Source organism: Halichoeres trimaculatus, unplaced genomic scaffold (assembly GCF_033239565.1).
Source record: "Halichoeres trimaculatus isolate MK-OKI-2021-1 unplaced genomic scaffold, fHalTri1.1 fHalTri1_scaffold_2, whole genome shotgun sequence".
Lineage (NCBI taxonomy): Eukaryota > Metazoa > Chordata > Actinopteri > Labriformes > Labridae > Halichoeres > Halichoeres trimaculatus.
Window position 1 is genome coordinate 37,636,074 of NW_027437180.1, and position 131,720 is coordinate 37,767,793.

Consider the following 131,720-nt stretch of genomic DNA (forward strand, 5'->3'; position numbering starts at 1 on the left):
GATGGACAAAGGTTTGTACTTTTTCTTTCAATTCAATTAACAGACTTGATTTCATTTACAGTTTTCAATCTCTTATTTAGCTAGTGTAGAATCTGGAATGGAAAAACTTAAGGAATGTTTCTGCCGTTGATGTTAAAAAGAAGAAGAAACTTTTTTTTTTCATTTGTTTCATTTGGAAGAGAAATGAAAAAAATGAAGTTCAGTCTGAGTCCTGATACCTGATGCTCTCTCCATCATTTTGATGTATGAGCACAATTTTCAATCTCTTATTTAGCCAGGATAGGCTCCAGATTAGACAAGCTGCAGGAATGTTTCTGCTGTCGATGTGAAGAACAAAGCTTGAATAGAAAATTTCTCCATGATTTACCGAGAGTTGTTTCATTTGGTAGAAAGTCAAAATGAAAAGAAAGTTCAGTCCTGATACCTAATGCTCTTGCCATCATTTTGACATCTGTGCACAGTTTTTAATTTGGAGCAGGCTTCTTCCACTAGGGGGCAGGGTTGACACAGCAAATTGAACCCTGGGTGAACTAAAGTCTCTCTGGCTTACTGTACCCTGACCCTGGCTGGAAAGGATTCAGATTGGGATGTCTGGATGAAAAGATGAAAGGAGCACCTTTCAAACCTTTCAAGCACAGACACCTGGAGCTCAGACCACAAATGAAATTTTCAGCCTAATAGAAGACTCTTACCAGGTCAGTGTTTCCAGTTGCTGCTCTAATGCAGGTAGGTGGTTTTGTTTTTATTAATACAGTTGATTTGAACATGAATGTAAGCTATTCCATACTTGAATTTCTGATCTGCTTTCTTCTGAGTTCTCTGTGCTCTACTGATTAATTTTTAATGTCCGCAATGAAAATTGACAGCATAGGGACTTTTTACAGCGAGCTCAGAGACACTGTGGCACCACACATTAACCTAAACCCAGGAAACAGGGGCTCGGTGAATGTGGTGTTGAAGGTGTGGAGGTGGGAGAGTGTTTTAGAGGACACACTGTAGAAGGACAGAGTGCCAGCTGGATGGTCCAAATACACTGCGACTCTGTGAGAGACATGAGAGGACGAGGAGGAGAGGACTATTCTTGTGTTATCATGACAGACAAAGTAACCTAAATCGTCTGAACAGATCAGACTCCAGGACTGATTAGTTCCTCCAAATTTACTGTCAGAAGTGTCTCCCCTTCTTTTGATTCCTCTGTAAGTCACTGATACATCCACGTCTCCTGTCCACTCCACTTCCCAGAAACAGCGACCAGTCAGACCATTTCTGCACAGCAACTGAAACCAGTGGTCAAACCTCTCAGAATGATCAGGATAGGGCTGTTCTTCTCGCTCTACATGTGTTACTGTTCTGTTGTTGTCAGACAGTTTGAGCTTTCTGTGCACTGTGTTTGGGTCCAGTGTGAGTTCACAAGCATCTGACGGAGAGAACAAGATAAAGTGCAGTTTAACATCTGATACACCTTGTAGGTTTAACTGTTAGCCAATTAAAACAAGATGCATTGTTTTTGAAAACAGAAACGAACACACTTACACTTTCTCAGACCAGGTTTCAGCCACTGCTCTCCACAGGGGTCCACCCTGCAAAAGGAAATAGTCATACTGAACCTTCAGAAAACTCTCTTTGTTTATTTCCATATACTTTCACTAAGTTGCCACACCAGTATAGAACTGCAGCATTCACAGCATAAACTGTATAATAGTTGGGTTACGGTAAGGGTTAGCTCTCTTTGTTTTTGTACATTTCATTGTGTTAGAATTTTGAATTCTTGATTTTTACATAAAAGAAACTAGATACAAGAATTACTTTGTTAGCTTTTTTTCCCACTGTTAATACCTGAGCAGACCGACAGACAACTTTTTCACTCCTGAGTCTCCTGGATGATTGTAGCGTAGGTCCAACTCTGGAGTTGTGGAGCTCTTTCCTTAGTTAGTACTAGTAGTGGATTAGTACATGTTTCAAGAAATCATTCTCCTGATATTGCTGATAAAACCCACTGTGCAGAGACGTTCAAGAGACAACCTTTCAATGTCATTTTTGGACGTCTAACTTTGGTCTCCTGAAGGTGCACTGTACTTTGATTCAAAACTCATGTTCAAAATCATACATCCAAAAGCGACAGTGAAAGAATGTTTATGAATGTCTCTATGCATTGGGGAGGTACTGTGAATGTGATAAATGGACGTTCAGTAGACATTAGAAAAACGACATCTTGAATAACAGTCTGTACCTGTCAGGAGACCACTCACTCACTCACTCACTCACTCACTCACTCACTCACTCACTCACTCACTCACTCACTCACTCACTCCTACTGAGCCACCAATTGATATCCAAAAATCTGACATTCAAATGTTGAACTGCATATTAACGTAAAAGTGGGGCCATGGTTAGTCATCCAAATATTGGACCTAACTTGAACGTTGTGTAGACAACCAGAACTGGTTTGGGACTGACAGACGCGATATAGACTTGATCTGCACGTCCATCAGACGTCCAATGTTTTGAGGGAAGTAATAATATCAAATCAAAAGAAAGAGCTGAATGAAAATTTGACTGGTCATTCTACACAGTAACAGCATAAAGTATAACTATAATGCCTTAGAGATATGGATCTCTGTTAAAAACCACAGTTGAAAGTTGGTAACTTTTTGGTTCCAAGAATCTTGTAGCTGTATTGGGCAATCTTTAAAGGGTCTCCACTTTGCTGGAATCTAAACCCTAACCTGAGGGTCTCCAGTCTGCAGTGTACACTCCCCACTCCGGCAGAAAGCAGCGTCACTCCTGAATCTCGCAGGTCATTGTTGCTCAGGTCCAGCTCTTTCAGATTTGAGGATTGTGAGGTCAGAACTGAGGAAAGAGCTCCACAACTTCTCTTTGAAAGATTACTGCTACTCAGTCTGGAGAGAAGTCAATGAAAGGACAAGCACTGATTATTTTTCTGTTTTTCACGTCGTCCTGACAAATATAGCATCGTACAATTGCTCTTTTGAGTCCAATGGTCTTATGGACCCTACAATCTTATAATAGGATTTAACCGGTCCCCGTGTCAGAAACAGGAGCTCAGTTAAAGTCAACATTGTGAGCATTGTTGGTGGGGTATTCTTTTCTTTTAGCTGTAATTTGACATTGTCTAATTGCACTTATTGATTCCATAAGAATAAAGACAAGGTAACTACCAGGGTGTCTGTAAACTGTAGTTTATAGAAACACTGCACAAATTAAAGATCCCAATAAGTTACGCAAAACGAAAGGTATTTGGCAATGGTCTGTAAGTAAAAAAGACACTTTGAACTTACAAGAATTGTCAACTAACTTGTGCTGCCGGTATCTAAAGTATTTATTACACTCACAATGCTCTGTTGGAGGCTTTGACTAGAGGCAGCAGCCTCATAAGAACCCCCTCTGAAGCAGAGAACTTCTTGAGGTCAAAAACGTCCAGATCTTTGTCTGATGACAGTAAGATGAAGGCCAGAGCTGACCACTGAGTGGGAGACAGTTCATAGATTGAGAGACTTCCAGGTCTTAGAAACTTTTCAATGTCCTCTACCAAAGAATGATCATTCAGCTCATTGAGGCAGTGAAAGAGATTGATTGTGTCTCTGGATGCAGAATCTCACTGGTCCTCTTCTTGATGTACTTGATGGTTTTTTGGTTGTTAAAGAATACACTTCCTGTGTGTTTCCTAAGACCTTGTAGTAAAGTTTGATTGGTTGGCAGTGAAAGACCCAAGAGGAAGCGCAGGAACAAGTCCAGGTGTCCATTGGGGCTCTGCAAAGCCTTTTTTACAGCACTCTGGTAAAATTGGTTGCTTTTACAAATTTTAGCGGAGGGTGTTTTCTTGTTTGACAATAAGTCGACTCCAGAGTTGTTGAAGGTCAGATGGAAATGAAGAGCAACCAGAAACTCCTGAACGCTCAGATGGATGAAGCAGAACACCTTGTTCTGGTACAGTCCTCTTTCCTCTCTAAAGATCTGTGTGAACACTCCTGAGTACCAAGAGGCGTCTCTGATGTTGATGCCACACTCTGTCAGGTCTGATTCATAGAAGATCAGGTTTCCTTTCTGCAGCTGCTCAAAAGCCAGTTTTCCCAGAGACTCCATCATCTTCCTGCTCTCTGGACTCCAGAGAGGATCAGTCTCAGCTCCTCCATCATACTTGATGCTCTTCACTTTGGACTGAACCAGCAGGAAGTGGATGTACATCTGAGTCAGGGTCCTCGGCAGCTGTCCCTCCTCTCTGGTCTTCAGCGCATCCTCCAGAACTGTGGCAGTGATCCAGCAGAAGACCGGGATGTGGCACATGATGTGGAGGCTTCTGGAGGTCTTGATGTGGGAGATGATGGTGCTGGTCTGCTCCTGATCTCTGAACCTCTTCCTGAAGTACTCCTCCTTTTTTGGGTCAGTGAACCCTCTGACCTCTGTCACCATGTCAACACACCATGGAGGGATCTGATTGGCTGCTGCAGGTCGTGTGGTCATCCAGAGGCGAGCAGAGGGAAGCAGGTTCCCCCCGATGAGGTTTGTCAGCAGCACATCCACTGAGGTGGACTTTGAACCATCAGTCAGGACCTGGTTGTTGTGGAAGTCCAGAGGAAGTCGACACTCATCCAGACCATGAAAGATGAACAGGACCTGGAACTCTTCAAACCTGCAGAGTCCTGCTTCTTTGGTTTGAGGAAAGAAGTGATGAACCAGTTCCACCAAGCTGAACTTTCTCTCTTTTAGCACATTCAGCTCTCTGAACGTGAAGGGAAATGTGAACTGGATGTCCTGGTTGGTTTTGTCTTCAGCCCAGTCCAGAGTGAACTTCTGTGTTAAGACTGTTTTCCCGATGCCAGCCACTCCCTTTGTCAGCACTCTTCTGATTGGTCCTTCTCTCTTTGGCAAGGGTTTAAAGATGTCGCGGTGTCTGATTTTTGTCTCTGGTCTATCTTTTCTCCTGGATGCTGCTTCAATTTGTCTGACCTCATGTTCCTCATTGACCTGTCCAGTCCCTCCCTCTGTGATGTAGAGCTCTGTGTAGATCTGGTTCAGAAGGGTTGGGTTTCCTGCTTTAGCGATCCCCTCAAACACACACTGGAACTTCTCCTTCAGGCTGGATTTGAGCTCACGTTGACACAGTGAAGAAATAGTTCCTGAATGAACACAAAGAATGAGATAATTGGCTGCATTTTTTCTGTAAAGTGAGTGCAGTTATGGTGTTGAAGTTTCTTACTGTTCTGTAGACAGTCAGCCAGTTCCTCTTGTTTCATTTCTCTCAGGAAGTGAAGCGTGATCTTCAGCAGAGACTCTCTGTTGCTTCTTCTCTCCTCATCCCCATTTTGCATCTCAGATCCTTCTACATCTTTCCTCAAAACCCCACAAAACGTTTTCAGCTCATCTTTCACAAAAGTTATAATTTTCTTCTCAAGATGCTGTGGAAGAATAGATCTAAAATCATTCTTATTGCAATTGTAAATCGAGAAAAGTTTGTTCTGGACATTCACACACCTTAAATACAGAATCCAAGTCTGTTGGCTGTGACTGCTCAGGCAGACTAATCACTGTTAGTGAACTTTGCTGTTGACCTCTAAGAGGGAAACCAAAAGTACTAAGATTTGAAAGCACACATTTTAACTTGCGGAGAGGCAGATCTGTAATTCTTTGGAAATTCTGTATCTGCCCTCAGATTGGGGAGTTTTATAGAAAAATGGACTGAGTAGACAAGCTCCACTGTTACTGGAAATCAGTTTAACTGTTATGAAAGGACACTTTGAACAAAACTACTCTTTGTTGTGATAACATGACAATAATAGTATAAAAACAGAATTACAAAATATTCTTACATTTGTTCAGCAGACGACTGTTTAATCTTAAAGTCCCAAGGTTGTATCCTGGAGGACTCACTCTTCATGGAGACACAGCTAGGTACAGGAGAGTGTGCACACAATAAAACACACTACAAACCAACAAACTATTAAAATCTCAAAACCAGTTGATTTACCACAATATGACAAAATGAGTTGTTTAGAAATAGATAAGTGATATTATTTATATTATTATTATTATTTGCTGTACTTGAACAAACATGATCATGTTTTTCATTACTAACTGAAAAATTCAGTGAAAACTGAGGCCTCATTTTACATAGCATTTACGTCACTTCTTCCCTTATGAGTCAAGTGTCTTTAGTACATGTTTTAAACCTAATCATCCTGGCACAGAGACGACTCATAGACAGAGTACATTCTTATCTCACCTCTGAGCTTCAGCTTCCCCACACCGAACGGTTTTGGAGGGGTGGTCCCCCTCCAAAACCTCCTCACACTGATCCATTGCAGAGCCCAAAACCTTCACACAAACAAGATAAGATGTCTTTAAAGACATTTCATCCCCCCAAATTAACATTCTGTCATGTCACCATTCAGCAATATCATTATGCTTTCAGAATGTACTCATAAGATCTGACTTAAATGAAACTCTTTGGAAACTATAGTGTTTAAATGTGTATAATCAAGTGAAGGATAAGTTGGAACAAAAACCAGAGAAACAAACAAAGATGAAAGATTAAAAAAAAAAAAAAAAAAATTGAGTCTATTCCCTTTTAGGGTACTGGTTTGGATCAATGGCTGAAGTTGCTGGGCCTCAAGCCATACTGAAGCAGTTGTTAGTGTTGGGTTATCTGCCCACTAGATGCTCCTATTCACCTTGAGTGAAATACAAAGAAATGTACATGCCTCTGTAATTGTCAGAAGGGAAAGAAACTCTATCGACAAGGAATGTTTTTATTGGATCAGGGAGTTGGTCTTCATATTCATTTGGAGAGCTTTTGACTGGAACTTCAAGTTCAAGTAAACTGGGTTAGCTCTGTAAGGAATCGATGCAATGTGGTGTCTTTTTTTGACAGATCATTTGTATAATTCAACTTGTTCATCCACCTTAACCTCAATTCCATCCAGATCCACTTCGTTTTATTTTACCAATTTTAATATTAAAGTTAGCTCAGTGTATTTCACTATGCACTGTATTTAATTGCACTGCTCTTTCATTTTGAACTTGCTGCAAAGTCTCATCTTACCTTATCTTTTCATAGATGGTGATTTTGAAAATCCAAGAAAAGTCATTTTGGCCAGTGATATCCTATGAATGATTAATATACAGTGTGCATGACTTCATGTGTCTTTTATTGCTTTGAAAGGATGGACTGTGAGTTTAACTGTCAGTGCTATAAACTTTATCGGTCTCAGGAAAGTGTCCCTGGCATATAAATTTAATTCACTTTTTACAGCAGTCACAAGGTATGATCCTTTCTGTCTTTAACTTATAAAACACCAGGAACAAAAACTTCTGTAAATGTCATTGAGGCTTGGCCTCAACTGAACTCATTTAGAGCAGAGGCACAGCCCCTTTGAAGAGGAGGTAAAATATATCACTGGTGTGTAATTGCATTATTTCTAATTAAACCTGTAAAATCCAGTATAACCATATAACCCTAAGTATTTTACAATTTATAGACACTGTCAGGACAAGCTTGTAAAGAGTAATTAAGAAAATCTGCTTAACCTGTTCAAAAACAGTTTATATTCATGTTCATTTATCTCTCAAGAGGAGATCAAGTCTTACAGAACTACATCCCTTCCAACGAAAGAAAGAAAACTTTGACCTTTCGCCTTCAGCGGACCCACTCCTGTTATATGTCAGGTTTATTATAATCTCATTGTATATAAAATTTTTATTCACTTATAAGTCTGATCACCTGATCCCTCTCTGCCTCCCATGCTGTGAATGACACACACAATTAAAAGGGTATATATTACAGATAACTCTATACCTGTCAGTCATAATTTTAGTCAAGCATTAAAATGAACTTCCTTATTTTTTAAAGTTAAACTTGTACACTGTTCGTCTTTTGCATCCTGCTGTTAGCCAACAGCTCTGAAGAGGAAGTTAAAAGACATCAGTTTGTTTTTTTTAGATAACAACTTCACTTCTACACTCTGATAATAATACTCACTCCAACAGCTCAAAAATAAAGAGAACATAACATATTGTTTTCTTTAAAGATGCCATCTTTAACTTGGTACTAAAGCAGTGGTACGAGGTGTTTATCTCAAAACAGGTTAAACTCCGGCTGAACAGAAAAAGACATGACCGACATTTCAAATCATTATTTGTGACCGCATCTTTCCATGAAAGTGTTTTCAAACTACATTAAAAATGAGTTGGCTTCAGGAGTAAACACCAGGGTCAACAATAAAAGATCCTTTGCTTGTCGACACTTTTAAAATAAAGTATTAAATGTCTTAAACACAGTCATACACAGCAGATTAATAACAAAACAGCACTTTAACTTCAAGGTTGGCAGCACTTGGCATTTATTTGTAGCTTTCAACCATTTCCCTACTGCTTCTACTTAGACACTTGGTTGCATCAAACCCTGCTACGTATTATGATGCTTGTTTCTGGTTCAGGTCATGTCTTAGAACTCAGTGTATCCACCGTGCTAAGCTTGACCTTTGTTTTTTGGATGTGATGAGGTCTAAAGAGCTCTTGAAAAATATGAAACCATCTGAAACAAACGTCAGACAAAATCTTTGAACTAGTAAAACAAAGTAAATGCTGGTCCAGGAGCTTTCACTTACTTAATTTTGTTCCCTGTGGAGGCCCATCAGTCCCGCAGCTGACTTGTATCGATTCTTTGTAGAAAATTGACTCTAACAACCTGTTGTAATACAACTCCACCCAGCAACATTAAAACTCCTTAAACTAAACTTAAATTGCAGCACAGGACAAAGTCCAGCTTTTACTGCTTTATTGCACCTCTAACAAGTGATGCATTTAAATTCTCAATTTTCCATAAAACTTTCATTTAATACCAAACATTTTCATTTCAAATTCCATTCAGTAGAATATTCCCAGCAGTGACTTTTACCAGCCCACCCTGATAGAACATCCTAAAACTGGCTCCTGTCACTCTTTTGTCCACCCATATTTTAGAAATGTTGATAGTAACTCTGCAAGACTGTGATGTTCCCTATTTATTAGTTTTGGTATCAATGAGAGACATCAGAACTGTGTAAAAGTGCAGGAAACAGACCTATCTTTCCTTGTACCGTGAGGAAGATATTAGCATTTAACAAAAAAGTTAACAGTCCACCTACAGCAGCAGATAACAAATAACGTCTTTCAAACACGTCTCCTGATCACAAATTTCTCAAACCTTCAGGAGAAAATAACACCCACCAAAACAGGAACATAATGAGGATACAACAGGTAATGCAAACTCACTGAATGACACACCCAGATGTGAAACATTACCTGCAATATAACAGAATCAGCCCAACAGAAGCGTAGCCTGCCTGTCTGAGTCTTCTCCCACTCATCAGATAAAACCACATCCTCCTCCTCTCGTTTCACCCTGATTACACAACATCCTTTCATCCTCACTTTAAGAGGAACTACAATCAGATGACCTTGCTGCGTTTAGGTACCATTGGATATATATATAAAAACTCTGTATGTGTTTGTTAGTAAGACCACCAGAGGGCGCTGCTGCATCATTTTAGTCATCTGAACCAATCATCTCAGCAATCTGTATTTGTAGAGTGACACTTTCTTTGAGAGATCCTTATGCCCTGTAAACACCTTTTTCTAGCTGTCATCTTTCACGTGAAGAAAGCATGAGGAAGTAAGAGGTACATTGTAAAAAGGTGGCTGTAAATTTGACACTAACTTACAGTCATCAAGGTATCTTTACTAGATTTTAGTTCACAGAATCGTTACTGTATTTTTGTCCCACAACTCTTTCCTGTTAACATTAATCACATCAATCAAACTTTAGTTATAAATTGCTTTTCATACAAAAAAGATGTAACACAAAGTGCTTTACGGTCCAATGAAAAAACCTGTAACAACAGCTGACCACTACTCCCAACGCAAATAAGTAAATATGAAACAAGAAACCCAGGCTAAAATAAAACAAGATAAGACAAATAAATATTGACCAAAAGCTAAGCTACAAAGGTGGGTCTTGAGCCTGCTCTTAAAATCTTGAACTTAGTCTGCGGCCATGGGCTTCTCTGACAGACTATTTCATATATGGGAGCTGTAACAGTGGGAAGATACCTTGCCGTAATTGTGTATCCTGACTTTGGGAATGACTAGGAGCCTGCTGCCAGTGTGTAAAGACAACGAGAGAAGAGACGAAAGCAGCTATACATGGTTATGTGCTCCCATCAGCAGTGTGTGTGTTTACAAAGGGGTAGTGGAGGAAATTTGGTATTCAGGATCTTCTTCTTCTTCATCCTTTGTTAGAAAAATAGTTCCTGTGGCATGTTGTATTAATGGATAAAGTGGTGGCGCTACAATAACTTCACAGGGTGTGTTTCCTGGAGGTGTCAACACTACAACACAAACTAAAACTGAAATTTAAAATATCTCTGGTTAATACACCACTTTGCCTTCTCTTTAAAACACACATTTTAAATCCTCAACACTTAACCAACGTTAGGTTGATTTATAGGTTTATTTACTCATGAAGTGTACAATAAATATTGTTATAATGTGTCCCAAATGTTTCTGCATTGCAAAGCTGTCCTTATGATCAGAATTTATTTTTATTTCAGCAGCAGTACCTGGTTTGTCCACTTGATATCAGTAATGTGTGATGTGTCTGGTTAAAGGGTAGAGTTGATGTGACACGAAGTGTTTTAGTGTTTGTCAGACTTGTGTTTTTCCTCTTTCTTTCCTGTTAAATGTAAAACAACAGTTACTGAACTGGTCATGAACATATCATGCATCTGAACCAGAGGAATCCTGTTTTTACCCACTCCTCTCCACCCCCCCTCCACCTGTTCAGCTCTGTCCATCTGACAGCAATAGAGCCAGCAGCTGAAGGTCTGATCAGAGTAATGTAAGCTCTGTATAAAACCCTCCACTGAGAGCTCTTACTCATCATGTAAAAAATAAAACACAACCTTCACACAGATCCTCAGGACGTTTAAGAGAGAGAAAAAGATTAACCCTGTGTTGACTGGAGGAGGAGCTGTTCCTCAGAGACCATGAGATGCTTCAGATGTCCCAACACCTGCTTTCTAGCTCACTGCACCGACTGAAGACTTTAAACTCACATGAACTTTGAAGAGAAAAGAGAAAATAGGCAGTGAGAGGTGCCTGAAACAGAGCAACATCATATGTCAGTTTCTAAACACTGGTTTTTGATGAGCTGGGATTAAAACAGTGTTTGACAGGAGGATGAAGAAGAAAATGCTGAGCGTAACTTTATTGAAATCATCATTACAGAGAATCTGATTCACCTTTTAACAAAAAAAACCTTTGTGTAATAAATGAGTCAAAGCTGTCACTGTTCTCTCCATAGTCCTGTACATAGTCTTATAATATTACAAGTTTATATAGATTTAGGGTCAATGTGATTTTTGGATGAAGAAATGCTCATAGAAACGGACAGAAAAAGGATTCATTGATTTCACTGATCACTTTAAAGAACGGGACTCTGACTTTTCTGACCAACTTTTTATAAAATACACTGAAGAAAAAAAGTCTGAATGAGAAACACACACTCACTGAGGAACACACACACAATGAGGAAAACACACACTGAGAAAAACACACACTGAGGAAAACACATACTGAGGAAGACACACACTGAGGAAAACACACACTGAGGAACACACACACTTACTGAGAAACACACAAACTCACTTAGAAACACACACATTCACTTAGAAACACACACCCTCAGTGAGAAACACACACCCTCAGTGAGGAACACACACACTCATTGAGGAACACACACACTCACTGAGGAACACACACACTCACTGAGGAACACACACACTCACTGAGGAACACACACTCACTGAGGAACACACACACTCACTGAGGAACACACACTTACTGAGGAACACACACTCACTGAGGAACACACACACTCACTGAGGAACCAGGAAACAACCTAAACCCAGGATAGAGAGGTTGAGTGAATGTGGAGCTGAAGGTGTGGAGGTGGATCAGTGAGTCTGAGGAGACTCTGTAGAAGGACAGAGAGCCAGCAGGACAGTCCACATACACTGCTACTCTGCCAGAGTCAGAGGACGGGGAGAGAGGGAGGAATGTTTCTCTGTTATTGTGACAGACATAGTAACCTCTGTGAGAGCAGTACAGACTCCAGGAGTGATCATTAAATCCAAACCCACAGTCATATCTGTCTCCTTTCCTTCTGATTCCTCTGTAACTCACTGATATATCAATCTCTCCTCTCCTCTCCACCTCCCAGAAACAGCGACCAGTCAGACCATCTCTACACAGCACCTGAGGACAGGAGTCAAATCTGTCTGGATGATCAGGATATGACTGATCCTCCTCCACACGTGTCACCTTCCTGTTGTTGTCAGACATTCTGAGCTCTCTGTGAGCTGTGTTTGAGTCCAGAGTGAGTTCACAGAAATCTGATGGAGAGAAAAAGACACAACACAGCAGCAGTTTATCATCAGACACACCTGAAGGCTTCATTCTTTGTTAGCTGACAGTCTGCTGTTTGCTCATCAGGAGTCAAAGTGATTCCACACTTACACTTCTTCAGACCAGGTTTTAACCACCGCTGTCCACTGTGGTCCACCCTGGAGGAAGAAACACAGTCAGAGTGATTTTCTGTCCAACACGAGTCCTAACTGCTGCTCAACATGAAGCAGTGATCCTCAGTTTGTCCCTGTGACAGAGCCAACTGTCTCCATCGCTCTGTGCCTTGTTCTGACAGCGTGGAGATCCTGGGAGGAAGAGGAGAAGAGAAGAAAAAGGAGAAGAAGAAGAAAAAGAGTCCAAAAGCAAAGGCTGCCTGTTGCTCTCTGGATCCATCAAGTTCACGTTCTGCTTCTCATGTCCTCTTTGAAATGAGGGAGGCCAAGAGTCACGTGATCACCGGGGGGGATGTAGACGCTTCGTATCGCTGCTCCACAGTTTTCCCCAATATTTAAGTTTTATTTTCATACTTAACAACACTTTTTCAAGCGCTCGGTGGATTTTTCTGCTTTGTGCATATACTGAGCACACCGAGATGGCATCAAGCTCGAAAAAAACATCAGGCAAACAGCCGATAACACCTTGTGTATCCGACAACACGGAGCTGGCTGAGCTAGTCAAGCTAGCAGTAGCAGAGGCTATCAAAGAGGCTATCCCCACGCTCGTGGAAGACGTATCTCAACTGACTGGCAAAACACAGGCGCTGGTGGAAGCACAGCTCGCGGTCTTCCGTGGTGAGATGGCTACTTTGCAGGATAACATTTCGAAATGTATGGACTATATGGAGAAGGCTAAGAACCGTGTGGCGGAGGCGGACAGTCGACTCTCTTCATCGGTGGGTAAGCTGGTAGCAAAACACATCCAACTGGAGGACAAAATTGCCGACTTAGAGGACAGGTCACGCAGAGATAACCTGCTGGTGCACGGAGTTCATGAAAATGCAGAGACATTACATGTGCTCGCTTTCCTGTCGGGGGCCATCCCACGGTGGTTCCCCAACCTGGACCTCAACAGGGTCCAGGTTGGGGAACCGTGGACCCTGTGTGCTAACCGCTTAGGTGCTCCGAAAGTAGATGCAAACGGCAAAGCTGTGCCTCGTCCCAACATCTTCAAGCTGCTGCGGTTCACCAACCGAGACAAGATCCTGAAAGCTGCGCGTGGAGCGGCCGTGGAGATGGAGGAAAGGATCATCCGCTTCACCCCAGATTATAGCCCTCATACGTTTAAGCGCAGGCTGGCCTTCTCGGAGGTAATGGACGCTCTGCAGAAGCTTGACTTTCGCACCTTTCTGCTGTATCCTGCAAAGCTTAAAGCAACGCGAGGAGGTTCGACTTACTTCTTCAGCACCCCACAGGAGGCAAAGGACTTCATCTCCTCTCTGGATGAATAATCTACAACCCCTCTGGTAATTATACAGATGGTCTGATTTAACACTAAATGGTGTTGGTGTTGCTGATCTTTGATGACTCCTGGTTGGTTTTTTGTGTGGGATCTTAGGATCTGGTTTTGAAAAGGGGGAAAAAAATGGAGAAATTTCTTTATCAGGCATTTTGACAAATCACACACCTCACCAGCGGTGCTTTATCTTGTATAAATATGCACCTGTAATTTTCTGGATTTGTACTATAGCTTGTTGTTATCGTTATGGTATGATATAAACATCACAACTATGGGATGGGGAATGGACTGCGCTCGCGTTGGGAAGAGACATGCCGCACGTGGATCACAGGTCTAACTTGTGGGGAGGAGTTGGACCCACTATAAGGATTCAATTTCCTGTTTGTTTTTGTTTTCGTATTTTGTTGTTCTTTCTGTTTCTCTGTATTGGCTGGGTTTTTGTTCTTATGCCCTCTCTTGTTCCTTGGAGAGTGGTAGTTTCATGGGGGTTAGGGTTTTGGGGTGGGAAAGATCTCTCTCCTCATTTTAGTTTCACATTTTGTTTGGTCAGTTGCACTGCATTTTTTTCAGCATCTTGCACTTGGTTTGTACCACATTACTTGCCACTATTATGTATCATGTGTAGCATGCACGTAATCAGCTGGAATGTTAATGGGCTTAATGGACAAATTAAAAGGGCAGCCTGCCTAGATCTTTTAAGAAGACAACAGGTGGTCATTGCCTTTATACAGGAGTCCCATTTAAGAACCATAGATGTCCACCGTTTCTCAAACAAACATTACTATGTGGGCGCATCAGCTTCACTTGACACAATAAATAGAGGCTCATTAGTAGTCCTGAGACGTAGTCTCTCTATAACTATACTTGACCAGTTTGGAAGTGAGGATGGAAGAATTTGTTATATCAAGACTATTATATCTGGTCGTAGATTTGCTTTTATTTCAGTTTATGCTCCCTCCCAGTATGAACCAGAATTTTTTCCCAAGCTTACAGAACTCTTATTGTGTCTTCAAGATTTCGCTCTCATCCTTGGCGCAGACATGAACTGTTGTGCTGACGTGATAATAGATAAATCTGTTCAACGCTCTACAACCATACAGTTACAAGCGTCAAGAGACTTTCAGAAGTTTTTGTCAGCACTTAGTTTAACAGATCTTTACCAAACTATAAATCCCACATCTAAACAGTACACATTCCATTCAGCAAGACATCAGAGTTTCTCCAGAATAGATTATGTATTATCCTCATCCAATTCCCTCTCTGAAATACGTGATGTTGTCATTAAACCTTGCGCCCTATCAGATCATAATATTGTTGCAGCACATTTTACACTTCAAGGTACCCCTCCCAGAGCCCCACGTTGGCGGTTTAATATATCTCTTCTGAAGAATGCTGACTTTTGCACCTTTCTCAGAGAAAAGTTAAACATCTTTATAGATATTAACGCAGCCTCAGTAGATGATCCCAGATATTTATGGGATGCTATAAAGGGTTGTATTAGGAACTCCTCAATCTCTTTCTCATCACATCTCAATAGGAGTAGACTGCGCAAGATAACCAAACTGGAGAAAGATCTTACCCAGCTAGTAGAGCAACAACACACTTCATACTCAGAGACATTACAAAGCAGAATAGCTGTGACAAGAAGCTGAGCTGAACGCTTTGTTAAGGCATAGAGCTGATTTCTTAATGCATAAGACTAGAGGAACATATTATTTCAATGGTGCCAGACCAAGTCACCTTCTAGCTTTAAGACCGAAAAAACATGAAAAATACTCAAATATTACATCCATTAACACACCTCAAGGCACCGTGTGTAACCCCCTTGATATTAATTCTTAATTTAAATCTTTCTATTCATCTCTCTATAATTCAGAAATTTCCCTTGATAATGATGCTTGTGCACATTACCTACAGGAACTTGACCTTCCTTCTTTGTCTGAAGATGAATCAGAATCGCTTAATTCCCCAATTTCTCTAGAGGAGTTGAGAAAGGCTCTTATCAATATGAAAAAGGGCAAGGCCCCAGGTTGGGACGGAATTCCACCCGAGCTATACCTTACTTTCTGGGATATACTTGGTAAACCGTTGTATGTTCTATATACAAACCCCTCTGCAATGGTTTATACAAACAATATTTTCTCTACTCAATTCTCAATTTCTAGAGGCACTTGTCAGGGTTGCCCTCTGTCACCTCTACTTTTCCCTCTCTCTCGTGAGCCTCTGGCGCAGAAAATAAGACAACATCCTTCTGTATGTCCCATCACGTTCTGCAATACAGACCATCGTATTTCTTTGTACGCCGATGACATCATTCTCTACGTAGGCAGTGCGGGTACCTCAATCCCTCATCTTTTTTCCTCTTTTGATTCATTCAGTTTACTCTCAGGATATAAAATCAACTGGGCAAAGTCGCACTAATGCATTTAAATACAGCTGCACTACAGGCTCCCCTGCCCTCCCATTTGCCAGTTGTAAGAAGTTTTAGATATCTCGGAGTTGAAATCTTTCCCTCCATATCATCCATTGCAATTAAAAATTATCAAGGTATATATAATCAGATAGAAATCAGATAGAGCGTTGGTTTAATTTCCCAAATTCATTTCAAGCCCGAATCGCAATAGTTGAAATGGATATACTCCCACGTGTTAATTTCTACTCTTCTATGATCCCTCTTTCCCCACCGTTGGGCTATTGGGACAAGCTTCAATCATTAGTCTCTAAATTTATATGGAAAGGGAAAAAAACACGGCTGAAATTCACAACCCTCCAACGAGACAAGACACAAGGGGGGCTAGCTCTCCCTGATTTTAAAATTTACTTCTGGTCTTATGTGCTACGCCCTCTATCTACATGGTTTAACTCTAATTCTTCTGTCTCCTGGAGACCTATCGAGGAGAACCTTGCATTACCACACAGACTCCAAGATCTTGTATTTGCTAATATACCTTTAAAAAATGCCAAATTACGTCTAGGCCCTGTCGTTTCCTTTTTACTTGCAACTTTCCGTACTGTAATGAAATATCTTGGTACTGATTGTAAATGGCATAATCACTCTCCAATTTTCAATAATTTCTCAATTCTCACTGGCAATAAGCCATTTTCATTTACACAATGGAAGAGCAGAGGAGTAAATATTTTCCAAGATGTGTTTAACTCCCAGGGTTTACGAACAGTTAACGAGCTTCAATCTGATTATGATCTTCCAGGTTCATCTTTTTTCTTTTACCTGCAATTGAGATCAGCTATGCGGGCATATGGTGTCCCGTGGGGAGTAGCTCTTCCAACAAACCCTCTACGCACATTACTTGCCTCAGAGAGATTCATACTGGGGTTGGTTTCTAAACTTTATAAGTACATCTCAGGTTGCTTTAAACCTCTACCTATAGAAGCAATTTGGAATAGAGAATTAAAAGATGTAAACGACAGAGAGATTTGCTGGGATACAGTTTGGAAAAATCTTAACAACACCTCCAAAAATCCCAACCATCAATTGATACACTATGTTTGTTCATAGGATGCACCTCACCCCCAGAAAATGTTATGCTATGAAAATCACCATGTCCCCATATTGCAACCTCTGTCCTCTTATTGCCCATGGGTCATTCATGCATGTTTACTGGGAGTGTCCTGGCGTGGTTGGATTCTGGAGGAAAATATCTCTCACTCTGTGTGGCATTCTTAAGGTCAAGATTCCGATCTGCCCAACTTTGCTTCTGCTTAACGATGACTCTTCACTTAATTTATCCCTGCAAGATAAACGTATTCTGTGGGCTGGTCTCACTGCAGCCAAGAAGATGCTCGCTCTCAGATGGCAACCACCACATTCTTTGGCTTGGCAGCAGTGGGCCAACTCCATCCATCCATCCATCTTCTTCCGCTTATCCGGGGTCGGGTCGCGGGGGCAGCAGCCTAAGCAGGGAAGCCCAGACTTCCCTCTCCCCAGCCACTTCGGCCAGCTCTACCGGGGGGATCCCAAGACGTTCCCAGGCCAGCCGAGAGATGTAGTCTCTCCAGCGTGTCCTGGGTCTGCCCCGGGGTCTCCTCCCGGTGGGACGTGCCCTGAACACCTCACCAGGGAGGCGTCCGGGAGGCATCCTCATCAGATGCCCGAGCCACCTCATCTGGCTCCTCTCAACGCGGAGGAGTAGCGGCTCTACTCCGAGCTCCTCCCGGATAGCCGAGCTTCTCACCCTATCTCTAAGGGAGAGCCCGGCCACCCTACGGAGGAAGCTCATTTCGGCCGCTTGTATCCGCGATCTTGTTCTTTCGGTCACTACCCAAAGCTCATGACCATAGGTGAGGGTGGGAACGAAGATCGACCGGTAAACAGAGAGCTTCGCCTTCCGGCTCAGCTCCCTCTTCACCACGACAGACCTGTGCAGAGTCCGCATTACTGCGGACGCCGCACCGATCCGCCTGCCGATCTCTCGCTCCATCCTTCCCTCACTCGTGAACAAGACCCCGAGATACTTTAACTCCTCCACTTGGGGCAGGATCTCATCCCCGACCCGGAGAGGGCAGTCCACCCTTTTCCGGCTGAGGACCATGGACTCAGATTTGGAGGTGCTGATTCTCATCCCAGCCGCTTCACACTGGGCTGCGAACCGCTCCAGAGAGAGTTGAAGGTCACAGCTTGATGAAGCCAACAGGACCACATCATCTGCAAAAAGCAGTGATCCAATCCTGAGGTCACCAAACTGGACCCCCTCGACACCCTGGCTGCGCCTAGAAATTCTGTCCATAAAAGTTATGAACAGAATCGGTGACAAAGGGCAGCCCTGGCGGAGTCCAACCCTCACTGGAAACGAGTCCGACTTACTGCCAGCAATGCGGACCAAGCTCTGGCACCGGTCGTACAGGGAACGGACGGCTCGTAACAAGCAGCCCGACACCCCATACTCCCGGAGAACCCCCCACAGGACTCCCCGAGGGACACGGTCGAATGCCTTCTCCAAGTCCACAAAACACATGTGGACAGGTTGGGCAAACTCCCATGCACCCTCAAGAACCCTGCTGAGGGTATAGAGCTGGTCCACAGTTCCACGGCCAGGACGAAAACCACATTGCTCCTCCTGAATCCGAGGTTCGACGATCTTACGGACCCTCCTCTCCAGTACCCCCGAATAGACCTTACCAGGGAGGCTGAGGAGTGTGATCCCCCTGTAGTTGGAATACACCCTCCGGTCCCCCTTCTTAAAAAGGGGGACCACCACCCCGGTCTGCCAATCCAGAGGCACTACCCCCGATGTCCACGCGATGTTGCAAAGTCGTGTCAGCCACGACAGACCCACAACATCCAGGGCCTTAAGGAACTCTGGGCGGATCTCATCCACCCCCGGGGCCCTGCCACCGAGGAGCTTTTTAACCACCTCGGCGACTTCGACCCCAGAGATGGACGAGCCCACCCCATCATTCCCAGACCCTGCTTCCTCCAAGGAAGACGTGCCGGTGGGATTGAGGAGGTCTTCGAAGTATTCCTTCCACCGATCCACAACATCCCGAGTCGAGGTCAGCAGCGCACCGTCTCCACTGAGCACAGTGTTTACAGTGCACTGCTTCCCCCTCCTGAGATGCCGGATGGTGGTCCAGAACCTCTTCGAAGCTGTCCGGAAGTCATTCTCCATGGCCTCACCGAACTCCTCCCATGTCCGGGTTTTTGCCTCAGTGACCGCCGAAGCTGCATTCCGCTTGGCCTGTCGATACCTGTCTGCTGCCTCAGGAGTCCCACACGCCAAAAAGGCGCGATAGGACTCCTTCTTCAGCTGGACGGCATCCCTCACCACTGGTGTCCACCAGCGGGTTCGGGTGTTGCCGCCCCGACAGGCACCAACCACCTTACGGCCACAGCTCCGATCAGCCGCCTCAACAATGGATGCACGGAACAAAGTCCATTCAGACTCAATGTCCCCTACATCCCCCGGAACACAGTTGAAGCTCTCCCGGAGGTGGGAGTTAAAGCTCTCTCTGACGGGAGATTCTGCCAGACGTTCCCAGCAGACCCTCACGATACGTTTGGGTCTACCAGGTCTGACCGGCATCTTCCCCCACCATCTGAGCCAACTCACCACCAGGTGGTGATCGGTTGACAGCTCCGCCCCTCTCTTTACCCGAGTGTCCAAGACATGCGGCCGCAAGTCCGATGACACGACTACAAAGTCGATCATCGAACTGCGACCTAGGGTGTCCTGGTGCCAGGTGCACATATGGACACCCTTATGCTTGAACATGGTGTTCGTGATGGACAACCTGTGACGAGCACAGAAATCCAACAACAAAACACCACTCGGGTTCAGATCGGGGGGGCCGTTCCTTCCAATCACGCCCCTCCAGGTCTCACTGTCATTGCCGACGTGAGCGTTGAAGTCCCCCAGTAGGACGAGGGAATCCCCAGACGGAGCACTCTCAAGCACTCCCTCCAAGGACTCCAGAAAGGGTGGATACTCTGAACTGCTATTTGGACCATAGCCACAAACAACAGTCAGGATCCGTCCCCCCACCCGAAGGCGGAGGGAGGCTACCCTCTCGTCCACCGGGGTGAACTCCAACGTACAGGCACCGAGCCTGGGGGCAACGAGTATCGCCACCCCAGCCCGCCGCCTCTCACCATCGGCAACTCCAGAGTAGAAGAGAGTCCAACCCCTCTCGAGAAGGCTGGATCCAGAGCCCTTGCTGTGCGTTGAGGTGAGGCCGACTATGTCTAGCCGGAACTTCTCAACCTCGCGCACCAGCTCAGGCTCCTTCCCCGCCAGAGAGGTGACGTTCCACGTCCCTAGAGCTAGCTTCTGCAGCCGAGGATCAGACCGCCAAGGTCCCTGCCTTCGGCTGCCGCCCAACTCACACTGCACCCGACCCCTATGGCCCCTCCTGCGGGTGGTGAGTCCACGGGAAGGGGGTCCCACGTTGCCTCTTCGGGCTGTGCCCGGCCGGGCCCCATGGGAACAGGCCCGGCCACCAGGCGCTCGCCATCGAGCCCCACCCCCAGGCCTGGCTCCAGGAGGGGGCCCCGGTGACCCACGTCCGGGCAAGGGAAACGTACAGTGGGCCAACTCATTTCTCAAAATTATTATGATGGAACGTTCTGTGGCTCGTGTTCATGGGGCCAGCCATAAAACTCTACAGGCCTGGGAGGCTGCATATAAGCTTGTTAAAGAGAGGGTGCAACATGGCCATCTTTGAACTTTGAATTTTATTTTTTGCATTTTTATATTTCTACATTTATTTATTCATTTATTTATCTTTCTTAGTTGGGGAGAGATCCTGGGTGGGTGGGTTGATGGGTGGGTGGGGGGTTGTTAGATAATTGCCATAGGAAGAATTGGTGGTATTTTGAATGTTATTATTTTTATTTGACTTCAGTGTAAAGAGATTGTTTATCTGTTGCTTCCTACTCTTTCAACATTTTATTTATTATACATGGAGAACAATTTTGAAAAGAAAGGGGACACTTTGTTGAGTGACATGTACCCTGTATGTTCTGCCCTTCAATAAAAAAAATTGATCACAAAAAAAGAAATGAGGAAGGCCAAATCCTGCTCTACCTCTGTTCTGTCTCTTTAAAGCAGTTGCTCTTTTTAGGAGTCAGGAGGAAAAATTCACGTCTATAATATTTGATCCTGTTCATTTGATCAGACAGCACTGTCTCCTAGAGATGAGCTCTTTCTATGTCTCCATTTTTTCAATCATCCTGATGCTGTGACCACGGAGCGTCTGCCTTCTTTCTGCTCACACACATTGTTAGTGGACGAATGCTCAGATGGACTTTTCCTGTAGAGAACAGAACCATCAGAGAAGTGAAGACGTGCTGCTGTTTCTGTTAAACAGACTTTGTTCTGTTTGATGCTCTTCTGCTGCTCTGTGTGTTTCCCGATCCAGCTCCAATCACTGCTCTGAAAAGAATCAAACACATTCAGTCTCTGAGCTCTGCTTGTCTGGTTTTACCTCAGTGTGTCCAGTCTGCAGAGGGGATCCTCAAGTCCAGCAGAAAGCTGCTCCACTCCTGAGTCTCCTGGATGGTTGTAGCTCAGGTCCAGCTCTCTCAGGTGTGAGGGGTTGGAGCTCAGAGCTGAGGCCAGAGACGCACAGCCTCTCTTTGTGATCAGACATCCTGACAGTCTGAGGTTTGAAAAAGAATCAGGCAATAAGAAAAAGTCCACTGATTATCACCATTTCTTTATCTCTGACCTCCAGCAGGATGAGCCAAAGACCTGACCTGAGAGTTTCCAGTTTGCAGTGTGGACTCCTCAGTCCAGCACACAGAGTCTGGACTCCTGAATCCTGCAGGTCGTTGTTACCCAGGTCCAGGTCTCTCAGCCTGGAGGACTGTGAGCTGAGGACTGAGGACAGAGCTTCACAGCTTCTCTCTGACAGGTCACATCCACTCAGCCTGAAGAAGATCATGAAAAGAGAACAAACAGATGTTTTCAAGGTCATGAACAGAATTCATTCTGTTGCAAATGTCTCACTCATTCACTCATTCACTCATTCACTCATTCACTCACACAGCTTTGTTTGCAGCTCTGATCACTGGCAGCAGCCTCAGAAGAGCCTCCTCTGAAGGAGAGTACTCCTTCAGGTCAAACAGGTCCAGATCTTTGTCTGATGACAGTAAGATGAAGACCAGAGCTGACCACTGAGCAGGAGACAGATCATTTCCAGAGAGACGTCCTGATCTCAGGTAACGTTGGATCTGCTCCTCAAGAGAACGATCATTCAGTTCGTTCAGACAGTGGAACAAGTTGATGCTTTTCTCTGCAGACACATCCTCACTGAGCTTCTTCTTCATGTACTCGACTGTTTTCTGATTGCTCTGTGAGTCACTTCCTGTCTGTGTCAGCAGACCTCTCAGGAGCCTCTGATTGGTCTGCAGAGACAGACCCAGGAGGAAGCGCAGGAACAGGTCCAGGTGTCCGTTTGGACTCTGTAAGGCCTTGTCCACAGCACTCTGATGGAGGTGTTCCAGTTTCGGTTGGCCTCTGAAGGTCTCAGGGATCAGGGATGTTGTTTGTTCTTCCATCAGGTTGAGTCCAGACTTGGTGAAGGTCAGATGGACGTGAAGAGCAGCCAGAAACTCCTGAACGCTCAGATGGATGAAGCAGAACACCTGGTCCTGGTACAGTCCTCTCTCCTCTCTGAAGATCTGTGTGAACACTCCTGAGTACACTGAGGCGTCTCTGATGTTGATGCCACACTCTGTCAGGTCTGATTCATAGAAGATCAGGTTTCCTTTCTGCAGCTGCTCAAAAGCCAGTTTTCCCAGAGACTCCATCATCTTCCTGCTCTCTGGACTCCAGAGAGGATCAGTCTCAGCTCCTCCATCATACTTGATGCTCTTCACTTTGGACTGAACAAGCAGGAAGTGGATGTACATCTGAGTCAGGGTCCTGGGCAGCTGTCCCCCTTCTCTGGTCTTCAGCAGATCATCCAGAACTGTAGCAGTGATCCAGCAGAAGACCGGGATGTGGCACATGATGTGGAGGCTTCTGGAGGTCTTGATGTGGGAGATGATGGTGCTGGTCTGCTCCTGATCTCTGAACCTCTTCCTGAAGTACTCCTCCTTCTGAGGGTCAGTGAACCCTCTGACCTCTGTCACCATGTCAACACACCATGGAGGGATCTGATTGGCTGCTGCAGGTCGTGTGGTCATCCAGAGGCGAGCAGAGGGAAGCAGGTTCCCCCTGATGAGGTTTGTCAGCAGCACACCCACTGAGGTGGACTCTGTACCATCAGTCAGGACCTGGTTATTGTGGAAGTCCAGAGGAAGTCGACACTCATCCAGACCGTCAAAGATGAACAGGACCTGTAACTCTTCAAACCTGCAGAGTCCTGCTTCTTTGGTTTGAGGAAAGAAGTGATGAACCAGTTCCACCAAGCTGAACTTTCTCTCTTTCAGCACATTCAGCTCTCTGAACGTGAATGGAAATGTGAAGTGGATGTCCTGGTTGGTTTTGTCTTCAGCCCAGTCCAGAGTGAACTTCTGTGTTAAGACTGTTTTCCCGATGCCAGCCACTCCCTTTGTCAGCACTCTTCTGATTGGTTCCTGTCTTCCAGGTGGGCCTTTAAAGAGCTCTTCTTGTCTGATGCTTGTTTCTGCTCTGTCTGGTGTCCTGGATGCTGCTTCAATCTGTCTGACCTCATGTTCCTCATTGACCTGTCCAGTCTCTCCCTCTGTGATGTAGAGCTCTGTGTAGATCTGGTTCAGAAGGGTCTGGTTTCCTGCTTTAGCGATCCCCTCAAACACACACTGGAACTTCTCCTTCAGGCTGGATTTGAGCTGACGTTGACATGCTGCAGCACCCTCAGTTCCTGAATGAAGAAAACAGAAATGTAATGAATGATGTGAAGCTACAATCAGTCTGATGAGCTTCAACTCTCAGACATCAGGATGGATTTGATTTGGCTCCTCTCTGAAATCTCTTCAGCTCATCAGTTGTGAACAGTTTGTCTCAGCTCATAGATGTGATCCAAATGTGAGCGTCATATTCAGAGCAGAGTTTGAAATGTAAACCTCTCCCATGTTGTCTCCATTTCCTCTTTCCATCATGTTAAATGTGTTCAAATCCTCTTACTGCTCTGCAGACAGTCAGCCAGCTACTCCTGCTTCATCCTCCTCAGGAAGTGCAGAGTGATCTTCAGGAAGGCCTCTCTGCTCCTCCTCTGCTCTTCATCCTCATCCTCCCTCTGACTCTCAAAGCATTCTGGGTAATCTGGACTCAGGGTCCTCTGGATCTCCTTCAGCTGGCTCTTTACAAAGCTGATGATGTTCTCCTGGAGCAGCTGGAAGAGAAGACAATGTCAGGTTGAACCTGTAGAAGGTCAGATCAGATCCTGTGTGACAGACAGAAAGCCTGCTGGTCTGCAGAGTCCAGCATGGAGACTGGATTACAAAGCTGCTCCACCTCTGAGTCTGTGGATGCTCCTGTCTTCTACAAAACAAGTTTCTCTGAAATGAACTTGATATTGGAGAAATCTCCTGGTGTGCTTTCATCCAGAAAAAGTCTGCAGTGACTTTAGACGTGATGTGTTTCTTAGAATGAAGCTGAAAGCAGCAGCTGTCATTAACATGAAGCAAAGTCTTTGTGTTGTTTCAAGCTCAAACTGGACTCAGTTTGTCAGCTCTGCTCTCTGCTGACAAAGTCTGAGTCTGTGTGAGAGCAGCATCCAGCATGACCTCTGACCTCTGAGTGTGAGCAGCTCAGAATTGTGCGGCTTCATTCAATCAGTCAAACACTGAGTGTGAAGAGAATTCAGGCAGAGATGATGTTTGCAGTGTGATCAGGAAACTATTCAGAAAGCTCCAAACAGAATGAGTGTGTGCTCTGAGGCTCAGGAGGAGCTGTGTTTGTACATTTACACACCATCAATATGGAGTCCAGCTGTGTGTGATGCTGCTGGGCAGACTGACCAATGGGAGCCTCTGATCTCTGAACTCTGTGGAACAAACAGAAGATCATGGAGTGTTTCTAACAGAATGACACACAGTGTTCATGTGATAGACTCTATCTGCTGGATCCTCCTACAAACACAGGACACACATGAAGAGACATGCTGAGTCCAGGTCTTTCTGCCTCCAGTCCTGTTTACTGCTGTTGGATCCTGATAGAGACACAAAGACTGAAACATGTTCACCTTCACAGAGAAAACACCAAGCACAGTTAGGATCAAAGGTTTCACACACAACAACAGGAAGTTACCTTTGAAACACTCACCTTTCATCAACACAAGGCTGTGGAGATTGAATATATAGTGTCTGTCTAATTTATTTATTATTCATTTTTATCTTATCTTATTTATAGAGGGACCATGTATCATGTCCTGGTTTTGGAGAAAAACACAAGTTTAGTTTTACTTATGTGAAGACTGAGGCATGACTGGTGGAGCCATGCTGTGATCCTTTCCATGGCTGTAGATAACTTCTTTGATGCTAACTCAGCTGTTTTTGCATGTGTATACAAAACAGTGCCATCAGCATACATTAGTATCTTCATTCCATGACACTGTTGTGGGAGATCATTGATGATAGACTAATTAATAAGAGACCCGACACAGAACGTTGGGGGACACCCATTGTAAATTTCATATAGCCTGATCGGACACCACAGACGATAACACACTGCATCCTGTCAGACAGATATGAAGACACCCTGAATCCCCTGTTGAAAATTCAAACCTAAAGAGTTTTGAAATAAGTAAACTGTGATCAACTGTATTGAAAGCTATACCCAAATCTAGAAAGACAGCCCCAACCACCCCTTCTTTGTCCATTCGAGAGTTGAGCTGCTCTTTCAGGTGTAATAAAGATGTTTCGGTAGAGTGATTGGGACTGAAGCCGAACCGCATTGGATGTAAACACAGATTGCTTACATTAAGATATTTTGTCAGTTGCTTGACAACAATCTTCTCAGCAATCTTAGATAAAACTGGTAGTATACTGATGGGTCTGTAATAACTGGCATCACGATGATCTCCAGGCTTAAGGATCAGAGTGACAATGGCTGGTTCCCCTTCACTGGAGAACATACACTGTTTAAAAGATAGATTGATTAAATAAGCAATGGGTGAAGAAAAATCATCTTCTGTTTTTTTAATAAAAAGTGAAATCAATGACCAGTCAATCTCTAAGGACACAGAACTGGGAGCAGGTCAGGCTCCAGGTTCATCTCTCTTATCCCTGACACTGTCAAAATCATAAAAACAGAAAAGTTAAACAACGATTCAAGTTTTGTAAATAGTGTCACTTTAAAGCTCTTACATTTTATCAGCAGACTGACGGCCATCTTTGAGGTCAATAAGTTGACCCATAGACCAATCACTCTTTAAGGACACTGAACTGGAAGGAGGTCCAGGTCCAGGTCTTGTATTCCTGACACTGTCAAAAACATAAACACAAAGAAAGTTAAACAACGATCCAAGTTTTATAAATAGTGTCACTTTAATGCTCTTACATTTTATCAGCAGACTGACGGCCATCTTTGAGGTCAATAAGTCGACCCAAAGACAAATCACTCTTTAAGGACACTGAACTGGAAGGAGGTCCAGGTCCAGGTCTTGTATTCCTGACACTGTAAAAAACATAAACACAAAGAAAGTTAAACAACGATTCAAGTTTTATAAATAGTGTCACTTTAATGCTCTTACATTTTATCATTAGACTGACGGCCATCTTTGAGGTCAATAAGTTGACCCATAGACCAATCACTCTTTAAGGACACTGAACTGGAAGGAGGTCCAGGTCCAGGTCTTGTATTCCTGACACTGTCAAAAACATAAACACAAAGAAAGTTAAACAACGATCCAAGTTTTGTAAATAATGTCATTTTAATACTCTTACATTTTATCATTAGACTGACGGCCATCTTTGAGGTCAATAAGTTGACCCATAGACCAATCACTCTTTAAGGACACAGAACTGGGAGCAGGTCCAGGCCCAGGTCTCTTATCATTGATACTGAAAAAATGAAATAGGAAAAAAAAATCAACATTTTCAGTTTTAGTAAAAGTGTCACAGATTTTTGAGATAGATAAAGACAGTCATCTGTTTTGTGACAGAAATTTCCTCTAAGTAGACATTAGCACCATGAGAACAGTTTGTCCACACCAGAAATAAAACTTTACATTCTTACATTTTATCAGCAGACTGTCTTCCTTCTTCAAACCTCATCTGTAGTTGCTTAACAGACAACTGGTCAAGTCCAAGAGAGTCTGGTCCATACTGCAGCTCTTTGCTTTAAAACAGAGAGAGAGCTGTGAGTGTGAATCATGATGGTGCAGTGATGTTAGTCCATGGACAGGTGGAGATCCTGGTCTCACCTCTGAGCTCTGGTCTGGCTCTCCTGGTCCTCCCACAGAGCGCTTTTAGAGGGAGGGGCTCCCCCCTCTCTGTCCTCAGACTGATCCATAGCAGAGCCCCCACCTTCACACACACACACACACACACACACACACACACACACACACACACACACACACACACACACACACACAAAAACACACACAAAAACACACACACACACACACACACACACACACACACACACACACAAACACACAAACACACACACACACACACACACACACACACACACACACACACACACACACACACACACACACACACACAAGTGTTGGGCCATGTGGCCTAAAAATAAAGTCTCAGATTTTTTCACAAACAATTGGATTTACATTTTTTGGATAAGTTTTTTCTCACCTGTTTAAGAAAACAATAAGTACAAATGACCGAGATAACTCAAAACCAGTTTTGCTTTAATTTTATCAGAAACTTAATAAAATAAACCTTTATTTCACTCTTGGAATTGAAGTTTCAGCTTTTCTTCTATTTCAACAAATTCACTTAATAGTCTTAAAGGAGGCAGACTTATTTACATTCACATTGAAAGCTGCACCGTTTTATATGTTTTGAATTTAAAAATACAGATAAAAAGCTTGTACTGTACTGTTTTCAGTGCACTATAGCACTGTTCAGTTATATTCTACTTTTTTCAAAAATGCTTTGTTTTAGTCTAGTTTTATTGTTTGTTAAAGCTGTACCCTGTTAATTCTGTAATTTTAATACAAACAAATACACAAAAATAAATGTTATTTACTCTAGTGTGGGCTCACAAAATTCATGCCTCCCTGCATAAGTCAGGGCATCCAAGTCTAAAAGTCTGGACCCGCCCCTGCTTGTCAGAGCGATCCTCCTTTTGTTCGTTATGTTGCTCTGCTCATCAGTGGGTAGATTTAAGCTGAATGGAGGGTTCAGTTGGTGGAATAGAGAGAGTTACAGAGAAAGACAGGACTCAGCTTTCCCCAGGTAAAAGTCAAACAACTTCTCCAGCATCTATGTCCGAGCAGCACCGCTCTGGTTGGCCGCCCATGGTCTCCCTTCCTGCAGTCTATTTTAACAAATCATGATCCATCCATATCACCAAAAAGAGGGGATTTTCTTCGTTAAACCAATGTATGTTTCTCCACCATCTGAATCTAACAATGATCAGAGTGTTTTCTTTGAAGAGCAGCAGGTCAGTCACGTCATTAACAATCTGCAGGTGAACCTAAAAGTGTCCCGCCTTTGTAACTCGCGGGACTGCTGTGAGTGAGCTCCACCTTGGTTTATAAACACCACCACAGTGGAGTTGTCTGTTTCGCTCAGTCCAACAAGGTCCCTCCCCAACCTCACCATAAGAGTGATACAGGATCAACTCTGATTTCACTGCTGCTCATTCTTCATCATCGAAACATTCATGTTCTCCTTCTTTTGTCTGCTACAGGAAGAACAAACCATGGGACATCTTCTCATGAGGAGTAAGATTCAACTTTGACTCAACCCACAGTAAATCAGAGAAAAATGCCATGTGGTACAGCTCTAACATGAAGGGGACACATTTAAACCTTTGGAGACAGATTCTGATCTATAGCTTTGATTGACGTTACATGATGAGCTGATGTTTTATAACATGTAATACATTTGTGATTGTGGAGGACTTTGGTTTTCATTGATCCATAAAGTAAATCTCTTATCTCAGCCAGAGGCAGGGCACGTACTGATAATAATTCAGTGATCATGTTCATAAATATGAAACCATTGATTCATCTTTGATCACTGAGAGTGAGAGTATAAAGAGATCTGGTTTATTTTTTGATTTCAGGAGATCAGACAGCAAAGAGAAACACTCAGAGGTTGATCTTGTGTTGATGAAGCAAACATGTTAAAAGGAAAAGGTCAAAACTCTGGTCATATTTAGTCTAAACATGGTTAATGAGTGCTGGTCAAAGCAGCGGTTGTAGTTCTGATAAATGTCCACTAGATGTCCTTCATGTTCATAATACAGTTCATATCGAGTTGAGGACAAGATGTCTTTCATGATTAATGAAGGACACCTCGTCTTCCACTCCATATGGATTGTATAATCAGATTGTCTACAGTCGTCCAGTTTCCTTCAGTCTAAATGTCATATGTCTATTTTCATAATGTCTTTAAGTTACTGACGGAATGTTTTTACTAAAACTAAACAAATGCTCCTGAAAGTCGTATCAAAAACCTCAGCTGTGTTTTAGCGTGAAGTGAAGATTAGTATGACTGTAGAAAAAAGTCCAGGGGTGCTGTTGGCCCAGCGGTCTCAGGGCACTTCAGACACAGAGTCTGTACTCCTCGGATCAGTAGTCCCTGGTGCAACTCCTGATCTTGATACACTGCATGTCTTCCTCCAGCCTCACATTTCCTGTCTCTCTTAAACTGTTCTTTCAATTAAGTCAAAATACCCAAAATACAAGCTTGGATAATGCTTTTTCCTGCTTTTAAGATAACTAAAAACATTGAACTGCTTGAAACCTGCTCGACTTTGTTGACCTTCATTTATTCTTGTCTAAAATCCCACTCCCATTTAGAGTGGCTCTTTTTTTCAGTGTTTCCAAAAAAGATACCAAGAGACACACATTTTGATACGACCCAGTGATTTAAAGAAACCAACAAGAACAAAGCTTCTGACGAGATTTACTCACTCAAATGACTTCCATGAGAGTCCGTCAGTCCCGCAGCTCCGTTTCCCTGAACAGGTCTGAGTTTGAAAGCAGGTTTGGATTAATCTTAGTGTGATCATTGGCTTCAATAAAAACTCAACTGGCTGAAATCAAACTGTATCCAGTGGTTGGAACCCACAGATCAGCACAAAGTCCAGCTTTTACTGCTTTATTATGAGCAGCTGGCCTTCATTCATCACAACATTCAACAGTTTCTCTTCCTCAAAGAGCTGTTTGATGGCTGCAGGGACAGAGTATATAAATGTTAATGGGTCCAGACCTGTTCTTATTTTGGGAAAGAGTCCTGCGATAAAGTTTTTTATGATATGGCACTATATTTATAAAGATTGACTGATTGACTGATTGATTGATTGAAATGTTGGAACCCTTAAAACACGTGATCTAAAAACTTTTAAAGATTTTTTTACTAAAAGCTTGCAATTCTTTTAAAATCTTTATTTAAAATCGAAAAATTATAAACTGAATTGAGGACATTATCATCTGATGTTGGCTTCATGTTTCAAACAGTTTGTACTGGAAAAAACAGAAGAGTAAAAAATTAGCGTGATGGTAAAAACCAACAGTTTATTCTTCAGAACCGGCGAATTCCGTCAAATACTGAACGTAACATCATTAAAAATTAGGAGGATCATGAGAAACCTTCAAACAAAAGAGACAAGAACCCAAACCAAGACTGGATGGACCAGATCTTCAGACCCTCAGGTAGCACTGCATTAAAAACAGACATGACTCAGGTCACTGCATGAGTTCAAAACCACTATAAAAATCATTATGTGTTTGTGAATCCAGTTTGTTTTTGTTCATTTGACGACAACTCTGCTCTTTTTATTGTCCATCTACTAGAATCAATAAAGTTTATCTAATCATAACCTTTAATAAAGCGTCATTTTCAAACTTGTGTCAGATACAAAGGTCAGGTTCAATAAAAAAGGAAACATTAACCACAGAGATCAGACTGTTGCACACAAACCCTTCTTGTTGGTTTGAAGCCCTGGAATCAAACTACAGACAGAGAAAAGTGACGTTCATCTTAATATTTATTCTGCTGTAAATGTAAAAAACAGTCAAGTGTCTCAGCGGTGAAAGATTCAAATCAACATCAGAGCATGATCCTAGAACAGAAATATTTCAGCTCTGCTTCAGTGACTGGTGATGAAGTCTTTATGTGTTTGTGATGATGTGAGAGTGAACTGTTTAACTTTCATTAAAAGAGGAACATCAATCATTACAGTGCAAAACAGAAAATAAAATTAAGGTCTGAAATAAATCTCAACCCTCACTCAAGCTTAACTCTGAGTGCATTTAATAAAATGAAATCAACACAGCAGATCTTATGATAAATAATGCACAGCAAACAGAAATGAAACCCAAACCACACCAAAAAACTCTCTTTAAACATTGAACTCATCACATGGTGAGTTAAATATTCAGCTCCACAGAAACAGTGTTTGTGAGAGTTGAAGTAAAAACAGTTTATCCACAGACTGTAAAGAAGAGACTCCAACATTACCTACAGCATATTTAGTGTTTCTTCTCCTCTGAACACCTCGTTTTGGAGTGAGTTCCTGCTTTTCTCTCCATCTCTGAGAGTAAACATCCTCATATCAATACAGCACAATGTGAAATTACAGCCAGCAGCTACTTAGCTTGGCATAAAGACAGGAAACACATGGGGACAGCTAGCCTAGCTATGTCCACCACCCATAATCCCAGACAAGTGATAGTCCTGCACATAATCCAGCATAAAACAGCAGCAGCATTTCACACAGAACGTTAGTATCTTCATTAAATATTTGAGAATATGCCAGAATATTCCTGTATCATGCTTTCACATTCATCCACACGTTTCTCAGTGTGACTTTTTTAGAGTAACACAGTTACTGTCAAAGATTAGTTTCTTAAACTCAGCATCATGTTTTTTTCTGACTTTAGTTTCTAGATATTGAGTCGTTTAACTCAAAACACAAATAATTTTAAATCAGTTTGATCTGATTAGATTCTAAGGCTCAAACTCTTGATTTGGCGACCAATAACAGGAAACAGTTCGACTCCAGGCCTTCTGGGTTTCACTTTGGCATCTGCTTCCTGTGACCCTTACAGGTTTCACTACATTTAGGTATTACATACCAAAACAGAAAAATTAAAAGCACTAAAATATTGCAACACACTTCAAATGATTTCCTTAAAGAGTTGAATCATGGGTAATGTTCTTCTCTCATAACACAAACAAGGTTAAACATTAAAGGCACATCAGTGATAGAGTGGTCAGTGTGAGGCTTCGATGACATCAACAGTCTGACACTTTAAGGACACTTTCAGGCTAAGCTAACATTAGCCTCTGGTTGAGGATTTTTTTTTCCAGGATTGTGGGAAAATTTATAAACTGTGTCAACAAGTGGGAATATTTAGAAAGGAAAGAACAGCACACAAAGCATGCGTTAACATGAGAAACAGAGGTGAAACAAGCTACATGGTCCTCCTGACTCACTATAACTGTTTACTGTGGCACTACTGCATGACTCCTCATGGTGGCACTAATGGCATTAATCAAGCACTGTGCAGTTAATCACTTCATCATAAAATACCGTCATAGTGGACCATGTACGGTTTACATCACATCATATCAGATCTTATCACCCTGCTGTCTTATTTATCTTCTGGCTGCATTAAATATTCTTCTCTGATTGGTTAAAACCTTGTGACATCAGTTATAAATTTCTACTAACAAGAGCAAAGCCAGAGGCAAACTGTTTACACGTCAAGCCTTCAATCTATATGGTCTAACTCTGATCTACAGCGCTATAATTTCCCCCAAAATACAAACCAAACAGAGGCTGTAAAACCTGCCAGAAACTTTCCGTGGGATAAACAGTTACCGGCTCAAAATTAAACCTTTCTCGTCTCGGGTTTGAAGTCAAATGTCTTTGACTGGATAATCTGAGCAGAGGTTGAATGTACCCAAAGTGTCAGACTGTTCTTTTAAAGGTGGACAGGAAATGATGCGTGTATTATTGCTCACATTTTTATTACTTGAAAGTCGCTATATCATATCAAACTGAAAAAACAAAAAACTGGAGTCAAAGAAAAGGCCCTGATGGGTAAATCCTGGATTCAGCAGTCCTGTGTGATCCACAGAGACCGACCCTATCAGTTCATAGAAGTGTGTTCACTTTTTTCAGCCATGACCCAATGACAGCCTTGGGTCCCTGAGGCAGATGAAGCCAAGAAAAGTGAGCTCTAGGACGAAGACCTCAGTTGAAAAAGTCTTTGAACCTTTAGTCATTTTGAGGCTGAAATACACCAGATGCGTCTCCTGTCCGGCTCTGCTTTGTCACGGCACAGGATCAGGTTTCCATTCAAGTTAATGTATCATCAAGACAGCAGAGGACATAATGAGCGGAGCCAGACCAGTTATGCAACAGAGCAGAGACCGACTGCAGATGCATCTGATGTATTTAAGGCGTTAGAGTAGCTAAAGGTGCATCTAAACCTTTGCGTCGATGAGGTCTGGGTGAACAGTTATCACATCATTTAATGAACCAGCCCCATCTATCCTACCCATGGGCCAAAAACAATATTCACTATGTCTAAGTTGAACAGCATTGTTGTAAGGTTGATGATATCAGTGTCGTTAACATACAGCATTGGATTTTCTTAGAGGTCCAAGATCCCGGGCAGTAGACTCACAAAAACAGCACAATGGAGTGTAAACTCCCAGCAACGTCCATTTTGAGACATCAGTCCAGAACTTTGTCTTTAGCTATCTTTAGACATGTGATGAGTCCAGAAAGTGAGACAGGCAGAAAAGACCGAGTAGAGCCAAGCAAGTGAGAGTGAAATCCAGCTTTACTCAGGCTGTGTTTCCACCAAGAGAACCCAGGACTTTTTTAACGAAGAATGTAAACTATCCTGTACCCAGAGCCGAGCGGACAACTGAGTAGAAGAGCAGCTTGTGTCGTCATTTACCCAGATTCTGTTCCTTAGTGTTGTTGCTGCTGAGAGGACACTGATCGTTCTCCAAGTTTGCTTCTCACATGAGATCCTGTGAGATCTCATGTCTAGAACCACAAAGACCTAAAACCACACCAAGACTAAGCCATTCATCACCTGATTGGGACATACTAACTGCCCCTTTCAGTTCCTGGAACCTGGGATGAGCTCCTGTGGTGGAAACACAGCCTTTGAGTTCCTACCCACCTGTCCTCAGAGGAGTTTGGGTCTGAGTGGGTTGGGTCTGATCGAGGAATAGGCCCCGATATGTGTGATGAGGTTTGGCTTCACACTGTGGGACCTTTCCCCTGGTGTTGTCCTCGCTCTGTGATACAGGACCATATCTTTGGCATTGCCCTTTACACAGTGTGAGACGTCCAGATAGTCAGCAACTCTGAGGGTGGAGTTCCCAGGGAAGAGCATCGCCGGCGTGCAACACTCCGTGGCTGGAGACACGGCGTAGAGCTGGGGGGAAAGCCTCCGCACTTCCAGCAAGTAGTGTCGCCCCAGCAGCTCAGCAGCAGCCATGAAGTAGAGAGTGAAGAAGAGGAGGTGGCCCGCGGACAGTGTGAATGAGAAGGAGCAGGGGTTCCAGTACGGGAGAGTGAGGAGAAGGGCGGTCGCTCCGACCAGACCGAGTCCCACCCACTCCAGGATACGGTACGGCTCGGGGTTCCAGTAGCGCTGCAGCCTCTCAGGGTGATACAGCTTTATGTAGAGAGAGTGGAGGGCAAAGCGGCGTGACAACAAGTCCTTGATGACCCCGAAGAAGTCCTGCCTCGGCATGGCATCATCCTCCAGCACCACCACATTTTTGGGCTTCACCAGCTCCCATCCCTTACGAAGACAAAACACGTAATCCCTCTTCTCTCTCTCAAAGGTGTTAACTCGCTCTCTGTTCCTTTGCTGCTCCTCCGGGGAGCGCCGCACCACCTGGAAGTGACTCTCCAGCAGCTTGGCATCCGGATTTTCCAGAGGATCACTCTGCACGTCGCAGATCAACACCTCGGCACACCTTTGCTCCCCACAGCTCCCCAGGAGGCTGCTCAGCTGCTGCATCACCTGGAGCAGGTAGTGAAAGTCGTGTCCTTCATTTCGTCTGGCTGTCACCACGGTCACCAGCAGATCGGGATGTTGGGCGATTGCTGCTGCGGCTGTGGACGTGCTTTGCCAGAAGTGCAGAGCGTCCTGACCTCGCTGGAGACTTTCCTGCAAGACCTCCTCACTCATGGAGTCCAGGTACATGGACTTGATGAAGAAGTAGGAGTAGAGCAGCTGATGGCAGCACAGAGGAAGGACCACACAAAACGTGATGACGGACAAGACGAGGGCCTGGGTGATGGTGCTGGACCATCGCATGTGCTGACTGAAGACGGCTTTCCATCGAGGCATTGGTGACAGCTGGAGGTCCGCTCAGAGGGGTTCAGGTCAACATTTGTGTCTTACCTGCATGCAGTCTGGTATCGAGGACTGGCAGCACCAGCCGCAGCAGAGAAACCTGATGTGTCCACGGTGAACTGATAGCTTTGTGGAAAAAGGGAGGAGTGTTGGCACTTCTTCTTGTAAACAGAGACAACTGAGTTCCAGCTCGGTTCTGGTCCCCTGTGAAAAACAGAACAACCAAATTAAGCCAAACTGCATAAACGATACGACAAGTGAAGGGCTGGGCTTTGACCACCAACAATGGCTTTACACTAAAAAACAACTTAAAACAAACCAAACATATCAACCAATGCTTAAATTTGATGGTGTGTGCTGTAGCGTTATTTAACCTTTATTTAACCAGGTTGGTCCCATTGAGATTAAAATCCTCTTTATCAAGGGAGACCTGACCAAGACAGGCAGCAGCAAAAACACAAAGTTACAGACAGGAAGCACAGAAAGAGACAAAGCACAGTCAATAAAAGACAAGATAATAGATTAAAATCACGTTCCAGGAAAAAAACTGTTCAGCCAACCGAGCTAAAACACTGACATCTCATGGGACCAGCCTCCATGTCCTTCATTTTAGATTTAAAAATATTCAGACACCAGCTTCTTGAGCTTTGAGTCGTTCTGCAACTGGTTCCAAGACGAGGCTGCAGAGCACCCAAATGCCTTTTTCCCGGTGTCAGTCTGAGCGTTTGGGTCAGAGAGCATAGTGAGGTCCTGAGAACGCAGGGAGTACTGTCCGGTACTTTTCTGCATGGTAACATACATAGACCAAAGCTAAAAATAAGACTACCTTTGCCATCTGTTGGTTTGATAAAGCAAAGGCTGCGCCCTTTTTAACCACTTTCACTTAAAAAATTAAAAGGTCTTTGATCCATGACAAGTTAGTATTTGTGAAATGTGATCGAATAGTCCAAGCTGTATCAATTTATGATACTTGTTTTAACGTTTGGCTCTTTTGTAGTAGAAGTCCCAATAACTACAGTTTTGCAAGTGTCCACTAGAGGCTCCCACTGAAAACCAAGGAAATAATCGAAAATCAATATAATAGGATTTTTTGTTTGGCAATATCAAAATCGGGATTCTTTGTCAAAGAATTTTTTTTTAAGTCAAATTCTTCATTTCAGTCTTTGTTTATTAAACTGGATAGGAAAAATGTTCCCAATTTTCTCCAGCAGAGGGCGAAATGTTTCTCTCTGACTCATGTGATGTGCATTTTATGGGAAAATATGGCTGCTGATATAGTCTGTAGACATCATCATTTAACTTTTTCACATGGGCTGGTGTTAAAAAGCAAACTAAAAATCTCAAACATAGCAGAATCTCAATTCAAATTGGATTGGCTCCTTAAAAATTGTAATAGAATTGAATCACGTATTGAATAGCATATTGTCCCAGCCCTAATAAAAATGTTTTCAGCCTGGTGCTAAATAGACATGTGATGTCAAAAACTCTTTTCTAACTCATTTTGCACACTGCATAGAACAGGAGAAGAAGTAGTTAAAAGAAAGTAAGTGTAGGTGGCAGCTGCTGGAAATATGGCTGTACTGTAGTGAGATTGAAAATATCAACAGGACATAAGTGTTTTGAGACAAACAAGCTACGTGTTCGGCTACCAGCAGCACTTCATATCCATGTCAGGAACGCCTCAATAAGGGCATGGTTCAACAGGCCTTCAGTTCACACTGCCTTTGAGTAAGCACAAATTCAATCATCCAACCTGTAAAACACTCTTCATTTTAACCTTTATTGTTTTGAAAAATAAATAAATGAAAGGCCCTATTATTCATTAAAATTAAATCAAAATACATGTGGAAATAAAAAAAAAGTTTATGTTACTTTATATCTTGAGCTGAATCACAACCTGCCTGTGAATCAACGCATGATGGGACATGTCACAGACGTCATGCCCATCAGACCGCTGCTTCACCAGCCCGTCCTGTTTTGCACGACTATGCTCAACGAAGTTGTGACGTTGCCAGGTGATAAAAAAGACACCTGATTATGTGTTGATGGAGTGCGAAAAGTGAATTAAAAAATTAATAAACAATGCTTAGCCTGGGGGGGTGGTCATAATACACTGGGGGCAACCCTGTACTGTTGTGTAGGAACCATGACACCGTGTGTACCGTGGAAAAAATGTTTTAATCAGTCACTAACTTAGCTAACGTGACTATGCTCAGGCCGTGACTAGCAGAGACAACCATGCTAATTAGCGTGCTTGCAGCAGTAGAGCATTATAATTCATTATATTGTGTTGTTGTTTTGAGGCGTTGTGAGAGGGAAGTGGTAGCTGGCGCTTGCACTCGGTAAAGCCAGGTCAATCCAACCAATAGAAACTATTCTCTCATCCACCAGCGTAGGCCCCGCCCATTAAGTGCAGTAATATTTGCAAGCAAAACTTTGAAAACTTGCAAACAAAGAGGACTGATTTATAAGCAAAATGGAAAGAAATATGTTCTCTGTTTTGTTTTTCAATTGCAACTTTTTTTTCATTTCTCACTTATTCTCTTTTGCTTACAAATCTCTTTTTTGGTTTCAAATCTATTCGTTTTGGTTTAATAATATAGAAACAAAATTCTCTGCATGGCTTTGGCCCAGAAGAGCCTGTCTCATTTCCTGAAGGCAGTAAGGGGAACAGTCTGTTATTGGGAGGTCAGCTCCTGTGTTGAGTTGGTTGTTTTTGATCCTAAAGGTTAAAACCTCACAGTGAGACACTGAGGTGGAATATGGAGCTGACTAACAGGCAGCTCATGGATCTGATAATCAACATATGAAGACGTGCAGCGCTCTACAGTGATGATAATGTGACATGAAACTCCTGGTTTGTTTAACAACGCGGAACCACTGAATTTCCTCCTCATGGCCCCACTGAGGGTACACACACACTCTCACACACTCTCACACACCCTCCATACTGTTTACCTGCCATGACAGTGTTCACGGTCTTCTTACAGAGTTAAGGGGTCAGCATAGCCCCACTCTCAGGTATGGACACACAGCTGTACGCTACCAGGTAGACTCCGTGTTTCTGTGTGACGTGGCTGTGAACCGAGCTCCATCAATCAGGGGCTGTTCGCTACACACACACACACACACTCACACACACACTCACTCACACCTCATGTTTACCATCTGAGTATCCCCTCTCTACGGTTACATCACATCACGGGACACCTGTGATATTCTATAACATCACAACACACCTGGATGGCGTCGATTGTTCACTCTGAGCTGACACTTCTCACTGGAAGCGTTTCCGGTGCAGTGTGTCGGCGCAGTCATACCGTTACAGCAGGCCACCGTTAACCATTCACAGGCTCTGTTTGAGCAGACGGTGGCTAGCAGCAGCTAACCGTCAGCGAGCCCAAACACCGTACAGGTAAAGGTGACAGATTCAGGAAGGTAAACATCTTAAAGGATACTTACGGGGAGTTTTGGAGCCTCTGCTTCCCGCTGCCATGTCCTCACGGGTACGGTAATAGACCCGCACCTCAGATACCGTAATACTGCGAATACATGCGCAGCTACATGCTTTGATAGCAGAGCAATGATTTTACAGTTCAGAGACGATTACATGTTATTCTTGGAATATTTAGGTACTTTCTTTGATATATAATTTTTTTAATTCTGTGTTAAATCTCCTTTCAATAAAAGGTTTTAAAGCTCAATTTGTTTTTCAACAAATGTTTTCTTATAATTTTGAGTACATTGAGTTGTTCTGTGTTTGGAATACGTTTCATAATTTATTTAAAAATAATTTATACTTCTTTTTTAATTATCATGGTGAAAAGTGCACACTGCTCGTCCTCTTTTGTCCATATCTGTACTGTCCATATTATATACTATCATCACATTTTATTATTATTATTATTATTATTATTATTACTATTATTATTATTATTGTTGTTGTTGTTGTTGTTGTTGTTTTCTGCCTCATTAATATGTTTATTTCTTATTCCACAGCATTCCTCTCTTGAATATTTATTGATCAACATAATGATAATAATAGTAATGTTTTTTAACAATCTGTTTCAGTGCATTAATCAAATATGTTAGCATGTTTACTAGACTATTGTTTTTTCTGTTTTTTTTCTTTTTGTTTGATTTTCTTTTTTTTTCTCTCTTTTTTATTTATTTTTTATTTCATTTTTTCTTTTTCAATAACTTAAATGAATCTTAAGTCCCTATTTAAACTGATATTTGAGTCTTTACAAACACAATTTGTCTTCACTGTTGTCTCTCTTCCACACCAAATTGTATATACATTTTAATTTAATATTTATTTATTGACTATCTTAGTGAAATTTATTTATTTATTTATTTAGTACATTCTATTCCCATTTTTTAGTCCTTTAACTTCATTTTATTCTCTCATCAAATTAAATTACAGTTTATTGTCTGGTATCTGCTCATACTGAATGCTGTGACAGATGAATTTCACCTCCTGGGGACCAATAAAGTTTTTTCTTATCTCACATCTTAAGCTCGCATGTCTTGAAACTCTGATTTTCTCTTATTCATTGTCCTGATTTTCTTGTATTTTCACAGTAGGAGTTGAAAAAGTTCACACTGAGACAAACATCAGTATTTCTTAGTATTTCTTCTTACATTAAAAGTTCCAAACTTGTTTTTGTGACATGTTAGCATCTTTTTTTGTTAGCTTGGTGTTAAAATGGACCAGTCCGGCCTGCTCCACAGCTGCTGACGTCCCGTGTTGAAACAGGACTCAGGTATAGAAAGGTTACCCAGAAAGACCCTTTGTTGGGCTGTCGTGGATGAAAGGCGCTTTTTAAATCAAAGTAGAGTTGTGTACAGTGACTCAGAGGGTGTGTGTTACCACCATGTGTGTGTACCGAACACACAAATCTGATCCCCTGTCACACATCCGTAAAGCTCTAAACCTGTTTGTCCTGTTCTGACCTACAAACAGAAGGAGTGACCCAATGCTTTGTTAGACGGTTTCATCAATCTGCAGAAAAAGGTTTAAAACCTCTGAGCAGAGTTTTATCAGGTGAGGATCAACCCGTCGATGTTTCTTCTTTGTGAGTTATAAAATAAAAGGACAGCATGATCCTGTTAGAGCGAAGATGAACAGAGAAAGTTTGACCACTTACGCTCAAACAGGCATCAGCAAAGGGAGGAGATACACTGCTCTGTCCACTGGGGGGGCGCCAAACCCAGACAAATAAAATCCACCTCAGAAGATTTAGATGAGTTTCCAGATCATTTCTGTCAGTTAAAGATGAAGACTCACTTGTAACACATAAACATAGCAAACCTTTTTTATACCTGTGCCTGAGGGAAACTCTGAACTCTGATTGGCCATCCCAGAGTGAGAGGTGGGACTCGTTTCTCTTGGCTCTATGAAGGAATTTGGAGGAATTCAGCTCCTCCACTCACAGTTCCAGTTTCAGAGGGCTTTTGTCTTACTCAGACATTTTTGTGGTGTGGCTGAGAGCCAGGACAGTTTAAAGGACCAAACTAAAATAATCACAACTACAGTTAATCACCAGCAAGTTTTATCCATCTCATGTCAAATCATTAAAACTAAAGGTCTAATTATACATAAACAGAGTTAAATGCATCTTTAAACTTTACTTGATTTCCAGCTTTAAAGCAGTTTATAACTGATGTTTGTATGTTTTCAGTTTGTCCAGTAGAGGGAGACAGAGTTCTGTGTGTAGTGGTTATAAAAGAGGACTGGATGATGTCTCAGGTAGTCTGGGTTCTGTAGTCTCTGTCACATTTTCTGAAGTCTGCTTTTTCACGTTGCTCTTAAACTGGATTCAGATTATATCACAGCTCTGACTGCAAATTTTTCTGTCACACACCAGTGTTTAAATTCTTATATTGATTTCCTGTCAGTTCACTAAAACCTTCACAAATTACAATTCTACAGTTTCATTTAGCAGACATCCAAGGCGACGTACAACATAAGCAAGAATTTAGACAGAGGGGAAAACCTAGTTTGTGCGCCATGTTGTTTGGCTGCAGGTGCTGCCATCTAGCGCCAGAAGAAGTCTGTTCTGTTGAAGACAATAACAAGTAGCCACCGCCAACTACAATTAAAAATTAATGTCAACAATATGTTTCAACCCTCAACAACATTCAGTAGTAGTACTGAAAATTCACTAAAAGCTGGGTCTGTGACCTTCTGAGGGCAAAGAGGGGAAGGGTCAGATTAAGGACCTAAGTGTTCCCTGAACAGATGAGTCTTCAGACATCTCTTAAAGTAGAAAGGGACTCTGTGGATCGTATAGAGTTAGGTAATTCATTCACCATTTGGGAACAACAGAGGAGGAGAGTCTGGCTAGAGATTTGGAGCCGCGCTGGGCTGGGAGCTCCAGGCGTCTTTCACAAGCAGAGCGTAGTGGACTAGAGGGAGTGTAGACCTGGATGAGGGACCCCAGGTAGGCAGGAGCCGTTCTTGTCAATGTTAAGTAATCCAGAAGAAGAGCTTTGGATTTGATTGGATCTGCCACTGGAAGCCAGTGAAGAGAGATTAACAACCACAACTATCCTGAGATGCTTAGTTATTTCCTTTCTTTCAGCAACTTCAGCATCTCCTTCCAAAGACAGCACCCTGCAGTTGAAAGAAGAGCCACCAGGTGGCATCAGACTAACAAAATATATCCAGAAACAACCTTTATCATTGTGACTTTTTCACTGTTGATACCAAGTTTGAAACATCAAATTCTGACATTTTGACCTCTCTTTTTTGGTTTCTCTCTGGTGTTAGAAATAGTTCAAAACAGGACATTTGGAGGATATTTCTATTTTCATGAATACCTTCTGTAGTCATACAGCAAAAACTCTTTGACACCAGAAGTCTGCAGCATAGGTAGACTAATTCACATTTCTAATTCTAAGTTAAGGACATCAACATAACACTAACTGACCCCCAGGTGGCGATGTAATGACACAGTTTTAAGTTTTTGAAACTTTTTAAAACTTTTTAAAACAAAAGAAAGCCTTTTTTCTTTACGCAAAACCTCTAAATTCATGCTTATATCCCCTCCCATGATCTACTGTATCATTTTTTAACTATTGGAATTTGATTGATTGATTGATTGATTGATTGATTGATTGATTGATTGATTGATTGATTGATGCTGTCTAGTGGGTGTCAGCTCGGCTCATTCAGACTCTGAACTTAACCTCTGAAGTGTCTCCGTCATTATCTAAAACGCTGAGCAGACAATAGATGAAGAGACCTGCAGCTCAGGTTCCATCACTGTGTGGAAACAGGTGACAACACCTGAGTCCAAACACACTCACACAGACACGCACATATATATTACAACACCCCATGTTTGGGTAAAAATTGTGTTAGAGCAACCTTTGGGGACCTTGGGTGGGCACAAACTCTGGCAGAAGCTATCTTTGGGGTCTCATTTCTTGCTGGCCACTGATCCCACACCTTGAGATTTGTCTTGCCACCCATTAACGAGAGTCATTTGCATTTGACTTGCCAATGGTCCCAACAGTCAAATACTCCTGTTGACTGTAACTTAGGGTTAAGATCTGTCAGTTTTATCAGTGTCAGGTATGCAATCAACACCTGGGGTCTTTTCTTCGTTCTAAAGAGGAAGAAAAAGGTTTTTATGGGTCATTTTAAAACCTTTGGTTGTTGTGAAGAATACCCACTAAAATGCAACAGCGTGAGAACAAACACGAGCAGCGCCCTCTCCATCAGGTGCAAGGTAAAGATGCCTGAACCTCGGCTCTACACCTTGGACAGGAGCCTGTGATTGACAGCTGTCGTCAGAGTCTTCATCCCATGATGCCGTGGCCTCAGGGGGAGAAAAAATCTGCATCACCCCATGGGTGCAACCCAGCCACGGACTGCAGGGCCTGCTTTCAGGCACAGACCGGGGTCACATATGCACGTCCAGAACTGGTCTTGGACCAACAGATTGGACATACTTGATGACATACATACTTGGGATCAGGTTTTAAAGAAGGGGCCGTTTACACAACGGTTTTAGGGTCAAACGCAAGAGTTTTGTTGCTTTTCAGCCTCGCATTTACACGGATACGGAATTTTAGCCGACCTGAAACGCAAACTTTTGAAAACGTCCTCCAGAGTGAGATTTTTTTGAAACGCTGCCGACACCGTTGCCATGTAAATAGTCCCGTTGTTAGGATGGTGGTGATCTACTGTGTTGATCTTGTGTTGCTCAATCTGCTGAATCTGTGACTGTCTTTAACAAAATGAGCATCTGTTGCTCCACTTCTGCTCTTAGTATTCACCAACACACCAGATGATCGGCCCAACTCTACTTCAGAGGAGATCTACCAAAAGCTGCTTCTGGACAAGACAGTTACAGCGCCACCTATAGGTCTGGCATGCTTACTGCAGCGTTTTCAGTCCATCAGTGCTTCCGTGTAAACACAGGTTTTTTTCTCTGTGTTATAGCGTTTTGGGGTTGAAACGTTGTCGTGTAAACGGGGCCTTAGAGTCCAGCTCTTGGCCAGATTGGAGACAGGGTCTTGGACGTCTATGACCAGATTTTAAACTAGTTTGTAGACCAAGTTTTACACCTTAGGGGACCAGACTTTGGAACTAGCTCTGGAACAGTCTTGAGGGTTTCCTCAGAGTCCTGGTCCCCACCGTGTCCACAGAGAGCCGGGGTAGGTTTTCCTGCAGCGGCGTCAGGTGACAGCAGCTGAAAGCGGATCCAGCGGGCCGATTATCTGAGGTGTTTGTCCGACAGCTCACCTGTCAGGAGATCCACCTGCTGTTTCCATGGATCTGTTGTTTACAGCGGGAGGTGTGAACGACTCACACACACACACACACACACACACACACACACACACACACACACACACACACACACACACACACAGGTCAGGGGGAACATCAGATGTTTTATTTGTCTGTGAGATCACTGATGAATTCTGTCAGACTGAAGTGGAGCAGGACCTTTGAGTCCAGGAGGGGTCACTCGTTTGGGTCTGGACTCAGACGGCCCCCAGAGACTGTTTGGTCTAGAAAAACAGTAAAGATCCAAAACATTCACAAACTTCAAACACCTTTTTTTAAATAAGTGAAAAGTGGCACCTTGAGAACACAAGAAGAAGCATGAACCCAGACAGAGTTTAGGATCCATCAGGAGCTTTTTAAACATGTCGTCCTCTAAACGTGGATTTGGTTCTGGTTCATTCAGACTGTGATGTTTTACCGTGAGCGTGTTCCTCTGGTGGATTAAAGCTTTTAGAGATGTCAGATCACAAGGATGACTCTGTAAACATCACTGATGTTTGTTTGTTGTGTTTACACTTTTGTTTGTAGTTTATGATTCTCTGTTGTTGTTCATTGTCTGTTGTTTTTATCTTTGATGGAGTTGTTTGATGTTGATGCTTGTTGTTGAAGTTGTTTTTGATATTTTGGTATTCTTATGTGTTGATTATTTGTTGTTTGTTGAAGTTGTTTGTGGTAATTGTTCTTTTTTTTAATGATTATTGAAACTGTTTGTTTTGTTTGTTGCTGTTTACTTTTGTCGTTGTTTTTTGATGAAGATTTTTTGTGTTTATTTTGTTGTCAGTCATTTTTGAAGTTGTTTGTTGTCATTTGTTGTTGCTGTTGTTTTAAAGTTTTTTTGCTATTTGTTTTTTTTCTTTTTGAGTCATTTTTTGTTTGTCTGTTGTGGAAGTTTTTGGTGTTTTCTTTTGTTGTTTTTTTATGAAGTTGTTTGATGTTGTTTGTTGTTCTTTGTGTTGTTGTTGGTGTTGTTTTTAAGATTTTTGTCATTTTATTCTTTTAAGATATTTGATGTTTGTTGTTGTTAATGTCTGAAGTTGTTTGTTGTCATTTGTTGTTGCTGTTGTTTTAAGTTTTTTATTTGTTTCTTTTCTTTTTAAGTCATTTTTTGTCTGTTGTTGACATTTTTGGTGGTTTCTTTTTTTACTGTTTTTTGATGAAGTTGTTTGATGTTGATTCTTGTTGGTGTTGTTGTTTTGAAGTTTTTGTTATTTGTTTTTTTCTTTTAAAGTTTTTTGCTGTTGTTGTTAAAGTTTTGGTGTTTTCTTTTATTTTTTTTCTATAGTAGTATGATGTTGTGTTTGTTGTTGCTGTTGTTAATTGTTTTTTCTTTTTAAGCCATTTTTTGTTCGTTTGTTGTTGTTAAAGTTTTTGGTGTTTTCTTTTGTTGTTTTTTTTTACATGAAGTTGTTTGATGTTTTTTGTTTGTTGTCATTCGCTGTTGTTGTTGTTTTTAAGTTTTTTGTCGTTTGTTTTTGTTTTTTTAAAGTTATTTGTTGTTTGTTGTTGTTGATGGAGGAAGCTCTGCGGGTTGTCAGGGTGACGTTACGTCACGCTGCTGCTCAAACATTGATAAGTGCCTCTCTCCGTCTCTCCGTCCCGCCGTCACTCTGAGCCTCTCCCCGACCCGGCAGCCTCTCCAAGCGGCTCCGGTGAGCTCGACCTGCCGCGTGTCTCCTCCTCTGATGGGGATTCCGGTTTTTCCGGTCTGCTCCTCGCGCTTTAATTGGCTGCAGCGCTGAGTCCCGCTTCAGTCCCGCTACAGTCCGAGCAGCAGCAGCAGCAGCAGAAGGATGGCCTCCAACACTGCCACCATGGGGAACCTCCCCAGCGGGGTCGGAATATGCACCACCATCCCGGACATCCTCTACCTGCCGGAGCTGGTAAGACACGGAGCTTTACGCAGCTTTACGCACGGACCCAAACATCTCCGTGAGATCAGTCTGAAGCTGTAGAGTCTGTGAGCAGGGACATGTCGGTATTTAACGGTGATGGTTCAGACTGACTTTACAGACGTTATAAAGTCGTTTCTCTCTCATGAATGACTGTCAGTTTGCATCCTTTACCGTCACACTGACTCTGATTTGAAAAGTTGTGATCTGTGAAATACAGAAAAGAAGATGAAGCTGCATGCTGAGCTCAAATCAGGAAACAGAGATATGTTCACAGATTAAACTTCTTCTGCTGGTCATAGCTTCATTAATCCAACACTTCTGTTTAAACACAGACAGAAACAGGTTTTTTATTTATGTTCACACGAGGGGTCTGCAAAGATTTGCTGAAAACAGACGAATGTTCAGTCACTTAAATCACTTCTGATGTTAACGCTTTGAAAAACTTTGACAGGAAGTCTGGGAGAAATAAATACTCAATAACAAAGCATGTTTCCTTCTGAGCATGATCGCATGGAGCAGAAGAATTCAAAACTCTGATGCAGCAGTGGTGTGCACACAGGGGGGGCAAGGGGGGCAGTCACCCTCCACTCGTGGCCCAAATGTTAAAAAACAAAGGCTAAAGTGCCCTCTTTCAAGACAAAAGTGTGCAAAAGTGACCTTTGAGAACCAAAACATGCACTAAAGTGCTCTTTTAAGAGCTGAAACACGCATTAAAGGGCCTTCTTTGGAACCAAAATGTGTGCTTAAGTGCCCTCTTTGATCCAAAAAGCATGCTCAAGTGCTTTGTTGAATGCAAAAATGCGCTAAAGTGCCTTTTTAGGAGCAACAAGGTGTGCATAAGTGCCCCCTGTGAGCCAAAAAGTGGTATAAAGTGCCCTCCTGGGAGCCGAAACAGATGCTAAAGTGTCCACGAGCCAAATGGTGTATTGAAGCAAACTCTTTCAAGCCAAAAATACACGCTAAAAGGCCCTCTTTGGAGCTTTAACACACTCTAAAAGGCCTTCTTTGAAACTTTAACACACTCTTAAGTGCACTCTTTGGAGCTCAAATGCGCGCTAACTCTGATATTTTGAGCCAAGAAGTGCCCTTTAGTGCCCTTTTTTAGATCTTAAACATGCGCTGAAGTTCTTTAAGCCACAAGGTGCACACAAGCGCCCTTTTTTAACCAATATGTGTGCTAAAGTTTCTTCTCTGAAGCCGAAACACGCGTTGAAGTGCCTCCTTTGAGGCAAAATGTACGCTAGAGTGCCCTCTCTGGAGCTAAAACATGCGCTTAAATACCCTCCTTTCAGCTAAAAGGCTCCACATTTTGTACTGAAATGTGCTCTATAGCGCCTCCTGTTTGGCAGAACACTGGCTGCATGTGCCTTTTTTTCTGCCCCTGCCCTTTAAACCCTCTGTGTACGCCCCTGTGACACAGACCGCTAACAGCTGACGCTCAGACTGACCAAACAGCATTCTTCAGAAAAGCGGAACGCACAGATAACTTTATCTGATCACAGCGACACAGTGACACAGTTCTTGGTCTCTGTCTATGACTCAGGGCTGTCAAACGATGACTGGCCCCTCAGTTTCTTCTTCGTTGATCTTTACGTGGTGTTTCAGGTCAGGATTAGGTCACAGATGTCTAAAAAATGTGAGAAAGAGAGGAACTAAACTCCAACCTGACAGGAGCCTAAACTCTGCAGCGACAGTCTGAAACCGGAGTGAAAGTAATGGACATCACTGTGTTTCAGCGTGTTTCAGCGTGTAGGTCAGTCATCGTCACAGTCTCCTCACCGCTGACGGCAGGACAATGCCGGTTCATGAACGTGAGGAGCAGAAAGTTCAGATGTCTGAGAGTTTGATCTGAAATCTCTGATGCTGGTCAGGATAAAATCTGACTGATTTAATCTCTGCACGACGTCACCGATGGACTCACTGACCTCCTGAGACGACTGATGGAGACGATGAGCTCGCAATGACCCGCTGCGTCCGGCAGGTTCAACCCGGCTCAACGCTCCTGTGAGGAGGCTTCAAAGTGAGGCCTCTTTGAGAGCAAAAAACTCCCAAACTGCGTCCCAGCATGAACAGCTCAAAGACAACAGGAAGCGAAGACTTAGACTTTATCCACAGGGGGCGCCAAAATCAACACAAACACAGTGGTTAATTTCTCTGTTTCTGAACGCTCGTCTCCAGTGTTTGCTGTCAGCTTCAGAAAGAAGCACAGGAGGTGTGTGACTGCCTTCATGGCCAATGGTTGAAAAATGTGCGCTACAGTGCCCCCTTCAGAGCCAAAAGGTGCGCTTTAGCTAGGGATGGGTTCCTTTCATGTTTGAAATGATCCCAATTTTCCACACTTTTTTGTGTGTATGTGGTAAAAAATATTGTTTAATAACAAAACCTTAAAGTTTTTCAATGAAACATTTTTATTTCTCAATATATAAAGTTGCAATGCTGTGTTTATGTGCAGCGTGGAAAATCTCCTACTTTTCCACTCTGTTACAGTCGCAAGGATGTGTTCAGGTACCTAAACATGGTACCGTTTGATTTTACATGATTTGATAATACCCACCCCTACCTGGAGTGCCCCCTCTGAGCCAAAACACGCTAAAGTGCCTTTTTGGGGCCAAAATGTGCCCTTTGTCAAGCCAAACGCATGCTACAGTGCCCTCTTCAGGAGGCCAATGTGTGTGCTAAAGTGCCCAGGAAAAACACGTGGAACTTAGGCCCCGTTTCCACAATCTGAAAATGCTAAAACACAGTGAAAAAAATCTGCGTTTACACGGAAACACTGATGGACTGAAAACGCTGTAGTGAGCATGCCAGGCCTGTAGGTGGTGCTATAACTGCCTTGTCCAGTAGATGGACATTCTTGTTGGTAGATCTCCACCGAAGTAGAGTTTAGCCAGTCATCTGGTGTGTTGGGGAATACTAAGTTAAAAAGTGGAGCAAAAGATGCACTTTTTTGTTAAAGACAGTCACAGATTGAGCAGCACAAGCACAACACGGTAGTTCACAACGATCGTAACAACGGTACTGTTGTACTGTTGAATGCACGTGCAAAGCAGAGTGTGACGTCAGCGTTTCCTCTGAAAACTCGTGTCGGGAGCGTTTCAGAAAAATCCCACTCTGGAGGCCGTTTTCAAAAGTTTGCGTTTTAGGTCAGCCGGAACACCGTTTCTGTGTAAACATGAGGCTGAAACGCAACAAAACTTTTGTGTTTCACCCCAAAACCGTTGTCTTTTAAACGGCCTCTTAGTGCCCTCTTTAGAAGCAAGACGCGTTGTATGTGCCTTTTTTTTCTTTTGCCCCTGCCCTTCCAAAGGACAGTAGTTTCTTCTAGTTTCTTCAGCGTCATCCTGTCCCATCCAGAGTACAGATACTGATGTGATGCTACCGTCGCGTGCTGAGGTCAGCTGTAAGGTCACAAACCAGACAAACACCTGACTGCGTGAGAAGTAGCGCCAGCTCCTGACGTTATCTCCCACCTTTAACAGTTAGAGAGGCTTTCAGTGGAGAGGTCGGATGAGTCCAATGCAGATGTTTGTCCTAAAATAAAGCTACGTGACGACCTGATGTGACCAGATAGAAACATTGTTCTGCTTCAGGTGAAACGTGACGGCCGGCAGGTTAAAGAGGAGGAATGCTGCTCCGGGTTATCACACTCAGATAAACGGCGCAGAGCAGCTGGAGTGTGAGCAGAGCCATGAATAATGCAGCCTGTCAATCATCAGAGGTGTAAGGTGAACGGGGACGCTCCAAAACACGAGGAGACGAAATAACAAACAAATAAAACCTGAAGAGGAGAGGGCGGGACCATGGAGCCCGTATCTGCAAACAGGAAGCAGAGATAGAACCAGATCATGTGTTAAGATGAGTAGAATGAGTAAAAGCTTGTGTCTAATGTTTCTCCCATGTTGCTGCAGATCTTCGGTGGTCTGGTCTGGATCCTGGTGGCGTCCACGTTGGTGGTTCCTGCCAACCCTCAGGGCTGGGTGATGTTCGTGTCGGTCTTCTGCTTCGTCATGACGTTCCTCTGGATGGTGATTTTCGCCTGTGGGGGGCACAAGAACAAAGGAAGCTGGGCCGCTGCGGTAAGTCCTCTGGAGGATTCAAAATCTACAACTTGGAGCGGTTTAGACCCGAACCCTGCTCTGTTTCTAGAAACTGGTTTCACTTTCAAAGAACGACAACCATGTCTGACGTTTTTCTCTTGATCCTTATATTAATCAGTGACGTAGTGTTCAAAGATCAGTCTATGCTCACTGAGGTCAGTAATGACGTTTCTTTAATATTCTCTGTTACGCAGTCTGCTGGTCGTAACCAGTGTTGGGCCCATTCCTGAAAAAAGTAATCTATTACTCTTTACTCATTACTCTTTTTTAAGTGATATTATTAGGGTCCTCGGCGCCCTCTCACTTCTGCCGAGGACACTATTGTATTTTGTTGTTTCTTTCTTATTATTCCACACGCGCTTTGAGCTCTAATTAGACCCCCTAAACATGCCCAAAAACTCACCAAAATTGGCACACATCCCACATTTGCAAAAATTTCTTATTTGATACCAAACATAACCCCCAACATCCCATAATAAGCTCTCTAATACCAAAAAAACACTCATAAACACACAAAAATGGCTCCAACTGGGGCTAGGAAGGTCACAGAGAGATGAAACCAACGCCAAAACGTTCGTCTCATTGAGACACACAAAAAAGAGTATAGTGTTTTTTGCCTATCTCACACAGGAAGCCAGCAATTTGCCTTTCAAAATAAGAGTTCGCTGCATTTTTACCCTTTCTGCCAAAATTATCTCTGCCGAAACCACAAGTCCTATGGGCTTGAAATTCGCTCACATGACAGACTCGACCCTGCTCTACAAAAGTTGTTCGGGAAGTTGTAGTTTTGGGCCCGATTTTTGAATGGCGAGCGCTCAAAGTCGCCGTCTGCTCTCAGCTCCCTCCATGTTAACAGATGGGAGAATACTTTACAGCTTCATGTCGGCTTCCACATGCTGCTGCATTTGGGCCTCTAGACAAAAAAGTAAAACTCGAACAGCTTTAAAAATGCCATAAATGGATTTCTGACAAAATTTCCTACAAAAATATCATATCTTTACACAAATTTACTCAACATTCTGGCCTGTATGACGAGTAGTTTCTGAACTTTTCTAAAAAAAAATCCTCTCTCTACAGCACTCCAGGCCAGGAATGCTGCCACATTTGGGCCTCTAGACAAAAAAGTAAAACTCATACAGCTTTAAAAATGCCATAAATGGATTTCTGACAAAATTTCCTACAAAAATATCATACTTAAAAATTTGGACTCTGTGAGGAGTTCTTTCCAAAAAAGTTTCTCAATAAATGTCACTCTTCACTGTACTTCATTTCTGTCATACACTAATTAGGAGTCTCGTGCAGCTGGTCATGTGACTCAGCAGAGGAAATAATACCATGGTAACAACTGACCCCCAACATCCCATAATATGCTCTCAAGCACCACCTAGGCACACTAAAACGGCCCTAACAGGGGATAGGAATGTCGTAGAGAGATGAATCAGACATCAAAATGTTCGTCTCATTGAGATGCACTGCTGGACAGACTAGCACTTTACGTATAAAGTGATGTAAACATATTGCTGGTAACACGTTTCTGCCCAACACTAGTTGTACAGGAGTAGGAGCCTTCATCTGAGATTCATCATCACCACTTTAATGTGAATCTTAGCACAGAGAGCTCTGAGTGATGACGACAGACTCTTAATCAGATCTGAAAGTATTTCCTCTGTCACAAACTCAACCAACGAGTCTATGAGCGCACCGTGACACAGCATGTCTCCATCAGATCTGACCTCTCTCTCTGTTCCTCTTCTGGTTTTGTCTCCCTGCTCCTCGTCCGTCAGGACTTTGCGTACCACGGCATCGCCGCCTTCTTTTACCTCAGCGCCTCGGTGGCGTTGGCCAAAGTCACTCTGGAGATGGCGAACGGGACGAACTTCAAGAACTACCAGCTGGACATCTCTGCTGTGGTGAGTGGGAACCAGACTTCAGGGAGACCTGGATCCCCCCAATTATCTGGGTTTAATCTGGATTAGAGAAGATTTAGATAACTCTAATCCAATAATCAGGATTTAATCTGGATTCAAGCTGATTTAGATAACTCTAATCCAATTATCTGGATTTACACTGGATTAAAAGAAGATTAAGATGACTGATCCAATTATCTGGATTTAATCTGGATTAAGAAAGAATTTTGATAACTCTGACCTATATCTGGATTTAATCTGGAATAAAAAAAGATTAAGATAACTCTTAACCATTAGTCTGGGTTTAATCTGGATTAAAAGAAGATTGAGATAACTTTGATCAAATTATCTAGATTTAATTTGGAATAAAAGATAATTTTGCTAACGGATCCAATTATCTGGGTTTATTCTGGATTAAATGAAGATTTAGGTAACTCTGATCCAATTATCTGAGTTTACTCTGGATTAAACAAAGATTCTTATAACCGATTCATTTATCTGGATTAAATCAAGATAAAGAGAAGATTTTGATTACTCTGATCCAATTATCTGGGTTTAATCTAGATTCAATAAGGTAAAGATGACTTTAATCCAAATATCCTGGTTTGATTTTGGATTAAAAGAAGATTGGATTACTTTGATCCCATTATCTGGATTAAATCTGGATTAAATTAAGATTTAAGACAACTCTGATCCAATTAACTGGATTGAATCTGTATTAAGAAAGGATTTTGATAACTCTGATCCAATTATCTAGGTTTAATCTGGATTAAAAGAAGATTTAGATGACTGATCAGATTAATCTGAGTTCATTCTGGATTAAAAGAAAATGTTGATAACCCTGATTCAATTTTCTGGATATAATCTAGATTAAAAAAAGTATAAATGACTTGGATCCAATCATCAGGGTTTAATCTGGATTATAAGAAGCTTTAGATAACTGATCCAATTATCTGGGTTTAATCTGGATTAAGAAAGAATTTTGACGACTCTGATCGGATTAATCTGAGTTCATTCTGGATTAAGAGAAGATTTTGATAACCCTGATTCAATTTTCTGGGATTAATCTGGATTAAAAGAAGATTTAGATATGTCCGATCCAATTATCTGGATTTAATCAGGATTAAGAATGGATTTGATAACTCCGAACCAATTATCTGGATTTTATCTGGATTAAAAGAAGATTTTGATGACTCTGATCCAATAATCTTGTTTTAATTTAGATTAAAAGAAGATTTAGATGGGTTTGATCCAAATATCTTGGTTCAATCTGGTTTAAATGAAGATTTAAGATAACTCTGATCCAATTATCTGGATTGATCTGATCCTAGTATGAGGCTAGATTTAACCTGGATTAAAAGAACTACATGTGAGGAAACATTGAAACTGGACTAACTGAAGACTTTGCTCTTGAGCTGATATTAAAAACAGGGGAAGTTTGCTCCTCCAGCATTCCACATACACACAAGAAGGGCAGGGAGCTCCCAGAAAAAAAAAGAAAAAATACAATCTACTACAAAACCTGAAATCCAACCAAAGATTTGTTTGTTTTCTTCCTTTTTTAAGGTTAAGAATGGACGCATTAAACTTCCATATTCCACATTCTACAGTAAAGGATAAGAGCAAAGTTAGGGAGGAAAAAAAGTTAATTTTGGAGATTAAAAAAATATTTCTTACAATTTCTGATAGCCTTTAGCTATGAACTAAAATTACATGTTTATTCTCATAAATTAATGAGATTATTCTGATAAATTAATGAATTTATTCTCATAAATTCACACCTTTATACTTGAAAATGTATGGCTTTTTCTTTTGTGAATGCATAAAATCAAATTCCCGAATTTACGTCTTTGTTCTTGTTAATTTATGAGTTTATCCTCATCACTTTGTGACTTTTACTCGTGTAAATAATGACTTAATTGGCATAGATTATTTTTTTTCCTTAGGTGGCTCTAACCCTCCTGTCTTATTTTAAAATATTCTAAGGTGTTGTTTTAATCTTTGGTTATCTTAAAACATTTTTTTCTGGACTTTTTGGCTGAATGGGGTCCAGATCAAATTTGATAAACACGTTTTTGATAAAACAGAAATTTACACTGGATTAGATTTTCATTCTTCTGTTTTTGTTTCCTTCAGGGTTTAAATAAAGGTTTGAATCTTGTCTCTCCAGGTTTTCTCCTACGTGGCAACTCTCCTCTACTTCATCCACACCATCCTGTCGGCCATCAGGTGGAAGTCTTTCTAGAGGAACAGGAAGTGGACTGATGGAGCTGGAAGCTGAGGCTGGTCTGAGCGTGATGAAGACGCAGTGACGATGAATTCAGGGATGTAAACAGACGTTTTTACGTGTTGACGACGACGGACGCTCACCACCATCTGAAGGCTTTTATTTTGTAAAGACTAATATGATGTCACTTCCTGCTCTCATCTGACGATTTTTCTCCTGGTTTAAACTGGTTTTCTTCACCTTTTGTACATTTTTAAAGTTTGGATCCAATCAGGTGTTTTTGTATCGAGAAAGTTTGAAATTTTCTGCTTCTTTTTTTTTTTTTTTTTTACATTTTTCAGATTCTGAATTTGATGAAATAAATAAAAGTTTTTTGGGTTTGGGGATGTTTGGATCAGCTGATTTTACTGTGTGTGTGTGTGTGTGTGTGTGTGTGTGTGTGTGTGTGTGTGTGTGTGTGTGTGTTTCTAACGTGATCTTTCACTGTGAATTATTTAGGGGGTCATGAGGTGTGTCCAGGTGTGTCTCCAGGTGGGGGTTTGATGCTGTAAATTTTTCATCAGCACAGACATCAGGTGGATGGAGGGGGGTGGGGGTGGGGGTGGAGGGGTCAAAGGTCACAGAGCTCTGCCAGTGTGAAAACCTTTAATCAGGTCGAATCTATTTTCAGAGTCTGGGTTTTAAAACGAGACATGTTTCTGGTTTGTGGGCTGAAGAGTTTCAACCAATCAGGCGCATGCATGCAAAACAGTCTGTTTGTAAGGAAACAGCTTAAAGCTACAAACCAGGTTATATCTGAGACCAAGGTCCCAGCCCTGGGTGAATTACCGTTAAAGACGGCATGTGGAAACGTGGTGATGTGTCGCCAAAAAAAATCATTTTTTTGTTGCACTGTTTTTTCCATGACGGAGAATCAGGGCTATGTAGAGAAATAATAATGATAATTAACAAGATTAATCTTGTCAAATGAAGTCACAAATTTTCCAGAAAAAAAATGTAAATTTACAGGAAAAAAATCACAAGAAAAAAGTAAAAAATTGACAAGAATAAAGTCATATTTTCACTACTTTGTTTTAGTATGAATACAGATTTTTTTTGTTGTAAATTTATCAATTTAAAACTTTATTTTTGTTAATTTATGACTTTTTTCTCTCACAATTAATCTCCTAAATTTACCTTTTTTCTCTCTTTAACATGGCCCTAATCCTCCACCGTACAATTATTCAGCCAATGAGAAAAAAAAAAAAAAAAAAAAATATATATATATATATATATATATATATATATATATATATATATATATATATATATATATATATATATATATATATATATATATAATACTGTTTGACCTTGAATGCTGTGGTGTATGTAGTCCACTGGAGAGGATTTTACAAACAAAATAAAAAAATAAATAAATTAAAAAAAAAAAAAAACACTAATAAACTTTAATACCTTCAGAAGAATAAAAAAAAAACACTTGAGAAGGAAATCTTGACCCAGGCTTTTCTTATTTCATGAATCAGGGGTTAAACTTAAGATCAGTTTGAAGAGACTCACCTGGAGTCTGCTCACATGGACTCTATCAAAGTCCTCAAAGCAGAACATGAGACCAGGTTTAATGGAGGATGGCAGGGAGTAAATACAGGGCACACACACACACACACACACACACACACACACACACACACACACACACACATGGTGGGTCAGTGAACTGTAGCTGTGATGGATTATTGATGAAGGAGGCAGCAGGTGATAATAGTGAAACATCTCCATGAAACTAAAGAAGAAGAAGATCAGAGAGACAGCACGGCATCTTCACACACACACACACACACACACACACAGAAAGACAGAGAGAAGGGACACCACAAAAAGAAAAGAAAAATATAAAGAAACTTAAAGACTGAGTGATAAACCTTAATAAATCACATTTTGAACACATGGTTCATTAGTGTCCGTCTGTTTCTCTTTGTTTCTTTGTTGCACTGACCAGATCACCAACAGGTTTCATGTTTTTATTATTGGACTCATTGATGATCTGCAGCTGAAATATGTGAATAAAATGTTATTTCTTTTGTTTTGAAGGGCCTGTGCTGGAAACAACACATGATACTGACCAGGGGCGGTGCCACGGGTTGGCTCACTGGTCCCAGGCCCACCCATATATATATATATATATAAAATTATAATAATTATAAATGTATAATTTAATATATTTTTTAAAAAGGAAAATTGTTTATGTTGTCTTTGTGTTTATTTGTTTCTTTTTTTTGGAAAAAAAAGGAGTAATGAAACTTTCAGCCTCATGTTTCATGGGCAGGATCAGAGAGCAGTTTTAGCAAAAACTTTTTTTTTTGTTGTTGTTTATTTCTTCGCTCCTACATCCTGCAATAAATGTAAAACAGCAGTGATCCATTAAGTTTTGTTATCGAAGGTCCCGAACTGAAACCCTGGCTCTGGGGTTATTAGAGACCACTGATCTTTTTTTTTTCAAAACGTTTTTGTTCCTGAGACCACAGGGTCAAATTTAACTCTGATCCTGAGGCTCTGTGTCAAGACTTCATGATCTTGTGATTGTCTGAAAAACTGAGTTGATCTTTGGTTTTCTGGAAAGGAAACTTGAAAAAAAAACTTCCCCAAACATGAGGCTGTAACTGGAGTGAGTGTCAGACTGAGGAGTGACCAGCAGGGGGCAGCATATACACATGAGCCCAGTTCAAAATGCAGCACTGAATGTCACCTTCCTCCTGATGGAGGGCAGAGGAGTCCTCAGGTGAGTCTTCAGGTGAGTCCTCAGGTGAGTCCAGATCAGAGAGGTCTCACTTTTAGACCTGATCAGTGTGATTGAAGCTTTCTGTCCTCACCTTTACTCAAACCACAGACTGTATAACTTAAACTTTTAATATGTACACACAGCAGCAGTTTTCTGTCTCCATAACATCTATATTTCTAATTATATTATTCATTTGTTATTTCCAATGAATAATTAACCACACATGAAACTAAAGACTGATTTTTGTGCTCCAACTCTTCATAGTGTGAACCACAGAAAAGAGTTTGTGTCATTTTTAGAGTCAGGTCAACAAAAAGAAGAATTTAAATAAATAATAATAAAGTAAAGTAAAATAAAGTCAAATGTAGCTTATTACGATCATTTCATAAATAAAAACAATGTTTCTACAAAAGTTTGAGCCCACTTGAAGTTTTCAATTTTGATTTAACAAAACAGAAAAAAAAGAAAAATTGAACGAAATAAAGTTTTTCAACTTAATAAGAGAAGAAAAAATAATGAACCCACCCTTTAATACAGACTCTGTCTGTTTCTCCTCCTGTTTGTTTTTTGTCTCTTTAAAGTCTCTCCGTCTGTTTCCGTTATCCCGCTGCTCCGAGTCACATGACACTCCACGGTGCTTTCACTGTCTCACAGGAAAATCGGAAAAAAATAAACATAAACGAATAACATGAACTCACTTTGATAACTCGAAATAAAACTTTGTGATGCGAAAAAAAGGGAAACTTGAAAAAATAAAAAGAATAAAGAAAATAAAAAAGAGTAAAATGTTTCTAAATATTTTGTGAAAGAATATAAATCTCTATTTATTTCTTGTATTTATAGTTATGAACTAATTTTTTGTTAATTAATGTTCAACATTAACCAACAGGCCCTTTTTTATGATAACACGTTACAAGTTTAAAATACTCAGAAATAAGTTTAGTTTTAAAAGTTTCATATGTTTTTGTTTTCACCTCATATTTTTTCTGTGGGTAATTTTCTCTGAGTGACAAAAAGTGAAGGACAGGTGAGGATCTCCGAATTAACACCAACCGTCTCGCTTTTAATACACATGATAATTAAATCACTTTGGACAAATATGTCGTTTTTTTATTCTCGAGTCAGTCCACGTCACAGTCGCCGTGTTTCCCCACGCCCCTCCGGTCCGTGAAGGCATCGCGGGCTGAGTTTTATCAGGAGGACAAACAGCCGCTCGGAGCATTAGGGAGCCGGACTGAGGGCAGATGGAGGTCCGCAGGGAGGAGAACATGTGATGTGGCTCCTCACACACACACTCCACACACACACACTCCTCTGCAGCGGGAAAACACCGAGTTTCAAGAAGCTTTAGAAGGAGGAGAGGGAGATGAGCGAGCCGAGGAGCACGGAGGAGAACCCAGATGGAGGAGCAGGGAAAGAAAAAGGAGCTCCAAACGGAGGGAGACCTGACAAGAGCAAAGAGGTGAACACACTGATGCTGCTTTCTGTGTGTAAGCGTGTGTTTCTGAGTGTGTGTGTAAGTGTGTGTGTAGCTGGAGAGGACATGTGTGTGCTCTCACATGACTGCTGCAGTAAACTGATGGACTCTTGTCCTCATTAAAAGTCCGAAAACAAACTTTAAGCTCAGTCAGGATGAAGCTGAAGATGATCAGCTGATCCTCCGGGTGCCTGAGACACACTCCTCTCACGACCCTGTCACTGTTTGTCTGTGTCTCTGTCTGTTAGTCAATGAAACAACAGTTGATCTGAGAAGTCATGGAGTTATTAAACTCTGGCTCAGTTAGGGTCTGGTTTTAGTAAATCCACCTGAAAAAGTCCAGCCATCAGCTGAAGAGGACACACCTCAGGTAGTTTCTCCTGTTGAACCATGATGAACGTCCCTGCAGCGTACAAAGTGAAGCCAAAATACTGCTGTGCCTGTGATGTCGTCTCAAAAGCGCGGTGTCTCCCTGGGGAGTTTCACCTACCACCTACGACTCCGTAAGCTTTGGTGAGTCGCGTGTTTTTTGGGTTTCCTCTCACCGTTCCTCCTCTGCTCTGACCATCCAGAGCTCACAGCGCAGCAGGAGCCTCATTGGTCAACACAGCTGTCAATCAAAGCCACAGCCTCAGAGGGTCTGGGCAACAGATGTTTTCTGGTCCCACTCTTTTCCTCTGAATTATGCCTTTAAGGTCAAAAGACAAAATTCTGTGATTTAAGACAAGTTTCTGATGTTAAAGAACACAAATTTGGGAGTAAGAGACAAAATCTAAGATTGAAGATTGAAATCTAAGATAAAAGACAAAATTTTGAGACCAGAAACAAAATTCAGAGATATGACGCAAAAAAAAAAAAATTGGAAGAAAATATACTAATAATATAATTCTGAGATCAAAGGAGAAAATTCTGAGGTCAAAAAGCAGAATTTTAAGGTCAAAACACAAATTGGGAGGTCAAAAGACAACAATTCTTAGGTCAAAGGACAAAATGCTGAGATCAAAGAGCAGAATTCTAATGTCAAAACACAAATAATAGGTCAAAAACCAAAATTTTGTGATCGTAGTACAAAAATTCGAGACCAGAAACAAAATTCAGAGATATGATGCAAAAAAATTGGTAGAAAAGATACACTTCTGAGATCAAAGGAGAAAATTCTTAAGTCAAAAGACATCATTCTGAGGTCAATGAAGAAAATTCTGAGGTGAAAGAACAGAATTCTGAGATCAAAGAGTAGTATTCTTAGGTCAAAAGACAAAATTCTGAGGTCAGAGGAAGAAATTCTGAGATGAAAACACAAATTGGGAGGTCAAAGGACAAAATTCTGAGGTCAAAAGACAACATTCTGAGGTCAAAAGACAAAATTCTGAGGTCAAAGGACCAAATTCGAAGAATAAAGGACCAAATCCTGAGGTCAAAGGAAGAGACCTGTTGTGCTTTGCTTCATCTTTAAAGAGCCATCTGCATATTTTCATACAGTGCTGGAGTTGTACCAGCAACCAGAAAGAGGAGGACTCAGGTGGAGGTCGTTTAAAGGGACGGTAGCAGAACTTTCATGAAGACGTTTGTTGAAATTTGTTGAAACCTTCGGTCAAACGCTGGCTCTTTGTTCGCTGACGTCTGATTTAGAGGTCGACCGATATGGGTTTTTTGGGGGCCGATGCCGATGCTTTCCAAATTTGGGCAGCCGATGCCGATATGCATAGCCGATCGCTCCAATTTGATATTCAGGCCGATTGTTAAATAAATATATATTTATCACATTTTTGTGAAACGCAGCAATTTCTGAGCAACTAAAAGAAATCTATTACAACAAGTCGTGTCCAGTCCTCTGAACATTTATTCAGCTTTCAAAACAATGAAATATTTTGTCTGAGTAAACACACAATGTAACAAGCAGTAGTAAACATTCACACTCTTCTTAAAATGTCAAAAAAGAAATTTAAACTTATTAATATAATTTGAACAAAAGTATGTAATGTATCCAAGTGGTTCCACAAGTTTGAGGTGCTCATCTTTTTTGTGCCTCATCAAAAATTGCGTCATTTTATACAACGGATCAAAAATTGGCTTTTTAAAAGAAAATACGGTCGATGGCCGATAGAGACAAATGTCCAAATATCGACCCGATATATCGGCCGGCCGATATATCGGTCTACCTCTAGTCTGATTGGTTCCTGGGAGCAGTACAGCTGATCTCTGCTTCCTGACCAACCCCACAGCTCCTGTGTGCTACTACAAAACAATGACACATGGTTTAACTGTGTGTGTACGTGTGTGTGTGTGTGTGTGTGTGTGTGTGTGTGTGTGTTTCAGGATTTCGACCTGGCAACCATCTATGTGTCAGACGCGCAGTACAACAGAAACATCTTCTTCGACACGTCGCCTCAGTCTGTCAGGTCGGCTGTTAAACCTCTGTAACCTCCATGACTCAGGAAACCACCGATGCTCCGAGGAGCTCAGACTGAAACCACCACTGATTCAGAGCTGTGTGTGTGTGTCTGTGTGTGTGTGTGTGTGTTTTCAGGCTGTACCTCCTCTATAACCACTGGATCCCTCAGGTCCTCCTCTACCTCTTCATCCTGATCGATCTGTGTCTCGCCATCCTTGAGGAGCCGGCCGTCGTTCCAGCGCCGCTATGGGTGAGACTCCTCTACTCTGGGTCTTTGTGTGTGTACAGACGGATTCAAATGTGTGTGTTCTGTGTGTGTGTGTGTGTGTGTGTGTGTGTGTGTGTGTGTGTGTGTGTGTGTGTGTGTGTGTGTGTGTGTTTAGGCCACCCTGCTGGTGGAGCTGCTCTGTCTGCTCGTCTTCACCATCCGACTCGTCCACTACGCCAAAGTCATCCCCAGAGACAAGTTCTGGAAAGACCCTAAAAACATCTGCATCATCGTCATCATCATGGTAGGAGGGGCTTATTGGTGACATCATCACACTGGTTTATCTGTCAGTTTTTGCAGATCAGAGCCTTGCAGTCTGAGTCCAGTCTGTCTTGGTCTTGGAGACCGTTGTGGACTCTGTCAGCTCTGACCCTGCCTGGTTCCTGGTTTTGAGGCTCTGAAGTGTTTCCTGTGAGCCGCTCTGAGTTCCTGTCAGCAGAATGTGCTGAGGAGACTTTCTGCCTGCTGTTGTGAAACAACCTTTAGCCGGACGTGTTGCCTGGTCAGCACGTTCCCAGCACAGGCGCTTCCTGGTGACTCAGAGAGCCAGGGGACCAATCAGCTCCTTCCTCACACACTCGCAGTGTTTATACGACTCGCAGCATGTGATCCTCACAGCTTTTATGATCCAGGGGGAATCTGAGGAGTGTTAGTGAGCTCGTCAGTCCTAAAACATCATTTTTACAGCACTGAGGCATTTAGGCTCAAACTGTGGGTTTGTTGAGGGACCATGTTTGAAGAACTTCTTCTTTGGCTCCTCCCCCTTTAATGGTGTCAACAGTTCCTCTTGTTTCGGTGAAGTTAACTGGCTGTTAAGTGTCCTCAGGTATGAGAATGAGATCAGACCTCCACCAAACATATTGTGACTGTCACCAAAACTTTAGCCCGACTTTAATGTTATACTTCCTTTCAGCAGACTGTCTGCTACAATTTGGTGTTAGCTGCAGGTTTGTACGATAATTTGTTTTCTGACAGTGTTGAAAATTATGATGACGAGTCTTAGTACCCAGAGTATTTCCAGGATCTGGATCGTACTTTAATGTCTGTCAGAAATGATGGTGACCTTGTCTCGTATTGTTCAGCACAGCAATCCGACCATTTATGGTGGAGTTATATACACATATGGTGAAAACGTCCCTATCTCACAATGATAAAGAATTCTTTAAAAAAGTCCTGGATCCAGACCGTGATCCAGATCACCTCCAAAACTTTATCACTTCTTTCTTATCCTATTTTGAACATTTCCTGAAAATTACATCAAGATCTGTTTGTTAGTTTTTGAGTTATGTTGTTCACAGAAAAAAAGACAAACTCGATGGAATAAGATAAAGGTTAAAATGAGATCAAAGGAAAAAATGAGATCAGAGTTAAAATGGAGATAAATGAAAAGAATGAGATTAAAGAGTAAAAATGATATCAAAGGGTAGAAAAAGATCAAAGGACAGTATGAGATCAAAGTGATGGGATGAGATCAAAGCTATAGGATGAGATCAAAGCGTTAGGATGAAATCAAAGTGTTAGGATGAGATCAAAGTGAAAAGATGAGATCAAAGCTATAGGATGAGATCAAAGGGATGTGATGAAATTGAAGCTATAGGATGAGATCAAAGCCAAACGATGAGATTGAAGCTATAGGATGTGATCAAAGCTGTAGGATGAGATCAAAGTGATAGGATGAGATTAAAGCTATAGGATGAAATCGAAGCAATGGGATGAGATCAAAGCTATGTGATTAGATTGAAGGGATAGGATGAGATTGAAGTGTTGAGATTGTAAGTGATAGAATTATATCAAAGCTAAAGGATGAGATCAAAGCAATGGGATGAGATTAAACCGATGGGATGAGATAAAAGCTATAGGATGAGATCAAAGCTATAGGATGAGATCAAAGCTATAGGATGAGATCAAAGCTATAGGATGAGATCAAAGCTATAGGATGAAATCGAAGCAATGGGATGAGATCAGAGCGATGTGATGAAATCGAAGCAATGGGATGATATCAGAGCGATGTGACGAGATCAAAGCTATGCGATTAGATTGAAGGGATAGGATGGGATTGAAGTGATGAGATTGTAAGTGATAGAATTGTATCAAAGCTAAAGGATGAGATCAAAGCAATGGGATGAGACTAAACCAATGGGATGAGATAAAAGCTATAGGATGAGATTAAAGCTATAGGATGAGATCAAAGCGATGGGATGAGATAAAAGCTTTGTGATTTTTTATTTTCTCTTTTTGTCTCCAGCTCACTCTGGTTGACATCATCATCTACGGCGCGCTGAAAGCGTCCAACTGTTACGCCGTGCGCTGGTCCAGAGTCCTGCGCCCTCTGCTGTTGGTCAACGTCACAGAGGGACGACAGGTAACGCTCACCTGTGTTTTCTCCACTGCCTGAAGAAAACAAAAAAAGGAGTGCTTTTTGACTGTCATTTGCCTTGATGTGTGTGTGTGTGTGTGTGTGTGTGTGTGTGTGTGTGTGTGTATGTTTGTGTGTGTGTGTAATTGCTGTATCATGTCCATGTTCAGCTAAACTTCCTGTTTCCTGCTGAACGTGTAAATGTTTGACTCTGTGAGCTGATGGCGCCTGAACGCATCATTAGCCAGCGTGTGTGTGTGTGTGTGAAGAGGAGCAGCATCATAACCCTGTGTGTGTGTGTGTGTGTGTGTGTGTGTGTCACTTTGTTTGTTTGTGTCCAGCTCCGCCGAGCGATCAGAAGCATCCGGAACGCTCTGCCTCAGATCTTCTACGTCTTCCTGCTCTTCATGTTCAGCGTCCTCATCTTCTCCCTCATGGCGCTCAAACTGCTGGGCAAACGGTGAGAACGACCCCCCCTCTTTAAACCCTTCATGGTCTCAGGACGCCGCCCCCTACAGGCCCCCACTGCTGATTGGCTGACAGCTTGTCTCCCTGCTGCTGTCTGGATGAAATGAAGAGGATGTTTGTCTCTCACACACCCTGGTTCAGCATCCGTGTACATCTATGTGTGTGTGTGTGTGTGTGTGTGTGTGTGTGTGTGTGTTTCAGAGGTCTGCAGACGGCTGAGGGAGCTCCGTACTTCACCAACTACATGGAGATCGTCTTTGAGCTCTATGTCCTGGTCACCACGGCCAACAGCCCTGACGTCATGTAAGACTTCAGTCACTCAGCTGGTCTCAGACTTTAACCACAGAGCTTAAAGAGGGGTATGGTGCTTTTTTTAAAGTCTTTAATTTGACCCTCTGGTGCCCCAGTAAGATCTTTAAATGGGTTATAGCTTCAAATTAGGTGTTTTATAGACTCTTATTTATTTTTTAGCTGCTGTCTCTTTAAGGCCCTTATTCCACAAACCCCCTTCTCCCTGATTGGTCGTTCCTGTGGAGGCTTTCCAGATGGTAGAGTTAAGGGGATTTAAGGCACCGCCACTCTTACATGTCATGAACCAGTTAGGGGGTCCATATGTGATGACATCATCATTTCAGGAAGATCTGGTTTTGATCAGTTAACAGACAGATTCAGGGACTTGAGGTTTGAAAATCTGCACAGGCTCAGAAGCTCAGGTCAGAACATCCAGGATTGCTGGTTTATGAATATGATGATGCAGAATACCCCCTCTTTAAAGATGAATAGCCCCTCTTTAAAGATGAATAGCCCCTCTTTAAAAATAATTAGCCCATCTTTAAAGATGAAAACCCTCTCTTTAAAAATGAATAGCCCCTCTTTAAAGATGAATACCCCCTCTTTGAAAATGAATTCCCCCTCTATAAAGATGTTTGCCCCCTCTTTTAAAATGAATACCCCTTCTTTAAAGATGAATACACCCTCTTCAAAAATTAATTACCTCTCTTTGAAGATGAGTACCCTCTCTTTCAAGATGAAAAGCCCCTCTTTAAAAAATGAATAGACCCTCTTTAAAGATGAATACCCCCTCTTGTAAAGGTGAATACTCTCTCTTGAAAAAAAAGGAATACCCCCTCTTTAAAAATGAATATCCCCTCTTTGAAAATGAACGCCCTCTCTTAAAGGTTGAATACCCCCTCTTTTAAAATGAATACCCCTTCTGTACTGAAGAATACCCCCTATTTAAAATGAATACCCTCTCTTTGAAGATGAATAACCCCTCTTTAAAGATTAATACCCCCTCTTTAAAGGTGAACACCCCCTCTTTTAAAGGTGAACACCCCCTCTTTTAAAGGTGAATACCCCCTCTTTCAAAATGAAAACCCCCTCTTTGAAAATGAACGCCATCTCTTAAAAGTTGAATACCCCGTCTTTAAAGATGAATTCCCCCTCTTTAAAGATGTTTACCTCCTCTTTAAAATGAATACCCCCTCTTTAAAAATAGCATTAGTCTAAGTGAGGTCTCTTATTCGACTGGTTTCAGGTCAGTTTAGAAAATTAAGGAGGAGGAGCTAAGGACACAGCCAAGCCACCTGATTGGCAGTTCCCAGCTGTCAATCTAAGAGGCCGCGCCCCCAACCCACCCTCCCTTTAACCCTTTATCTGCTTTAATCAGCTGAGTTGTGAGCTGTCTGACCCAGAGAGGACTCTGCTGACCTTGACCTCCTCCAGCTAACATCAGCTCGCGTTTCATCACTTTGCGTGTATTTTCTGCTCTTAGATTACTGAACGCACTTCCTCAAACAAAGAGGAAGTCGATGACGAAGGGAAAACTTTCAGGTCAAATTTCTCAGAATTTATTCTGATCAGATTTTTTAACGATAGCTCCTCTGATGCTCCATCTGTGTGTTCTTAACGAGGATGACTCCTCACGGGAGCCTCAGAGCTGGTCTGTCCTTTACAAACTCTGAGGCTGAGTCTGGGTTTGGGTCTGGGTCTGGGTCTGGGTCTGGGTCTGTGTCCTTATCCCTTCATCAGTCACAGGCTGCCTGCCTCAGAAAGAAGAAGTGACTCTTCATTTCTCTCTTCTCTCTGACAGGATGCCGGCGTACAACGCCAGCTTCGTCTTCGCCATCTTCTTCATTCTCTACATCCTCATCAACACCTACATCTTCATGTCCGTCTTCTTGGCCGTCGTCTACAACAACTACAAGAAATACCTGAAGGTACCTGTCCCCGCAGAGACCGCCTCGCTATGTGTCCCCTCATGCTTTATATCAGCTCCCGTCTCTTTAAGAGCCTCCACCAACCAGTGATGTCACAGATTGAGTGGTTCTGGTGTTTTAAAGACATGTCTCGTCCTGGGATCACTCCCATCAGGAGGAGGTACGGCAGCTGGTGAGGGCCAAACGGCACAAGATGGTGCGAGCGTTCGCCGTGCTGCAGGAGCACAGGGAGGAGGGGGCGGAGCCTGTGGTCAGCCAGGCTAACTGGAACCAGGTGGTCCGATTGGTCCAACCCGACATCAGCAATGCCCACCGAGAGCTGCTGTGGAGCGTGTCGGACCACAACAACCAGGGCTGCATTGGTGTGTGTCTCACACACACACACACACACAAACACACACTTTAACAAACACAGATCTGTGTGTTTAGAGACTAAAACCTGTTTTTACCCATCATGCAAAGCTCTCAGTGATGAAGGAGCAGCTCTGGAGCTCAGGTGGGTGACTGTTTGTGTGGATGTTTTACCTTCAGGTCAGTGAGTGTGTGATCTGATACGTTCTCAGTTTGTCCTCGTGGGCCACCGTAGTCCACAGATGTCTCAAAGAGCATTCTGGGACTTTCTCAGGACGTGTGACCGAGCGGTGAACCTCACAGTACCTCCATCTGAACGATCTGCAGCGTCATGGAGGAAGTTTCTCTGCTTCATCATCATCATCATCATCATCATCATCATGGGCTCTGAACCCTGAGAGGAGTTTGTTCCTCATCACGTTCATCCTCCCCTCAACGAGAAACCAGAAGAGTTTCAGTCTCAGTCTGGTCTGAAGTCTTTCACTCTTGATCTGGTTTAAGTCGACTGAATACCATAAGACCCAGTTTCCTGTTCAGGGGTTAAGTCCTGGTTCAAAACGCAGTCACATAAAACTCACTTTGCTGCAAAACATTAGTCAAATACTGGCGGGAGGGATGACGCTACTTTACTGATAAGAAACCTGGACGCTAAGTGCAGGATCCACCCTGAGGCTTCATCCTGAAAGGCTCACATGGACCCAACAGGCCCAAGCCTTAAATACCCCTTGTTTAAAACAGGATGATTTTAACTATTTTTTTTTTTTTAAGACTTAAGTTTTCTTCATTGATAGAGTATTGAACCACCATGTTCTTGTAAGAGTTTAGCAACAATGTACATTTTTAAACTAAGCCGAAACTGGATTGTTTGAATTCTCGATAAATAAATTGATAAAAAAACACCAAGTAATTTTTTTTTCTCCAGAGAATTTAGAATAGAACTTTATTGTCATTGTAACAAGTACAACGAAATTGAAGTCACAGCAGCAATCAAGAAAACCAAAGTAAGAAAGTGTATAGAAAGTGTTAAAAGCTCTATGAGAAAATAGGTGATGACAGCTTGTCCATCATTGTCCAGTTCAGCCAGCCTCCACCTCCACAGGGTCCAGGACTGAGCTTCTTCAGCAGTCTGTTCAGTCTCTGTCTCCTGGATCCTGTCTGCTCACAGCAGGTGAAGCTCTTCACATGTGGTGTTGGTGTCTGGTGTTAGCTCTGTTAGCCATGTCTGTGAATAGCATGATGCTACTCTGCCCTCTGGTATTTCCTCTGTTGCTGGGTTAGCACAGCTAGCTCGTCCATCTTATTGGAGATAGATCTTACGTTCCCAATAACAATGGATGGAAGGACAGGTGCACGTCTTCACTTCTTAGCTCACACCTGAGAACCAGCACGTCGTCCTCACCTCCTTCACCTCACTTTGTGGGAAACATCTGGCCTAGCACCAGTTAGCATTGACATGCTACAGGCTGCTAACAGCTGATTTCACATGTAAACAATGCAGCCATGGTTACATGTAGGATCTCCAGACAAACACAGGAGAAAAGTAGTAAAAATATCACTGAAGCTACAAAGTGATGATCCACTCCAAATACAAAGATGACGAAAAAGAGACGAAAAAAAACATTTCCTTTAATGTTTTAGTAATACAATCATATAGTTACCAGATATCCCTCACAACTGGATAAAACAGGACTCCTTCTGGAGTTTGGATTTACCGAATCTGTCCTTTGTGGCCGGATTATTCGAAAAGGAGGCCGTATTTAGAGGAGCCTTTGAAACAGGACAGCCTTCAACATGCCACTGTGACGGAAACAGATCTGTGATTGGCTGTTCTTGTCCCCACAGGTAAGGTGGAGTTCGTCCAGCTGGCCGACCTACTGAACATTGATGTGATCACGCTCAAATCCAGGCCGCACCCCCTCAGCAGCCTGTGCCCCGCCCTCTACAACTCGGCCCCGAGCCGCTTCATCTGCTGGATGGTCCAGCACAAGTGAGACAGAGACAGAGAGAAGTGATCTGTGAAAAAGGCTGAAATCTTCCTTTAAACTTCTCCCTGTGTGTGTGTGTGTGTGTGTGTGTGTGTGTGTGTGTGTGTGTGTGTGTGTGTGTGTGTGTGTGTGTGTGTGTGTGTGTGTGTGTGTGTGTGTGTGTGTGTGTGTGTGTTTCCAGGGCCTTCGTGATCACCTACGACCTGATAATCCTGGTGAACGCCGTCTTCATCGGCCTGGACGAGGACAACCCGATGATCGCCAACTCGGAGTGGGGCTTCCTGGCGCTGTACCTGCTGGAGATCCTCCTGAAGCTCTACGTGTTCGAGCCGCGCGCCTTCTTCTCCAGAAACAGCTTCTGGAACTGGTGAGGAAGAATTCACGCCTTCATCATCTTCATCAGTCTGTGTCCTCCTTCACTGTCAGACTGGTTCATGACTCAGAGTAAAGCGTGTCCAGGTGTTTGCTCACTGAGCTGTCCCCTCACTCCCACACAGTTTATACGCAGCCCAGATTATAAGCCTGAGGTAGGTGACGCACCTTTGGTTGATCCTCCTTCTGCTGCAGCCTCGCCACGCTTGGAGCAGGTTCAGGATGGATCTGACTTTCAGGAGAGGAGCCGCTGCTGTAGCGTGGACGCAGAGCCCGCAGAAAGTCTGAGAGGAAGAATCTGAGAGGAGTTTAATCCACAAACAGGAAGTGACACAGTCCAAACGTCAGTAATCACTTCACTGATTGGCTGAAAACAATCACTGACAGGGCCAACAGCTGATGGTTCCTCTCAGACTTTTTACGCTCAGGTTGTTTAATGACACACTCCTGTACAGTTCAGCACTGAGTCTGATTTCATCAGGGTGATACAGACAGAGAGGAGACACGGAGGTCACGTGACCAAGACGAGCAATGAGCCGTTACGTGTCCTAATCACAGGCTAAACTCACATTATTCTTCATTGTCTCATTATTGTTCCTTACATTCTCATAGTGACAACTTTTTTCCTCATCATTTCATCCTCATGATGTATGAAAGAGGACAAGGGCCACTGTAAAAAAATACTGCATTTAAAACAAAAAATAATAATTATATATTATGAAATAAGAGTCAGAATTTAGAATGCTGGGAAAAAGGTTTTTTCCTTTTTTTCTGAATTGTAAGTCAGAATTTTCAGAAAAAAAGACAGAAACCTTTTCTCAGAATAATCAAAATAAAAAGTCAGAGTTCTGATTATAATCTCAGATTCTAAAAATAATTAGAATTAAATTACTGTGAAAAAAATAAATAATAATAATAATACAAATAAAAGAATATTTATAATAATAATAATTTTAATAATATAATAAAAATAGAGATAGAATAATGGTGATAATAATAATAATAATAATAATGATAATAAAAATAATAATAATAATAATTAATATAATTTAATAAAAATAGAAATTAAATAATGGTGATAATAATAATAATAATAATGATAATAAAAATAATAATAATAATTATAATAATTAATATAATTTAATGAAAATAGAAATTAAATAATGATAATAATTATAGAAATAACAATAATGAAAATAATTATAATAATTATAACAATAACAATAATAATAATAATGATAAAAACAAAAACAAAATAATAATATTAATCATTATACAAATAATAATGATGAAAATGATGATTATTTTAATAATAACTATAATGAAATTATCTGACCTTTTTTTTTATTTTTTTACGGTGGCCCTAATCCTTTTCTGAATTTTTGCCCTAGTCATGAAAACATTGTAATACCACATTTTGGAAGAAGAATATTCTCTGTCTTAATTAATGTTGTTGAAATATTTAGTGTCACAGATGTTTACCATTCTCATTTAAAAATGTTAAGCACCTACAGGAGAATTCTGCGTGTACTTTTCATATTTCTCACCCTCTCACTTTTTTTAAATATTTAGCGTTTTCCAAGACTTTTTGGCCCATTAGAATGAATGGAGATGATCTGTTACCATAGAAACCACTTAGCTGGTGATGTCATACGAAGTTTCAAGGTTTTTAATGGGACTGGTGCGGTTAGGGTTAGAGGGTTAAGTCAGAGACTGTGTTGGACTGTACAGGAGTATCTGGTGAACTGGGACTAGAGACTTTTTCATTCTTTATTTTTTTCCCAGTTTTTGCTGCTGTTCGCAGCCGTGCGCCCCCTGCTGGTGAGCTGTGCAGCTGCAGATGTTTGCGGCCATATCTGTGTGTGTTTTATAAAATGAGCAGAGGAAGAAGAAGAAGGAGCTTTGGCGGTATGTGGGTGTGAAGACTGCTTGCAGAGTGCAGGAGCTCCTAAGGTTTTGCTTCTGTTCACGGTTGTGCGCCCCCTGCTGGTTAGCCATGCAGCTGCAGATGTTTGCATCAATGTGTAAATGTTTCATGGCGTCTTTTTCAAAACCCAAAGATATTTTTTTTTATGAAAACATAGATAAGAAGAAGAAGAAGCTTCGGTGGTATCTGTGGAGGCTGCTTGCTGAGGCTCTTGGTTCTTGGTCTTCGTTGGTTCCTGTTTTGCTTCCTCGTCAACACGCTGCTGTGTTTTTGCTTTCAGAGACCTCAGTCTGAGAGTAATGGTTAGTTCGTAACATTTGTTTTTTATGTTTCCAGGTTCGACACAATCATCGTGGTTTCGGCTCTTGTCGCTACGATCATCAACTCCACCCTGACGACCAGTAAGAGTTTGTTTGTTAAACAATTACAGTACAAAAATAGTTTCAGTCCCAAAATTAAATCTGCAAAATGTCAAAGGAAGTAGCAATTTTACAGTTTTATTTGAAAGAAATGAGAAAGAGGTAAAGTTAATCTTTGTGAATGTTTTAAGCTTTGTTTTTTGGTCAAATATTTTTTTTATTCCTTCTATTGGCTTAAAAAACACATTTTAGAGAGGGAGAAGTTTCTAACATCAAGAGAATTTACTCCCTAAAGTGAAACTCAGCATAAATATCAAAAGATTAAAAACCCAAAAGGACCCAGCATGGAGCCTTGTGGGGCGCCATTTTTTAAATCTTATCTTCCTGAGCTGCTTGTTGGAAGCGGGGTTTTGACACGCTCATCATCTCTGATCTTTTTGTGTAAGTTTCTGTTTGTTTTGATTCTTTGGGAAGTGATCCTGAGTCCCTCCTGTCTCTTTAAATCCTGTTTCCTGTTGCAGCGGGGGACTTCACCAGCCGTCAGATCCTGGACATCGTCTTCATCCTGCGAGTCCTGCGGCTGATCCGAGTGGTGGACAGCATCAAGAGGTCAAACTTCCTCCTCGTCCTTCAGTCGCTGACTCGTAGGAACTGATTTTTCTGTGGTTGCTTTGCTCACGTTGGTTATTCCCCCATCAGGTTTCGAACCATTATCAACACCTTGATCCGGATCGGACCGGCCATCCTCACGTTCGGACAGCTGATCATTGTGAGTCAGAAGACGACACCATGACAAACTTCCTCTGATGTTGATCTGTGCCAAACCTCATCAGTGGAGATGTTTGAATATAACATCCTGGCACTAATTCTGGCTCCTCCCCCTCAGGTGGTGTACTACATCTTCGCCATGGTGGGGATGGAGCTGTTCAAAGGGAAGGTGAAGTTTCTGGAGGATCCGGACGACCCATTGACCAAGTCCTGTGGGAACCCTCTACTGAACGGGTCGACTTTTGCGCAGCTCAACTACTGCAAGAACAACTTCAACAACGTGGTGTCATCCTTCATCCTGTTGGTGGAGCTCACCGTGGTCAACCAGTGGCATGATATCCTTCCCCTGAACGCCCCACGGCCAGCTGGCCGTCAGTTCTGCTGTTGTGTGGGTGCCAGGGTAACTTAGCTGGAGTCTTAGAGAGCTAGCAGTCCAGTCCCAGGATAGCTGGTTAGCATCATACATTAGAGGACAGAGTGGGACTAACCACACAGCTCGCTAGATCGAGTGAGCAATTTCAAAAATACAACTAACAATTCAAAACATGGCTAACATGAACATGGAGTAGCATAGTATTGGATATCTGCTAAAATATCAGTATTATTAGAAATTTTTTATAACACTCAGTTTCAGGTGAGGTCCTGGTTCATCTTCATTTCAAGGGCCACGTAACCTTCACCTTAATCTAACAGACGATTGGAAAACTACTTTACTGGATGTAAATGCATTGAACAAAGGGATGAAAGGTAAACCAGGGAAAATGGGTGAACCAAGGAAGAAGGGGTAAGCCAAGGAAAAAACATGAATAAGGGGTAAACCAAGGAAAAATGGGAATAAGGAATTAACCAAGGAAGAAGGGGTAAACCAAGGTAGAAGGGGTTAACCAAGGAACAAGGGGTAAACCAAGGTTGAATGGGTTAACCAAGGAACAAGGGGTAAACCAAGGAAGAAGGAGTAAACCAAGGTAGAAGGGGTAAACCAAGGGAGAAGGGGTAAACTAACGTAGAAGGGGTAAACCAAGTTAGAAGGGGTAAACCAAGGTAGAAGGAGTAAACCAAGGTAGAAGGGGTAAACCAAGGGAGAAGGGGTAAACTAACGTAGAAGGGGTAAACCAAGTTAATAGGGGTAAACCAAGGTAGAAGGGGTAAATCAAGGTAGAAGGGGTAAACCAAGGTTGAAGGGGTAAACCATGGTAGAAGGGGTAAACCAAGGTAGAAGGGGTAAACTAAGGTAGAAGGGGTAAACCAAGGTTGAAGGGGTAAACCAAGGTAGAAGGGGTAAATCAAGGTAGAAGGGGTAACCCAAGGTTGAAGGGGTAAACCAAGGTAGAAGGGGTAAATCAAGGTTGAAGGGGTAAACCAAGTTAGAAGGGGTAAACCAAGGTAGAAGGGGTAAACCAAGGTAGAAATAAAATTGGCTTAACTACTGTGTAAATTCAACAGGTCATCTTTGGCGACCTCCTGTGTGTCAATGAGGTTTGATGAGTCTGTACCAGAGTTGTCAGATTTATTTAACATAGCATGAAGACAGAATTATTGCTCTACCTCAGAAATTCTTTAAACACAAACCTTTAGTAAGGGACTGACCAGGCTGTGTGAAATGCTTGATTCTGATTGGTCCAAACCCCATAGACACATGAGAATGTAGCATAAGAATCAAACCAGACTGATGCTGATAGTTCAGGGTAAGATCAGGGTCATGTATCGTGAGCGGGTTGTTGTGTGAATCTGACAGGGTGAGTTATGACGTCTGTGTCTGTTTCCTTAACGTGTCTCACTGCTCAGCAGCGGCTTCACCACGGTCACACACATCTCAGCTCGCCTCTTCTTTGTCCTCTTTCACATCACGGTCGTCATCATCATCATCAAGTAAGACTCACTGTGGTGACTGTACGCTGCTGACATCACGCTCCTGAACCCTCAGAGTTCTCCTCATCATGGCTGTTTGTCGTCTTCCAGCATCTTCGTGGCGTTTGTCCTGGAGGCATTCTTCGTGGAGTACTCGGTGGATAAGGGCGACCTGCAGACGTCTCTGGAGAAGAAGATCGAGGAGCTGGAGCTGGCTGTGGCTCAGTACGTGGGTTCATGTGGTTTGAGTCTTAAACATGTGTGAAAACAGGATGTTTCTTTAACTATCCCGTTGATCCGTCCGTCAGGGAGAAGGTGGAGGACAACTTGGTGAATGCTATGGAAACCTGCGACAACGACCTGGGAACTGGCCAATCAGCAAGCAAGAAACCCACCCTGATGTTTAAAATCGCTTCAAAAAGTAAGAAACAGAAACTTTCTTAATGGCTAGCTGAAAGAGAGGTTAGCTTAGCATGCTAAAGCTTCATGCTACTGCAGCAGAATGATTTGATAGCATGGCCATGGTACCCAGACCTCCAGCTGACAGGTGATGGAACCAAAACAACCAACCTGAGTGAAGACAAACATGTAAGAGCTCCCCCTGGTGGCTGACTGTAGTATAGCGCATAAAGCCTGTCTCCTCCATGTTAACAGATGAGACTTCAGCTGACGTCTTGATTACCAGTGTCTGTGATCGCTTGTGTTTCTCGTCAGGGTATCGGACGGTGGACGCCCTGCTGCAGCGGATGTTCGAAGCCGATCTGGACCCTGAAGACTTCGCAGAGACCGACGACCCTGACGCGCAGACCAACGGGAGCTTCCCCAACCCGACGTTCGGCTCTGCGTAGACCTGAATGTGTGAATTCAAAGGGAATCAGATTCTATCATATATGAAGGTTTTATACTCGTATCATCTCAGACCTGACGTGTGCTCAGCGTCAGTCCTCATATCCAGTCTTTTATTTTTATACCTGTAGCTCTGTGAGGAAACGCAAAAACATGTATTTTCACATAAAGATATTTACACCTGTCCCCTCTGCACAGCTCTTATTCTGACATCAAAAACATTTAAACTTTAAATTAGTGAATAAACACCGACCAAACCAACAGGAGCTGAACTCAAACCACATCCATGGTCCCAGCAAACAGTGACCTCATCAAAAACTCCTGTTTGTCCTTCACACCTGGTTCAATCACCTTCTCCTTAAGCTCACTCTGAGCTCAGGCTCCATCTAGTGTTCAGTTTGGGAACTACATGAAAACACTGTTAGGGAGGTTTAGTGACCTTTGACTTCAAGCCATGAGGCAAAGGTCCCGTTTGGTATGGAAGCTCCTCAGGGCCAAAGAAATAAACTCATCATAAGACACAAGTGAGCTCACTCTTTGAGTCAGAATTATTGATTTATATCACATTTTTAAAAATTATCATACCAAAGTGCAGGACAGTAAAAATCAAATAAGAACATTAAAAAAAAACAAATATTAAAAATTATATATGTATTTTTTTTAGTTTTTTATAAATACGTTTTTAAAAATTGTGAATAGATAAAACTGATTTAATCTTAGATAAAAGCCTGAGATGATAAAAACTGGATCCAACAACTGAATTCAGCCTATCTGTTGGTTCAATCAAAATCACTGTCAACTTTTACACCAAAGTTCAAAACTGTGCGTTGAAAATAAAGTAAAAAAAGAAAGTAAAATCCAACTGTACTATGTTTTGGTACCTAACACATCCTTGAGGAAATGGCAGAGAAGCTAATTTTTCATGCTGGTCATCAGGGCTTGACATTAACACCGGCCAACCGGCCAAATGCTGGTGGATTTTGGCTCCTACTGGCCACTTTGGCGGGTTGAATTTTATCTCCAACATGGAGCACAGAGACAAGCAAAAAGATGACTCTGATGATGAAAGCTCTGAGGAAATTTAATTTACCTTTCCTTCATTGTCATTCTAATGAAAAAAGAAATGATTTTCTGATAACAATCGTTAATAAATATTTAAGCAGACAGTGTCTCTTGCTGAGTTTTTGTCAGTTCAATTAATCCCCTTAAACATTTTATTACAAGCAATAACAAACTACTATTTTAATTACTATGTCTTAATAGACTGCATATTTTCATATGAAAGGAGCACAATGTTACACACAACTTTATCATAGCTGAATACCTGATTAAAGACCTGTGGATTTGAACATTGATGTAGGCTTGTTTTGAGTGTGCATAAGGGTCATTTACATTTCAAGAGGCTGTAAATCTTTTTTAAGTAAACTTTAGCATGTCATCATGTAATCATATTGAACATAGTTATCCAGCAAAAAAATTGTGGCCAGTGAAAAAACTGAGTGGCCAGTAACTCAGGGATACCACTAGCCACAGTGGCTGGTGAGCAAAAAAGTTAATGTCAAGCCCTGGTGGTCATGATCACAGCATTTTAGGTTTATATGTTGAGAGAGAAATATTTTAAATTAAAAAAAGATTTTAGGTTTTTTTTAGATTAAACAAATTTTTATTACCACATAAACACTCAAAGGAACTGAAAATTGTTTTGCCAATAAAACAAACACCAGATGTAAACGGTATTTTAACGTTCATTTTATCACTTTTAATATATTTTACTTCCTGGGGACACAAATGGCCCTGATTTGGGGGAATGGCCCCGCGGCATTCAGCCTTCTTGAGTTTGGACTGGAGGAAGAAAAAAAATCACAGTTTGCAAAATATTTTTCTAATGTTTTCATGTTTTATTAATTTACATTTTTTTAAGTTTTACTACATTTAAAAGATCTAACTGAAAAAAAAAACGGTTCGTCCAGCCTGGCTCCTGGTTTCAGCTGATTTTAAACAGACTCCGAATCAGCAGGGGGCGCTGTTGAGATGCAAACATAAAATGGAGACAGAGAGGAAGTGTGTGTTTGATGAGTGTGTGTTTGAGTGCGTGTGTGTGTGCGTGTGTGTGGTGCTGATGCTGGAGAGATGGAGCAGAGGGAGTGGAGGGGGAGGATGCTGCTCGGCTCCGGACGGAAAACAACATCCAGGTAAGAAAACACCGAACCAACACAAGAACCGAAGCAACGAACCGAGGCAGCCGAACCGAGCGCGGGAAGAGCCGAACACAGCGGGCAGGCTGTGTGTGTGTGTGTGTGTGTGTGTGTGGGTCTCTCTCTCTCTCCTCTGTGTGTGTGTGTGTGTGTGTGTGTGTGTGGGTCTCTCACTCCTCTGTGTGTGTGTGTGTGTGTGTGTGTGTGTGTGTGTGTGTGTGTGTGTGTGTGTGTGTGTGTGTGTGTGTGAAGCCTCCGAGGCAACGGGCAGGATGTCTACTCTGTAGGATCTGATCAGGAACAGAACCGGACCCCGGATCGTGTTTTCTAAAGAAACCCGGATCCGCTGTGAGGCGTTCAGGGACCACTGTCAGACCGTTTAAAGCAGCATCAGAGCAGGCCTAATGAAGGGTGAGGGTGATGCGTTCAGGTGCTGAGTGGAGGGTGGGACTTAGGCAGCGCCGCCTGCCTCACCCAGCTGTTCCTGTCAGGTCACATATGAAGGAGCGCCACTCACAACGTCCGGTCTGTACTTTCAAAATAAATCCTTTAAAATTCAAGTTCCTACATTTTATTTTAAGTATCTCCAAATAAAAAATTATTCATTTTAAAGTTTAAAGCATCTTAGTGTATTTATGTCTAAACAATATTTTATTAAAAATTGTCAAATAAGTTCGTCAGAATTATTAAGATTTTTCTTTTTTTTAACTTTTATCAAGGCTAATATTGAGAATTCAGTCTGTTATTTGTGTTTTACAGTATTTTACACATCATAAAAGTGAAAAAAAAAATTGAAATGTTGTCTGTGATGTCATCCATTTGTTTCTGATTTGGGTTTTGAGGTCTATCATCTGTGTGGGTCAAACTGTAAACGTGGAACTAAACCTAGTTTTGTTTGAGGATGAGGTTAAGAGGTGGAGCTTGAGTTTGTTTCCTTTCTGTTTTTGAATGGGTTTGTATGTGGTTTTTGGTGTTTCTGCAGACAGCCTCTAGTGGACACTCCAGGAACTGCAGTTTCGAACACTTCAGCATTGATTTTATATATTCAGACCAAGGGTTGCTGATTGGAAGGAGCATGCGTTTGTCGAGTTGGAGGATTCTGGGTTTCAAAGTGCCCTTGGTGTTTCTTAAAGGTCCCATGTTCTGCTCCTTTTCTGCAGTTTAATCTGGATCATTGATGTCTTCATGAAATGTTAGTAACATGTTTTGGTCCAAAAAGCCAATAAATCAAGCACAGCAGCATTGTTTCCAGGCTCTCATAGCCCCTCTGTTCAGAACGCTCGGATTTAGTGGGCGTGGCCTTCATATGTAAATGAGCCACCGCTGATACCGCCCCGCTCTTCAGCGTCACTGAGAGCGGCGCCACGAGCTCCGAGTGCACAATGTTTAGAAAACAGAGAAGCTCGTTTACCGTAACATTACAGGCTAAAACAACAGACTAACAGCAGCTAAAGTTAGCATCCTGAAGCTAACACAGAGACAGGGGGACACTGAGGAAAAGCTCTTCCATCTGCTCCACAGCACACAGCATTTAAAATACTCACATTTCCAGGGTCCCAGGTTTGTTGGAGGATGGTTGGTAATGCGCCTGGATTCAGGACCAGTCTATTGGCTAGCCCTCTGTTGGACTGTCCAAAGTTGGAAAAGCAGTCGGCCGTGAAGTGACTAGCACACACATGCACAGTTTTACTGAGTGTAGCTGGAACATTTCCTGATAAATGAACTCTAGACACTTAGTCTGTCTTCTTCTGAGATGGGAAGCTTGAGCATGGAGCTATGTGGCTGTTTACAGCCAAAAACAGAGCAGTGATGGCAGACTTTCTCCTGATTGGTCAAAAAAGGGAATCGCTGACATCAGCAAATCCCCAAAATCCAAACAGCTCGTTTTAGGTCAGGATTTTACATTCACAAGCTCTACTAAGTACAGGTTTGATCATTAAATATCACATTTTGTGGGCTGGGAGGAAAGACAAAGACCCAAAAATTTCACTGAAAGACTAAATAAAGTGATTTTTGCATAAAATGGGACCTTTAAAGATTTCTCTGAGTCCCAGGCTGCTGCAGCGTGTGAGCGTGAGAGAGCTGGAGAGTTTTTATTCTGTTTCCTGGTTTAGACGGTTTGATGAAAGGAGGGGTGCAGTGGGTTTATTGGATTGAGTTTGTGCTCACTCTGAGATAATGACGGCCTGAATCACCGATGTTTCCATAATCCAGATCCATTTCAGCTCCACAGAGGAGATTACACTGAGAGGAGAAGGTTCCAGATAGTGTAGCATGGTGTGACTGAGGATATGAGCGCTAACAGTGACGGTTATAACATGATGTATCTCCCTGTCAGTGACCTCCAACATGTCTGACCTCAGACACTCTGATTGGATCTGTTAAACTAACTGGAAGAAGTCATTTCCTGAGAAGTCTGAAGCTCAAACAGGAAGGAGAAATCAATATTTATACCTTTAACGGCGAAACATGACGCAGAAACTCAGAGTTGATGGTGCTGTGATGAAATGTTTAACCCGTTATGGGCTATTTTTGTGTATTTCCAAGCACTTAGTTAAAATCAATACGTCAGTTGACCCAACACCTGGGTTGTTTGTGATTCAGACATCATCACGTCATCTTTACATTTTAGGAGGATGGTTTTAGCGAAGTCATTTTTGTTGTGACGCAGTTTTGTAACATGTATCAGTTGTCTGTGCTCCACAGCACAGACTGACTGGCTGTCTGTGCTCCACGTGCTGCTCTCTAAGCTCCTGAAAGCGAGTGAAAGTTGTGCTAAACTTCACCCTCGTTCAGGAAAAAGCTTTATCTGTTTGGCTTTGTTGTAACCACGCTGACTCTCCAGCCTTTAACATCCCGACACAACCAAAACATCAACATCCAGGCAGAGGAGGGGGTAGAGGCAGACACAGACACTGACACACGTCAAGAGGCCCAGAGGAGACGATGGAGCAGATTTATTCCTGTGAGAGATTAAATTCATTTTAGAAAAATTTGCAGACTCTACCTTTAATTTAACCTGGCATTCATTAGATTATTGAACAGATGTATGACGATGAAGCATCACAGAATTGTTATTAATTTGACCCAGAATTTGAGTAGAATAAAAAGAAATGAATAAATGAATTGAAAAATTAAATAATAATAATTAATAAATGATATTACTAATATTATTAATTATCATTATTAATAAATAATAATAATTAATAATATGATATATTAATTACAATAATTAATTTTAATAAATGTTATTACATAAATTAGTGATTATTATTATAATAATTCTACTGTTAAAAGTTCAGAGATTATTTAATAATCCAGCTTTAGATCAGATTTAAGTCTCAGACTCTGAGTCACGTGTCAAATCAAAGTAAAGGATGTCTACTTCAGGTCTTTTATTTTGAAAGTACTCCCCGGATGTTGTGGCAGTGCGCGCTGACGCGAGTTTGACGCTGCTGGATGCGGAGCTGCAGTGCGGACAAACGGGCAGGAGCGGAGAACCTGACACCCACAGACCGCCATCCTCTGCCGGGTCCCTAGATCTGGTTTTGCCCCGGGTTCGAGCTCCGGATCCGGTCCAGCAGTTGGAGGACCAGTCCGCATCCTCCTCCGTCTCCATCCTCTTCAGCTGCAGCGCGGAGACCTGGAGGAGGACCCGTACCTGATCATCTGCGGGTCTGAATCGCGCTGCAGGACTCTGCTGGATTAAATCTTACACTCGGTGTCGTTGTAGACTCGGCGCGTCCCAGCCTGTTGTGCCGGTCTGAGGACGGACGGACCCGGTCTGGCGTGGACTCGGGGGGCTGTTAGAGGAGAGATAGATGGTGGTTTAGTCCTGCGGGAGAGTGAGGCCCAAACCCCGGCCCCCCCTCAGAGGAACGGTGGGTTTTCTGGACCAGGACGTTTTGTGCCGGAATAAAATCCCAGATGAAGATTCCCAAAAGGCGGAAAAGGAGCGGACGGTGCGCCAGGTAGGCCCGATCCAGACCAGGTCTGGCCCGGACCACTGAGATCAGTGGGTGTGTGTGTGTGTGCGTGTGTGTGTGTGTGTGTGTATATGTGTGTGTGTGTGTGTGTTCCGCAGTGATGCGTTAACTGAAGTGTGTGTTTAACCCGTATCAGACATGCGTGATCAGACCGAGTCCTGATGATCATGTAGACCAGGACTGATCCGGATTGTGTCATTGAATCATCTTTAATTCATAACTCAGGTCAGTCCGGGCCAGATTTATTGATCAGCAGGATGCGATGGTGCGCATGCGCACAGAGGACCCATGACTGTGCACTGCAGAGAGGATTCAATATGGGTGATGCAGAGGGAGGAAGAGAGGAGGGAGAGAGGGAGGGGGGAGACCTGGACCAGAGCAGAAGTGGATCCATGAAAAAAAGTGTTTGATTCCTGACAGATTTATTTCCTTTAACAAAAAACAAAAACATAATTATTTTAATTTTTAAACCTTTATACCTGCTGATTTACAGCCTCATGTACGGAGGGACGTTGGTGCCAAAATTCACCCATGACAAATTGATGATGACAGCAAATACTCCACAGATAACTTATCAGTCACTACTTAAAGAAGCAAAATACTCTGTGTTTCATTTAAAGGAAGCAGCTTTAGCTTAAAAATTAGCCTGTTCCTTCACCACAAATAATCTGTATTTTTGCGAGCATAAATAGTGTGAATAAAATGACAGAGAATAATAAATGCTGTTAAAGCCACTATAAAGAGACTTTGTTACAAAATTGTTGTTGTTTTAGCTTTGCATATTTTTGAAGTGGAAAAAAAAACACATTAGCAAAGGCACAGATTGATGTATGGAAGGCTTTCAGTGCCAAAATCCACTTCAGAAATAATCTGATTTCAGAGTTTAGAGTTAAATCTCTTGGATTTCGTTGTTTTATATTTTCTAACAGGTGATCTGACTGGTCAGTATTCTGTCATCATTTGTTGTTTTGAAGAGTTTTATTGTGAAATACTTTGGCATCAAAGTGTTTTATTATTAAACGCGCCTTTAAACATATTTTGAATCATTTTTATACTCGTGATGTTGACATGGTAAATCAAACGCTTGTGCTCTGGTTCCTTTATGATTTCTTTAACCTGGTGTATGAAGGCCTGTCCCTCCATGCTCCGCCCCCTCCATGATGTCACTGTTTCAGCCTGTGTGTACAGGTGGGACGCCCACAGCGGTCCCCCCAGTCCTCCTCCTCCTCCTCCTCCTCCTCCTGGTTAACTGTGCCCTCTGTTTTGGCTTGTAGGCTAACACAGGATCAGGAAGGGTTTTGTCCCGCTCAGGATTTGTTGTAAGCCGTCAGGTTTTCCGGGAGCTCAGAACTATGGTGAGCTCTGACTGACTTCCTCAGATCAAAACTGGAATGATGCAAACCCGGCTTCTGGCAGAGCACCCCTCCCCTCCCCCCAGTAACAGATTGGTAGATTTGTAGGTGAAGAGACGAAGAAGACGAAGAAGACGAGCAGACTGAGGTTTGAAGGTAGACAGAGAGTGTCTGTGGAGATGTCTCACTCTGATCTGCTGCTGAGACGCTGCTGGACCGCAGAGCTTCTCTCTTTCACACTTATTTTACACACAAGCGCTGATTATATACACAAATATATGCCATATGTAAAAACAGATATTTATAAACAGATATATGTACAAAAGTATCTGTACTTATACACTTACTCAGTGATATACTATACTGTCATGTACAGTTTTGTGTTTTTGATTGTTGTGTTTATATATATTTATATATATATATATATATATATATATATATATATATATATATATATATATATATATATATACATATATATATATATATATATATACATACACAAAAATAAAAAAATACAAAAATACATTAAATGACAATCCAATAATAGAATACAGATACTATGCTTTAGATACATATAAAATATGCATCTATGAATCTATATAACAATATACATATAACTTTAACATTAACATATATAAAGCATTTGCTTTTTTTAAATATACAAAAAAAATTGAATCAATCAAAAATAGTTTCACTAACTTGACTTCCATTTGGATACAATAACTTGCTATATAGTCTTTTTTTTACTTTATGCATGTAATATGCATGACTTCCAAAACGTCATGTGAAGTTAACTACAGTATATGATACATAACAGCGCAGTAAAATATTGAATGTGACATAAAGGTATAGTACGTGAGATACAAAAAGTTACCATAAGCTAGGGCTGAACGATTTTGGACAATAATCTAATTGTGATTTTTTTTTTACCAATATTTTGATTGCGATTTAGCATATGCTTTTTGGGAAGGATGGTTATCTTCTGCATTATTCACTAAACACAATCAATAAACCATTCTATTGTATGATCAACAAAACAAAGGATACGTCAACATATAAACAATTCTTTCCTCTGGGCCAGGCCCACATGTTATGAAATGAGATGAATTGATGCATGAATTGAAACAAATAACGTTTCTTTACTTAAATATTAAAATCACAGTAGAATATTGGCTGATTGATTTAACTTCAAGGCTTGTAGATGTGTAATAATATTATCATTAATTTCCTTGAATAAAATCAGAGAAAGGAACAAAGCACTGCCGAACAATAGGCCACGTATGAACCATAAACTGAAAAATAAATATGAATCCTCTCTTTTATGAATCTCACACTAAATAAAGTGTAAAAAATGTGAATATGACCAAATCTCTGGCTCACTGTGTGATTAAATGTGTAAAGATCTTACTGATCGCTCATCAGTAACAAAACTCAAAATAAAGTGTGGAAATATAAATAAAAACAACATTTTGGCTTGACCACTGAAATATGTAAACGTGTAGATCTCACTTTTAAATTACAGCCTTTGCGATTTGATGATAAGATACCATAGGATAAATTGAACGTTATGGTATGATAGGATACTAATGTTGAACTATAAAGTTGATCATCAACGTTTACAGATTTGATATGACACAACACTGAAATTTACTGTGATATGTAATTTGTACGATACTGTCTGATACAGTTACAAAATGTTACGGTATGGTACAGTAGATACCATACTGTATGATATGGAATGTTACATTAAGGTATGGTACCACATTATACAAATTGTTATAGGGCAAATTGTTCTTCCGATCCGATTCTTTTACGATTCTTGTTGTTCAATTGAAATTGCAATTCTTCAAAGTTTCCAATTTTGAGTTGGTTTTTTTAACACTGGACCATGCAAAAAAGTTAAATGATGATGTTTTGATGTTTTTCCCCAAATATTCACATCATGTGAGTCAGAGACAAACATTCCGCCCTCTACTGGAGAAAAGCGGGAACTTTTTTTTCAACTCAGTTTATAAACAAAGACTAAAATGAAGGATTTGAATTAAAATTTAAGTGTTTCAAATGAAGTAAGTTTTAATCAAGTATGGTATGAAACAATACGTCACATTACTGTAAGGTAGGATATAATATGAAAGTTATCATGTGGTACGTTACACAAGGTACGGTACAATACAAAATGCTACATTGAGGTACCGTATGACACATTATGAAATGTTGCCTTACCGTGGCGTGTAATACAATATAGGATGTTAGTGTAAGGTGGGGTACAATGATAAAATTCACTATCAGGTAGAGTGTGATATGTAAAAAACGTTAAAGTGCAAAAGAAGGTACATTTGATACTGCACGGTACGATGTGGAATCAGACACCACAGGAAGGAAGCAGCGATGAGGAAGTGAAACTCTAGACCCCACCACACGTTACACACTCCACTGCTTTAGCTTTGTCTTTGAACCGCTCTGATTGGCTGGTTCCCTCTGAGTATCAGGGAGGAGCTCTGTGGTCCCGCCCTCTGCAGTGATTGGCAGTTCAGCAGTGTGTTGAGGCCTGCGGCAGGTTTCCCTGCAGCTCCAGTGTTACAGTGACTCCCAGCTGATGATGATGATGATGATGATGATGATGCTGAGTGACTGAGCTGTATCACTGCAGGTGCAGAGAAACCTCCTCCCCCTCCCTCCCAGTCCGTCCAGTCCTCTGTCTGAGCTGGTCTGACTGGAAACACGGTGGACACTCTCCTTTGTTTCTGCAGTCCGCCTGAGCTCTGCATGCCCTGATGACGGCCCGTGGCATTGCATGCAGAACCGCATGGTTTGGGGACCGACATGCATCACTTTGAAAACTCCCCCACGAATCCACGAGAACTGATAACCATTCATGGCGGATAGGAGGAGTCCAAGTCCAGATCAGAGCTCTTTAGAGCCGGGCTCTGGCGGCTTCTCACTGCGGCGGTGAGAGCCACAGACCAGCACATCCTGCTCTAATAACCCACATCAGCCACAGTCAGGACTAGGAGCTTATCTGTGTCTACTAAGTCAGTCGCAGCCCAGGGTCACCTTAATGCTGACAGAGGGAGGGTGGGGGAGATAAAAACAAAGTCCCTGAACCACTGGAAAGTACTACCCCCCAGACAGAGACATTTTCAGGGGTCAGTCTCCCAGAACTGAATGTAGACCCTAGTTCCTGTGGTCCAGCTTTAGAGAGAGACCCAAACCAAACACTCGTCTTTTGCTCTCCACTTAGCTCAGAAGTTTCCCCATGTTGCCCTTTCAGCAGATGTTGTCACAGCTCTATGGACCGGAGTTTACAGAGGTAAAGGCGACTCAATGCACCGATGGAAAGGGCGGAGAAAATTCTCTGCTAACATGAGAGCAGCTCTCTAAACATTAGACGTCTGATGGACGTGTAGATTAAGTCTGTATCGTGTCTGTCAGTCCAAGACCAACTCTGGACATCTACACAACACTCAAATGAGATCCACTATCTGGACGTCTAACCATGACCCCACTCGGTTCGGTTTGTCTCGGTATGGCGCGCATTTTGTGGTGTTTCCACTGACTTACCCCGGGACAGATCCCCAAATAACAGAGACGAGCCGTCCCACTTTTTGGGACCCTTTTTGGGACCCTTTTTGGGTGCCAGACTGAACCAATCCGCTCTCGGAAGGTGGAGTTACAACACTGCAGACGTTGATTGGTCGTAAGAATCGTCACTTACCCCGACAGCGGCTGCATTTCTCCTGGTGGCTCACAGACTTCTCTGAAACAAAGCTTGATTGCACTTTGTTTCAAAGAACTACATGCCAATCACAGAGAGGACGAAATGCTGCATGTCTTCCATCGTTGCTCTTTGTTTACTGTGTCGCGTTTTTCTTCTTCGTTGGATTTATTAGCAGGGTAAACTGTGTCGGGCTGCTACGGCGTCACGCTATTGTTTAACAGCTGCGGATTTCAGCATCCAGCTTACACGAGAGGGCACAGTTTGCTGTGGAAATGCAAACGGGATCAGGCTTAACTGTACCAAACCGTGCCAAACCGTACTGAACAGACCTGGACTGTTTGGTGGAAACGCGGCTCATGAGTGAGTGTCATTTTTGGACGTCTAACTTTGGTCTCCTGAAGGTGCAGGAGACACCTTCACGTCTGTTCCTCCAGACGACGTCTCATCCAACGTCTACTGAACGTCCATCGATGAAGTCAACAGTAACAGACGTTCAAAGGACGTCTTTAAATGTCTCTGCGCAACGGGCTCGCGTCTACTTGACGTCCAAAAGGCCGACATTCAAATGTTGAACTGCATATTGGTGTCCAAGTGGGGTCATGGTTAGACGTCCAAACAGTGTGCAGTTCTCAGTTGAACGTTGAGTAGATGTCCAGAGTTGGTTTAGGACCGGCCGATGTGATACCGACTTGATCGGCACGTCCATCAGACGTTGAATGTTTCGAATGTGGGATGAGTTCTTGGGTCAAAATGAGCGAAATGACGTGTGGGACTCTTCCCGTCTGCAGAACACTGTAGCTTAGCTTGTTCCTGCAGCAGTTTCTCGTCGAAGAGGCCAACCTGCCTGACATCTGTCGCAGCTAAAGACACAAAACTGGAACAACCACACTTTAAAAACAGTGAACTGTCCCTTTAAGTTTGATTCTGCAGCAGTTTAAGGATGCAACACCTCTTCTCCTCACCACATCTGACAGATTTAAGCCGCTCTCTTATCTCTGCCGTATTCAAACAGCAAAAGCCAACAGTCTGTTAGCTTAGCTTAGCATAAGGACTGGTAGCTGTGGTGTGGTGCTAAACTCAATACAAGATGTTCAGACCAATAACGAATCATGTTTCCTTTTAATGTCGCCGCAATGTTTCTCACTCCCCAGTCTCTTTGCTAAGCTAAGCTAACTAGCTGCTTTAGCATCACGTGAGCCGTAGAGTCAGGAAGGTGGTACCGTCGTGTCAAACAGAATAAAGCTTGTGAATTGACTCTGATTGGTAGAATGGTCCCTGGTAGTTCAGGTGAAGGGGGCGGGGTCTCGTCAGGTGTGTTACCTGAGCCATGCTGATGGTTGTTAGTTTGAAACCAGCCGCTCAGGTCTCTGTGGTGATTGGCTGATGGCTGTCGGGCCGTCACAGTCAGGATGAGCGCGGTGTCCGGCTGCTTCCTTCTGCACACATGATATTTGCTCCAGTTTCTGCAAATACCATCACATCCAACCCCAGCCCCGCCCCCCTCCTCCCCCTCCCTCCCCCCTTCACCCACCCCCCCCACCGGCCTGTAGCCTGATCCAGCTGAAGAATGGCTTCTAATGGCAGCAGCCATCTCTAATGCCTGTTAAAGCGGCCTGTCAGCACAGGGCTGTGGTTAGACGGCGAGCCTCTCAGAGCTGGCGTGTTAACTCACCCACTCCCCCCTTCTCTCCCTTCTCCTCCCCCCCTCGCAGATAAATGGCTCTTTTAAGCTGGGAGCTGCTCGTGTTCTGTCTGGCTGGCAGATGCAGTGCCTAGTCCCCGGCCTCCAGGACAACGCCAACATGAACGGGACGTCCGAGCAGGCCGACATCCTGCCGCCAAACTGCATGGTCAAAGACCGATGGAAAGTGGTGAGTCAGGATCCCCCCTCCCCTCCCTCCCCCGACACACACCCCCACCGCTGACACCTCTGCATCTACAGATCCTGCTGCTGCTGCAGGGTTATATCACGGTTCTTTACATAACCCGGTTTAACAGGTCCAGAACCAAACAGTACCAGCTGTGATGTCACTAAGGGACTGACCATTAAACTCACGAGCTGCTTTAAGGGAAAGAAACACTCGTTTCAAACCCACGTGACCGCTAAAGGCCGGGGTTGGTGTGTGATTTCTGTTTGATACACTCATAGGAAACTCCGCTTCCTGAAATAAGACGTTACATAACGCAGCTCCTGTCTGAGCCAATCAGATCGCAGCGTTCAGCCTGCAGGCTCTGTGCACTTCACTGATCAATTTAGTGAGTCCACTGAACCGCGCACACACACACACACACACACACACACACACACACACACACACACACACACACACACACACTCTAGACCTTTACAGTAAATATTCACAACTGCAAACAGCTCAGAGTTCGACTTTAATATGAAACGAGTAACGAAAGAAAGAAAGAAGGGATGGGAGGAGAAAGTGGAGGAGGAATAAAAAGGGATAGAAGAGAGAAAGATTTTAACAAACAACGAGAAAAGAAATCAAAAGAAAGTCAAACGATTTTTTTATTTTCAGTTTAAGTCGAGGTAAGGGGGACAAGAAAAACTCAGAATTTCAAAATAAAAGCTAAAAAATGCAACAGAAATAAAGGTTCTTCAAGATTTTTAAAGTGAAGCTTGTGCTGAAAGTCAGACACGGCGTTGTGTCAGCTGTAGGGATGGGCCAATAACTGATTCGAAATGCTTCCATCCTTCGACATTGTTAGCCTTTATGGCTAATCGATCCTTAACATGACCCCAGAGCAGCCAGACCTTATGTCGACTACTCTAGCTAGCTTAGCTTAGCTTAGCTTAGCTTAGCAGATGTATAACAGTTTCCTGAATCAAGATATTTTTGCTTGAAGTTGTGTATTCAACATGTTATACATCTCCAAAACCATGTAGAAAACATAGCACTAGCTTGATGCTAATGTATACGGAAAATCACATTATATGCTAGCAGTTAGCATCCATCAATATAGCTTCTGTGTTAAAATAGAATGTCATCACAGTTACTCTCTGTAAACAAGACTGAGGACTCTAAATGTCAAAACACAAACGGGCAAAAGTTTTCCGTTAGGAAGAGAAAAGAAAAGGTGGCAAGGTTCCGAACAACTCAATAAATTACTATAACAACTTCAAGACACGAGATAGCCTACTTCAGCCAATAACATATGATTACATTTCATATTTATTCACATATAAACGTAATTAAATGTTGAGTCAGAAAACCTGTAAAATTTCTTTTTGTACAGAGAAAATTCACAGGAGGAATCGATAAAGAATCAAATCGATGGTATCAGTGGAATCTTATTAATACACGTCCCTCGTCAGCCCACCGTGTCATATCAAATAATCCAGGAACAGACATTTACACGCTCTCACTTCCTCCTAAATTTATGACTTCAGTTGATAACCAATCAGTCAAACTGATCCAGAGTCCGCTCTGTAATCCCTCCTCCTTCAGCTGAAGAAGATCGGAGGGGGCGGGTTCGGGGAGATCTACGAGGCCTTGGACCTGCTGACGCGTGAGAACGTGGCGCTGAAGGTGGAGTCGGCCCAGCAGCCCAAACAGGTGCTGAAGATGGAGGTGGCGGTGCTCAAGAAACTGCAGGGTGAGACTACATCGGCACTTTTAATCCAGGTTTAATCCCAAATTATAATCCAGACTGAGCTAAACTTTAAAATCTGTATACCCGGGTCTGGATCTAATCCTGATTTACACCTCGATTTGAACCTGAATGAATTCCACAAGAAAATGTGTCTTTATGCCATGTTACCCTGACTTAATCCCTGATTTAATCCTGATTTAATCCCACTTGTAACCCTGACATAATCCCTAATTTCATTTCAACCAAGCTCTGCCTTCTCACTGGATTGAAACTGTTTTCTTTTACCTTAAATCCCATCATATTTCTGTCTTCAAACCTCACCACATGTGGCATCCAGACCTGACTGTCTTTGACCCTGATCCTGAATTAAAACCTTCATAATTCAGATTAAATAATTCTAATTTAATCCCAGTTTGTCATTAAAAGTCTTCATGTTCTCCTCAGGTAAAAACCACGTCTGTAAGTTTATTGGCTGCGGGAGAAACGACAAATTCAACTACGTGGTCATGCAGCTTCAGGTGAGTCAGAGAGATGGAGAGGCTTTTATTTTGAAAGGACAAGAAGAACAAGAAGGACAGTTGGGGGAGGAGGAAAAACTTCAGACAGGAAGTGAGGTCACATCAGAAGTTTGTGTCCCTGCAGGGTCGTAACCTGGCCGACCTGCGGAGGAGCCAGCCCAGGGGAACCTTCACCATGAGCACCACGCTGCGGCTCGGGAAGCAGATCCTGGAGTCCATCGAGGCCATCCACTCTGTGGGCTTCCTGCACCGCGACATCAAACCGGTACGGCTCCGCCCACCAAGCCTCAGCCCGGGTCCTGGGAGGTTTTCTCCTGTAGGATCTCCGGGGTTACTATTGGTTCCTAAGGAGCTTTAAAACCAGACTTAGTCGCTCATTTAAAAAGAAAACCTTAAGGCCCTGCAGTCCCACAGATTACCTCTAGGGGGACAAATCGCCGTGTTGGAGATGTAACTCTGTGCTTTCTCCTCCTGCAGTCCAACTTTGCGATGGGCCGACTTCCTTCCACGTACAGGAAGTGCTACATGCTGGACTTTGGTCTGGCACGTCAGTACACCAACACCACGGGAGAGGTCCGACCGGTAAGAAACTTTATCGACAACATCAAACAGACAAACAGACAAAACAGCTGATGGTCGTAACAGAAGGATTAAATCAAACCGTCCTGTTTGTTTCAGTGTGGTTTGGTTTTGTTGGTCACAGCCATAGACTGTGAAAGAAATGGACGTCCGCTTGCTGGGCTAGTGAGGTCTCCACAAAAACTGCTCCCCCTGGTGGCTGGCTGCAGTATAGGTCATAAAATCCGGCTTTCCAGTCATTCCAGATGGGCTGTGGTCAAACTTTAAAAAATTATTACACCTGGTAGAAATGTTTCTCACGACTGATTGTTGGGGTGATTTGAAGATATCATTTGGCTGTCTTGTATCCAAGTCCTCTTTTTTCTGAAAAGTTTCGTTTTCATTAGTTATACGAGGTGAAAAATAAGGTTTTATGTCACGTTTAACGATGATTGACAGCTGACGTTCTTGTGTATTTTTTTCGGGGATTGTAAAATATGTCGGGCGGTAGAGTCAGGAAGTGATTAGACTCTCCAAAGAAAAAAATAATACTATTTTTGTCACCCAGCTCCACTCAGATTCTCCCAGAATCCCTCACAGTCTCTACTGCGCAGACTCTGAGCCACGCTGTCCACCCTATATACAGTCTATGGTCACAGCGAATGATCAGTATGAATGTCTGACACGACCTCACAGGAGTTTCAAAGCAGCGTAATTTGTAAGAAAAGAAGAAATAAAAGTTTAATCCTGTTAAGTTTTTATGCTCCTGATTTATTTTTAGCCTAAAAACAATCTTGATGCTAACCAGAGTGTGTTGTGGTATCTTTATTTTTGTCCCTCTCAGCCCTCCATACCAGCTCTTCTGTTTTCTGTGAGCTGCTCCTCAAACCCCCGAGTTATAAGAAGCTTTAAAATTAACGTGTCAGACAGACGGGGTGTGTTTGCTGCAATGCAGCACCAGTTCAGTGGATCACTCCCCAACCGCGCGTGTGTGTGTGTGTTAGTCAGTGTGTGTGTGTGTAAGTCAGTGTGTGTGCGTGTGTGGTTCAGGGATCAATAGGTCTGATCAGACACTCTGGGTCCTGATGATGTTAGACCAGGTCCAGGGTGCTGACTCTGCCTGAGGGGGTTTCTCAGTCTGAGGTCTAGGACGGATCCAGGTGTTGTGATTGGTCCACGGGAATCATCAGGTCTGCTGGTCTTTGTAGTCTCTCCCTCTCTGAGTTATTTTTAGATCTGTGAGGACGTGAGCTGCTCCTCGTTCAGTCTGCTCCTCCTCATCCTCACGCGTTTTTCTGTCTCCTCTCCTCCATCTTTCACCTCCTCACTCCTTTTTTTCTACATCCTTCTGTTCATCTTTTCTCATTTCCTCCTTTTTTTCTCCTCATCATAGTTTAACATTTTTCCTTCCCTCCTTCTTTTTCCTCATTTCTTCACCCTCTCCTCCTTTTTTGTCTTCTCTTCCTTTGTTTCCTCTCTTCATCCCTCTTTTGTTTTCATATCCTCCCTTCCCTTCCTTTTCTACTCTCTTTCCTATCCTACCACCCTCCTCATCCATCCTTTTTCTCATTTCTTAACCCTATATCTGTCACCTCCTCAATCCTCTGTTTCCTATCCTCCTCTTCTACTTCTTTAGCATCTTGCTCTTTTCCTCCTTCACCTCTTCCTCCATCCTTACCTCCTCTGACCTTACCTCACCTCCTCTTTCTCCTCTTCCTCCTCCTCCTCCTCTTCCTCCTCTCCTTCCTGCAGTCTTGTTTCTGTTGCAGTGAGATGAATATTTGATGCTCCTGTATGCGACAGTGGGCGGGAGACCCCCCCCCCTCCCCCCAGCTGAGTCAGCTTCTGTCCAATCAGCTGACAGACTCACCTCTCTCCTCTTCCTCTCTCTTCATCCCTCCATCACAGCTCTTTCTAAGTGACATCATGTGACCAAACAGGAAGTGCTCCCTAATGTTCGATGGTGTGTGTGTGTGTGTTTGTGTGTGTGTGTGTGTATGTGTGTGTGTGTGTGTGTGTGTTAGCTGTTAGCATGTTAGCTGCTGATGAATAAATCATGTGGATGGAGTTAAGAGGAACCCAGCGGGTCGATCTCTGCTCCACTTTAATGCTTCACATCACCAAGCTCTGTCTCTCCACAGATATCAGGTGTTTGGATTATAATCTGTGTTATAACCTGATGACATCAGAGCGCTGTGACATCACCAGCCCCGCTCTGACCGCTGCTGCTTCTTTTTTTTCTCTGTTCACTGTTTGAGTTTCATCGTTTTACGTTCCAGTCTTGTCTTTGTTTTTCTTACAGTTCCTTTGGACTTATGATTTTGACGTGCATGCCTCCCGTTTCTCCATCATCTCCATGGTTACCCAGGGATGTGAGTGGTTCCTATAGCAACAGAGGGGTCACAGACGCAACACCAGCCACCCGCTCAAGTGTAGTTAGTCACCGCCAAAGAGATCAGAGACAGAGACTCTGACGTCAAACAACTTTAGGAAAACATGAAGCTGGAAAAACACTTTTTATAAATCCTCTGGCTGGAGACAGCCTCGAGTGGACATTCAGGGAACTGCAGGTTATAGCTTTTCTTTAGTTTTAACCTAGGAAGTTAGCGTTACATCATTTTATGACTTTCTGTCTGATCTGGTTCAGTTTAACCCCGAGGAGACCAACTTTGAGAAATGTTAGCGATACATCGCTGCATCATCTGCGTACAAGCGCACTCAGGTTGTAAATCCATCTTTTTCATGTGTTTCAAAATAAAAGCATGAAGTTTTTGAACAGTTTAATCAGGCTGTAGAGGCTATGTGTCTGCTCTGTGACCCTCTGCTCATGTTTCTGTTTGTGTTTTTATTTTTTTTAATTTATCCTGAATTCAGCAGATTGTGTTACTGCAGCACGACACCACGTCACATTTCACAGGACTGATAAAGCAGAGGCGTTTTTATTTTCTATCATACTAAGACCATGTCTGTACCAGGTTACACATTCCTCATGTTCAAGGACCACGTTAGGGAACCAAGCTCCTCAAGGTGTCCGTAAGCCGCGGTAATAAATGAAGTGTCACCGCCTCTGGAGCATGTAATACATCACTCCTCTGTCAGACGATATGCTCGGGTCCAAAGGGTGAAGGCCGCTCAGATGGTTTCACGCTCACAGAGCCATCTCTTTGGGAATTAGACACTCCTCTGGGAGGAAGTCAGAGAATAGGTTACTGCTCCCCCCACAGGAGACAAGAGGTCACTACAACCCTACAGGAGTCTGAATGCTCTATTTGGTAACTCTTTCTTTCAGTGATTTGGCGTCACGAAGTGTGGTCAAAAATACGTCTAATGTTTCTGCAAATTCTGCTTCTAACCAGGGAAAATAGTCTCCATAAGGGGGCGATATGAAGAAAATATGTCAGGATGTTTTTTTGGCTGGATCAGGATTTGGATTTTATCAAGATTTTTTTTCATATTCAGACTTTTTTGACTAGAGCCCGACCAATATGGGATTTTTGGGGCTCATGCCAATACTGATACTGGGGGCAAAAAAAGGCCAATATCCAATATATTGGCTGAATTATATAAGAAATTCATTGATATACACAGGATAAATACTGTATATGAACACAAATTATTACCAGCTATTGAAAAGTTCCATCCTCCATTTAATGCATGGGTCTAAACTAAACTTTCAAGTAACAATGTAGCTGCTTTCAAAACATGCTACATTAAAACATTTTCAATAATTATTGCAATGAAGACAATAGCTTGTGAATTTACAAGCCCAGGTTAATCCTGCATGGCATCATGAAGTGAGACACTGTGTAGTAGCCTTATATAAATGGTGGACATGGGGAGTAACAGTTGCATAATTCATAAATTGTGTTTCACGAAGATGCAACTTGCACGACGTTAAAACCCTGTATTATAGTCTTATATCAGATAATGGTGGACGTGTGAATTTACTCTTACATACATCTTTGTCTGTTTCATAAAAGTGCAACTTACACTTTGTTAAACATTGTTACACACGCTTTCAAACTTACGTGAAAAAACCTTGAATGCTTTCCATGGCATGTCTTAACAGTGTGTTCTGGTCATGGAGCACTAAAGTGTAGAGTTACATTGTTTTGCTAAGTCACAGCTTACCATGGAGTAAATCAAATTGTTGTCGTCCTCTTCTGTAGCTGACTGAGTGTGTGTGTGGGGGGGGGGGGGCACTTGGGCAGTGTGAAGCCCAACACACAGACACACAGGAGCAGGAGCGACAGGAGCAGGAGCGACAGAATCTCTGCAGAAGTTTTAATAATCGGCTACATTTTGGCCAATGTTGATTAATCGGGACAGGCTATAATCGGCCTGATTAATCAGCCCCCTGATTAATCGGCCCAATTAATCGGCCCAATTAATCGGCCCGATTAATCGTCCCGCTGATTAATCGGCCTCCTGATTAATCGGCCTCCTGATTAATCAGCTCAATTAATCAGCCCGCTGATTAATCGGCCCACTGATTAATCGGTCGGGCTCTGGTTTTGACCTCAAAAAACATTTTCAGACCCCTTTCTACAGTCTACCCCACAATAAACCCAACAAAGCAGTCAGGAGGAATACAGGTATGTCTGACACCCCAACAGAGGGGGCAGCAAAAAGTGGGACAGTACAAGTTGGTAGTTTATGGATCTGTCTCAGGATTAGTCGATAGAAACCCAACAAAACACACGCCGTACCAAGACGAACCAAACTGAATGGGACTTTTTAGACCCAAATATTTCTGATGCAACATCTAGTTCTTGGCACTACTTAGTTCCGGTTTCAGTTTCAAGACCTGACCCTTGTCTCTTAGAGTTTCTGAACATGAGGAACATGTAACTGGGTGGAGAGATCGTCCTTCCTCTCGGAAAACCAAGGTCACAATCATACCTGAAGGGTTAAAGGCCTTATCATGACGCTGAAACACCTGGATGTCCGCCATCACGGCCTCCTCAGTGGGAAGGTGTCACACTGCAAAACATCCAAACTGAGCCAGTGTTTTTGTCTACTGAAATAAAACATTTTAGGTGAATGTGGAACAGATTAAGTCTGATCAAACGATTTGTACTTTAGATTAGATAAAAACACAGAGTCTACCTCAGGTCATGTTTCTGAGCAGCCGTGTGTGGTTCAGGGGTGAACTGTGGTCTGAATGCTCTGACGCTTGTGTTTGTGACTAACTTATGGTCCTCTTTGTGTCCAGCCGAGGACTGTGGCAGGTTTCAGAGGGACGGTCCGGTACGCTTCAGTCAACGCCCATAAAAACAAGGTCAGAGCTCTTCCTCTTCATTAAGCTCATTAATGTCAAATGTTCAGGACATTAAGCATCCTTCTGTTCCTGTGATCATGGTCTCAGAGTCTGTTGTTGTGTCTTAGCTGTAGTTCAGCCTCCCTCCACTAGCTGTAGCTGTGGCTTGGTTAAATACTGGCTGCCTAAATGCTCTGAGGCTAGACTACCTGGATGTAAACAGTCACAGATATCATCAGGCACTAGGATGCTAACCTTCTAGCTATTCTAATGTTAGCCTCACTGTTAGCCATGATTACTCCTGTTTAACATGTTAGCAGGATCTCAAATTCATGTTTGAGAACTAAATTGGACTTTCTGTCAAAGCCATAACATGGCATCACTGCAGAGCCCTTAATGTAAGTTTGCAGGGGGCGCTGTGGAGCTTTAGAGTTGCTTAACCTCAGAGCAAAGCCATAAAGCATCGAACTTTTCCTCACTTCTTAAGGTCCAGTGCCTGGAGCGTGTCGAAGCGGTTTTATAAACGGCTCACTTAGCAAAAAGATTTGTATCATGTCAGTGTTAAAAAAGTGTTTTTGTCTCGTTCAACAGGAAATGGGTCGCCATGATGACCTGTGGTCGTTGTTTTACATGTTGGTCGAGTTTGCTGTTGGACAGTTGCCATGGAGAAAGATCAAAGACAAGGTGAGACCCCCTGACCCCTTACGGTCTCTTCCAGCTCAGAGTTTGGGTCCAGCACCTTGGATGGTTCATGAACTCCTCTTGTTGGTCTCTGCAGGAACAAGTGGGTCAGATTAAAGAGCGATACGACCATCGGATGCTGCTCAAACACATGCCTTCAGAGTTTAATATCTTCCTGGACCACGTTCTGGCCCTGGACTACTACACCAAACCAGACTACCAGGTACACAGCGTTAGTTTGGTCTTCAGGGTTCAGATCTGGACTTCATGTTCAAGAGGTCGTCTCGTCTCTTTTCCAGCTGCTCATGTCGGTGTTTGAGAACAGCATGAAGGAACGAATCATCACCGAGAACGAGCCTTTTGATTGGGAGAAGGGAGGAAGTGATGTCACACTGTCGACCAGTGCCTCCACGCAACCACAGCACAACACCCGACCCACCGCCGCCATGGTGGGGTGAGTAAAAACCCGTCAGCAACCACACGCCTCTGAAACCCTGCTGAACTGATACGTAAGGGTTAGCTTAGCTCACAGTCCGTGTCCTCTGTAAATCCGGTCTTTGCTAGTTCCAAAGATCCAGGAAGGAGACCGTCACATTGTTTAATATGTTGTCCTGAAAGACGAGTGACTGAGTCTCCAACGTCCTCTGTCCACAGAGCCATCGTGACGCCTGTACCCGGAGATCTTCAGCGGGAGAACACTGACGATGTCCTGGTGGACGAACATCTCAGTGATCAGGAGAACGCCCCACCTGCTCCACCCCCACGACCGCCCGGGGAGTCGAGTGCCCAGCACGCCGGGGAGACGGGAGAGGCCTGGGAGGACACAGATGTCAACCGCAACAGACTCAGGATCAGCCTGAACAAGGTCAGAACCTTTTATCAAGACGTCCTTTGTTTTTCTGGTCCGCTGGCATCTGTCGGGCTTCACACATCACTTCTTGTCTCTTAGGGGGCTCAGGAGGAAGAGTCAGGTCGGGGTGCGTGTCCAGTGTCCCCGGTCCGAGGTGGAGGTGCTGATTCCCCAACAGGTCAGGGTAGATCGCTACGGTACCACCGGGTCAACAGCCCAGAGTCTGATCGTCTGTCTGCAGCTGAGGGCCGAGCTGACGGCTACGGACAGAGGTGACGTGAAATAAACAAACAGTTTTTGTTTGACTTTAAACCTTATCGGAAAGAATCTATGGCTCAGACTTGGACCTAAACTTAAAGAGCTGACTTGAGACATCCTTTCACAACAACCAACTTGTAGCTCAAGTTAGACCTTTCCTCATAGACTTGGACCGTCTTGGGTCTTTCCTCAAGGATTACCAAGAAACGTCTTGCTGCTGACCTTCGACTTGCTCTTATTTCTTTGAGACGTCACTTGAGACTTCCTTTGGACTTGACTTGGACTTGCCTCTAAAGACTTGTTTTGGTCTTGCCTTGACTGACATGATAGACTCTTGTCTTCACTGAACTAACTTGGACTGTGCCTTATGGATGCTTGTTTTGAAGACTTGTAGCTGATCCTAAAATTATTATAAAATGACTACAACTTGGTCCTGAATGACTTGGTGGCTGACTTGGACTTTATTTGGTGTTGGTTTGAGACTTCAGACTTGATTTGGAATTGACTGGAACTCTACCTCAAGGACTTGGTTCCTGAATTTTAACCAACTCCCAGTCAAATCCAAGCCCCCAGTGTCTCCTGGTCTCTAAACATGCTTCTATGTGTCCCACAGGTCCAGAATGGACATCCTCGGGTCTCCGTCTCGACACGTTTACTCCTCCCAGCCCGCCCAGATGCTGTCTGTGGACCCTGGCTGCCGGGGCGACCGTCAAGCCAGCGGCCGTCAGGAGGTGTCGGTGGCATCGGTGGACCAGGAGGCGCACAGCAACGCCTTCATCCGCTCCGTCCCGCTGGCCGAGGAGGAGGACTTTGATAGCAAAGAATGGGTGATCATCGACAAAGAGGCAGAGCTACGAGACTTCCAGCCGACGACATCAGGAACCACTGACGAGGAGCCCGAGGAGCTCCGGCCCTTGGAGGAGCAGGAGGAGAGGAGGAGGCTCAGGGCGGGAGGTGAGAACATGGAAGTTTTCAGGAGTTTGGGTCACACATGGTCGATTTCCTGTTTTACTCGTAGTGTTACAAACCTGTTTTCACGGAGATTGTACGCAAATGTTAGCCGCTAATGTTAGCTGCTAATGTTAGCTGATCCCAACATGGTGTCAGTCTAGTAGCAGCAGATTAAAGATTGTATTCAGAATTCGCCAGTTTCATGCTGTCTGTTAGTAGAGTTTAGCAGCGTCTCATCCTTCACCACCGAGCTCGTCCCAAACACCGTTTAACGTTTTCATTTCCTGCAGGGGAGCTGGTGGTCCGTCCAAAGACCCACACCAGGGAGAGCAGCCGAGGGATGCTAACGCTAACAGAGGAGGAGGCGTCCAGGAGGAGCGGTGGGAGCCCAGCCCAGTCACCGTGTCACTCATTGCCGTCGGGACGCCCCCGCCGGAGAGAGTCGGAGCCCATTGGACCTCAGAGACCGGTAAGAGACCCAGCCAGCCAATCAGAGGAGAGCTCAGCTCTCTGGCATTGGTGGACAGGTGAGGAGGTGGATGGCTGCTGTGCAGGGACTCTGCCACAGGGAGGCGCTATGCTGCAGCTGCTCTGCCTCATTAACCTGTCCGTCAACATGAAGCTTGTAGGACGAGTCCAGCACGATCCTCGGTCTGCTCCTCAGTTTCTCAGTCCTCCTCTTGGGTCCATCAGGTCCTGAAGGCTTTACCTCACCTCTGAGTGCAAGTTAAGCTTCATGTGTCGTCCAGCAGGATAAAAACAGACGGGAGGTCTGATTTTAGTTATTCTATTTAGAGAAGATGGGAAAGGGGTTTAGTTGTAAGCCTTCAAACCATGGGAAGACTAGCTTCATGGGATGGGGACCAAGTGGATCTGTCATTTTTACTTTGAGTATCGGCGTTTAAGATGTGCTGGTGTTGGTCTTTAGGGCTGTTTGTAATCATATTTGGATGAATAGGATCTTGGGGCTGGCAAACTTCATGTTAGTGACCTGTGCTATCTAGACTCCCCCCCTCATCCCAGTCTATGAAGCTCTAAATGGAACTTTGATTTATTAAATGGCCGTCGTACTTGATTAAAAAGGCCTGAAACTAGACATGAGACTGTAAACTCATTCAGAAAATGTTTAGTGAAGGACTGAATCAGAAGGAGGAAGAAAATTCTCCAAAGACTGACATTTAAAAGGAGTCGCCCCCTGCTGGATGTTGGAGAGAATGGCTTTAATCTTTTTTTATCGTTGTTTTTTTGTGGGAGGGTGATAATGAGCAGCTCACAGTGACTCCTGCTGGACTGGTCCTTAAAAAACGCCACACTAATGGCGTGATGTCGCTCTACGGCAGCAGCGTTTTAAAGCTGTACGTCTGTCACAGGCAGTCGGTTTGTTCAACCAGCAGCAGCTGAAAAAATAAAACAACTGGGTTAGGACTCAGGATCAGGTTCAGTCTGAAGAAACTTTAAATATCCTGCTTCACTGACACTTTAAAACACATCAGCGTACACCGTCTTTAGATGTATCTCCTTATATGCAGATGATATCGAGGTGTTCTGTCCACATTTACAGAAAAGTCTTTATTGTCTGAGAAACTCCTGTCGTTTTTGTCTGAACTAGATTAATTCATTTAAAATTCGGTATTAGCATGATTCACATATTAGCTATTAGCCTGCTGTGAAACCCAGAACTATGATAGAACCAGGGATCTTAGAAAGAGCACAGACTTCTTTAAGTCAAAACACAAAGACTTCTCCGAGATTTTAATATTAAACATGGAAAAAGTTTCACATTATGAAGCTAACGTTCTCTGAACAGCTTGATAAAAAAAAAAGTTAGTGAGCTAAGTGAGATCCATGCAAGGTTTGTCCAAGTAGTGACATCACTGATTCACTGATGGCTGAATCAGAGGTTTGGAGTTCCGGAATGTTGAGTAGAATCATAGAACGTTGAGTTCCGTAGTGCCCTTGACGTTTCTTAAAGAGACAGTAGCTGAACTGAGTGTTTCACAGACATCAGTGTGAGATGAATAAAGAGTGTTTGAGCTGTAGATCATGTTTAGATGATTAGAATAATAAGCTGAATTCTTTCCATCCTGACACTGTTGCTGGTTCGATTCCTCCTCGACTGCCCGTGACACAAAAACAGTTTCCTCTATTCGGCCGTTTGAACGCTGCTGTCGTCTTTTTCTTATCATTGAAGCAAAGTTGAATATTTTTCCATCTCTTTGCTTTTGTTCATGACTTTTTCTTTGGACCATTGTTTTATTCTGAAGGAATGAATGAGAAAAGGCAGCTACTTCCTTCCTGTACCTCCTGACCTGTAGCCTAAATGTTTTTTATTCCTCTGTCGAGATGTTGATGATGTTTTCATGCTGCTGTGCTTTCACATGGACAGTCCAGGTGTCACAACCTGGTTTTACACTCAACACTCTCTCACACAATCACACACACACACACAGATAACACACATGGGTTTGGTCGCAAAGTAAACTGAAGTGTGTATTTTTCATGCAAACATGTAGCGTGGAAGAAAGTCATACTGTGGAGGTGTTTGAGGTCATTTCTGTTCTTATTCACCCTTTAATGTCATAACATATCTGATACATGAGTCTCCAAATCGACATGATAAATAGTTTACCCTTCTGTTGGGCTGTCAGAGTACACTGTGTTGCATTGCATCATGCTAGCTCGCGCGGCTATCAGCTTCCGGCCAACAGGATCAGGCTTTACCACTCCTACCCGTACCAAACTGTACTGATCTATACCGGACCACTTGGTGGAAACAGGCTTTTGTTTGTTGGGGAGATCTCCTGATCAGTGGCGTTGTTCAGGTCAAACTTACAGACGATTTGCTGCCTCTTTTGGTCAATGAAGAGATTTTAAAGTTGTTTTACTGGAAATAACAAACAGGTTTGATCATGTAAACACTCGCTAATGGTGGTATCTATTTAATTAGCATAATATACTCTTACCAGGTGATGTGTTGTATTTCAAACCATGGTTTCTTTAACCAACTTAACCACGTTGTTTTAGACTAAACTGCAAAAGAAAATAGCATTCTTGGCTCATACCCACTGCACAAATAAAATGTTCAAAGGACCTCTGACTTTGGTCTCCTGAGCGTCCATTTATGACGTTCACAGATCCTTCGTATTAGCCCACTTAACGTTAGATGTACGTTGGACGTACAGATCATGCCCTAACCGCATCGGTTGATCTAAGACCTGTTCTGGAAGTCTACACAATGTTCAAATTAGGTCTGTTAATAGGAAAATTAAGCACTACAGGATAACACATCTCCATTTTAGAATGGGAAACAGGAAATGGAAACAAAGAAAGTATTACTTTGATGGACGTTAAGTAAACGTCATCTGGAGGAACAGTCTGCGCCTTCAGGAGACCAAAGTTAGACGTTCAAAGTTGACGTCCTTGCGTTTCTTTGCTCAGTGGGCTCACCCACCCACCCCTGCTTTGACGTCTACTTCCCGCCAAAATGCTGACATTCAAAGGTTGAACTGCATATTGGCGTCCAAGTGGGGTCATGGTTAGACGTCCAAATAGAGGACCTCATTTGAACGTTGTGTAGACGTCCAGAATTGGTCTTGAACCAACAGATGCGATATAGACTCAATCTGCACGTCCATCAGACGTCTGTTTGGTGGGTAGTTTGATAACAAAGGTTTAAATTAACCAAGTCATTAGTAATGTGAACACGTGCTGTGTTCAGACTGTGACGAATAAAGAGAAGCAAAAACAAAGCAGGTCATGACAAACTACACACACAAAACGAGACATCTAAAGCTTAATAATAACAATTACAAATTATAAACAAGAAAAAAAAACAAATGCGTTTTGTTTATTTAAAGCACCTGAAATACTTAGTGCACCCCCTAGAGAAGTGTTTCTCAAATTTTTTCAGACCAAGGACCACTTGTCCCCCCAGAAAATCTTGCGGACCACCACGAGCTAAACAGCCCCAGAACAACACCTCAGAGAACAAACTGAATTAATAAAAACTCCAATCATACATGTACAACTTGCTAGGGCTGCAACTAACAATTATTTTCAAAATTAGGTTAATACTCTAGTTATTTTTACGATTAAAATTATACATTTTATTTCTTCAATTCCCTTTAATCAGAACAAGTATTTTTCCTAATGACAGTGACTGGAGTAATAAAAGTGCACTTATTCCTTCCAAGTTTGGTATTTTTATCAAATTATTTTTTATTTTTTATTTTTTATTTTTTTTTTTTTAGAACGAGAAAGAAAACGGACCTGGAAAACTGAGTAAAACTACATTACTGAAATATTATTCCATAATACCTAAAAATTCCAGCATTTAAATACTGAAGTACTTACATTAAACTAAATTACCCAACGCTTTTATGAACCAATTTTTGTCGATTCTATCAATTTGTGTAGCAACCGAACAACTCCCACCCCCACCCCCTTTTTTTTCTCCAACGTTCCATAAAAAAAAAACAAAAAAAAAACAAAACACAATTTGCAGACCACTAGGGGGCACTGGCGAACCACAATCTGAGAAACACTGCCCTAGAGGCTGCAGAGTGTATGACAGGTATGAAACAATCACCTGTGACGTTGAGCCCTGACATCAAAAATTTTACTTTTCTGTTTGTGTGTTTCTTTCTCATATTTTCGTATATACATGTTTTCCTAATGGTGGCGCCGGTGAGCGTTTGGACTCCTTGATGTGAATCTGCACAGCTGACCTGTCTCCTCTGGGGTGGGGGGGTCATGGCGTGCTGGTTCGGTTTGCGTTCAGTTCCACATGTTTGTGACCATTTGATTTCCTCATGCACTCATTTTTTTTTTTTTTTAACTCCACGTCACGTCAGGTGTGCTCCTCCTCCTCCTCCGTTGTTGGCGGCTGCTGTTTTTTCGAGGCTGGATGTTTGCACAGAAACACGTCTGTTAGTCGTATTTTAGCTTCCTTTTATTTTCCGATAGCGAGCTCTGCACCACGCCAGCCAGCCATCGAGGATGCCATTCTCTTTTTTTACTCCTCTCCAATTCTCCCCCCTCCCTCCACATAACTACTGACGCCTTTGCCCCCCAACCTATGGCTTTAAAAGTACACAGTATGTCGAGTTTGACTCACCTGAGGAGACAGAGACAGAGCGAGGGTGCCATTGGGACAACAAAGAAGAAATAAAGTGATGTTTCGGGGTAAGCACAGTTTAGGAATAGTCCTTTACCTCTGTTCTCTCACTCAGTTTCTGTTCCTCCTCCTCTTTTTTCCCTCTGTTCGCTCATTTTTCCTCCTTTTTTTTCCTCCGTTGTGTGTCTGTGTTCTGTGTGCCTGATGACTCCATCTCTCTTTTGTGTTCCCCGTTTCTTTTTGCATCTCCAGTGCTCATCTCTCCCTGAGAAGTGTGCAGGCTCAGACTGTTGTAGCCTAGTGTCAGACAGTGTGTGCAGTGTTGTGCTGGTGCCTCTGTGTCCTCTCTTAGTGCTTCTCTGTGGGGGTCTTAGAGGGGTGCTAGTCTGACCAATCCGGCGACCCCACAAGCTAACATCATGTCCTGTGTAGACTTTTCTAGCTACTAGCATGTCATAGCCGTAAACTCTATGCTTCTCTCTCAGGCTCCTCCCCTCAAAGCCTTTGACCAATCAGCTGCTTTAGATGAGCGAGAGCACCAATCAGCTCTCTCCTGTCTAACGCCTGGTCAGCGAGGGGGAGGGGCAGGAAGTCAAATCAGAGTGTTTGACGTAGCTGTAGGAGAAAATTATAAATACATGATTTTTCTGGTGTTCCGCTTGTTAACCCCGCCCCTCCTTCTCTCTGATTGGTCTGTTTGCAGTTGGAAGAGGAGAGGCACCACCCGCGGCCCAATCAGCTGAGGAGGCTGGCCTCCTACGTCTTCTCCTCCTCCACCCTGGAGACGGAGCAGTATCCGCACGGAGGGAGCAGCTTCATCCAGAGGAGCCGCTCGGCCGAGAGCAGCCCCGCCCACGTCAATGCCGCCACCGCCTCGGTGCGACGGCGACACGCCGGCACCCTGCCGACGCCCGGCAGCCCGCGGAGCAGACATTCAGTGCTGAACGTGTCGAGGACACAGCTGCAGCAGATGTTAGCCAAGCTCATGAACAAGAACAGCAGCTGAGAGACAACACACACACACACACACACACACACACACACACACTCGTACAGTTATTTACACACATGTACACACACACACTAACAAACACACACACAATCTGGAGCTAGACGGTCAAAAAGAAGTGGGCGTAGCCAGCCTTAGTTTACGTTTTTAGCGTCTCATTTTGAAGACTCAGGCGCAAAGAGGGAGGAGCTAGAGGAGGGGGAGGGGCCAGAAATGTGAAAAGGCTTCTGTTGATTACTGCTCACTGGAAAACAAACAGACCATAATTAATTAAATGAACATCATGATGTACTGGAAAACCACACGTATATGGATATATTCCTGAACGCACATTTTTCTGTCCAATTGAGCCTCTCAACGACACGAACACGGCGATTTCACCGACGTAAACGGAGATTTTTAAAAACGGATAAAAAAGTGTAGAAATAAAAAAAATATCTGGTTGAGTGGATCCATGTAGCGGTGTTAAACGGAGCTGGTGTTGACACGATGACGTCAAGCGCCTAGCAACAAGTCACTGTAGCAATGGTTGCCAACGACAAGTTTGACTGCGCATGCTCATATCGTTCTTCTTCTATGGTTTTCACATTTCACTAACCTGCCACTTATCTGCCAGGTATGGCATTGCAGGCTTGAGAGGCGATCGTTTTCAGTTTGGCCTCATCATATGGACAGAGATATTTCTGTGGTGTGGACGGAGATTTTTTTTTTAAAACGAGGACAAAGATATCCGATCATAAAAATATCCATATACGTGTGGTTCAGGCCTGAAACTGCACCATGAGGAAAATATTCGCTAAGGTTAAAAATAACAGTTCAGAAAGAGCAACAATTTCAACTGATACACAATCATATCTGTCCTGACAAGGATGTCGCCCCCTGCTGGACAACACAATTAGAATGAGATCAAAGGAATAAAATGAGATCAGATGAGCCGAATGAGTTCAAAGAAACAGAATTAGATAAGAGGAACAGAATGAGATCAAAGAAATAGAATGAGATCAAAGAAACAGAATGAGATCAAAGGAATGGCATGAGTTAAGAGGAACGGAATGAGATCAATAGAATGAAATGAGATCAAAGGAATGAAATAAGATCAAAGTAATGAAATGAGATCAAAGGGATGAAATAAGATCAAAGTAATGAAATGAGATTAAAGGGATGAAATGAGATCAAAGGGATGAGATAAGATCCAAGGAATGAAATGAGATCAAAGGGATGAAATAAGATCACAGGAATAAAGTGAGATCAAAGACACAGGATGAGATCAGATGAATGGAATGAGTTTAGAGGAATAGAATGAGATTAAAGAACTAGAATGAGATTAAAAAACAGAATGAGATCAAAGAAACAGAATGAGATCAGAGAAACTGAATGAGATCAAAGAAACTGAAAGAGATTAAAGGATCTGAATGAGATAAAATGAATGAAATGAGAATTCAGCCATTGGGGGGTAGAGACTAAGGTAGTTTTGGGTTAAAAAGTCAGGCAGTTTTCCTGAGACTTCTAGAGACAATCAGACAGGGGAAGTTGCCCCCTGCTGGCTGCATCCACTTCTTAAATATAGTCTGTTTAATTTTCTTGAAACAGCCTTTTTTCTTTTTTTAAACCAGTTAGCTTCACCCCTCGTTTTGTTGAAGTGCCCTTTAATCAAACTAAATTTATCGACTGATTTCAGTCCAAAAAAAGGGCACTGTACCTTTATATTTGACCCTACAAACCCCCCCCAAAAGTTGCTAAATATCAGATGTTTCATATTAGTAGTTTTTTTGGAAACTCTGCACAGTTAAACACACACATGATTAGACAAACATATGAAACATACAACAAGCCATACAGCTAGCACACAGCTGGCTAACACACACTATCTCTGTCACACACACACACACACACTCACGTAGCTGTATGACTCGAGCAGAGGAACAGACAGAGAGGAGAAAAGCGCTGACAACAGGAAATAATTTCATGCAATAAACTCTGAAGCCTCTCTGCAAACCTTCTGTTGCACACGTCGCAGAGCGGGAGGCGACCTGGAGGAATAATGTGAAACTAAAGATTTCCTTCCATGAAGAGGAGGAGAGCAAACAGAGTGCGGCTGCTACAGACTGTTAAGCTTTACAGGATTCCTGCTTTTTTTTTATTTCTCTTCCCGCTGAAACGAAGGAGCGATCGTCCAGGAATGCAGGTCGTCCCGGCGATCAAGTTTTTTTGCACCGAGAACTTTGGAGTCTGCGTTTCCCCCGTCCACCAAGCAATACACTGTCACCGCTTCACAACTCGTCTTCACCGACACAAAACCAGTGACCCTGAACACCTCACTGATTCCTGACCCATTAAATGTTTGTGTGTGAAGAGAGGCGTGTGAGTTTTCTCTGTGAAAAGGTTTCTCTGAAGGTGTGAGCATCACTTTGATCTCTGCAAAAATAAGGAAAAACTGTGCTTGGGTTTTTGAGTACGGTGCCCCTGACACGACAAGAGTTTTGAAAAGAGTTACAAAACGAATTGAAAATTAAAAACAGCCCAGCGGCGTTTCACTGCATGAATTTAACACAATAACATTAGAAGAAATAAAAAAAAACAAATCTTTAAAAACAGAAACTAAACCTCATCCTCCTTTCGCTGAATTCTGTGCCCAATTTCTAAATGTACGTCCTTTTGACATTTGCGTTTTTAAGGCATTTAAATTAGACCATGTGTTTCTGGATCATTTTTTATTGATCATCTCAACAGGAGGTGGAGCTGTTATTGTGGAGGGAGCTGTTTAACATAAAGGCATCATGGGAAATGTCAGTTTGTTTTTCTTATTTGAGCAGCTGTGGTTCCTGATAACATGCAACAGGGTGAACGCTAATGCTAGAAATGGTACAAATTCTATATGCTCTACAAGAGGACGATGGCACATTTATTACAGGGCAGTTTGCGTTTTGCTAACAGCAGAACTGTTCCCGATGTGTTCAGACCAAAAATGGAGCAACGAGACAGACCTTTGGAGTATCTTTAAAGAGGGAGTATTGTGCTTTTCCAATCTTTATTTTGTCTTTACATGATTAGCAGCTCAAAACTTCACTATTTGTCTCCCCCTGGTGTTTCAGAAACCCTTATGTTAGCATCTTTTTGAGGGGCTGTTTACACAACGCAAGGGGTTTAAGGTGAAACACAAAGCTATTGTTTGTTATTTAAGTCGACCTGAACAGAAACTTTTAAATATGACCTCGAGTGGAAATTTCCTCAAAATGCTGTGGTCGCTGTTACCTTGCTAACAGCAAGGGTCGGTCATGCTCCGTTTTGCCGATGCCCACACAACGGTACAACAGTCGTTACGCTACCGTGTTGTGCTATTGCTGCTGCATCTGCTGACTGCCTTTCAACACTCGTTGCATCACTTTTGCAATTAGCAGCTACTTCGACTGAGAGCTTCTGGACAAGACAGTTGTGGCACCACCTACAGGCCTGGCATGCTTACAACAGCGTTTTCAATGCCTCCGTTCGTTTTCCGTGTATTTGCAGATTTTTTTCACTGCGATTTTTAGCACTGTGGGGTAAAATCAAGCGGCAACCTCCGGTCTGAGAATATGAGACAGTGCTGAAGTGCTAAAATCTGCTGTTTCTGGAAGTCACAAACACACCAAGCCAAAAAAAGCCATTGATCCTGTCACTAATGTGCAACTTCACTAATTTTACTATCAGCGCCCACTGTACGGGGGGTGAATTTTTTTCTAACTTGGCCGTTCAGAGGATATTAGGATCGCGAGCTCCCCCAATCAGAGGCACAGCTGAGGGTCACGTGACCGACAGGCGCCCTATGGCTGTAGGCAAAGCCTTTGCCACTACCAATATGGCCGCTATAGCCAATCTGCTTCAGACGGGTGACGTCGACGAGACTACGTCCATGTTTTATACAGTCTATGGGTGAAATGTCTGATTGGCCATCTCTCTGGAAGCCTGTGGATGGAGGGTCGCTATGGGCAGACCTTGGTGTTAAAGGCCCTGTCCCTTCAACCAGTTAGTCATGAACCAGTTAGGAAGCCCGTATCTGATAACCTCATAATTTCAGAAAGTCTTGTGAAGATCTGGTGCCATTTTTAGAGTTCAGAGATTTCTACAATGTATGAATGTGTAGCGTGTAGAGTTGCACCACTTTTGGTTTGAACACAGCTTGAGTTCAGGCCCCGTCACCGCCAAGCGGTTCGGCTCACTTCACCTTGGTACAGCAAGCATTCTGTGACTAAAACTGGGACAGGTCCCCGCGTTACAGACCCGTACCGTCCCACTTTTTGGTTCCCTTCTGTTGGGGTGCCAGACGAAACTGATCCAACCCTAGAGGGTGGAGCTAGAAACACTGCAGTCTGCTGATTGGTGGAAGAATTGTCGCTTCCTGTGCCACAGCAGCTGGAGACACACAGCCTTCTCTGAAACAAAGCTTGATTGCCATTGCCACTCGCAAAGAAGCCGAATTGCTGGATGTCTTCATCATTGCTCTTTGTTTACTGTGTCGCGTTTTTCTTCTTTGTTGGATTTATTAGTGGGGTACACAGTGTCATGCTGCTATGGCGTCACGCTATTACGTAACTGACCCAGTTACTGGCATCTGACATTCACGCTGCCAACCAAGAAGGGTCCAGTTGGCTGTGGAAACGCAAACAGGATCAGGCTTTACTGCTACAACCCGTACCAAACTGGACTGATCTAAACTGGACCACCACTTGGTGGAAACGGGGCTTTAGCTTACTTTAGCCAAACCCTTAAAGGAACCACAGCTGCTCAAAGCTCTGTTCATGAGGCTGTTTTGGAGTTTCAAAGTCTTGTGTTCATCCTTCAGTGAATGTTGTGTTGGACTTACATCAGGTCTTCCAAAGGGTGAGGGACTTAAAGGAAACTATCATAGGGGTGTTGGTTTGTCCAGGCTCTAGTGATGCTCAGGATCTGGTTTTCTTGGTGGCCATTTCTGAGTTTGTTGGAGAGGTTTGTAGGAGTGTTCCTGCTTCTATACATCGTGACGTCGTCTTATCTTCATCGTGCTTCCTCCTCCATCGCTTTTCAGTGAGCGCTGGACTTCACTGTTGCACTTTATCCCGAAAGAGACCAGAGAGGGATCTGATTATTGATGCAAAACACAGATGCAATAAGTTAAATGTGGGGATTTATGAAGTGGGGCTCCAGTGGTTCCAGGTCTGATCTGAGGTTTGGTTTGAGTTCATTGATAAACTGAGGAAAGTCTAACCTAGCTAACAATGCTATGTTATTTTGTTACAAAACATAACAGAAAGGGCATAAATCCTCTGAATTTGTTGATGTTTGTTCTTGCTTAGTGATAGCGTTTAGCTAGGGTTGGTTGGAAGCTAACATTAGCTAACCACTTGTATGACCTTTTTAACTTTGAAAAATGACTTGTTCCTACTGTGTAGTCTTGAGATATTTTAGGTGGTTGCAACAAAAGTGTTAGCGTAAACACCAGAAGAAAATGTCTGTTGTGTGAATACAGTGAACAACAGAGATCTGAAACTATGACTGAGATACTGTTAGAGCTCCAGGAGAACAGGAAGATGGTTCTTATTTAGCTTTTTTTCCATTTCAGAGGTAATGAGATGGAAAACATGATGTTCTGTTGCAGTTTTGTGGAAAGAAATGTGTTGTTAATGTAGCCAGACTGTTTGAATGTTTAGTCGATGTTTGGATAACGGCTGGTATGCTTGAGTTAAACTATGTCTCTATGTCTTTATGTTAAAAGTGATCTCTCTCAACAGATTCCTGGAAATCAGGATAAAGGAAAATGGTCAACAATTGCAGTTATCAAATATTAAATCAATGCCAAGAACCCCATCGTGTACGAGGGGGAAAACAACCATACTCAAATTCTTTCAAATGTTGAAATGTTTAATTCCAGGTTGGCAAAGTTACACTGTAGTTCTCCCAGTGTCCACTAGAGGCTTGTTCCAAAAGCGAGTCAGTCCCCATAGACCCCATGTTATTAAGTTAGACTTTTTTGGCTTTACACTTAATTCAAACATGTTAACAGCCTGGAACTAAAACCTTGTCTGGTTTTCAGAATCCTCTTCATGTTGCTGGTTGATCAAAGAAGTAGCAAAACGTTAACATTAAGTCAGATTCTTAGCATAGCATGTTTCAGACCTGGAACACAGCAGAACAACTTTTTGACAACATTTGAGGTGTATGTGATAGTGTCAGTGAAAACGGTGGTGATGCTGGTTTTAAATGATCTCTGGATTTTGCACCCTTCTCCGCGTAGAAGCTACTAGCTAGCTAGCATTTAGGGTCCTCTTTGTGTTGTTGTGTTCCTGTTTTTTAAGAAAGCGCACAAAAATGTTGAATCGAGTAAAACTCTGCCAGCCTATGAAAGGACATTTAAACAGATAACAAAAACAGCCATCAAAGCAAACAGCAGGGGGGTCCGTGGGTGTTTAATAAACAAGCTAAGATTAGCCTCATTTAGCTTTTCCCATCAAACATTTTTCACTTTGAACAAGATGATGTTTTCATCACAAAACAGTGCTTGTCCTCTGAGAAGAAAGCATCCAACAGAAAATCAGAACACCTTTTTTTTGTTTTGTTTTTTGAGCAATCATCACAAGGAGCGTTTGAAATGGGGTGGATGCTAACATGAATCCACAGCAGCGTTCACTGAATGTTAAACCCTTTCTTCTTCTGAATATGAGGACACTGCGTGAGACTGGCTGAGGATGGTCCTTTTGTTGTGGCAGACACCAAACAGAAACCAGACGGTTGCATTCTCAAAGGGCTACATTAAATAAATATGCACCACTCGCTGTTCCATTAAGCTAGAGGCGTTAGCATAAACTCAGCATTAGGCGTCACTCTGCGCTGAGGCTCATCACAGGTGATGAGAAGACGACCTGAGTTTGTTCCCATGCTGCTTCTCGCTGCGTTCAGGACGTTCTGCTTGTTTTATATTTAGCTTAGCATTACACTACAGCCACTTAGAGAATGTAAGAAGTGGACTAGCTGCTAACTCTGAACTTTATTTTGCACGTCTGCAAAATGATTCACCTACCGTACAAGATTGTCACTGATACATGCCGATGTTTTGTCCTGTGTCACCATGAGCGCAGTGCCACTTTCAGTTCAGAACAGGCAGTGGAAGGCTTTGAGTGTGCTTTTTATGCTGACGATACACTGGTTTCAAAAAACAATACGCAGCATTAATGACGGTATGTCGTCTTGCACGACTGTTTACCGACTGTCGCCACTCTTTGCATGAGATCTACTGTTTGTACGACACGCACCTCTGACTGTAAAATGACATAAAACAGCACTGTACTGTAATTACAACTAAAACACAGTGAAAATACACCTCTGACTGAAAAACGTCTGTGATTCTTTTGTAAATACTTCACACTGCTACTAAAAGGGATACTCACGGATCTGGAGCTGGCTCGCCAAATACATCCTGATTGTCCGTTATGTTTCTCCACATCTTCGGTTAAACCCCAGATGCTGTCTTTTAACATTTTGAAGAGCTCAATGGCAACACTTTTTTTTTAACTGTCCAACCTAAGTTTCATGTTCTTACATTTGAAGTATTGCGACCAAAAAAGCAAAATTTAGACTCTAAACCCCCAAATGGCTAAATTCTCTTCAACCTTTGATTGTTAATGCAAGTAAACATTACATTTACATTTGTAAAGCTTTCGAATACTCCTCATTTTCGTCAGCGTGTACGATGACTTTAAATGTTTAAGCCATCTTTCCTAAAACTAAACTTGCTGTCAGCTCAAATGTCTGATTTCAACTTGTGTGGAGTGTCTTGCTTGTAGAAAATGCTGCTTAAAGTCGCCAAACTCTAAAAGACTGAATTCTTATTTTCTTCAAGTTCATTCAAACTTTGACTTTTTGAAATTTGCAGTGGTCGAAAAAACATCCATCATCTTTAAACCCCTGAAAGATTAACAGTTTGTACACAAAAGTGGCGCTTACATGACGGTGCCGTCCTGTCTCTTGATTTTAAGTCTGACACGAAACATTTATACCTCATAAATCTCACTCTGCAAATATAAACATGTAGAAACAAAGTGTAATCCACTCCATATGTTTTATTGCATATTTGATATGTAAGTAATGATCTTTATGGAATAACAGGGTGATATTGTACAGATAGCGTCTGTAGAGAGAAAACTTCATCATGTCTTTATAAGTAAACGCGTTAGCCCCATGTTAGCTATGATTAGTCATGTTCACCTGTTTGTTAGCCTGATCATTTGTCTCGTCTTCTTTACACTTAGAGGAAAATTCAGATATTAATTCAGAGCATGTTTACTCCCAAACTGGTTGCTTTCTCTTGAGAAGGTGGAGGTGGTTAGCTTAGCAAGACTGGAAGCAGGGGGAACTGTTACTTTACAAGCTAGTCCCCAGTCCGTCCAACAGATCTGTAACACCACAGTTTCAGTTATGTGAAGTTTGGAATTTCATATCAAATTTAGCTGGAAACCCTTTGTTCAGCCTGTCAGCCACAGGAAATATCAGGTACTGTCTCTTTAAGGAACCCCCTTCCCCATACAAGCCTAACTTTCTTCTGATTGGCCAGCTCCCTAGAAGCCTGCCCAGCAACATGATGTCATAATGAGTCCTGTGGCTTTGTGATATCATGAATTATGTGTGATGGAGGAAAAAAGTTAGCTAGGCTATCAGTTCATCTCTACTTCCAGGTGGTATTCTAAGCTAAGCTAAGCTAAGCTAAACACATCTAGGATTGAGAGGAATAGTTGAAAGTATTGTAAGCATTTCTGAAATATCTGGATGCTCCTTCACTTTTATTGCAATAACAGCGAGGTTTGTGTCGTTAAAGCTGAGGATTGGCGAGCTCACAGCGTGGGTTCAGTGAGACGGTCCGTGAGTGTCTTTCACCTGTAAAATACATGTACGCATTTTCTTTTATATCACCTTACGATTGTACAGAACTGCTTGTATAATTTACAGGTAAAGCATGTATTTTAAACTTTTTGTAAATCCAAATGATAAATGTGTACATATATACAGAAATGTAGAAAGTCATTAGGTTTGCAGTTAATCTCTAATAGCATGAACATTAGCAGGGTTTAGTATGTATGTACAGGCTGTATGTTGAATCTTTATGAAAGGAAACACTTGAAATCACCTGATATCAGACTGCGTGCTGTCAAAGGATAAACTCTGCAATGCATTTTTTGTGCCTTTTATATCAATGTATGTAATCTAGACAATCTTGAAAAGCTTGTGTACAACCAAAATGACATTAAAATGATTTTGGGGGCAAATACTCCTGTTCCTTCTGTCTTCCTTGCTGTGGGAGGGACGGTTACACGAGTGTCCACTTGAGGCCGAGTCCAAAAGCCCAGGAAGTCCCATTGACAACCTTTTTGTCCTATTTTGTTTGAAATGTTTGCAGTCAGATCTGATTTGTGTTTTTTCAGTACCACAAGCTCTAAGAGAGTTGTTTCTGCACCAACACAATCAGAGTACCATTGTTTAATGTTTCGGTTGGTCAGGTACCGACATCAGTCTAAGATTCTGAGTTCACCTCTGAGTATAGGTCACTAAAAAGGCCACTCCATGTGTCTGTGCATTTTCATTAGTCCCAGCTGAAGAATATTTATCATCTTGTTTGAATTCATTCAGTTACAGAAGAGTTCTGTTGTGTTCTCAGGTTCTGTCGCCCACGGAGCCGAGCATCCCATCACCGTCCTCCCCGGACTACCGGACGAAGGCCCAGGGGGATGAGAAGGAGCATTTCCATATCCTTCCCCAGCTGCAGGCCAAAAGAGCTGACTTCCTCACAGTCATGCTTACTGGGACTTTGCCACAGCGCCGCAGTTTTGCCACACCAGACGAGGAAGTCCCAGAACCTGAAGGACCTAGAGACGACGACGTCACAAAAAGTGAGTCCAACAGTGAGGCCAGTCAGAAGAGCACTGAGCGCAGCCAGGACGCTGCACCGTCAACACTCATGGCAGAGGACCAGAAGGGCCAAAGGGAGCACGCCTCTGCAGCTGATGCAGACCCTGACCTTGAGGATGCTTCTAAAACCCTGGTCCTCTTCTCCCCTGGTGACACTCGCAAGTCTCCCTCTTGTGCTGATCATGGTCTGGAGGCCGAGTTGGCCACACCATGTGCCCTCACTTCCCGTAACCTCTTGGTCCCAGACGGGATTCAGCCAGAGACCTCTGAGACCGGGCGTTTGTCCCCTGCTCTCAGGTCAGACCTCAGGCCCTCCACGCCCATAGCTCCTGCTTCACCCCCCTTCACCAAAGTCGAGCGCACTTTTGTCCACATTGCAGAGACATCGCACCTCAACGTCATGTCTTCCAACGGTCACTCTGCCAGGGAGAGTGACCGGGAAGTCTTGGCCATCATGAAGGCATCAGCGGTAGAGGATGACACCCACGACCCCGGGGCTGAACTTATGACAGATAAGTCTCCAGAGGAGCTAATTCCAGATCAAGGTAGACCACTTGATAAACCTTCCAGTACTGAGAATGGTCCCTCCCCGGTCATAGCCCAGTCTTTAGAGCCTGTTCCAGAAGCCATGTCACCTGTTCTTGAACCCAAAGCTCTTTCATTGGATCTTAAGAAACTATTGTTATCTGGTGAAGAAGCTGCAAAGTTTCAGACTGGATCAGAATTACCAGCAGCAATAAAACCCAGAATCAGAAGTAGAATCCCAGTGCTCATCTCTGAAGAAGACTCGGGCTCTGAGCAGTCCTCCTCCCTCTCAGCTCGGGCTAGACTTCAGCAGAGGGCCAGGCAGCTGGACTTGGCCCGCATGCTGGTCCAAAGGCAACAGGGTCGCTGGATGAGGAGGAGAATGTTGTCCGGGACTTCGTCTTCTTTGTCTTCTGGGGACGATGAGCGAAGGAGAGCTTCAGAGACTCTGTCTACCACTGGCTCAGAGGAGGACACTCATACCTCAGACGAGTCCAGGAGAAGCTCCCGACTAAAACCGACAGAAGAGCAAGGCTCCAAGGAGTGCAGGAGCAGGATCCCCAGGCCAGTCACCCCCATAAAAAGGCCTTCAGTGGGGCTTGCTGCTGCTTCTCCGTCTCCCCTCTGCCTGCCAGAATCCAGCACTACCAAAGGAGCATCATCCTTTGCTAATGGGTACGACTGTTTTCTGATCTTTGCATTTGCATGTTTTGATTCTGAATCGATTGATTGGTAGTTTTTATCTTCTTCTGTTTACAGGAATCAGAAAATTGGACTGAGCACTCTCAGCACTCAACGAAAGTCCAAACCCCCCTTACCCAGGTCCTCTTCCTCATGTCCTCGTCCCTCTGCTGCCCCTGCTCCTTCAGGTAGTCCCCGAATGCCCCTACGAGTCTTGTTTGGAACCCGTCGCAGCCTTAGCTCCACTCACTGCAGAACTGACAGCCCCTCCCCTCAGAGGGTCTGTCCATCCAGGCAGCCCCTTTCGGTCAGAGCCCCTACTGTCCCCATGCTACCACCCAGGACCACCACCACCACCACCATGCGGCGCAGCGCCTCACAGGAAGCCACCGCCCAGACCTCCTCTGGTATCACGCCTGCCAGGACCCGTCCGAAACTAGCTGGTGCAGCAGCTAAAGGGAAGCCAAATACCAGGGAGAAGTCTGTGCCCGCTAGATAATACAAAGAGACTCATTGCTGAGATATTTGTGTATAATCAGTCTTCGGACAAGCTACGCCTCAAAGGTTTTCACCTGATTCCATACCAGACTGTGATGTTACAATGACCTCCTTCAATTCACTTCATGTATATGGATCTCTTCTATTTTCCAAGGACAGCTTGCTAACTATCTTCATGGGCTTCCAGTAATCTTGACTGATGGTCGTACAGGAGTGTTGCTGCCATGGTGCTAAGGATATGTGCTGCTCCCTGGTCAATCCCTGGTTCATCTGGTTTCTGGACCTGAGAATCACCAACTCAAACAAGTCTACTTTCACCAACTCTCACCTTGGGGCTGGTGTCCACATGGTGTTTTTTTCTGACAAATTAGCATTCATCCTTTACAGTTTATTACTCAAACTGTCTGTTACATGATCCATTAGTAAAAGGTTGTGTTTCACTGCGCTAACTCTGGAGGATGCTGCTCTTTATGCGTTTGGCTAGGCTTAAATGCAATAGATTCTAGATGAAATGTAGAATCTGTGTTTGGTGGTCTGTAGTCTGAGAAGTGTCCTGGTCTCTGTTTGTTGTTTACAGTCTGTATGGAGAGCAAAAGCAAGAGGAACACAACCCAGCGTAATGACATCCCTCTCTCTATTCGGTGTCTGCATGAAGAGCAACTAACAATCTGTTTTAGATCAAACTTCAGAGACGTTAATCACAAGAAAATCATTTTGTTTCAGCCTCATACCGCCAAGGCAAGACAGCGAGAAGCCTCTGTGTGACTTACTGTTTACAGTCAAAAGAATAACAGTTTTTTTTTGTTTGCTAACAAAACTTGAGGTCAATTTCTACTTTGAGCTGAACACACAGTTGCTTCTCAGGTACAGGCACTTAAATTGATACTGCTAACAGCTAGCTTACACAAGAAATACCAGACAATATCAGGCCTTAGCTTACAGGTTTTGAGATTCAAATGAGATTACCGACGGTCCATACGTCAGTCTAAACATGGGGTATGTCGACGCAGGACACAATCTGATAGAAACGTCTTAAATATCATTGTGTCTTCTGATTCCTGTTGTTAGTTGTTGCTGTTTTCAAGAATTTTCTTCCATAAAATTTTCCTTTCTCTGTTTAACTATGCCTCATGTAGCCTGGACAACAAAACAAGTCGTTGTGATCAGTTGGAATAAGAAATTGTAACTTGCGCCTTTCTAAAAGTACAGGGTTATCTCCCCCTCAGAAAAAAAACACTATGTGGACACGAGCCCTGACACTGTACTCCCAGCCTGTCCACAGCTACTCCGCTCTTCTTCTGACAGTACTCTGCTTGGTTCACATTGCATGGTGAAGTATATCACAAATACAATGAATCCATAGAAGGAAAACGACGTGTACGAAAATCTGTACCTTTGAATTCTCTGAGTAAAGCTTTCCCCTTCCTACTGGGATCAGTATGCCAAAAAAGAGATCAAATTAGACTGGTTTGAATGCCCAAATATGTTAATGTGATAAGAGATTGCTCACTATATGCTGTGCTCATTATGGATAACGAGAAGAGTTGGATGAGAAAAGTAAATAAATAGCTTGGCCGCTCGCCTCCTCCTCATGGTGTGACAATGGGCATGCTTTAATCATCTATTTTTTTGGTGTTTTTATTTTCTCTATGCTCTGAATTGTACATAGAAGAATCATTTCCCATAAAGACATCTTTATTTTTTATCTTGCCAAGCAAAATGTAAATCTCCAGTCGTTAACCTTCTGTTCCAATGTGTTGGCACCATGCCTGTTTTTTAACGCATGAGAAAAACAGGGTTAACCATGAGAGGAAGTGCTACCTGCTTGGATCCTGCTGACAGTGCAAAGGTGTGCTGGTTGTGTTTGTACAGAGATGAAGGGCACTGAGCTATGAAGTAAAGTCTTGAACATGTGGACGGAGTCTTGTGTTTGTTTTTTCTCGTAGCTGATCCGGATCAAAACTTTAGACTTATTTCAGTCAAGATCATCCTTCCTGAAGTGCTCCTGGTCCTTTGGGACATGTTGAATGTGGCATCCAAGCTTATCCAGGTCAATCTGGTTCATGACAAATTTTAGGGGCAAGCCACTAACACCAATGTTGGAAACTCGTTTCAACAGCACATAACTTGAAGGCTACTTATAGGGATGGGTAACCAATTAGGTCCATTTTGGGTACCACCTTCTGTAGTACCGAGTACCGAGTCACGTAAAATCAGATGGTACCGTTGTTTTGATACTTGAACACACTGTAGTGACTGTGCAGATGGAAGAGAGGGCGATTTTCCATGCTGGACCCCAACGCAGCATTGCAAGTTTATGTCGAGAAATTAATGTTAAATTGAAAAACTTTTAAATTAATATTTATTACCACATAAATATACTCACAAGTAGCGAGAATTGGACTGTTAAGTACCGATACCGATTGCCAGGTACCGGGTGTCAGTCTCGTATCATTTCAAATGTGAAAGGTACCCGTCCCTAGTTCCTACAAATATGTTCCTACAAATATACAGTGAAAAACTGAGGTGTGTTTTAAACTATATTGATACCACCAGTTGTTGTGACTTTATTGTAATTGGTTTATGTCCAGGTGTTACTACTGGACACAAGTCTGTTTAAACTCAGTTTGATGCATTTATTTAACTACCAGTTAGATATAACCAGAAAGCTAACACTAGCATTTGAGTGTTTCCCATCTAATATCACTGTTCGGATACAAGTGAAGTTATTTGACATGACATGCCTTTGAATCAAATGAGTCAGAGGATCAGTTAATGTTCCTATTATGTTCCTACCTGTGGAGGTTTTTGGCGGCAGGGCCATGTAGATGGTGCCCCCAAGGCAGGTCCACCTGACCTGAAGACGAATAAACTGGTATTATTCTAATAAACTAGTATGTGCAATAAGACAACTGCTGGCTTTAGCATTCCACCCTTTTTGGGCTAACATTATGTTCAGAAAGTTAATACCACAATTTGCTGACGGTCTTCAACTGTAATGATGGCGGGCTAGAAAGCAGTTGGATGCCAAGATTTGTTGCTGTATTAAAAATGTTATTTTCCCATGTCATGAGTGTCCCATCAGATTTTCACCAACAACCACTGGCAAATTGTAGTTGTTAGCTGCTGCTTGCTGGAATAAAATATGTCTTTTGACTTTTACCGTTTAGCCCAGTATCCCTTTAAAATTTCACTGCCCATTAAGCTAGCAGTCGTTCACACATTAGCCAGCAACAAGCTGAATGTTACAGGTTGTCAAATAAGTTTCCACTCACATACGACAGGACGACTTTACTAAATCCACTTACAGATAGTATTTATCGCAATGTTTTAATTTTTACTATGACTATTAAGAATAAATATCAACAAAATGGAAGAGTAAACATCAGTTTTAAGGTTTTTTGTTGTGTTCCTCAACCGTCCACCAGATGGCGGGAAAGTCCCTGACACCCAGCAGTGGGAGCTCGGTGTTAGTAAAGATGGCGGCGCAGGCGGAGGTGTGTTGTCTGGAGAGTTTTCCTTTACACGTCAGTCCTTACGATGCTTTGATTTTAAAGTATAATCTGGATTTACTACTACCGAGCGACACCGACCCACCGACTCTCCTCTTCACCCCACACGGGGCTCACGGCCTGAGGAAGCGGGGCATTTTACTGCGCGTTCACCCGACCACAGAGGAGGACACCGCGGGCAGCTGTGGAGGGTTCTCCCACCAGGCAGAGTCCCGACTTCGGCTCTTCACCTCCCGCCTCTTCCTGGAGCACCACGGGCTCCAGCTGCACGGCAGCACCGGGACAGTGTCGGCCATGGAGCCTGTCAAACTGGACAGGGTAGTGCTGGGTGCCCGCAGCAAACAGAGCCACTGCTGGGCAGGAACGGATCGTTTCACCACCGGGCTGCTGGAGCTCTCCCGCCCGGGACAGGTGCTTCTTGCCCGGCTAGGAGAACCCTTGATGCTGCCCGGACACACGCTGCTGGGAGAGGATCCAGAGCAGGTGAGACGGGTCCTGGGTTATTCTGTCTTATAAAAACAGAGATAAATACAGTAAAAAAGTCAGGTATGTACTTTATTTTGCATTTATTATAACTCCATTCAGAAAATATGTTTCATTATTAGCATGGGACTGTTTAAGCTGTAATTAATGTAAACAGCTTAAAACTAATCTCTACCTACCTCAAACTGTCTTAATTTGTTTATTTACAAACAACCAAAGGTTTTAATGAAGAAAACACTGGAGTTATAGCACTGTGAACACATAATAACTACCATAACACTGATAAATATTCCCTTTTAGTCCCCAGCATAATTTTTTATGGTCTCAGAAAGTTACTGTGTCAAACAGAAAGTGTTCAGTTTAGTCTTTCAGATACTTTCAGTTTTGACAGTTGTGAGTTTCCTCTTTGATTTATATGTAAATATAACAAAAAGATTATTATTGTTATTATTTCCATGTGGTTTCAGGTGCAGCAGTATCTGATGGACCTTGTAGTCCTGGACTGCAGTCCAGTCACTCAGGGACAGGTCACGGCTGACACCTCTTTGGTCCTGACAGACTGCTCAGACTCAGTGCACCCCCCAGGCCCCGCCCCCTCCCACAGACCGCCTAGGTTGTACGTGTCGGACTTTGCTCATTACGCTGACGGTCTCGGAGGAGGGCGCTCTCTGCTGGACAACAGGAAGCTGCTGAACTCTGGGTTCTCCGGGGTCCTGCAGGCGCTGGAGTGCAGGCTGGACGTGCGGGTAGTGGACACCCGGCGATGGTCTGGGGTCAGGGGTCACCAGGGAGAGGCTGTGGATGTGGACAGCTGTGTGTTTGTGAATAAGCAGCTCCTTCTCAGACATGGACTCTTTAACCAGGAGTGGGTGAGGCTGTGGAGGCCCAGTGTCAGAGGGGGCGGGGCCAGAGAGCGGCTGGTGTCCATGCTGGTGGTGGATCTGGCACAGAGTCCGGATCTGCAGAATCTGGATGAGGTGGGCTTCATATCGGAGACTCTGTGGTTCAACATGACGGAAGGAGACGAGATCCCTGTGAGCGGCTGCACGCTGAGGATGAAGGTGTGTACACACACACTCACACACTCACAAGCTGCGTCTGCATGCTTCGTTCCCACAGTGTATCTTCATCTGCTGTTGTTGGTTTGTGTCCCAGAGGTGGAGCCCGTCTGACCCGGACCCCTGCAGCTCTCGCTCTGACAGCCTCTGTCGCTCAGCCTCTCCTCCGTTCGCCGGCGAGCTTCGCCTCCAGCCGGTGGTTTCTCCGCTCTACAACAACCTGAGCTGCTGCGACAACCTGCTGTCTGAGCACTTCAGCACACCCAGGTAGAGGTTCACCTGCTCTCATGTTTGATTCACTCAGACCTGATCAGCTGCTCTTACAGCTCAGCTGCTTCATGTCAGAGATGACACATGTTCATATTCCAACACGTGATTAAAGTGACACACACTCAGTGTCTCTGAGGCTTTCAGCTGGGCCTAGTTTCTATTCTACTCCACTCTATTTGATTCTATTCTATTATATCCTATTCTATTTCTGCTTCACTCTATGTGGAATATTATTTATTATTTCTATCTGAATCCATTTCATTCTACTCTATTCTTCAGATTACGCTTCATAATATTTTGGAGCAGTGACTCCCAACCTTTTCAAAGCCAGCGCTCACGTTTACATCTCAAAGATTTTCGAGGTCCAACCACGACTCCATTAATACAGAAACCTTATAATGTGATCTCAGACCACTTTTTACTGAAGACTGAACGTGAAGGACTGAACTGAACACTGCAAAGTGGTCCAGCTGATAACAACAAAAGTTCCTACCTCTCATTTTTTTATCAAGTGTCCAATACTGGATGGAAAAACAAACAAAAAATTCATAAAAAGAATATTTGAACATTTTTAGTTTCCTTTTAAACTTAACTGTGTTTTAACTAGGGCTGTGACTTTAATGTGTTAATTAGATTAATAAATAACACCCCTAATTAACGCGTTATAAAAATCAACGCAACATTAACTCATTGGTTGTCAGAACATTTTCAGAGCATCTTGAATGATCTTTTAAGACCCAAATAATAATGTTTTCTTTGACCATGTAAACACCAAAGTTATTAAAAAGAGTGAACTCTCTTCTTTTATGTCTCTCTTCCGGTTTTTGATAAAAAAAACAGACGAATCTAACTTTTTTTGATCGCGTTCATCTCGGACGCTCCATCTTTTGATCCTCTCCATGATCTCCGTCGTCTTTTCTCACGATGGCGCCGCTCTTTCTCTCTGAACTACCGCGACACATCCTCAGTTGGAGCGTGAGCTGCCTGAACTTTTCTGACTCACAGCGTCTCTCTGTGTCTCTGTCATCTCACATTTCTCCTCATATCCATGCTGAGCTCTCATCCAAAAAGCACACCGCTCTCACCCACAGTAGTTTACGAGCAGGATTTTGATTGACAAGCTCCACCAGACCCCGCCTCCCTCCACTGAAAAATATAATTTACTTCTATGGACGCAGTAAACAGTAATCGAATGTCAATAGCAGGGAACACAGATATTTTAATTAATATTGAAAAAAAAGGATTTACAAATCTTCTCTTTTTAATAATTTAATTCGATCAGTCATGCACTATAATTCTGTAATACCCTAGAATTCAAATTCTTTATGTGGGGACTTTAAGCAGATATGAGATTAAATTGTGATTAATTAGATCAATTAATTACAAATCCTGTAATTAATTAGATTATTTTTTTAATCTCCTGACAGCACTATTTACCACATAACGGCTGATGAATGTACTTGAAAGTAGTGTCCAGATAAAAACATCTTCTTAACAAAATAAAAAGGATTTTGTTATTTAAACTTGTGTATGAGAATATTAAATGATTTAATCTTCTACCAAAATCTGTTTGAATTGAAAAGTGTTGCTTCTGATGTTGAATATTGATGTGATTAAAATGGGATTAATTACGATTAATTAATTACAAATGACATAATTAATTTGATTAATTTTTTTATCAAGTCCCACCACTAGTTTTAACATTTATTATTATTGTTGTTAATATTATTATGAATGTGATTTTTCCTCTGTGCAGGCTGGTGTCAGAGGGGGACATCCTGACTGTTCCAGCTGATAAAGATCCAGACCTGCTGCAGAGTAACTCTGAGGGGATCCACAGGTACTGAGACCTGTTAGTCCAGCTGCAGACCCTCAGATAAACAGATCTGCTCACTCTGACCTCTGACCTTTGACCTCTGACCTTTGACCTTCCACAGGAGTCCAGTGCTCTTCTTCAAAGTGCAGGAAGTTTGTTCCTCAGCAGAGCGAAAAGAAGACCGAGGAGGAGCTTACCTGGCTGACAGACAGCACACCTCACTTTACATGGTGACCTTTGACCTCTGAACAAAGGGCAGATTGTTGTTGTTTCACTGAAAACAGCTGATAAGTCTCTGAGTTAAAGGAACCAGACTCCAGTGAAGAAAACGGATTTGACCTGAGAGAGATCGGGAGGTGGTGGTCCCCTGCTGTGTGTGTTTCTGTGTGTTTTGTTGATGTTGTGTCTGAACACTCAGCTCACCAAAGTCACTCAAAGAGGCGTCAGCTGTCCCCCCTGAGAGCAGGAATCAGTGTATTTATGAATGGAGTCTGGTCCGGCTCTCTGGACCTGGTTTCAGGACTCTGTGGGGGGTTATGGTCTGAAGCAGATCCTGTTCAGAGGCTGATTTGAGTCTGTGTCCTCAGGGAGCGTCCACCAGCAGCAGCGTCCCCGGCTGCTGTCCTCAGGGAGCGTCTCTCTTCAGCTTCCTGTCCCCGCCCGGCCTCAGCGAGACCGTCCAGCTCCTCAGCAGCATCATCCAGCCTCACCTGCACCACAGGTAAACCCGCCTGTCTGTGTGAGCAGCATACAGAGAAGAGACATGTGGTCATGTGATCAGTGATGTCATCACTCTCTGTCAGCAGCTCTCAGTCTGGTTGCACTGTGCTCCTTCATGGTGCGGCAGGAAGTGGTAAAGTGACGGCGGTGAGCGCGGCGAGTCGCAGGCTGAACCTCCACCTGATTAAGGTACGACCTCCAAACTGTGTGTGTGTAAGTGTGTGTCTAACATGTTGTCATGGTAACTCCCCCCACCCTCACCTGTGCAGGTGGACTGTGTCAGCGTGTGCTCTGACTCGTCTGCGGCCTCAGAGGTGAAGTTGGCGGCGGCGTTTCAGCGAGCTAAAGCCCTGCAGCCGTGCGTCCTGCTGCTTAGGAACCTGCAGCTCCTCCTCAGACCACGAGGGGGCGCCGAGGAAGACGGCAGGCTGCAGGAGGCGCTCTGCCAGCTGCTGGACAGCGCCTCCAGCAGGTCACTGATGGAACAGCGTCACAAATGTTCTGCACATGCTCAGTGAGACATATGTGAGTGTAACGTGATGTCACCACTCTTCGTTTCAGCGTGGTCGTCGTAGCCACGGTCTGCAGACCTCGGGACCTGTCCTCGGGCGTCGTAGCAGCGTTCGTCCACCAGGTGGGAATAGAGAGCCCCACTGAGGAGCAGAGACACTCCATGCTGGTCTGCCTGAGCCGAGACCTTCACGTGGGGAGGGACGTGGACCTAGAGAGACTCTCCAAACTCACCGCGGTACGTCAGGACCAGGATCAGACAGATCCCCGTAGACTTCCTGTGACGTGTCGTGGTTAACGCCGCTCATCATCAGAGCGCGGTGTGTGTTAATGGGTTTGGTGTTTTTGCTCCTCAGGGTTTTGTGTTGGGGGATCTCAGCGCTCTGCTGGTGGAGGCCGGCAGAGCCGCCTGCAGGAGGCTGAGCCGCACCTGGTGAGTCCCAGACCCTCTGTGCAGGATCAACACACACTTCCTCCAGCTGCTTTTTAAACTCTGTCTGTGTGTGTGTGTGTGTGTGTGTGTGTGTGTGTGTGTGTGTGTGTGTGTGTGTGTGTGTGTGTGTGTGTGTGTGTGCAGTGTTGGTCGGCAGGAGTCGGACCTGTGCTCCAGCGGAGTGACCATCATGAACCAGGACTTTAGCTCCGCCCTCCAGACCCTGCAGGACGCCCAGTCCACCGCCATCGGAGCCCCTAAGGTCAGCAGACCCAGACTAGACCCAGACCCAGTTCTAGATTCACAGAGTCCTGACCTGGTCTGAGGGGCCTGTTGTTGAGTTTCTCTGCCCTCTAGTGGTCAAAGAAGAAATGACTGAAGACGAGTTCAGACCAAGACAGACGTGATTAATTAAACGACATAGAAACAAACGTGAGGTCAGAGTCAGGGAAAAAGAACCACAGAGAGATCAAACAGAACCAGGAACCTTTTAAAGAACTCTTGTTTTAAATGTAAGAATGAGAGACTAAATTTAGTTCCTGTCAGTGGACGTCCCCCTGAAAAGTTCCTGCCTGGAGAACACTGAGGAACGTTTTTGTTTGTTGTATAAAATTTAGTTTTTCTGATATGTTAAGTTTATTGTTTAATAGGGGAAGGTTTTTAATGTGAAATTAATATTTAGTGTGTTTAGAATTAGTAAAGTTTGTTGATGAAGAATGTAATATCTGTAAATACATAAATTTATGTTCATAGAAAGCGAAGATTATTAATTTATTTAGCCAAAGAAGGATATTGAGGAAGTTAATTTTATAACATAATCACAGTTTATTTTAAAGTTTGTAACATTTGATGGTATAGGACATAAAATGTATTCGTAAAGTAATGAAAGTTATTTAAGTAGGAGGCAAATTAATTTATGATATAGTAAGTAAAGGTTATTAAGTCAAATTTACTATTTTTAAAAATGGTAATTCAGTAAAATCGATCACATCACAGTTTATTTTTACACTATTTAAAGTCTGTTTATAAGTTTAGTAAAAGTTTTTGATTTAGAATGTAAAATGTATTCAGTAAAGTTTATTTACATGGTAGGTGAAGTTTATTTGTTATCAAGGTTATAATAGTTTTGGATTTGTCATTACAGTTTAGTTTTAATTAGTTTTGGAGCAGGCATTCTAGTTTTTATTTAGTTTTAATTTTTGCAACAAGGCTTAGTTTTACTTTAGTTTTAGTTAAGTTTTAGTTTTTCATACCTTATTAACCAGGTAAAGGTTTTAAAAAAGGTCAGAGTAAATATTTTGTAATACTGTTTATTAGGGATGAGTACCGATTTAGGTACTTTTTTAGGTACCGACCGAGTTATGACAAAAGTACCGGGTATCGATTCATGTAGATTCAAAAGGTACCATGTTTAGGTACCTAAATGCATTCTTGTGACTGTAAGGGAGTGGAAGAGTAGGTGTTTTTCCATGCTGGACATGAACACAGCATTTAAAGGTTATATATTAAAGAATAAATTTGTTAAGTTGTATAGAAATATATATTTTATTATTAAACAAATTGACATTTTTTACCACATAGACACAAAAAAGTACCGAAAATTGGTACCGTTGAGTACCGGTACCGATTGCCAGGTACCGGGTATCGGTACCGTATCGTTTCAAATGTGAAAGGTACCCAACCCTACTGTTTATGTTCCAGTCCAACATAGTGCTCACTGCTCAGTCAATGCTGATACCGAAATGTTGGCTGCTGCCTTAAACACATGAAAATAATATAAACTTAGTATAAAAAAGATAAACATAAATTATATAAAAATAATGTTAACATAAATTACATAAAATAATAAAAAAATAAATTATATAAAACAATATAATATGAGCTTAAATAAATAAAAACTTGGACTCTGTAACAATTAAACTATTACAGATGCTCTGATTCATTGCTCCTCTACCTTTCGTAGCAGCACAGCGCACAGCCAGTCAGTGCAGTAAACAAGCTCGTCCCAGTACGTCGCTATGATGGTGCCGTACGGCGCTGACAACTGCCGAAAACTGCCGTAAAATTGGTTGGAAAAATGTGTCGGATTAATTTAAATCCTAAAGGCTATTAATGTTGTCAAAAATTATAACTAAGGGAATTTTGTCTATCATTTTAGTTAGTTTCAGTTAGTTTTGTGAACACAAGATACAGTTTTAGTTTACTTATAGTTTTAGTTTTCTTTTCTAGTTTTTGTTAGTTTGAGTTAACTGCAATGTATTTTAAATTTAAGTTTTTGTTTTTAGTTTTGTTTTAGTTAGCTATTATAACCTTGCTCGTTATTAAGTAAAATTTATGTACAGGTTCTTTTTTAAAGGATCCAAAGTTTTTTTTTATAAACTAAGGAAAGTTTGATATAATACAGGAAGTTTATGAGTTTTTTGTGTAAAAGTTATTGTAGTACACACACTGAATTTATTAGGAGTGAGAAAAAAATGGATTCACAGAAGTTTTAGGATTTCATATGATATATAGAATTTATTTATGTAAGATGTAAAGTTTATTCATATGGTATTAAGGCTGTAGAGTGTTTGTACTGACGTCACAGTTTGGGCAGTTACCTGGATGTCGGCCATATTGGAGATACACTGATATCAAGAAAATAAGATTCTGTTAGTTTCTGGAGCTGTCAGAGGAAAAATGGTTTCTTCTTCTTCTCTTAGGGAGACTTGATTCGATGTTTCTGTTTGTGTGTGTGTGTGTGTGTATGTGTGTAGATCCCTGACGTGCGCTGGGAGGACGTTGGAGGTCTGCAGCAGGTGAAAAAGGAGATCCTGGACACGGTGCAGCTCCCTCTGCAGCGTCCAGAGCTCCAGTCACTGGGTCTGAATCGGACCGGAGTCCTGCTGTACGGGCCTCCAGGGACCGGCAAGACCCTGCTGGCCAAAGCCGTGGCCACAGAGTGCTCCATGACCTTCCTGAGGTGAGAGCAGCCGCCCTGTGATTGGTGCAGACATCAGCTGTTGGGGGTCAGTGTGTTGATGTGAGTGTGTGTTGGTGTTTCAGCGTCAAAGGCCCCGAGCTGATCAACATGTACGTGGGTCAGAGCGAGGAGAACATCCGCGAAGGTCCGTTCCTCTTCATCACTCACTGCACACATCAGTCACACCATCTGGGTCTGGAACCCCCCCTCAGGCTCAGATTTAAGGGACCAATCAGAGTCCTTGATTTTAAAAAGGGGCGTGTCCTTTGAGATGACACAGTTTAATCCTAAAGATTAATGAACAGAAACAGGAAGACGCACAAACTGTTGATTTATCTGAACAAGACGACAAGAAGATAAACTGAAAGTGTGTGTGTGTGTGTGTGTGTGTGTGTGTGTTCAGTGTTCAGCAGAGCGCGCTCAGCTGCTCCCTGTGTCGTCTTCTTCGATGAGCTGGACTCTCTGGCTCCCAGCAGGGGGCGCAGTGGAGACTCAGGAGGAGTGATGGACAGGTGAGAGCTCCAGTTTTAATTTAAGAGCAGGGTCTTTTATTGTGAAAGTCTCTGTGACATGTTCCTGTGTGTGTGTGTGTGTGTGTGTGTGTGTGTGTGTGTGTGTTCAGAGTGGTGTCTCAGCTGCTGGCTGAGCTCGACGCTCTACAGTCTTCACTTGGAGTCTTCGTCATTGGAGCCACAAACAGACCGGACCTGCTCGACCAATCACTGCTGAGGCCTGGAAGGTCAGAGGTCACACACACACACACTGTAAACACACACACTGTAAACACACACACTGTAAACACACAAACACACACACTGACACAGACTGTACACTCACACACTCAGCTGTCTCACGTCTGTGTGTCCTCAGGTTCGATAAGCTGGTGTTTGTGGGGATCAACGAGGACCGAGAGTCTCAGCTGCAGGTTCTTCAGGCTGTGCTCAGAAAGTAAGAACAGCGCCCCCTGCTGAAGCGCAGCACACCTACACACTGATAGGGTTATTAACAGGAAACTACTCTAAAACTATCAGGGAGGTTTAAAGATGGGAGTCAGAAAGTCGACAGGTTTAAGCTGAAATACAACAGAAGAGCTACAAAAAAAAAATTTCCAGCCACGACTTTTCAAATTAAATGTTGAAATTAAATTTTGATTTAACTTGATACAATTTTTAATTATGTCATTATTTCACCGATGAAAACTAAATATAGTCATGATTTTACAAACAAGTTTGAAATAAAGTATTAATTTAACAAAATCAAAGTTATTAAGACAATATTTACCAAAATAAAAGCTGAAATTCAGTCATTGTTTTAGAAGAAAAATACAATAGTCTGATTTTCTAAGTAAATATTGAAAAAAATGACATTTTGAAATATTTTTATTTAAAAAATTATGGGATTTTTTAAAAGTATAGTCTTGATTTTACAAAATAAAAGTTGAAGGCTAGTCTTTACTTTTTGAAATAAAAGATGAAATATAATCTTGATTTTACAAAACAAAAATTAAAATATAGTCTTTATTTTACAAAATAAAGTTGAAAAAAGTCTTTATTTCACAAAATAAAAGTTAAGGTCTAGTCTTGATTTTACAAAATAAAAGTTGAAATATCGTCTTTATTTTACAGAATAATAGTTTAAATATTTTTTTATTTTATAGAATAAAAGTTCAAATACATTTTTTTATTTTTCAAAATAAAACTTCAAATATAGTCTGGTTTTTACAAAATAAAAGTTGAAGTCTAGACTTGATTTTAAAAAATAAAAGTTGAAGTCTGGTCTTGTTTTTACAAAATAAAAGTTGATATTCAGTCTTTATTTAACAAAATAAAAGTTGAAATATAAATGTGATTTTACAAAAATAAAAGTTAAACTATATTTGTGGTTTCAAAAATAAAGTTGAAACATTGTTGTATTATTATGAAAATAAAAGTTGAAACATAGTTATGAGTTTGTGAAAAAAAGTCAAAATTAAGCCATGATTTCACAATGATTTTACAAAATAAAAGTTGAAATATAGTCCTGATATCACAAGATTTGACAAAATGTAATTTTTGAAAAAATGGATTGATCTGGAATTTTAGTTGAAATCAAAGACTTCAGCCGCATTAAGGTTCTTATGTGATGAAATAAAAGTTGATTTAATATTGGAGTAGAAAATAAATCGTATTGTGATTAGAGTTGAAATTAAGACAATGTAACATCTCGTAACTTGTTAAAATGAAACTTATTTTTGAGAGCATGTCAGCTAAATAGAGTTTTAATGTACTAATTACGTCTGAGACTTCAGACTTTCAGCATCACATCTTCAAGTCAAATTTTACTTTAATACGGTGAAGTTATGACTTTTTTGCTGAGATCGTACTTGGTGTTTTTCATGGTCCTGATTCTGCGTCTCTCAAAGATTTCTCCTGAACATCTGATCCATCCGGACTCTAACGTCTTAATCATGTGTGAAATGTTTTACCGTCACCTTCAGGTTCCAGTTGGACCCGTCAGTGAACCTACAGGAAGTGGTGAACCAATGCCCCGCCCACATGAGCGGCGCTGACCTGTACGCTCTGTGTTCAGACGCCATGACGGCGGCCATCAAGAGAAAGATCTCGCTCATCGATGGAGGTGAGGAGTCAGCGTAAAAAGTCCAAACCAATAACCTGCCTGTCAGTGCTCTGACCCTCTCTGTCTGTGTCTCAGGTCTGGACTCGGAGGACTCCCCGGTCCTCCTCTCCTCTGAGGATTTCTCTGCAGCGTTAGCAAACTTCCAGCCGTCGGTTTCAGAGCAGGAGCTGCAGCGATACGCAAACATCCAGCGGACGCTCTCTGTGAAGTAGAAAGTGACCAATCAGCAGCTTTGCTCATTAAAACATGAATCTGACCTGTGAATAACTCCCCGTGTAAATAATGTAAACACTAATTTCATAAACATGATTATAAAATCTTTATTTGAACCAGACTTTGACTCATGTCTTCTCTGATGTCGTCATTTTGAAGAGATGTTTGACTTCCTGTCTTTACAACATTTCCTAAACCCCCTCCTTGTCTCCTCGTCTCCTTGTCTCCTCTTTCCTTCTGTGCATTGGTTTTCCTGTTTGAC

At 42.7% G+C, this 131,720-nt stretch overlaps 6 protein-coding genes and 1 pseudogene across 9 annotated transcripts; 4 read left to right on the forward strand and 3 right to left on the reverse strand.

Annotated features, from left to right (window-relative positions):
* Nucleotides 1–266: 266 nt before the first annotated feature.
* On the reverse strand, nucleotides 267–5,387 carry LOC141800538 (NLR family CARD domain-containing protein 3-like). Its single transcript, XM_074683144.1, is given in 7 exon segments — nucleotides 267–1,417; nucleotides 1,534–1,580; nucleotides 1,837–1,901; nucleotides 2,753–2,900; nucleotides 3,354–3,597; nucleotides 3,600–5,138; nucleotides 5,219–5,387. Coding segments are annotated over 7 exon segments (2,694 nt in total). The 5' UTR covers nucleotides 5,331–5,387; the 3' UTR covers nucleotides 267–878.
* A 6,387-nt stretch (nucleotides 5,388–11,774) lies between these two features.
* On the reverse strand, nucleotides 11,775–27,815 carry LOC141803212 (NLR family CARD domain-containing protein 3-like; annotated as a pseudogene).
* Nucleotides 27,816–31,042: 3,227 nt separating this feature from the next.
* Nucleotides 31,043–39,394, reverse strand: pgap4 (post-GPI attachment to proteins GalNAc transferase 4). The gene is made up of 2 exons (XM_074687182.1): nucleotides 39,307–39,394; nucleotides 31,043–36,048 (listed from the first exon to the last, which is right to left on the reverse strand). The coding sequence occupies exon 2, from the start codon at nucleotides 35,836–35,838 to the stop codon at nucleotides 34,660–34,662; it is 1,179 nt and encodes a 392-aa protein (XP_074543283.1). The 5' UTR covers nucleotides 35,839–36,048; nucleotides 39,307–39,394; the 3' UTR covers nucleotides 31,043–34,659.
* A 6,865-nt stretch (nucleotides 39,395–46,259) lies between these two features.
* Nucleotides 46,260–55,031, forward strand: LOC141784716 (myelin and lymphocyte protein-like). Its single transcript, XM_074662562.1, has 4 exons — nucleotides 46,260–46,530; nucleotides 50,451–50,618; nucleotides 52,424–52,549; nucleotides 54,717–55,031. Exons 1-4 carry the CDS (start codon nucleotides 46,441–46,443, stop codon nucleotides 54,789–54,791), a joined length of 459 nt encoding a protein of 152 aa, XP_074518663.1. The 5' UTR covers nucleotides 46,260–46,440; the 3' UTR covers nucleotides 54,792–55,031.
* Nucleotides 55,032–58,722: 3,691 nt separating this feature from the next.
* Nucleotides 58,723–75,800, forward strand: tpcn3 (two pore segment channel 3). Its single transcript, XM_074665440.1, has 19 exons — nucleotides 58,723–59,014; nucleotides 61,346–61,428; nucleotides 61,557–61,671; nucleotides 61,805–61,933; nucleotides 63,935–64,051; nucleotides 64,387–64,505; nucleotides 64,715–64,816; nucleotides 66,606–66,732; nucleotides 66,887–67,094; nucleotides 68,926–69,070; nucleotides 69,250–69,435; nucleotides 71,704–71,768; nucleotides 72,248–72,335; nucleotides 72,426–72,495; nucleotides 72,613–72,829; nucleotides 74,273–74,363; nucleotides 74,454–74,567; nucleotides 74,651–74,763; nucleotides 75,057–75,800. Exons 1-19 carry the CDS (start codon nucleotides 58,919–58,921, stop codon nucleotides 75,188–75,190), a joined length of 2,319 nt encoding a protein of 772 aa, XP_074521541.1. The 5' UTR covers nucleotides 58,723–58,918; the 3' UTR covers nucleotides 75,191–75,800.
* Nucleotides 75,801–77,189: 1,389 nt separating this feature from the next.
* ttbk1a (tau tubulin kinase 1a) lies at nucleotides 77,190–119,175 on the forward strand. 3 transcript variants are annotated; one of them, XM_074684630.1, is made up of 17 exons: nucleotides 77,190–77,380; nucleotides 82,644–82,724; nucleotides 88,155–88,313; nucleotides 89,907–90,054; nucleotides 90,496–90,569; nucleotides 90,694–90,834; nucleotides 91,047–91,151; nucleotides 96,343–96,408; nucleotides 96,979–97,071; nucleotides 97,166–97,291; nucleotides 97,368–97,522; nucleotides 97,723–97,933; nucleotides 98,018–98,190; nucleotides 98,790–99,130; nucleotides 99,418–99,596; nucleotides 114,911–116,361; nucleotides 116,446–119,175. In XM_074684630.1, exons 2-17 carry the CDS (start codon nucleotides 82,722–82,724, stop codon nucleotides 116,864–116,866), a joined length of 3,846 nt encoding a protein of 1,281 aa, XP_074540731.1. In that variant the 5' UTR covers nucleotides 77,190–77,380; nucleotides 82,644–82,721; the 3' UTR covers nucleotides 116,867–119,175. The 3 variants fall into 3 exon arrangements, with proteins under 3 accessions (XP_074540731.1, XP_074540748.1, XP_074540739.1); XM_074684647.1 differs by lacking the exon at nucleotides 82,644–82,724 and having other exon boundaries at nucleotides 77,191–77,380; XM_074684638.1 differs by lacking the exons at nucleotides 77,190–77,380; nucleotides 82,644–82,724 and adding an exon at nucleotides 80,811–81,354.
* A 1,094-nt stretch (nucleotides 119,176–120,269) lies between these two features.
* Nucleotides 120,270–131,573, forward strand: pex6 (peroxisomal biogenesis factor 6). 2 transcript variants are annotated; one of them, XM_074696950.1, is made up of 18 exons: nucleotides 120,270–120,860; nucleotides 121,328–121,921; nucleotides 122,016–122,185; nucleotides 123,945–124,028; nucleotides 124,126–124,234; nucleotides 124,592–124,725; nucleotides 124,808–124,913; nucleotides 124,994–125,196; nucleotides 125,286–125,472; nucleotides 125,591–125,667; nucleotides 125,812–125,929; nucleotides 128,424–128,629; nucleotides 128,713–128,774; nucleotides 129,033–129,141; nucleotides 129,252–129,368; nucleotides 129,500–129,577; nucleotides 131,106–131,245; nucleotides 131,321–131,573. In XM_074696950.1, exons 1-18 carry the CDS (start codon nucleotides 120,294–120,296, stop codon nucleotides 131,455–131,457), a joined length of 3,198 nt encoding a protein of 1,065 aa, XP_074553051.1. In that variant the 5' UTR covers nucleotides 120,270–120,293; the 3' UTR covers nucleotides 131,458–131,573. The 2 variants fall into 2 exon arrangements, with proteins under 2 accessions (XP_074553051.1, XP_074553060.1); XM_074696959.1 differs by having other exon boundaries at nucleotides 124,811–124,913.
* The last annotated feature ends 147 nt before the right edge of the window (nucleotides 131,574–131,720 follow it).

What these genes read in the sequence shown, in the direction of transcription:
- tpcn3 (XM_074665440.1), top strand. Translation starts at nt 58,919, where the DNA reads ATGAGCGAGCCGAGGAGCACGGAGGAGAACCCAGATGGAGGAGCAGGG. An exon ending in CTCAAACTGCTGGGCAAACG is followed by an intron (nt 64,506 to 64,714) that starts GTGAGAACGACC and finishes TGTGTGTTTCAG; the next exon opens with AGGTCTGCAGACGGCTGAGG. An exon ending in CAACTCCACCCTGACGACCA is followed by an intron (nt 71,769 to 72,247) that starts GTAAGAGTTTGT and finishes TTCCTGTTGCAG; the next exon opens with CGGGGGACTTCACCAGCCGT.
- pgap4 (XM_074687182.1), bottom strand. Translation starts at nt 35,838, where the DNA reads ATGCCTCGATGGAAAGCCGTCTTCAGTCAGCACATGCGATGGTCCAGC.
- pex6 (XM_074696950.1), top strand. Translation starts at nt 120,294, where the DNA reads ATGGCGGGAAAGTCCCTGACACCCAGCAGTGGGAGCTCGGTGTTAGTA. An exon ending in TGAACCTCCACCTGATTAAG is followed by an intron (nt 124,914 to 124,993) that starts GTACGACCTCCA and finishes TCACCTGTGCAG; the next exon opens with GTGGACTGTGTCAGCGTGTG. An exon ending in CGAGGAGAACATCCGCGAAG is followed by an intron (nt 128,775 to 129,032) that starts GTCCGTTCCTCT and finishes GTGTGTGTTCAG; the next exon opens with TGTTCAGCAGAGCGCGCTCA.
- LOC141784716 (XM_074662562.1), top strand. Translation starts at nt 46,441, where the DNA reads ATGGCCTCCAACACTGCCACCATGGGGAACCTCCCCAGCGGGGTCGGA. An exon ending in AAGGAAGCTGGGCCGCTGCG is followed by an intron (nt 50,619 to 52,423) that starts GTAAGTCCTCTG and finishes CTCGTCCGTCAG; the next exon opens with GACTTTGCGTACCACGGCAT. An exon ending in AGCTGGACATCTCTGCTGTG is followed by an intron (nt 52,550 to 54,716) that starts GTGAGTGGGAAC and finishes TTGTCTCTCCAG; the next exon opens with GTTTTCTCCTACGTGGCAAC.
- ttbk1a (XM_074684630.1), top strand. An exon ending in TCAAAGACCGATGGAAAGTG is followed by an intron (nt 88,314 to 89,906) that starts GTGAGTCAGGAT and finishes CTCCTCCTTCAG; the next exon opens with CTGAAGAAGATCGGAGGGGG. An exon ending in ACGTGGTCATGCAGCTTCAG is followed by an intron (nt 90,570 to 90,693) that starts GTGAGTCAGAGA and finishes GTGTCCCTGCAG; the next exon opens with GGTCGTAACCTGGCCGACCT.